The sequence below is a fragment of the Hypanus sabinus genome, unplaced genomic scaffold (genome assembly GCF_030144855.1).
Source record: "Hypanus sabinus isolate sHypSab1 unplaced genomic scaffold, sHypSab1.hap1 scaffold_1029, whole genome shotgun sequence".
NCBI classification, from domain to species: Eukaryota; Metazoa; Chordata; class Chondrichthyes; order Myliobatiformes; family Dasyatidae; genus Hypanus; species Hypanus sabinus.
In genome coordinates this window covers 1882-146060 of record NW_026779081.1, presented here as the reverse complement: position 1 = coordinate 146060, position 144179 = coordinate 1882, and the positions used below count along the sequence as shown (strand labels likewise).

The 144179-nt window shown below is 43.2% G+C and overlaps 2 protein-coding genes across 4 annotated transcripts; both read right to left on the bottom strand.

The window, feature by feature from the left end:
* Positions 1–27991: 27991 nt before the first annotated feature.
* On the bottom strand, positions 27992–93185 carry acvr1l (activin A receptor, type 1 like). 3 transcript variants are annotated; one of them, XM_059958439.1, is made up of 11 exons: positions 93042–93145; positions 91821–91945; positions 77049–77128; positions 74990–75241; positions 60354–60565; positions 53988–54087; positions 52191–52337; positions 42955–43230; positions 42002–42199; positions 32174–32304; positions 27992–29798 (listed from the first exon to the last, which is right to left on the bottom strand). In XM_059958439.1, exons 3-11 carry the CDS (start codon positions 77113–77115, stop codon positions 29664–29666), a joined length of 1518 nt encoding a protein of 505 aa, XP_059814422.1. In that variant the 5' UTR covers positions 77116–77128; positions 91821–91945; positions 93042–93145; the 3' UTR covers positions 27992–29663. The 3 variants fall into 3 exon arrangements, with proteins under 3 accessions (XP_059814422.1, XP_059814423.1, XP_059814421.1); XM_059958440.1 differs by lacking the exon at positions 91821–91945 and adding an exon at positions 79852–79954 and having other exon boundaries at positions 93042–93124; XM_059958438.1 differs by lacking the exon at positions 91821–91945 and having other exon boundaries at positions 93042–93185.
* A 3778-nt stretch (positions 93186–96963) lies between these two features.
* On the bottom strand, positions 96964–142535 carry LOC132386142 (reversion-inducing cysteine-rich protein with Kazal motifs-like; the record flags this gene model as incomplete). Its single annotated transcript, XM_059958437.1, has 9 exons — positions 96964–104980; positions 114495–114650; positions 115561–115634; positions 117342–117549; positions 124845–125040; positions 133969–134140; positions 138042–138164; positions 139729–139917; positions 142395–142535. Coding segments are annotated over 9 exons (1466 nt in total), but the record flags the coding sequence as incomplete, so codon positions are not given.
* Between the last annotated feature and the right edge of the window lie 1644 nt (positions 142536–144179).

The window sequence follows — 144179 nt, the reverse complement described above, 5'->3', positions numbered from 1 at the left end:
GCTCTGTGTGCAGGACATTACGCTGGATTTCCTTACCCTGTGTGTTTCCTGCTGCTCTGTGTGCAGGACATTACGCTGGATTTCCTTACCCTGTGTGTTTCCTGCTGCCCTGTGTGCAGGACATTACGCGGGATTTCCTTACCCTGTGTGTTTCCTGCTGCCCTGTGTGCAGGACATTACGCGGGATTTCCTTACCCTGTGTGTTTCCTGCTGCCCTGTGTGCAGGACTTTACGCGGGATTTCCTTACCCTGTGTGTTTCCTGCTGCTCTGTGTGCAGGACTTTACGCGGGATTTCCTTACCCTGTGTGTTTCCTGCTGCCCTGTGTGCAGGACATTACGCGGGATTTCCTTACCCTGTGTGTTTCCTGCTGCTCTGTGTGCAGGACATTACGCGGGATTTCCTTACCCTGTGTGTTTCCTGCTGCTCTGTGTGCAGGACATTACGCTGGATTTCCTTACCCTGTGTGTTTCCTGCTGCTCTGTGTGCAGGACATTACGCGGGATTTCCTTACCCTGTGTGTTTCCTGCTGCTCTGTGTGCAGGACAATACGCTGGATTTCCTTACCCTGTGTGTTTCCTGCTGCCCTGTGTGCAGGACATTACGCGGGATTTCCTTACCCTGTGTGTTTCCTGCTGCCCTGTGTGCAGGACATTACGCTGGATTTCCTTACCCTGTGTGTTTCCTGCTGCCCTGTGTGCAGGACATTACGCTGGATTTCCTTACCCTGTGTGTTTCCTGCTGCTCTGTGTGCAGGACATTACACTGGATTTCCTTACCCTGTGTGTTTCCTGCTGCTCTGTGTGCAGGACATTACGCTGGATTTCCTTACCCTGTGTGTTTCCTGCTGCCCTGTGTGCAGGACATTACGCGGGATTTCCTTACCCTGTGTGTTTCCTGCTGCCCTGTGTGCAGGACATTACGCTGGATTTCCTTACCCTGTGTGTTTCCTGCTGCTCTGTGTGCAGGACATTACGCTGGATTTCCTTACCCTGTGTGTTTCCTGCTGCTCTGTGTGCAGGACATTACGCTGGATTTCCTTACCCTGTGTGTTTCCTGCTGCCCTGTGTGCAGGACATTACGCGGGATTTCCTTACCCTGTGTGTTTCCTGCTGCCCTGTGTGCAGGACTTTACGCGGGATTTCCTTACCCTGTGTGTTTCCTGCTGCTCTGTGTGCAGGACTTTACGCGGGATTTCCTTACCCTGTGTGTTTCCTGCTGCCCTGTGTGCAGGACATTACGCGGGATTTCCTTACCCTGTGTGTTTCCTGCTGCTCTGTGTGCAGGACATTACGCGGGATTTCCTTACCCTGTGTGTTTCCTGCTGCTCTGTGTGCAGGACATTACGCTGGATTTCCTTACCCTGTGTGTTTCCTGCTGCTCTGTGTGCAGGACATTACGCGGGATTTCCTTACCCTGTGTGTTTCCTGCTGCTCTGTGTGCAGGACATTACGCTGGATTTCCTTACCCTGTGTGTTTCCTGCTGCTCTGTGTGCAGGACATTACGCGGGATTTCCTTACCCTGTGTGTTTCCTGCTGCTCTGTGTGCAGGACATTACGCGGGATTTCCTTACCCTGTGTGTTTCCTGCTGCTCTGTGTGCAGGACATTACGCTGGATTTCCTTACCCTGTGTGTTTCCTGCTGCCCTGTGTGCAGGACTTTACGCGGGATTTCCTTACCCTGTGTGTTTCCTGCTGCCCTGTGTGCAGGACATTACGCGGGATTTCCTTACCCTGTGTGTTTCCTGCTGCTCTGTGTACAGGACATTACGCGGGATTTCCTTACCCTGTGTGTTTCCTGCTGCTCTGTGTTCAGGACATTACGCTGGATTTCCTTACCCTGTGTGTTTCCTGCTGCCCTGTGTGCAGGACATTACGCTGGATTTCCTTACCCTGTGTGTTTCCTGCTGCTCTGTGTGCAGGACATTACACTGGATTTCCTTACACTGTGTGTTTCCTGCTGCTCTGTGTGCAGGACATTACGCTGGATTTCCTTACCCTGTGTGTTTCCTGCTGCCCTGTGTGCAGGACATTACGCGGGATTTCCTTACCCTGTGTGTTTCCTGCTGCCCTGTGTGCAGGACATTACGCTGGATTTCCTTACCCTGTGTGTTTTCTGCTGCTCTGTGTGCAGGACATTACGCTGGATTTCCTTACCCTGTGTGTTTCCTGCTGCTCTGTGTGCAGGACATTACGCTGGATTTCCTTACCCTGTGTGTTTCCTGCTGCCCTGTGTGCAGGACTTTACGCGGGATTTCCTTACCCTGTGTGTTTCCTGCTGCCCTGTGTGCAGGACATTACGCGGGATTTCCTTACCCTGTGTGTTTCCTGCTGCCCTGTGTGCAGGACTTTACGCGGGATTTCCTTACCCTGTGTGTTTCCTGCTGCTCTGTGTGCAGGACTTTACGCAGGATTTCCTTACCCTGTGTGTTTCCTGCTGCCCTGTGTGCAGGACATTATGCGGGATTTCCTTACCCTGTGTGTTTCCTGCTGCTCTGTGTGCAGGACATTACACGGGATTTCCTTAACCTGTGTGTTTCCTGCTGCTCTGTGTGCAGGACATTACGCTGGATTTCCTTACCCTGTGTGTTTCCTGCTGCTCTGTGTGCAGGACATTACGCGGGATTTCCTTACCCTGTGTGTTTCCTGCTGCTCTGTGTGCAGGACATTACGCTGGATTTCCTTACCCTGTGTGTTTCCTGCTGCCCTGTGTGCAGGACATTACGCGGGATTTCCTTACCCTGTGTGTTTCCTGCTGCCCTGTGTGCAGGACTTTACGCGGGATTTCCTTACCCTGTGTGTTTCCTGCTGCCCTGTGTGCAGGACATTACGCGGGATTTCCTTACCCTGTGTGTTTCCTGCTGCTCTGTGTGCAGGACATTACGCGGGATTTCCTTACCCTGTGTGTTTCCTGCTGCTCTGTGTGCAGGACATTACGCTGGATTTCCTTACCCTGTGTGTTTCCTGCTGCTCTGTGTGCAGGACATTACGCGGGATTTCCTTACCCTGTGTGTTTCCTGCTGCTCTGTGTGCAGGACATTACGCGGGATTTCCTTACCCTGTGTGTTTCCTGCTGCTCTGTGTGCAGGACATTTCGCTGGATTTCCTTACCCTGTGTGTTTCCTGCTGCCCTGTGTGCAGGACATTACGCGGGATTTCCTTACCCTGTGTGTTTCCTGCTGCCCTGTGTGCAGGACTTTACGCTGGATTTCCTTACCCTGTGTGTTTCCTGCTGCTCTGTGTGCAGGACATTACGTTGGATTTCCTTACCCTGTGTGTTTCCTGCTGCCCTGTGTGCAGGACATTACGCGGGATTTCCTTACCCTGTGTCATTGTTTCCTGCTGCCCTGTGTGCAGGACATTACGCTGGATTTCCTTACCCTGTGTGTTTCCTGCTGCCCTGTGTGCAGGACATTACGCGGGATTTCCTTACCCTGTGTGTTTCCTGCTGCCCTGTGTGCAGGACATTACGCTGGATTTCCTTACCCTGTGTGTTTCCTGCTGCCCTGTGTGCAGGACATTACGCTGGATTTCCTTACCCTGTGTGTTTCCTGCTGCTCTGTGTGCAGGACATTACACTGCATTTCCTTACCCTGTGTGTTTCCTGCTGCTCTGTGTGCAGGACATTACGCTGGATTTCCTTACCCTGTGTGTTTCCTGCTGCTCTGTGTGCAGGACATTACGCGGGATTTCCTTACCCTGTGTGTTTCCTGCTGCTCTGTGTGCAGGACATTACGCTGGATTTCCTTACCCTGTGTGTTTCCTGCTGCCCTGTGTGCAGGACTTTACGCGGGATTTCCTTACCCTGTGTGTTTCCTGCTGCCCTGTGTGCAGGACTTTACGCGGGATTTCCTTACCCTGTGTGTTTCCTGCTGCTCTGTGTGCAGGACATTACGCGGGATTTCCTTACCCTGTGTGTTTCCTGCTGCTCTGTGTGCAGGACATTTCGCTGGATTTCCTTACCCTGTGTGTTTCCTGCTGCCCTGTGTGCAGGACATTACGCTGGATTTCCTTACCCTGTGTGTTTCCTGCTGCTCTGTGTGCAGGACATTACACTGGATTTCCTTACACTGTGTGTTTTCTGCTGCTCTGTGTGCAGGACATTACGCTGGATTTCCTTACCCTGTGTGTTTCCTGCTGCTCTGTGTGCAGGACATTACGCTGGATTTCCTTACCCTGTGTGTTTCCTGCTGCCCTGTGTGCAGGACTCTACGCGGGATTTCCTTACCCTGTGTGTTTCCTGCTGCTCTGTGTGCAGGACTTTACGCGGGATTTCCTTACCCTGTGTGTTTCCTGCTGCTTTGTGTGCAGGACATTACGCGGGATTTCCTTACCCTGTGTGTTTCCTGCTGCTCTGTGTGCAGGACATTACGCGGGATTTCCTTACCCTGTGTGTTTCCTGCTGCTCTGTGTGCAGGACATTACGCTGGATTTCCTTACACTGTGTGTTTTCTGCTGCTCTGTGTGCAGGACATTACGCTGGATTTCCTTACCCTGTGTGTTTCCTGCTGCCCTGTGTGCAGGACATTACGCGGGATTTCCTTACCCTGTGTGTTTCCTGCTGCCCTGTGTGCAGGACATTACGCGGGATTTCCTTACCCTGTGTGTTTCCTGCTGCCCTGTGTGCAGGACTCTACGCGGGATTTCCTTACCCTGTGTGTTTCCTGCTGCTCTGTGTGCAGGACTTTACGCGGGATTTCCTTACCCTGTGTGTTTCCTGCTGCTCTGTGTGCAGGACATTACGCGGGATTTCCTTACCCTGTGTGTTTCCTGCTGCTCTGTGTGCAGGACATTACGCGGGATTTCCTTACCCTGTGTGTTTCCTGCTGCTCTGTGTGCAGGACATTACGCTGGATTTCCTTACCCTGTGTGTTTCCTGCTGCTCTGTGTGCAGGACATTACGCGGGATTTCCTTACCCTGTGTGTTTCCTGCTGCTCTGTGTGCAGGACAATACGCTGGATTTCCTTACCCTGTGTGTTTCCTGCTGCCCTGTGTGCAGGACATTACGCGGGATTTCCTTACCCTGTGTGTTTCCTGCTGCACTGTGTGCAGGACATTACGCTGGATTTCCATACCCTGTGTGTTTCCTGCTGCCCTGTGTGCAGGACATTACGCTGGATTTCCTTACCCTGTGTGTTTCCTGCTGCTCTGTGTGCAGGACATTACACTGGATTTCCTTACCCTGTGTGTTTCCTGCTGCTCTGTGTGCAGGACATTACGCTGGATTTCCTTACCCTGTGTGTTTCCTGCTGCCCTGTGTGCAGGACATTACGCGGGATTTCCTTACCCTGTGTGTTTCCTGCTGCCCTGTGTGCAGGACATTACGCTGGATTTCCTTACCCTGTGTGTTTCCTGCTGCTCTGTGTGCAGGACATTACGCTGGATTTCCTTACCCTGTGTGTTTCCTGCTGCTCTGTGTGCAGGACATTACGCTGGATTTCCTTACCCTGTGTGTTTCCTGCTGCCCTGTGTGCAGGACATTACGCGGGATTTCCTTACCCTGTGTGTTTCCTGCTGCCCTGTGTGCAGGACTTTACGCGGGATTTCCTTACCCTGTGTGTTTCCTGCTGCTCTGTGTGCAGGACTTTACGCGGGATTTCCTTACCCTGTGTGTTTCCTGCTGCCCTGTGTGCAGGACATTACGCTGGATTTCCTTACCCTGTGTGTTTCCTGCTGCTCTGTGTGCAGGACATTACACTGGATTTCCTTACACTGTGTGTTTTCTGCTGCTCTGTGTGCAGGACATTACGCTGGATTTCCTTACCCTGTGTGTTTCCTGCTGCTCTGTGTGCAGGACATTACGCTGGATTTCCTTACCCTGTGTGTTTCCTGCTGCCCTGTGTGCAGGACTCTACGCGGGATTTCCTTACCCTGTGTGTTTCCTGCTGCTCTGTGTGCAGGACTTTACGCGGGATTTCCTTACCCTGTGTGTTTCCTGCTGCTTTGTGTGCAGGACATTACGCGGGATTTCCTTACCCTGTGTGTTTCCTGCTGCTCTGTGTGCAGGACATTACGCGGGATTTCCTTACCCTGTGTGTTTCCTGCTGCTCTGTGTGCAGGACATTACGCTGGATTTCCTTACACTGTGTGTTTTCTGCTGCTCTGTGTGCAGGACATTACGCTGGATTTCCTTACCCTGTGTGTTTCCTGCTGCCCTGTGTGCAGGACATTACGCGGGATTTCCTTACCCTGTGTGTTTCCTGCTGCCCTGTGTGCAGGACATTACGCGGGATTTCCTTACCCTGTGTGTTTCCTGCTGCCCTGTGTGCAGGACTCTACGCGGGATTTCCTTACCCTGTGTGTTTCCTGCTGCTCTGTGTGCAGGACTTTACGCGGGATTTCCTTACCCTGTGTGTTTCCTGCTGCTCTGTGTGCAGGACATTACGCGGGATTTCCTTACCCTGTGTGTTTCCTGCTGCTCTGTGTGCAGGACATTACGCGGGATTTCCTTACCCTGTGTGTTTCCTGCTGCTCTGTGTGCAGGACATTACGCTGGATTTCCTTACCCTGTGTGTTTCCTGCTGCTCTGTGTGCAGGACATTACGCGGGATTTCCTTACCCTGTGTGTTTCCTGCTGCTCTGTGTGCAGGACAATACGCTGGATTTCCTTACCCTGTGTGTTTCCTGCTGCCCTGTGTGCAGGACATTACGCGGGATTTCCTTACCCTGTGTGTTTCCTGCTGCACTGTGTGCAGGACATTACGCTGGATTTCCATACCCTGTGTGTTTCCTGCTGCCCTGTGTGCAGGACATTACGCTGGATTTCCTTACCCTGTGTGTTTCCTGCTGCTCTGTGTGCAGGACATTACACTGGATTTCCTTACCCTGTGTGTTTCCTGCTGCTCTGTGTGCAGGACATTACGCTGGATTTCCTTACCCTGTGTGTTTCCTGCTGCCCTGTGTGCAGGACATTACGCGGGATTTCCTTACCCTGTGTGTTTCCTGCTGCCCTGTGTGCAGGACATTACGCTGGATTTCCTTACCCTGTGTGTTTCCTGCTGCTCTGTGTGCAGGACATTACGCTGGATTTCCTTACCCTGTGTGTTTCCTGCTGCTCTGTGTGCAGGACATTACGCTGGATTTCCTTACCCTGTGTGTTTCCTGCTGCCCTGTGTGCAGGACATTACGCGGGATTTCCTTACCCTGTGTGTTTCCTGCTGCCCTGTGTGCAGGACTTTACGCGGGATTTCCTTACCCTGTGTGTTTCCTGCTGCTCTGTGTGCAGGACTTTACGCGGGATTTCCTTACCCTGTGTGTTTCCTGCTGCCCTGTGTGCAGGACATTACGCGGGATTGATTTCCTTACCCTGTGTGTTTCCTGCTGCTCTGTGTGCAGGACATTACGCGGGATTTCCTTACCCTGTGTGTTTCCTGCTGCTCTGTGTGCAGGACATTACGCTGGATTTCCTTACCCTGTGTGTTTCCTGCTGCTCTGTGTGCAGGACATTACGCGGGATTTCCTTACCCTGTGTGTTTCCTGCTGCTCTGTGTGCAGGACATTACGCTGGATTTCCTTACCCTGTGTGTTTCCTGCTGCTCTGTGTGCAGGACATTACGCGGGATTTCCTTACCCTGTGTGTTTCCTGCTGCTCTGTGTGCAGGACATTACGCGGGATTTCCTTACCCTGTGTGTTTCCTGCTGCTCTGTGTGCAGGACATTACGCTGGATTTCCTTACCCTGTGTGTTTCCTGCTGCCCTGTGTGCAGGACTTTACGCGGGATTTCCTTACCCTGTGTGTTTCCTGCTGCCCTGTGTGCAGGACATTACGCGGGATTTCCTTACCCTGTGTGTTTCCTGCTGCTCTGTGTACAGGACATTACGCGGGATTTCCTTACCCTGTGTGTTTCCTGCTGCTCTGTGTTCAGGACATTACGCTGGATTTCCTTACCCTGTGTGTTTCCTGCTGCCCTGTGTGCAGGACATTACGCTGGATTTCCTTACCCTGTGTGTTTCCTGCTGCTCTGTGTGCAGGACATTACACTGGATTTCCTTACACTGTGTGTTTCCTGCTGCTCTGTGTGCAGGACATTACGCTGGATTTCCTTACCCTGTGTGTTTCCTGCTGCCCTGTGTGCAGGACATTACGCGGGATTTCCTTACCCTGTGTGTTTCCTGCTGCCCTGTGTGCAGGACATTACGCTGGATTTCCTTACCCTGTGTGTTTTCTGCTGCTCTGTGTGCAGGACATTACGCTGGATTTCCTTACCCTGTGTGTTTCCTGCTGCTCTGTGTGCAGGACATTACGCTGGATTTCCTTACCCTGTGTGTTTCCTGCTGCCCTGTGTGCAGGACTTTACGCGGGATTTCCTTACCCTGTGTGTTTCCTGCTGCCCTGTGTGCAGGACATTACGCGGGATTTCCTTACCCTGTGTGTTTCCTGCTGCCCTGTGTGCAGGACTTTACGCGGGATTTCCTTACCCTGTGTGTTTCCTGCTGCTCTGTGTGCAGGACTTTACGCGGGATTTCCTTACCCTGTGTGTTTCCTGCTGCCCTGTGTGCAGGACATTATGCGGGATTTCCTTACCCTGTGTGTTTCCTGCTGCTCTGTGTGCAGGACATTACGCGGGATTTCCTTACCCTGTGTGTTTCCTGCTGCTCTGTGTGCAGGACATTACGCTGGATTTCCTTACCCTGTGTGTTTCCTGCTGCTCTGTGTGCAGGACATTACGCGGGATTTCCTTACCCTGTGTGTTTCCTGCTGCTCTGTGTGCAGGACATTACGCTGGATTTCCTTACCCTGTGTGTTTCCTGCTGCCCTGTGTGCAGGACATTACGCGGGATTTCCTTACCCTGTGTGTTTCCTGCTGCCCTGTGTGCAGGACTTTACGCGGGATTTCCTTACCCTGTGTGTTTCCTGCTGCCCTGTGTGCAGGACATTACGCGGGATTTCCTTACCCTGTGTGTTTCCTGCTGCTCTGTGTGCAGGACATTACGCGGGATTTCCTTACCCTGTGTGTTTCCTGCTGCTCTGTGTGCAGGACATTACGCTGGATTTCCTTACCCTGTGTGTTTCCTGCTGCTCTGTGTGCAGGACATTACGCGGGATTTCCTTACCCTGTGTGTTTCCTGCTGCTCTGTGTGCAGGACATTACGCGGGATTTCCTTACCCTGTGTGTTTCCTGCTGCTCTGTGTGCAGGACATTACGCTGGATTTCCTTACCCTGTGTGTTTCCTGCTGCCCTGTGTGCAGGACATTACGCGGGATTTCCTTACCCTGTGTGTTTCCTGCTGCTCTGTGTGCAGGACATTACGCGGGATTTCCTTACCCTGTGTGTTTCCTGCTGCTCTGTGTGCAGGACATTACGCTGGATTTCCTTACCCTGTGTGTTTCCTGCTGCCCTGTGTGCAGGACATTACGCTGGATTTCCTTACCCTGTGTGTTTCCTGCTGCTCTGTGTGCAGGACATTACGCTGGATTTCCTTACCCTGTGTGTTTCCTGCTGCCCTGTGTGCAGGACTTTACGCTGGATTTCCTTACCCTGTGTGTTTCCTGCTGCTCTGTGTGCAGGACGTTACGTTGGATTTCCTTACCATGTGTGTTTCCTGCTGCCCTGTGTGCAGGACATTACGCGGGATTTCCTTACCCTGTGTGTTTCCTGCTGCCCTGTGTGCAGGACATTACGCGGGATTTCCTTACCCTGTGTGTTTCCTGCTGCCCTGTATGCAGGACATTACGCGGGATTTCCTTACCCTGTGTGTTTCCTGCTGCCCTGTGTGCAGGACTTTACGCGGGATTTCCTTACCCTGTGTGTTTCCTGCTGCCCTGTGTGCAGGACATTACGCTGGATTTCCTTACCCTGTGTGTTTCCTGCTGCTCTGTGTGCAGGACATTACGTGGGATTTCCTTACCCTGTGTGTTTCCTGCTGCCCTGTGTGCAGGACATTACGCTGGATTTCCTTACCCTGTGTGTTTCCTGCTGCCCTGTGTGCAGGACATTACGCTGGATTTCCTTACCCTGTGTGTTTCCTGCTGCTCTGTGTGCAGGACATTACACTGGATTTCCTTACACTGTGTGTTTCCTGCTGCTCTGTGTGCAGGACATTACGCTGGATTTCCTTACCCTGTGTGTTTCCTGCTGCCCTGTGTGCAGGACATTACGCGGGATTTCCTTACCCTGTGTGTTTCCTGCTGCCCTGTGTGCAGGACATTACGCTGGATTTCCTTACCCTGTGTGTTTCCTGCTGCTCTGTGTGCAGGACATTACGCTGGATTTCCTTACCCTGTGTGTTTCCTGCTGCTCTGTGTGCAGGACATTACGCTGGATTTCCTTACCCTGTGTGTTTCCTGCTGCCCTGTGTGCAGGACATTACGCGGGATTTCCTTACCCTGTGTGTTTCCTGCTGCCCTGTGTGCAGGACTTTACGCGGGATTTCCTTACCCTGTGTGTTTCCTGCTGCCCTGTGTGCAGGACATTACGCGGGATTTCCTTACCCTGTGTGTTTCCTGCTGCCCTGTGTGCAGGACTTTACGCGGGATTTCCTTACCCTGTGTGTTTCCTGCTGCTCTGTGTGCAGGACTTTACGCGGGATTTCCTTACCCTGTGTGTTTCCTGCTGCCCTGTGTGCAGGACATTACGCGGGATTTCCTTACCCTGTGTGTTTCCTGCTGCTCTGTGTGCAGGACATTACGCGGGATTTCCTTACCCTGTGTGTTTCCTGATGCTCTGTGTGCAGGACATTACGCTGGATTTCCTTACCCTGTGTGTTTCCTGCTGCCCTGTGTGCAGGACATTACGCGGGATTTCCTTACCCTGTGTGTTTCCTGCTGCCCTGTGTGCAGGACTTTACGCGGGATTTCCTTACCCTGTGTGTTTCCTGCTGCCCTGTGTGCAGGACATTACGCTGGATTTCCTTACCCTGTGTGTTTCCTGCTGCTCTGTGTGCAGGACATTACGCGTGATTTCCTTACCCTGTGTGTTTCCTGCTGCTCTGTGTGCAGGACATTACGCTGGATTTCCTTACCCTGTGTGTTTCCTGCTGCCCTGTGTGCAGGACATTACGCGGGATTTCCTTACCCTGTGTGTTTCCTGCTGCCCTGTGTGCAGGACTTTACGCGGGATTTCCTTACCCTGTGTGTTTCCTGCTGCCCTGTGTGCAGGACATTACGCGGGATTTCCTTACCCTGTGTGTTTCCTGCTGCTCTGTGTGCAGGACATTACGCGGGATTTCCTTACCCTGTGTGTTTCCTGCTGCTCTGTGTGCAGGACATTACGCTGGATTTCCTTACCCTGTGTGTTTCCTGCTGCTCTGTGTGCAGGACATTACGCGGGATTTCCTTACCCTGTGTGTTTCCTGCTGCTCTGTGTGCAGGACATTACGCTGGATTTCCTTACCCTGTGTGTTTCCTGCTGCCCTGTGTGCAGGACTTTACGCGGGATTTCCTTACCCTGTGTGTTTCCTGCTGCCCTGTGTGCAGGACATTACGCGGGATTTCCTTACCCTGTGTGTTTCCTGCTGCTCTGTGTGCAGGACATTACGCGGGATTTCCTTACCCTGTGTGTTTCCTGCTGCTCTGTGTGCAGGACATTACGCTGGATTTCCTTACCCTGTGTGTTTCCTGCTGCTCTGTGTGCAGGACATTACACGGGATTTCCTTACCCTGTGTGTTTCCTGCTGCTCTGTGTGCAGGACATTACGCTGGATTTCCTTACCCTGTGTGTTTCCTGCTGCCCTGTGTGCAGGACTTTACGCTGGATTTCCTTACCCTGTGTGTTTCCTGCTGCTCTGTGTGCAGGACATTACGTTGGATTTCCTTACCCTGTGTGTTTCCTGCTGCCCTGTGTGCAGGACATTACGCGGGATTTCCTTACCCTGTGTGTTTCCTGCTGCCCTGTGTGCAGGACATTACGCGGGATTTCCTTACCCTGTGTGTTTCCTGCTGCCCTGTGTGCAGGACTTTACGCGGGATTTCCTTACCCTGTGTGTTTCCTGCTGCCCTGTATGCAGGACATTACGTGGGATTTCCTTACCCTGTGTGTTTCCTGCTGCCCTGTGTGCAGGACTTTACGCTGGATTTCCTTACCCTGTGTGTTTCCTGCTGCTCTGTGTGCAGGACATTACACTGGATTTCCTTACACTGTGTGTTTCCTGCTGCTCTGTGTGCAGGACATTACGCTGGATTTCCTTACCCTGTGTGTTTCCTGCTGCCCTGTGTGCAGGACATTACGCGGGATTTCCTTACCCTGTGTGTTTCCTGCTGCCCTGTGTGCAGGACATTACGCTGGATTTCCTTACCCTGTGTGTTTCCTGCTGCTCTGTGTGCAGGACATTACGCTGGATTTCCTTACCCTGTGTGTTTCCTGCTGCTCTGTGTGCAGGACATTACGCTGGATTTCCTTACCCTGTGTGTTTCCTGCTGCCCTGTGTGCAGGACATTACGCGGGATTTCCTTACCCTGTGTGTTTCCTGCTGCCCTGTGTGCAGGACTTTACGCGGGATTTCCTTACCCTGTGTGTTTCCTGCTGCCCTGTGTGCAGGACATTACGCTGGATTTCCTTACCCTGTGTGTTTCCTGCTGCCCTGTGTGCAGGACTTTACGCGGGATTTCCTTACCCTGTGTGTTTCCTGCTGCTCTGTGTGCAGGACTTTACGCGGGATTTCCTTACCCTGTGTATTTCCTGCTGCCCTGTGTGCAGGACATTACGCGGGATTTCCTTACCCTGTGTGTTTCCTGCTGCTCTGTGTGCAGGACATTACGCGGGATTTCCTTACCCTGTGTGTTTCCTGCTGCTCTGTGTGCAGGACATTACGCTGGATTTCCTTACCCTGTGTGTTTCCTGCTGCTCTGTGTGCAGGACATTACGCGGGATTTCCTTACCCTGTGTGTTTCCTGCTGCTCTGTGTGCAGGACATTACGCTGGATTTCCTTACCCTGTGTGTTTCCTGCTGCCCTGTGTGCAGGACATTACGCTGGATTTCCTTACCCTGTGTGTTTCCTGCTGCCCTGTGTGCAGGACATTACGCTGGATTTCCTTACCCTGTGTGTTTCCTGCTGCCCTGTGTGCAGGACATTACGCTGGATTTCCTTACCCTGTGTGTTTCCTGCTGCTCTGTGTGCAGGACATTACGTTGGATTTCCTTACCCTGTGTGTTTCCTGCTGCCCTGTGTGCAGGACATTACGCGGGATTTCCTTACCCTGTGTGTTTCCTGCTGCCCTGTGTGCAGGACATTACGCGGGATTTCCTTACCCTGTGTGTTTCCTGCTGCCCTCTGTGCAGGACTTTACGCGGGATTTCCTTACCCTGTGTGTTTCCTGCTGCCCTGTGTGCAGGACATTACGCGGGCTTTCCTTACCCTGTGTGTTTCCTGCTGCCCTGTGTGCAGGACTTTACGCGGGATTTCCTTACCCTGTGTGTTTCCTGCTGCCCTGTGTGCAGGACTTTACGCGGGATTTCCTTACCCTGTGTGTTTCCTGCTGCTCTGTGTGCAGGACATTACGCGGGATTTCCTTACCCTGTGTGTTTCCTGCTGCCCTGTGTGCAGGACTTTACGCGGGATTTCCTTACCCTGTGTGTTTCCTGCTGCCCTGTGTGCAGGACTTTACGCGGGATTTCCTTACCCTGTGTGTTTCCTGCTGCCCTGTGTGCAGGACTTTACGCGGGATTTCCTTACCCTGTGTGTTTCCTGCTGCCCTGTGTGCAGGACTTTACGCGGGATTTCCTTACCCTGTGTGTTTCCTGCTGCTCTGTGTGCAGGACATTACGCGGGATTTCCTTACCCTGTGTGTTTCCTGCTGCCCTGTGTGCAGGACTTTACGCGGGATTTCCTTACCCTGTGTGTTTCCTGCTGCCCTGTGTGCAGGACTTTACGCGGGATTTCCTTACCCTGTGTGTTTCCTGCTGCTCTGTGTGCAGGACATTACGCGGGATTTCCTTACCCTGTGTGTTTCCTGCTGCTCTGTGTGCAGGACATTACGTGGGATTTCCTTACCCTGTGTGTTTCCTGCTGCTCTGTGTGCAGGACATTACGCTGGATTTCCTTACCCTGTGTGTTTCCTGCTGCCCTGTGTGCAGGACTTTACGCGGGATTTCCTTACCCTGTGTGTTTCCTGCTGCCCTGTGTGCAGGACATTACGCGGGATTTCCTTACCCTGTGTGTTTCCTGCTGCCCTGTGTGCAGGACATTACGCTGGATTTCCTTACCCTGTGTGTTTCCTGCTGCCCTGTGTGCAGGACATTACGCGGGATTTCCTTACCCTGTGTGTTTCCTGCTGCCCTGTGTGCAGGACATTACGCGGGATTTCCTTACCCTGTGTGTTTCCTGCTGCCCTGTGTGCAGGACATTACGCCGGATTTCCTTACCCTGTGTGTTTCCTGCTGCTCTGTTTGCAGGACATTACGCGGGATTTCCTTACCCTGTGTGTTTCCTGCTGCCCTGTGTGCAGGACTTTACGCGGGATTTCCTTACCCTGTGTGTTTCCTGCTGCTCTGTGTGCAGGACATTACGCGGGATTTCCTTACCCTGTGTGTTTCCTGCTGCCCTGTGTGCAGGACTTTACGCGGGATTTCCTTACCCTGTGTGTTTCCTGCTGCCCTGTGTGCAGGACATTACGCTGGATTTCCTTACCCTGTGTGTTTTAACCAGAAACAGGAACATCACCGGCATATGTTGTGAAATTTGTTAACTGTACAGCAGCAATACATGATAAATATAGAGAAAAAACTGAGTTACGTTAAGTAATATATATGTGTTTATTAAATAGTTAGGTAAAATAAGTAGTGTAAAAAAATACACGGGTTCAGTGTCCGTTCAGAAACCGGATGGCAGACGGGAAGCTGTTCCTGAATCGCTGAGTGTGCGCCTTCAGGCTTCTGAACACTGATATACGAGATGAAATGTGTTGTTTAGCAGCAGCAGTACACCTAGAAAGACATAAAAACTACAAAAGCCACAAAAATAAATAAATAATGCAGATGATGAATAATGAGGTAAATGCAAAAGATTCTGCAGATGTTGGAAATCCAGAGACACACACAAAATGCTGGGGGATCTCAGCAAGTCATACAGCATCTATGGAAATGAATAAACAATCGATGCTTCTGCCGGAGAGCCTTCCTCAGGACTGCAAAGGAAGGGGCAAGATGCCAGAATATAAAGGTGGGCAGGGAAAGGAGGATAGCTAGAGGGTGATAGCTGGGAAAGGTCCAGGCTGGAGATTTTGATAGGTCTGAAGAGTGGGCATTAAGAGAAAGGGAAGGAGGAGGAGGAGACCCAGGAAGAAGCGAAAGGTCAGAGTGGAGAATAGAGCAAAAGGTGGGGGTGAGGGGTGAAATTTTTTTTACTAGAAGGAGAAATCATTATTCATGCCATCTGTGCTTAGCCCATTCTCTCTGTACCCACAACCATGTGGCTAGGCTTAGCTCAATTATCATCTACAAATTTGCTGACAATACTGTTGTTTTGTTGGTAGAATCTCAGGTGGTGACGAGAGGGCGTACAAGAGTGTGATATGCCAACTAGTGGAGTGGTGCCGCAGCAACAACCTGGCACTCAATGTCAGTAAGATGAAAGAGGTGATTGTGGACTTCAGGAATGGTAAGATGAAGGAACACGTACCAATCCTCACAGAGGGATCAGAAGTGGAGAGAGTGAGCAGCTTCAAGTTCCTGGGTGTCAAGATCTCTGAGGATCTAACCTGGTCCCAACATACTGATGTAGTTATAAAGAAGGCAAGACAGCGGCTGTACTTTATTAGGAGTTTGAAGAGATTTGGCATGTCAACAAATACACTCAAAAACTTCTATAGATGTATCGTGGAGAGCATTCTGACAGGCTGCATCACTGTCTGGTATGGGGGGCGGGGTGCTGCATGGGACCGAAAGAAGCTGCAGTAGGTTGTAAATCTAGTCACCTGCATCTTGGCTACTAGCCTACAAAGTACCCAGGACATCTTTAGGGAGCGGTGTCTCAGAAAGGCAGCGTCCATTATTAAGGACCTCCAGCACACAGGTCATACCCTCTTCTCACTGTTACCATCAGGAAGGAGGTACAGAAGCCTGAAGGCACACACTCAGCAATTCAGGAACAGCTTCTTCCCCTCTGCCATACGATTCCTAAATGGACAATGAACCCTTGGACACTGCCTCACTTCTTTAATATATGTTATTTCTGTTTCTGCACAATTTTTAACCTATTCAATATATGTAAAGTGGTATTTATTTATTCTGCTAGATTAAGTACTGCATTGAACTGCTGCTGCTAAGTTAACAAATCTCGCGATGCATGCCGGTGATAATAAACCTGATTCTGGTTCTGACTCTGAGTTTGGGGGCTGCTCAGATGGTGTATGAGGTATTGCTCCTCCACCCTGAGAGTGGCCTCATCTCGGCACACAAGGTCAGCATAATGATTAATGGGGTAGTCAGATGTTTGATGGAGGAGGGGTCTTCAAGTCAAGTCGTCACTTTTATTGTCATTTTGACCATAACTGCTGGTACAGTACACGGTAAAAACGAGACAATGTTTTTCAAGACTATGGTGCTACATGACACAGTACAAAAACTACACTGAACTACGTTAAAAAAAAACACAGGAAAAAAACTACACTACACTACAGACCTACCCAGGACTGCATAAGGTGCACAAAACAGCGCAGGCATTACAATAAATACTAAACAAGACAATAGGCACAGTAGAGGGCAATAAGTTGGTGTCAGTCCAGGCTCTGGGTATTGAGGAGTCTGATAGCTTGAGGGAAGAAACTGTTACATAGTCTGGTCGTGAGAGCCCGAATGCTTCGGTGCCTTTTCCCAGATGGCAGGAGGGAGAAGAGTTTGTATGAGGGGTGCGTGGGGTCCTTCATAATGCTGTTTGCTTTGCGGATGCAGTGTGTAGTGTAAATGTCTGTAATGGCGGGAAGAGAGACCCCGATGATCTTCTCAGCTGACCTCACTATCCGCTGCAGGGTCTTGCGATCCGAGATGGTGCAATTTCCAAAGCAGTCATGGGTCAGCAGAGTGAACAGCAGTGGACTGAGCACACAGCCCTGGGGGGGCCCCCGTGCTCAGTGTGATGGTGTTGGAGATGCTGCTCCCAATCCGGACTGACTGAGGTCTCCCAGTCAGGAAGTCTAGGATCCAGTTGCAGAGGGAGGTGTTCAGGCCCAGTAGGCTCAGCTTTTCAATCAGTCTCTGAGGGATGATTGTGTTGAATGCTGAACTGAAGTCTATGAACAGTATCTGAACGTATGTATCTTTTTTGTCCAGGGGTGTGAGGGCCAGGTGGAGGGTGATGACAATGGCGTCGTCTGTTGAACGGTTGGGACGGTATGCAAACTGCAGGGGGTCCAGTGAGGGGGGCAGCAGGGTCTTGATGTGCCTCATGACGAGCCTCTCGAAACACTTCATCACGAAGTTCAACACTTTGTGAGTGAAACGGGACGGTAGTCATTGAGGCAGGACACTGAAGACTTCTTCGGCACGGGGACGATGGTGGCGGCCTTGAAGCAGTTTGGAACGGTGGCGCTGCTCAGGGAGATGTTGAAGATGTCAGTGAGAACATCTGCTAGCTGGTCTGCACATCCTCTGAGCAATCTAGCAGCACTCTTGAGACTCCTGTACCTTGTCCTAAGGGTCGTAAGGCAGAGGGCACATCCTGTGTGAATAGTTTTGAACAAGTTGCCAGTGGAAGTGATGAATGCAGACTTGATTTAATCATTTTCATCGTTTAAGAAAAGTCTGGGAGGGGTAAGGAGGACTATGGACCTGGGTGCAGGTCTATGGGCTAGGTAGAGTAACAGTTCGACATGGACTAGATGGGCTGAAGGGCCTTTTCTAGGCTGTAGTGTTCCATAACCACATTAATTACTCTGCACTAAAATGGAGACTTATTTAATATTAATTGCATTGGTTCTTATAAAACCAGTATAAAATTTATCTTTATGCTTCCTTATGAATGTTGATGCTGGGATGCTCTGTGCTGGTTTTTATTCCACCTGTGCCCACACTTACTTGCGTCTAAGACAATAAACTTGACTTTGACTTTGCAATGTAGATAAAAGCCCTTTGAAATCAGGTTTTTGTGCAGAAATGCCAGTGAAGGTGGAAGGAATGCTCAGAATTAAGCTTATACTCTCTGTCAAACGGGCAGGGTGGTTGTCCGCATGGTGCTGCAGAGCTAAGAGCATGGAACAGTACAGACCCTTCGGCCCACAATGTTGTGTTGAACTTTTAACCTGCTCCGAGGTCAATCTAACCTTTCCCTCACACATACCCTTCTATTTTTCTTTCATCCGTGTATCTACCTAAGAGTCTTTTAAATGCCTCTAAATGAATCTGCCCCCACCACTACCTCTAGTAGGGTGTTCTACTCTGTGTAAAAAAAAACTTACCTCTGACATCCCCCCCCATACTCTTGTAATTGCCCCTTCAGTAATAACTTCACTTGCCCCATCAGTGAAATGTTCCCACAATCTACAGACTCACTTTCAAGAATCTTCATCTCACGTTCTCCGTATTTATTGCCTATTTGTTTATTTTTATCATTTCTTTCTCTTTGTATTTGCACAATTTGTTGTCTTTTGCACACAGGGTGAACAGCCAGGTTGGTGCAGTCTTTCATTGATTCTGTTATGGGTATTATCCTATGAACTTATCGAGAATGCCCACAAGGAAATGAACTACGTTCAGTATCATCGACATAATGTCGTGGGATTTGCTGACTTTGCAATACAAACACTGTGAACTACAGTTACATTAAATAAGTAGTGCAAAACTAGAAAAAGAGATATACTTTGATAATAAATTTATTTCAAACTTTTCTGCCCCACGGAAACATCTCTGGCTATGCCAGAAACTCACTAACCCTAACTCATAAATCCTGGGAATGTGGGAGGAAACCGGAGCAGCTGAAGGAAGGAAGGAAGTGCAGTCACAGGAAGAACGTACAATCTCCCTGGAGACTGTGGCGGAATTGAGCCTGGGTTGTTGGTGCTGTAATATCACTGTGCCTCTGATAATCTTGTGCACCCACAATGATTACAGTGTAAGTGTCCTTTTAAATAGTGTTGTTCCATAAACCATAAGACCTAGGAACACAATTAGGCCATTTGGCCCATCAGGTCTGTTCCACCATTCATCATGGCTGATTTTTTTTTTAGCCCTCTCAACCCCATTTTTCTGCCTTCTTCCTGTAGGCTTTTACACCCTTGCTAATCAAGAAGCTATTGACCCCTGCTTTACTTGGACTCTACGGCTGTCTGTGGCAAGGAGCTCCAGAGAAGCACCACCCTCTGGCTGAACAAATTTTTCCTCATCTCTGTTAAATAGGAAGGAATGTCAGTAAAAGCTAGTCAGCCTGTGGCCCAAGTAAACAAATAAATAATAGTCCTAAATTACTCGTGGAGCAGGAAGGGTAAAAACAGCTTTACAATGTTAATAATGTTACTGATGTGGGCTGGAAACGGGAACCGTTGTTTCTGGTGCTAATGAAAACACTCACTAAAACTCTTAGATCACATTGCACATGTGAATCTAAGCAGAAATGGTTGTAATTTTATAACACTCCTGCTTAAATTTAGTTCTCTCTGCCCTACTGTGGAAGAAGTGCTTTGGGAGCCCAGCTGGCTTGCTCTGATGATCATGTCAGGAAGAATATACTCACACACGCACACACCTCTGTTGGCTGTGCCTGTCAAAGGCTGCAAGGATTGGCAGATTTGAAGTCAAGTCTTTGTCTTCCGCGGGATTTTGCCGTTTCTCGTTGGCACAGGCACAGTCGAATCAGCAGAGGAAGCCTCGCGCAAGTCCAGGCGTGAGAGATTTAAAAAAGGAGTTTTCCCAGGATGTTGGGTTTTCTCTGCAGTGCAGTCACGATTCATTAGCAAAGGGAAACAAAAATAAGGCAGGGTCAAGCGGAGTGGGCCAGCGTTAGAATGGGGAGGCTTTAGCTCATCAGGCTTGGGCGAGGTACGTATCCGGTAAGTTTCTTCTTCGTTCTTCGTCTGTCGGTGCAGAGATACAGCAGTGAGAGGGTTCCAGGGGCTTGGTGTGAGAGAAATGGGAATTCTGAGAGACCTCCATTCTACCAGAGAACCACTTCTGCACCAGGTGTGCCGAGCTGCAGCTCCTCAGAGAATGTGCCAAGGAACTGGAGCTGCAGCTCAATGTCAAACGGGAAACTGAGGAGGTGATAGAAAGGAGCTACAGGGAGGTAGTCACCCCTAAATTGCGGGTGGCGTGTAACAGGTGACTGTCAGGAAAGGGAAAGGAAATGGGCAGCCAGCACAAAGTACCCCCCAATTTGCATAATGCTGGGGAAGATGATTTACTGGGAGGCTTGGGAGGGGGAGGAGCCACAGCAACCAGCTCGATAGCACCGAGTCAGGCTCTGTGGCTCAGGAGGGAAAGGGGGAGAAGATGTCCTCAGTAGTGATAGGGGATTCCAGATTTAGAGGACGTTCTGTGGCCAGGATAGAGACAACTGGGTGGTATGTTATCTCCCAGGTGCCGGGGTCAGGGATGTCTCGGATGAGGTCCACAGCATTCTAAAGGGGGAGGATGAGCAACCAGAAGTCTTGGTGCATATTGGTACTCATGACATAGGTAGGAACGGTTCTTCACACAGAGAGTGGTGAATCTGTGTAATTCTCTGCCACAGGATACAGTTGAGGCTGGTTCATTGGCTATATTTAAGAGGAAGTTAGATATGGCCCTTGTGGCTAAAGGGATCAGGGGGTATGGAGAGAAAGCAGGTACAGGGTTCTGAGTTGGATGATTAGCCATGATCATACTGAATGGCGGTGCAGGCTCGAAGGGCCGAATGGCCTACTCCTGCACCTATTTTCTATGTTTCTATGAAAAGGTAGGAGGTCATGAAGAGAGAACTTAGGGAGCTAGGAAGAAGGATGAGCTAAGCAGGACCTCCAGGGCTGTAATCTCTGGATCGCTGCCTGTGCCACACGCCAGTGAGGGTAAGAATAGGATGATTTGGCAGATGAATGTGTGGCTGAGAAATGGGTACAGGAGGAGTTGTTCAGATTTTTGGATCATTGAGATTTCTTCTGGGGAAAGTATGGCCAAAAAGATGGGTTACACCTGAACCCGAGGGGGACCAAGATCGTTGCAGGCAGGTTTGCTAGAACTGTTGGGCAGGGCTTAAACTAATTTGGCAAGGCGATGAGAACTGGAGTGACAGGGCTGTTGGTTGGCACTGGATCCCAAGAGACAATGAGTAGTATGACTGTGAGGAAGGACAGGCAGATGATAAGGCATTATTGTAGTCAGTGGGATAAGCTGTAGTCTAACAGGGGGACAAAATTGAAAAGGGAGCTAAGGAGACAATGGTTCCTAATGACGTCCTTTGCTTACATCTTCGGAAACAGCTCTATTTCCATCTTTAATATCTCTATTTTTCCCTTTCAGGGTTCTTTTGAAGACCCTGACCTGGAGTTACATGCTGACTTCGGTGCTTTGCAGGAATGGAGCCCACAATTGGCCGTTATTCAATAAACCAAGGACGCAGCCAGGAAGCTGGCCCTCGGAGTTTTGGGATTTTGTGGCTCTGGAGGTGGGCAGACTCATGGTCGGTGCCTCTGCAGGGAATCGGTGTGTCATGGGAGACAGAAGACCGAAAGCAGTGAGCTGGCTGCTGACTGTGTGCCCAGAGACCCGAGTTCTTTGGGCACAGAGCTCGGAAGAACCGACGCAATGGATTTTTAACACCATAAATCAGTGAGTTGTTTGTTATGTCTCCCCTCTCGCTGTGAAATGGGAGACACCTCTTTCCCCCTTATTAAGGAGAGAGAGAGCGAGCCTGTGGTATGTCGAATTACCGGGAGAACAAGTAGTCTTTGGAGTACTGCAAGTCTGTGTCTTTATCGATGCTTTGCTGCATACTTGAATGCTCGGTGGTGGGCGCTGATGCTTTTTTGCTGGGGGGGGGAGTGGCCATTGTTTTGCTGCCGCTTACACGTGGGTGGGGGAGCTGGGGGGGACTTTGGGGTTCTATCATTTAACTGTCATTCATTCTTTGGGGCACTGCTCTGTTTTCGTGGATGGTTGCGAAGAAAAAGCATTTCAGGATGTATATTGTATACATTTCTCTGACATTAAGTGTACCTCTGAAACCTCTGAATAGAGGACTGAAGGTGTTATATCTGAATGCATGCGGTATTCAGAATAAAGCAGATGAACTTGTAGCACAGTTAGAGGTTGACAGGTATGACTAGGTGGGAGTCACTGAGTCGTTGTTGAAAGAATATTGTAGTTGGGAGCAATATTCCCTCTAATTTGTAATGAGCAGTGTGTGCAAAAACTTTGTGCTGTGCAACTTGTTTGCCAACTTGTGCACACTGAATAATTTCTTCAATATAAACAGTATAAATAAGCCAGTTCTAAAATCTGCAGGCAAATCATCGCAAACTTCACATTATCAAAACCGCTTGCATCAGAAACCGGAAAATATACCTAACATGCCAACGAGGTAGAGGGTGACAACCTTTTGTGCGTAGTTTAAATTCCTTTGTGCACTAGCAGCAAAAGATAAGTGTGCACACTTTGAGGGAACATTAGTTGTGAGTTTAGCATCCAAGGATACCCATTGTATTGAACGGATTGGCAGAGGGGGTAGGATGGCTCTGCTGGTAAAAACTGTAATCAGATGCTTATAAATAAGGAGGTGATATATAATCAAAAATGAAGAAGTCTTGTGGGTGGAGTTAAGAAACTGCAAGAGTGAAAAGACCATGATGGGAATTGTTTACAGGCCCTTGAACAGTAGCCAGGATGTGGGCTGCAAATTACAACAGGAGGTAGAAAAGGCATATCAAAAGGATAATGTTATGGTAATTGTGAGGGATTTCAATACGTAGGTAGATTGGGAGAATCGGGTTGGTGCTGGATCCCAAGTGGGGAAATTTGTAGAGGGGGCTTTTAGAGTAGTTTGTGGTTGTGCCCACTCGGGGATTGGCTAGTCTGGATTGGGTGTTGTGCAATGAACCAGAACTGATTAGATAGCTTAAGGTAAAGGAACCCCTAGGAGGCAGTGATCATAATATGATAGAATTCACCGCGCAATTTGAGAAGGAGAAGCTAATGTCAGATTTATCAGTATAACAGTGGAGTAAAGGGAATTACAGAGGCATGAGAGAGGAGCTGCCCAAAATTGTTTGGAAAGGGACACTAGCAGGGATGACAGCAGATCAGTAATGGCTGGAGTTTCTGGGAGCAATTCTGAAGGTGCAGGAAAGATACATCCCTAAGATGACGTAATATTCTAAAGGCAGGATGACACAACAATGGCTGATAAGGGAAGTCAAAGCCAAGATAAAAGCAAAAGGGAGGACATACAATAGAGAAAAAAATAGTGGGACGTTAATTGGGAAACATAAAAACCAACAGAAGCCAACCAATATTATCAAAGAGAATACAAAATATTCTTCAGATATATAAAGAGTAAAAAAGATGCAGGAGTAGATATTGGACCACTGCAAAATGATGCTGGAGAGGTAGTAATGGGAGACAAGGAAATAATGGACAAACTGAATAAGTATTTTACATCAGTCTTCATTGTGGAAGACACAAGCAACAAACCAGAGGTTTGAGAGTGTTGAGGCAGTAGTGAGTGCAATGGTTATTACCAAGGAGAAGGTGCTTGGGAAATTGAAAGGTTTGAAGGTAGATAAGACACCTGGACCAGATGGACTACATCCCAGGGTTCTGAAAGAGGTGGCTGAAGAAATGGTAGAGGCATTAGTAATGATCTTTCAAGAATCACTAGATTCTTTCATGGTTCTGGAAGTCTGGAAAATTGCAAATGCCACTTTACTCTACAAGAAGGGAGGAAGGCAGAAGGAAATAAATTATAGCTCAGTTAGGCTGACCTCAAATGTTGGAGTTGATTGTTCAGGATGTGGTTTTAGGGTACTTGGAGGCATAAGATAAAATAGGCTGAAGTCAGCATGGTTTCCTTAAGGGAAAATCTCGCCTGACAGATCTGTTGAAATTCTTTAAGGAAATAACAAGCAGAATAGACAAAGGAGAATTGTGGATCTTATGTACTTGGATTTTCAGAAGGTCTTTGACAAGGTGGCACACACGAAGCTGCTTAAAACAGGTGTCAGTGTTGGGACCACTTCTTTAAACATACCACAGTGTGTCAATCATTTGGATGATGGAATTGATGGCTTTGTGACCAAGTTTGTAGGTAGGTAGTGTTGAGGGAGCAGGGAGGCTGCAAAAGTACTTAATCAGATTAGGAGAATAGTTAAAGAAGTGACAAATGGAATACAATGTCAGGAACAAACACGAGGAAATCTGCAGATGCTGTAAATTCAAACAACACACACAAAATGCTGGTGGAACACAGCAGGCCAGGCAGCATCTATAGGGAGAAGCACTGTCGATGTCCTGGCCTGAAACGTTGACAGTGTTTCTCCCTATAGATGCTGCCTGGCCCGCTATGTTCCACCAGCATTTTGTGTGTGTTGTTACAATGTCAGGAAGCCTACTGTCGTGTACTTTGGTAGAAGAAATAAAAGCATAGACTATTTTCTAAGAGACAATTGAAAAATCCGTGGAGCAAAGGAACTTAGGAGTCCTTGTGCAGGTTCCCTAAAAGTTAATTTGCAGGTTGAGCTGGTGTTGAGGAAGGCAAATGCAGTGTTGGCATTCATTTGAAGAGGACCAGAGTATAAAAGCAAGGATGTAATCTTAAGTTTTATAAGACCTCTCCGAAAGCATTGGAGGGTGGTTAAGTGTGGAACGAACTGCCAGCACAAGTGGTGGATACAGTTTCAATATTTAAGAAAAGCTTGGCTAAGTATATCGATGGGTGGGGCATGGTCCAGGTGTAGATCAATAATAGTTCAGTATGGAGTAGATGGGCCAAAGGGTCTATTTCTGAGCTCTTTGACGATTTCCAATTTATACTTGTAAATAAGGACTACAGATGGTAAGAATTATAATGCACATTACTTGAAGATTAACTTTATTTGTCACATGTACATACATCAAAATAGTGAAAGGGGTTATTTGTGTCAAACCCAATCAGTGACGATTGTGCTGGGGTCAGCCCGTTACTGTTACCATACTTACTGCACCAACGTAGCAGCTTACGGCTCACAACTTACTAACCCTAACCAGTCCATCTTTAGAACATGCGAGGAAACTGGAGGACCTGGATGAAACCCACATGGTCACAGGGAGAATGCTCAGACTTCTTACACATGGTGGTGGAGCTGAACCCGGTTTGCTGGCATTCTAATGGTGTTACACTAACCACTACACTATAATGCCACCCACTGATGCAACTCAAAGAAACCTAGAAAACCTACAGCACAATACAGGCCCTTCAGCCCACAATGTTGTGCCAAACATGTACTTACTTTAGAAATTACCTAGGAGTTACCCATAGCCCTCTATTTTTCTAAGCTCCATGTACCTACCCAAGTGTCTCTTAAAAGACCCTATCGTATCCACCTCCACCACTGTCGCCGGCAGCTCATTGCATGCACTCGTCACTCTCTGCATTAAAAAACTTACCCCTGACATCTCCTCTGTACCTACTTCCAATCACCTTAAAATTATACCCTCTTATGCTAGCCATTTCAACCCTGGGAAAAAACCTCCAAATGTCCACACGATCAATGCCTCTCATCATCTTATAGATCTCCATCAGGTCACCTCTCATCCTCTGGTCTCTCCAAGGAGAAAAGACCAAGTTCGCTCAATCTATTCTCATAAGGCATGCTCCCCAATCCAGGCAACATCCTTGTAAATCTCCCTTGCACCCTTTCTAAAGTTTCCACATCCTTCCTGTAGAACTGAGCACAGTACTCCAAGTGGGGTCTGACCAGGGTCCTAAATAGCTGTAACATTACCTTTTGGTTCTTGAACTCAATCTCATGGTTGATGAAGGCCAATACACTGTATGCCTTCTGAACCACTGTGTCAACCTGTGCAGCAGCTTTGTGTCCCCTATGGACTCAGACCCCAAGATCTCTCTGATCCTTATCACTGCCAAGAGTCTTACCATTAATACTACATTCTACCATCATATTTTACCTACCAAAATGAATGACCTCACATTTATCTGGGTTGAACTGCATCTGCCACTTCTCAGCCCAGTTTTGTATCCGATCGATGTCCCACTGTAACCTCTGACAGCCCGCCACACTATCCACAACACTCCCAACCTTCGTGTCATCAGCAAATTAACTAACCCATCCCTCCACTTCCTCATCCAGGTAGTTTATAAAATTCATGAAGGGGTCCTAGAACAGATCCCTGAGGCACTCCACTGGTCACCGGCCTCCATTCAGAATATGACCTGTCTACAACCACTCTTTGCCTTCTGTGGGCAAGCCAGTTCTGGATCCACAAAGCAAGGTCCCTTGGATCCGATGCCCCCTTTCTCAATAAGCCTTGCATGGGGTACCTTATCAAATGCCTTGATGAAATCCATAATAGACTGCATCTACTGCTCTACTTTCATCAATGTGTTCAGACACATCCTCAGAAAATTCAATCAGGCTCGGAAGGCACAACCTGCCTTTGACAAAGCCATGCTGACTGTTCCTAATCATATTAAGCCTCTCCAAATGTTCATAAATCCTGCCTCTCAAGATCTTTTCCATTAACTTACCAATCACGGAGGTAAGACTACTGGTCTATAATTTCCTGGGCTATCTCTACTCCCTTTCTTGAATAAGTGAACAACATCTGCAACTCTTCAATCCTCTGGAATCTCTCCCATCCCCATTGATGATGCAAAGCATTACCAGAGGCTCAGCAATTTCCTCCTTCGCCTCCCACAGTAGCCTGGGGTACACCTCAGCCATATATTCATTAAATATCTCCGCTACCTCTTTTGGTTCCATTCAGTTTTCCGGTCACACTTGATTGGTCCTATTCTCTTATGTCTTATCCTCTTGTTCTTCACATACTTGTAGAATGCCTTGGGGTTTTCCTTAATCCTGCTCACCAAGGGCTTCTCATGGCCCCTTCTGGCTCTCCTAATTTCATTCTTATGCTCCTTCCTGCTAGCTTTATAGTTTTCCAGATCTAGTTTTTTGAACATTTCGTAAGCTTTTCTTTTTTTGAGTAGATTTTCAACATCCTTTGTACACCCTGGATCCTATACCCTACCATCCTTTCCGTCTCAGGTGCAGCACTTTCCTATCTTTAATCAAGAGATCCACCGCTTTAGACAGCAGCCTTTTAGGTGGAGTAATACATGCCTACGTGTGCAAGTAATCTAATGTTTGGTGGACCTGTGGATGGTGAGGAGGGTTGTTGTAGGTTGCAGGAGGACATTGACAGGATGCAAAACAGGACTGAGAGGTGGCATATGGAGTTCAACCCATTAAAATGTGAAATGATTCATTTTGGAAGGTCAAAATTGAAGGCAGAATACAGGGTCAGATCCTTAACAGTGTGGAGGAACAAAGGGATCTTGGAATCCACGTCTAAAGATCCCTCAAGTTTGCCGCACAAGGTGATAGGGTTATTCAGACGGTGCATGGTGTGTTGGCCTTAATTGATTTCAAGAGCCACAGGGTAATGCTGCTACTCTATAAAACCACATTTGGAATATGTTCTGTTCTGGTCGCCCCATTATAGGAAGGACATGGAAGCTTTAGCGAAGGTACAGAGGAGAGGGTGGTGGTAGAGGCAAGTACATTAGGGGCATTTAAGAATCTCTTAAAGGGATGATAGAAAATTGGAGGGATAGATAGGTGGGAAGCTAGATTAGAACATAGAAAACCTACAGCACAATACAGGTCCTTTGGCCCACAAAGCTGTGCCAAACATGTCCTTAATGTTAGAGTCGGTTAAAAGTTCAAAACGTCATGGTTCAAAGATCCTGTACTGTTCTATGTTATATATAATTTAAACTCACAGCTCTGACATTAATTTTGAGTTACGTTCCCAATATTGACTGCAGAATAGCTTTTAGCAATGTCACCTTATAAATATTTACTATCCCAAACTGAACTTTTGCAGCATCTTGAAGTGGGTAAATTAACAATGAATAATGGAAACAAAGACTGAATTGAGTAACACACAGGACATACCTTTATTAGTGTTTCTGACTTAAATGAAAAACCTTTGAGATTGGTGTATTTTTAAAGTAGCAAAAAATTGCACCAGTCTTAAGAATTAAGGCTTAAATAATGTGAGCACTGAAACAGTTGTGGTATCATATAATGCAGCACGTAATAATTGTGACATAGTACTTAATATTGCTCAGAAATACTTTGTTTAAAAGTTAGTTTCAAATGGATACTTTAACCAAACTGGTTACTAAGCATAGTGAGGGACATTAACTTGGGCTGTAGCTATTGTCATGATGGTTTGTCTGTGCACAAAACTGCAAGAGTAGCAGGCTTTAAAATGCGATTATTGCTCTTTGAAAGCAAATATACCTAAGTGGTAAGTATTACAGTGAAAGAATGATATTCAAATGGTAAAAGCACCTCTGATGTCCCAAATGAAATGAAATTTACCTGTTAACTAATGCACAAACTCACACAGAAAAATAACCCAGTAAGCCCTTCTGTTTAAAACACAATATGTTGAGTGCTCTGTGAGAACCATTGCACAAATTAAAACACATAATAACAAAAAGGTAATAAAGCAGGCTGTATACATTTACATTAAAGACATTAATGTTCTATTACAGTATTTCAGGGGAACAATGATCATCAATGCAGATTTTTGTTCCTTTATGTATCTGTGACTAATTTCCTCATCCTCCAGCAACTATACAAGGAAGTGATGCTTGAAGCATCGGCCCCTTCCTGTACAATGTCCTGATTAGTGTTTGCCACTTTACACATGATGAAAATTAATAACTTCCTTGACTTTCCACGGTCATTATTTTCAGGAAGACTTTACAGGAGTGTTCTGACCATGACTGAAGTTAAATAATTGGGCACTTACATAAAGACAAACTAATTCTTAACTGTAGTTAACAATAAGGAAAAATCAGAAGTCACTGCGTGATTCTAGATAAAAGAAAGCAATTCTAACTTGTAATTCAAAGGACTGTTACTTCCTATGATGAACATATAAAAAATAATTTTAAATCTTGGATACAGCACCAAAGGCAAACACACACAATCTGCATGAACATTAGCGTTAAAATGATACACATACTACTGCGGAACGCTTTTTCTTAGCTCATTTGCATAACTTAACCTTAAACAACTATCTTTAGTGTCAAGGCACCACCACTATTAGCTGGTGAATGTGTCCTCCTTTTACATTAAAACACAAGGACCGCTTTATATTATAGTCCAATAAATCATTAGATGGTTCTCCTGTAACAAAGCCATCATGTTTTGCCTATTCAGAATGAAAAGCTGCATGCTATTTTACAGACGGAATATAAATACACAGGTCAGGGCTACTTGCAGCCTACTTGATAATTGTACAGCAATGCAAAAACAAAAATATTTAGTGCAAAACTTCCCCTTCCAAATAGAACTCAAATTAGAGTGTGGCCAGTGAAGATGCAACCACTGCCTATATGTATCAGGAGGAACAGGCATGGTTGAGTGATTGGTCTGGTCACAGGCATTGATTCGTCTGCCATTAAACCACGGTGCCCTGTATGTTCGACTGCAAAAAGCGAACACTGGGCAGCCTGAGGTCTGCTTTTCATCCTATGCAGCAGACCTCGTATTTGACGATAGTGATAGATTATCAGTTCTCCTTTCCAATCAGCAGTCCATTTTCACCTTCTCTAATGAGTTGCTTATTTTCCCCAAAGTCTTTTTGATACGTAATGCAGTGAGTCGCGCAGAAGGGTTTTGGTACCAGCACTCCTTCATCAGCTTGGCAAGAGCAGACAAAGTCTGAAACATAAATCAGTATTATTATAATTCAGCCCAGTTGCTTTTTAAAATTCAGTCACCTTTATCCCACACCTGATAAGACCATAAGACATAGGAGTAGAATTAGGCCATATGGCCCATCAAGTCTGCTCCACTATTCCATCATGTCTGGTTTATTATCCCTCCCAATCCCATTCTCCTACCTTTTTTGCTGTATATAAATGATTTCAATGATGGAATAGATGGTTTTGTTGCCAAGTTTGCAGATGATACGAAGATTGGTGGAGGGGCAGGTAGTGTTGAGGAAACTGGTAGGATGCAGAAGGACTTAAACAGATTAGGAGAATGAGCAAGAAAGTAGCAAATGAAATACAATGTTGGAAAATGCAAGGTCACGCACTTTGGTAGTAGAAATAAATGTGCGGACTAAACATTTCTCCCTGTTTTCTAAACAGGAAGAAAATCCAGGAATCTGAGATGCAGAGGGACTTGGGAGTCCTTGTGCAGAACACCCTAAAGGTTAACCTGCAGGTTGAGTCGGTGGTGAGGAAGACAAATGCCATGTTAGCATTCATTTCAAGAGGTCTAGAATACAAGAGCAGGGATGTGATGCTGAGGCTTTATAAGGCACTGGTGAGGCCTCACCTTGAGGATTGTGAACAGTTTTGGGCTCCTCATCTTAGAAAAGATGTGCTGGTATTGGTCAGAGTTCAGACGAGGTTCATAAGGATGATTCCAGGAATGAAAGGGTTATCATACGAGGAACATTTGATGACTCTGGGTCTGTACTCACTGGAATTCAGAAGGATGAGGGGGAATCTCATTGAAACCTTTCGAATGTTGAAAGGCCTAGACAGAGTAGATGTGGAAAGGATGTTTCCCATGGTGGGAGAGTCTAGGGCATAGCCTCAGGATAGAGAGGTACCCTTTCAAACAGAAAAGCAGAGAAATTTCTTTCGCTAAAGGGTAGTGAATCTGTGGAATTTGTTGCCATGTGCAGCTGTGGAGGCCAGGTCTTTGGGTATATTTAAGGCAGAAATTAATAGGTTCTTGATTGGACATGGCATCAAAGGTTACAGGGAGAAGCCCGGGAACTGGGGTTGAGGAGGAGGTAAATAAAAAAGAATCAGTCATGATTGAATGATGGAGTAGACTCAATGGGCCAGATGGTCTAACTCTGCTCCTGTGTCTTACGGTCTCAAGGTCTTTAAATGTTGGGAGCACACCAATGGAGCTGCTGTTTGATTCCTCATTCTCTTATCTACGTAATTGATGTTTGTTAATCCTAAGTTTGTTTCAATTATTTCTGGGTTTTAATATGAAGGTTAAAAATTCTGCTTCACTTAGGAATTACTGGCAGCAGAATTCTCTACTCTTGTTCTGATTCGGCTGATCCCAAGGGCTTCCAAGCTGCTATATTCTGCATTGTTCCTGTGCAAAAGGCACTAGTGTTTTTTTAGACGCAGGACTGATTGAAACTGAATAACATGGACAAAGCATCTCCACTCCATCAACAGAAAGCAGGATTTCCTGATGGTCATGCATTTTGATTCCTATCCCCATTCCCATTCCATGGCCTGCTCTTCTGCCACGATGAGGACACTTTCAGAATGAGGAGCTGTACTTCATATTCCATATAGGTAGTCTCCAACCTGATGGTATACCCATCAATTTCTCTAACTTCCAGTAATTTTTTTCACCTCTCCCCTTCCCTCCTCACCTATCACTGTCCTCTGTTGCCCCTCTTCCTTCCCTTTCCCCCACGATCCACTCTCCTCTCCTATCAGTTTCCTCCCCTCCAGCCCTTTACCTTTTCCACCTATCTGCTCACTTCGACCCACTGCCCTTCTACCTGGCTTCAACTATCACCCCCACTTTCTTATGATGTCTTCTTCCCCCGTCCTTTTCAGTACTAATGAAGGGTCTTGGCCAGAAATGTCAACTGTTTAATAACTTCCATATATGCTGCCTGGCCAGCAGAGTTCCTCCAGCATATTGTGTGTTGCTCCGAGTATGGACACAGCACTTCCTTTGCAAGAGCAACTGAAGGTGAACAACTCTGAAGAGTCTAGTGGTTGCTTTTTTCTTTCTTTGCTGGAATTTCTATGCCAGCCAATCAGCCAGTGCTTAGCCCCAGGACAGGGTGGAAATAACTAACATGATAGAATATAATTTTATGGTGACTGGAGGGAAGCATGGTGGGGTGGGGGGGAGGGGTTGGGAGGCCAAAGATAGGTTTTTCAATACCAGGGGTTCCCAATCTTTTCTATGCCATGGATCCCTACCATTAACCAAGGGGTCCATGGATCCCAGGCTGGGAACCCCCATGTGATCTCATAGAACACCCTGCAATGATATTGTATATTGTTATTCAAAACCTGGGGTATTGAACTCACTGGGTCAGAGAACCATCTGTTAGGGATATTTGGTCTTTGCTGTTCCACACATACAATTTTTCGCATATCTTCAAAGCTAGGGTCATTTGGTACCAGATCATAGAATGGAGGTTTATATTCTTCTGCAATCCCTGCAAAAGAAAAAAAACACATTTATTTTTAATTTGTATTTAGTTAGAGATACAGCATAGTCATAGATACTTCTGGCCCAAAAAGCCCACATCAGCCAACTACACCCATGTGACCAATTAACTTACTAACCCATACATCTTTGGAATGTGGGTGGAAACTGGAGCCCTCAAAGGAAATCCGTGCAGTCATTGTCAGAATGTACTATACAAACTCCTTACAGACAGGGTCTGAACTAAACCTAGATTGCTGGTGCTGCCATAGCGTGACACTAACCACTATGCTACTGCGCCATCCCAAATTATAATAACATTCAAATGAAATTTAGTTTCCACAAAGTAAAATTATCATTATATGCAAGGATGCCAGAAGTTTCTTCAGATACATAAAATGTAAACGAGAGATGAGAGTGAATATCAGACTGCTGGAAAACAGTGCTGGAGAGGTAGAGATGTGGGAGAGCAAAATGGCAGATAAACTGATTAAGTATTTTGCATCAGTCTTCACTGTGGAAGACACTAACAGTATGGTGGAAGTTCCAGGTGTCAGGGGTCATGAAGTGTGTGAAGTTCCCATTACTGGAGAGAAGGTTCTTGGGAAACTGAAAGGTCTGAAGGTAGATATGTCACCTGGATCAGAGAGTGTACTCCCCAGAATCCTGAAAGAGGTGGCTGAAGAGATCGTGGAGGCATTAGTAATGATCTTCTAAAAATCTCTTGATTCTGGAATGGTCCCAGAGGACTGGAAAACTGCAAGTGTTACTCCACTCTTCAAGAAGGGAGAGAGGCAGAAGAAAGGAAACTATAGGCCAGTTAGTCTGAACTCAGTGGTTGGGAAGATGTTGAAGTTGATAGTTAAGTATGTGGTTTCGGGGTACTTGGAGGCACATGATAAAATAGGTTGCAGTCAGCATGGTTTCCTCAAGCGTAAATCTTGCCTGACAAAGCTGGTGGAATTCTTTGGAAATAACAAGCAAGATAGACAAACTAGAATTGTTTGATGTGTATTTGGATTTTCAGAAAGCCTCTGACAAGGTGCCACAAATGAGGCTGCTTAACAAGTTGAGAGCTCATGATAATACAGAAAAGATTCTAGCATGGATAAAGCAGTGGCTGATTGGCAGGAGGTAAAGAGTGGGAATAAAGGAGCCTTTTCTTGTTGGCTGCCAGTGACTAGTTGTGTTCCACATTGGTCTGTGTTGGGTCCGATTCTTTTTGCGATACGTGTCAATGATTTGGATGACAGAATTGATCGCTTTGTTTGCAAAGTTTGCAGGTGATACGAAGGTAGGTAGAGGGGAAGGTAGTTTTGAGGAACTAGAGAAGTAGAGTTTTTTCCTCCCTGGTTCAGTCTCTTCCTACCTACATCCATGACACTAAACATGCTCTTGATTTTTTTCAATGATTTCACATTTCCTGGCCCTCATCATCTTATTTTCACAATGGATGTCCAATCCCTCTACACCTCCATCCCCCACCAGGAAGGTCTCAAAGCTCTCCATTTCTTTCTGGACACCAGACCCAACCGTTTCCCCTCCCCCACCATAACTCTCCTCCGCCTACTGGAACTTGTCCTCACTCTCATTCGGCTCCTCCCACTTCCTTCAAATAAAAGGTGTAGCCACAGGTAATCATATGGGTCCCAGCTATGCCTGCCTTTTAGTCGGCTACGTGGAATAGTCTACGTTCCAAGCCTACACTGATGTCACTCCTCCACTGTTCCTACACTACATCGATGACTGAATTGGTGCTACTTCCTCCACCAACCCGGAACTCGTTGACCATCAACTTTGCATCGAACTTCCACTTTGCCCTCAAATTTACCCGGTCCATTTCCCACACCTCCTTACCCTCTCTTGATCTCTGTCTCTATCTCTTCAGACACAATAGACAATAGGTGCAGGAGTAGGCCATTCAGCCCTCTAGCCAGCACCACCATTCACTGTGATCATGGCTGATCATACACAACCAGTACCCCATCCCTGCCCTCTCCCCATATTCCTTGACCCCGTTATCTATGAGCTCTATCTAACTCTCTCTTGAATGCATCCAGAGATCTGGCCTCCACTGACTTCTGGGGCAGAGCATTCCACATATCCACCACTCTCTGGGTGAAAAAGTTTTTCTGCATCTCTGTTCTAAATGGCCTACCCCTTATTGTTAAACTGTGGCCTTTAGTTCTGGACTCACCCATCAGCGGGAACATGCTTCCTGCCTCCAGTGTGTCCAATCCCTTAATAACCTTATATGTTTCAATCAGATCCCCTCTCATCCTTCTAAATTCCAGTGTATACAAGCCCAGTCACTCCAACCTTTCACCATATGACTGTCCCGCCATTCCGGGAATTAACCTTGTGAACCTCCACTGTACTCCCTCAATAGCAAGAACGTCCTTCCTCAAAATTGAGGGGTGACCCTTTAGAACAGAGGTAAGGAGGATTTTTTTTAAGCCAGAGAGCAGCAAATCTGTGGAAAGCTATGTCACAGACAGGTGGCCTAGTCTGTGGGTGTATTTAAGGTGAAAGTTGACTGTTTCCTGATCAGTCATGGCATCAAAGAATATGGGAAAAAGTGTATGGGGTTGAGTAGGATCTGGGATCAGCCATGATGTCAGGTGGAGCAGACTTGATGGGCTGAATGGCCTAATCCTGCTCCGATGTCTGATGGTCAAATATGAAAGCATGGATATAATGTTGAGGCTTTGTAAAGCACTGGTGAGGCTTCACTTTAATAGGTTTCAATATGTACATTTAATGTCAGAGAAATGTATACAATATACAACCTGAAATTTTTTTTTCTTCTTGAGTATTGTGAGCAAGATTGGGCCCTTTATCTTAGAAAGGATGTGCTGAAACTGGAGAAGGTTTAAAGGAGGTTTATGAAAATGATTCCACGACTGAACAGCTTGTCGTATGAAGAGTGTTCTCCGGGCCCATATTCACTAGAATTCAGAAGAATGAGGGGCGACCGAATTGAAACCTATCAAATGGTAAAAGGCCTTGATAGGTAGTAGGTGGCTGTCAGGAAGGGGAAAAGGGTTAAGGTACTAGTACAGAGTACCCCTGTGACAGGTCTCTGGCACAGAGTCTGCCTCTGTAACTCAGAAGGGAAGTGGGTGGGGGAGAAGAGGAGGCATACTGTGGTGATAGGGGATTTGTTTGTTCAGGGAACAGACAGAGGTTCTGTGGGCAAGAATGAGATTCCTGGATGGTAAGTTGCCCCCCCCCCGGCTGCTAGGATCCTGGATATTTCAGATCGAGTCCTCAGCATTCTTAAGTGGGAAGGTGAACAGCTGGAGGTCATGGACCACGTAGGTACCAATGACATGGGTAGGATGAGTAACAACGCGAGGCCTCACTTGCAGTATAGAAAGGATGTGCTGAAACTGAAGAGGGTGCAAAGAAGGTTCACAAAAATGATTCCACAATTTTCATATGAAGAGCTTCTGATGGCTGTGGGCCTGTATTCATTACAATTCAGAAGAATGAGGGGTGGCCTCATTGAAACCTATCAAATGTTGAAAGGCCTTGATAGAGTGCATATGGAGAGGATGTTTCCTATGGTGGGAAAGTCTAATATTGGATGATACAGACTCAGGAGAGGGGTGTCTTTTTAGAATGGAGATGAGGAGGAATTTCTTTAGACAGGGCTTGAGGTATCTGTGGAATTCTTTGCCACAAGCAGCCGTGGAGCCCAAGTCTTTATGTATATTTAAGGCAGAGGTTGATGGATTCTTGATCAGTCAGGGCATGAAGCGATATGGGAAGAAAGCAGGAGACTGGGGCTGAGAAGAAAATGGATCAGCCATGATGAAATGGCGGAGCAGACTTGATCGGCCAAATGGCCTAATTCTATTCCTATATCCTATGGTTTTATTTCTGATCTGACAATCCATATTCATGGCATTATTGTACTCCCTCTACTGCAAGTTTTTTAAGATGGAACCCTCGCATCCACAGGTATGGTCCTACCACAGCACTATTTAATTACAGAATGACTGTTGTTAGTCACATGGTAAAATGTAACTTGCAATACAGGTCAGGATACTATTTCTCTCCTAATCACACGTGCCCGATTGTTAACTGTCATTATTTCATTACTAGGGATAGAGATTCCTCCAACCTTTCACCATTAATAAAAGCTGAAGTGAATGACTTCACACCTTCAGCCATATCCACTGCCCACATCTCACCCGTTCAATGAGTTCCTATTGATTATATTTCACTTGGTCTTCTCATCCAAATCATGGACAGTAAACAGCCAGGACCCCGGAGAATCCCTGTAGCACCCCACCAGCCACAACCACACAATGACCTCTTCGTGCTGTTCGATTTCCAATAAACAATCTTCAATCCATGTCAGCAGATTATTCCAATATCAGATTCTCAAATTTTATTTAATAACCTTGTGTGGCACCTTCTTGAAGACAACTAAAAGCCAAAACACACTCAGTCCATCTATTCCCTCCGAGCCTACTTGTACAACCTCAAACTAGTAGATTTATTGCACATCAATTCCCTTTATAACTTTATATATCTTATGTATTTATAGTTGTGCATTTTTAAACTGTGTGTGTGAGTGCAAAACAGGAACAGGCCCTTTGGCCCACAAAGTCGTGCCAAACCAGCTAAAAAGTAAATCAAAAAACCTCAAAATCTAATCCCTATCAATATAATGTCCATATCCCTACATCTCCCTTACATTCACATGCCTATCAACACATCTCTTAAAATGTACTTGCAACACAGACAAAATACTGGAGGAACTCAGCAGGCCAGCAAGCACCTATGGAAAAGAGTAAACAGTTGATATTTCATGCTGCGATTCTCATGTTAATGTACTTGCCTCTACTATACTGGACAGTGCATTCCAGGCATCCACCATTCGGGGTTAAAAAAACTTACAACTCACATTCATCCCCTTTGAACATACCCTCCCTCACCTTCAATGCATGCATTCTTGTATTAAACATTTCTATACTATGAAACAGATACTCTGTCCTTAAAAGGAATGCTAACATGGCATTTGCCTTCCTCACCACCGACTCAACCTGCAAGTTAACTTTCAGAGTGTTCTGCACAAGGACTCCCAGGTCCTTGAGACAAGAGCAAGGATGTCCTTTTGCATTTGTACAGGGCCCTGGTGAGACCACACCTGGAATATTGTGTACAGTTTTGGTCTCCAGGTTTAAGGAAGGACATTCTGGCAATTGAGGAAGTGCAGCGTAGATTCACTAGGTTGATTCCTGGGATGGCAGGGCTGTCTTACGCAGAGAGATTGGAGAGATTGGGCTTGTACACGCTGGAATTGAGGAGATTGAGAGGGGATCTGATTGAAACGTTTAAGATAATTAAAGGATTTGATAGGATTGAGGCAGGAAATATGTTCCAGATGTTGGGAGAGTCTAGTACCAGAGGGCATGGATTGAGAATAAGAGGTCAGTTATTTAAAACAGAGTTGAGGAAAAACTTCTTCGCCCAGAGAGTTGCGGAGGTGTGGAATGCACTGCCTTGGAAGACGGTGGAGGCAAATTCTCTGGATGCTTTCAAGAAGGAGCTAGATAGATATCTGATGGATAGAGGAATCAAGGGATATGGGGACAAGGCAGGGACTGGGTATTGATAGTGAATGATCAGCCATGATCTCAGAATGGCGGTGCAGACTCGAGGGGCCGAATGGTCTACTTCTGCACCTATTGTCTATTGTCCTTCTGCATCTCAGATTCCTGGATTTTCTCCCCATTTAGAAAGTAGTCCACACATTTATTTCTACTACCAAAGTGCATGACCAGGCATTTTCCAACATTGTATTTCATTTGCCACTTTCTTGCCCATTCTCCTAATCTAAGTCCTTCTGCATCTTACCTGTTTCCACAACACTACCTGTCCCTCCACCAATCTTCATATCATCTGCAAACCTGGCGACAAAACCATCTATTCCATCATTGAAATCATTTATATACAGCAAAGAAACAGTGCTAACACCAAACCCTGCAGAACACCACTAGTCACTGGCAGCCAACCAGAAACGGATCCTTATTCCCACTCGCTGCCTCCTACCAATCAGCCAATGCTCTAAGCAAGTTAGTAACTTTCCTGTAATATCATAGGCTCTTAACTTGGTAAGCATCTTGTCAAAGGCCTTCTGAAAGTCCAAATATACCACATCCATTACACCCCTTTTATCTATCCTACTTGTAATCAACTTAAAGAGTTCCAACAGATTCATCAGGTGGGATTTTCACTGAAGGAAACCATGCTTACTTTGTACTATTTTGCCCTGTGTCACGAAGTATTCTGTCACCTCATCCTTGACAATCGACTCTAACATCTTCCCAAGCACTGAGGTCAGGCTAACAGGTCATTAATTTCCTTTCTGCTGCCTTTCTCCTTTCTTAAAGAGTGGAGTGACATTTGAAATTTTCCAGTCCTCTGGCACCATGCCAGAGTCCAATGATTTTTTGAAAGATCATTTCTCATGCCACCACAATCTCTAACGCTACCTTTTTCAGAACCCTAGGGTGCTGTTCCTCTGGTCAGGGTGATTTATGTACCTTTAGGTCTTTCAGCTTTTTGAGCTCCTTCTCTCTTGTAATAGTTAACTGCACCCACTTCTCTTCCTTCACAAACTACAACATCAGGCATGCTGTTAGTGTCTTCCACAGTGAAGACTTGCAAAATACTCATTTAGTTCATCAGCCACCTCTTTATCCCCCATTATTATTTCTCCTGCCTCATTTTCTAGCGGTCCTATATCAACTCTCATTTCTCTTTTACTGTACTTGAAAATAACTTTACTATTCACTTTGATATTATTTGCTAGCTTGCTTTCAATTTCATCTTTTCCCTTCTAATGATTATTTTTAGTTGCTCTGTGTGGGTTTTTAAAAACTTCCCAATCCTCTATCGTCCCAATATGTTTTGCTTTGCTCTAGGCCCTTTCTTTTGCTTTTACAATAGCTTCCCTTGTCAGCCATTGTTGTACTATTTTACCATTTGAGTATTTCTTCATATTTGGAATACACGTGTCCTGCATCTTCCTCATTTTTCCCAGAAACACACACCATTGCTGCTCTGCCGACATCCCTGCCAGCAGCTCCTTCCAATTTACTTTGGTCAATGTCTCTCTCAGACCACTGTAATTTCCCTTACTCCACTGAAATACTGCTACATCAGACTTTACTTTCTCCCTGTCAAATTTCAAGTTGAACACCATCATATTGTGATCACTGGCTCCTAAGCATTCTTTTACCTTAAGCTCCCTAATGGCCTCCAGTTCATGACATAACACCCAATCCAGTACAGCTGTTCCCCTCGTATGCTCAACAACAAACTGCTCTAAAAAGCCATCTCTTCGGCATTCAACAAACTCACTCTCTTGAGATCCATTACCGACCTGATTTTCCAAATCGACCTGCATGATAAAATCTCCCATGACAACCATAACATTGCCATTTTGACTCGCCTTCTCTATTTCCTGTTGTAACCTGTGGGCAACCTTCTAGCCTCTGTCACTTTTGAACTGCCAGCAGTGTCCTTTTACCCTTGCAGTTTCTTAACTCAACCCACAAGGATTCAACATCTTCTGATCCTATGTCACATCTTTCTACTGATTTGATGCTATTCTTTACCAGTAGAGCCATGCCACCACTTCTGCTGACATTCCTATCCCTCTGATACGTGTAACCTTGGATATTTAGCTCCAACTACAACCATCCTTCAGCCACGATTCAGTGATGGCCACATCATACCTGGCAATCTGTAATATTGCAACAAGATCATCCACCTGATTTTTTATACTACATTCATTTAGATACCACACCGTGAGTACCGTATTTGCCATCCTTTCTGATTCTGCATCCCTAATGATTTTATACTCGGTCTGTTGGCTGCAACTAAATCCCATCACTTGCCTGCCTTTCCTGACAGTCTGACTGCATGCTATCTTTACTGTTTACCATCCAAACTATCACGAGTCCCTTCATTCAGGTACCCGCCCCTCTGTAAACCCTACCCAACAGCTCTAACAAACCTGCCCACGAGAATATTGGTCCCCCTCGGGTTCAGGTGCAACCGGTCACTTTTGAATTGGTCAACCTCCCCATTAGAGATCCCAATTATCCAAGAACCTGTCACCTCACCCCTTGCAGCAGTTTCTCAGCCATGCAGTTATCTGCCAAATCATCCTATTTCTACCCTCACTGGCATGTGGCACAGGCAGTAACACAAAAATTACTACCTTCTCAGCTTTCTACCTAGCTCTCTAAATTCCCTTTTCAGGACCTCATTGCTCTTCCTTCCTATATCGTTGGTACCAATATGTACCAAGACATCTGGCTGCTCCCCCTCCCTCTCCAAAATGTGGATGCGATCTGCAACATCCCTGACTCTGGCACCTGTGAGATGACATACCATCTGGGTATCCCGTTCACATCCACAGAATCTCCTGTCTGTTCCCCTCACTACTGAGTCCCCTATCACTACCGCTCACCTCCTCTCCCTCTTTCCCTTCTGCACCACGGACCCATGCTCAGTGCCTGTAACCCGATCCCTGTGGCATTCCCCCCAGGAGGTCATCCCCCACAAAAGTATCCAAAGCGATATGCTTGTTTTTGAGGGGAATGTCCACAGGGGTGCTCTGCCCTAACTCCCTACTTCCATTTCTCCTGACAGTCACCCAGCTACTCGCCTCCTGCAACTTCAGGGTGACTACTTCCCTGTAACTTTGATCAATTATGTCCTCGCTCTCCCGTATAAGCCAAAGATCAGCCAGTTGCTGCTCCAGATCCCTAACATGGTCTTCAAGGAGCTGCAGCTGGATGCACTTCATGCAGATGTAGTTCCCTGGGAGACTCTGGGTCTCCCAAGATTCCAACATCTGGCACAAAGAGCACACCACAGCCATTTAAATGGTACAAGAAGAGAGGAAAAAAAGATAAAAAGGAAACCTTAACAGACACTTTACACATAGCTGAAGCCTCCTTTGAGCCAAAGCCCGTCGCTTCTACTCTCGCCACTGGTCTATTACTGACAATTACCATTCAGCTTATCCTTCTGTTCGTAGAGCTCTGTTGATGCCATTGTTAGGCCCCATGCAATGGACAAACACCCTCAAAGCTCCCTCTTAAAATAACCACTGCAAATCTGTGAGAAATACCTCTTAGTAGAGCACTGTTGATGCCGCTGATAGGCCTCATGCAATGAACAAAGACCCTGGAAGCTCCCTTTAAAGATAACCGTCACTGACCTGCGAGAAATAGCTCTTCGTAAAACTCTGATGCCGCTGATAGGCCCTGTATTTGTCACACATACTTTGAAACAGTGAAATGCGTTGCTCGTGTCAATGATAACACAGTTCGAGATGTGCTGGAGGCAACCACAAGTCTCGCAATGCTTCCAGTGCCCACAACTTACCAACCCAAACGCATAAGTCTTTGGAGTGTGGGAGGGAACTGAAATACCCAGAACAGAGAAAACAAATCCCTTGCATACAGCAGTGGGAATTGAACCCCAAACCTTAAAGCTGGCACTGCAAACCATTGCGGTAACCACTATGACAGAATTTTCGAAGAATACAACCAGTTAACACCAGGATGTTATGCAACAGTATTTTCTCTTCAAGTAATTCACTTTTCTTAAAATTCCAATTTATTGTGACGACTAGTAACCAAAATAGTTTTAGTGATTGTCGTAATGCTCACCGTTACTGAATGTTCTTCTCGTTACTTCCCACAAAACAAGTCCAAATGCCCAAATGTCCACACGTTTGTAGGCATCAAAGCAGTCAACTTGAATGGATTCATCGAGTACTTCTGGAGCCATGTAACGCTTGGTGCCCACTTTCGGATTATTTCCAACATCTAATTGATTATTGGTCTGTGAATGCATCACTGCTAATCCTACAAAGAGAGACAGGTGTTTAATACAATTATCATAATTTAGATCATAAAACACTCGCTCACAACCATTAGCCCCTACCAATAACTGTGGAAACCCTGCCATAAACCATAAAATATAGGAGCAGAATTAGGCCGTTCAGCTCATCAAATCTGCTTTGCCATTCATTAGCTGATTTATTACCTGCCTCAACCCCATTTTCCTCCCTTCTCCCTGTAACATCTGACACACTTACTAATCAAGAACCTATTAACCTCCACTTAAATAGACTTGGTCTCCACAGCTGTCTGTGAGAGAATTTCACCACCATCTGGCTAAAGAAATTCCTCCTCATATGTCTTTGCATTGAGGCTGAGCCCTCTGATCCTCGACTTACCCATTACTAAAAGCATTCTCTCTAGGTCTTTAAATATTCGATATGCTTCAACGAGATTCCCGTCATTCTTCTAAACTCCAGTGAGTACAAGCCTAGAGCCACCAAGCACTCCTCATCCATTTACCCTTTCATTCTTTTGAATATCCTCTGGACCCGCTCCAATGCCAGCACATCTTTTCTTAGATAAGGGGCCCAAAACTGCTCACAATACTCCAACTGTGGTCTGACCAACACCATATAAAGCCTCAGCATTGCATCTCTTGCTCTTACATTCTAGTCTTCTCAAAATGAATGCTAACATTGCATTTGCCTTCCTCATCAGCAATTCATTTAGTCCTTTTCTTCAAAAGTGCTAATAAGGTGACACTTTTAAAAACTCACCAAGATCAGCAATGCAACAGTGCAGATTTTTTTTAACTAAGATATTTTTGCTTTTCAAATCCCTGTGAGCAATTGCAGGTTTTCCCTCAGTTCCAAAAATTTCATTGTGGAGGTGTACCAGTCCATTGGCAATAGACAAGGCAAAATTGAGGCAGACCACAGTATCCACTGTGTTACGCTGCAAATAGTCGTAAAGTGAACCATTTTCATGATAATGAGTGATGAGCCACAGCTGAGTGCTCGAATTCCTCGAAGTCATATCTGACGCAATGAAACCTTCAAGAAAATCAAAATATTTACAATCACTAACAAGAACATGAAACAAGGTATAAACATAAAAATTAAGGCATAAAGAGGAATCTGAATATATAAAGAGTGCAAGGCCAAATGCAAACTACCTTTGCATCTGCTGTACTCATTGCATTTTAAAAACTGCTGTTACGACACAGATAAGAGAAAATCTGCAGTGCTGGAAATTCAAGCAATACAAACAAAATGCTGAAGGAACTCAGCAGGCCAGGCAGCATCTATGGAAAAAAGTACAGTCGGCATTTCGATTTGAAATATTCACTGTACTTGCTTCCAGATGTTACACACAGACTCAGTGGCATTGTTCCCTCTCATTTGTAATGACCAGCCCAGTGACAACAACATGTGTGCATTGAATTTTATATATAGAGATATTCATTTTAACAGCCAGTAAAACACTGTCAACAAGAACTTTGATATCCTCTGGGTTTGATCATTTTCACTCTTTCATCTGCACTCCCAGAGAACATGCCTAGCAGGCCTGCAGCGGGTACTGAAGAATTTTCTCACCGGAGCTTTTGCACCCTATCCATATGTGATTTGCTTGCTAAAGGACACTTTTTAAGAAGTCAAGTTACCAAATATCACTCCATTTCTTCCCACTTGCAAATTCTCCAGCAACTTTTGCATCGCGATAATAAACACAGGTAACAGCAGTTTCAGCATTGTACATAAATATTTCTTGTAGCTGCACGTTCCTGAGCTTATGAGCTTTCGGTGCAGAAGCTTCTACTGTTTCATTAAGCCATTCTGCTTTATGTGATTATGTACAACTCATTAATATACTTAACATGAGGGAGAGAGTGACAACCTTTCAGCACAGTTTAAATTCCTTTGAGTGTTATCAGAAAAGACGTGTGCTTACGCACACCTTAGAGGGAACATTGTTCAGCGGCCACTTTATTAGGTACACCAGCACACCTGCTCGTTAATGCAAATATCTAATCAGCCAATCATGTGGTAGCAACTCAATGCATTAAACCATATAAACAAGATCAAGAGGATCAGTCATTCAGACCGAACATCAGAATGGAGAAGAAACATGATCTAAGTGAATTTGACCATGGAATGATTGTTGGTGCCAGATGGGGTGGTTTGAATATCTCAGAAACTGCTGATGTCCTAAGAGTTCACACACAACATTCTCATGAGTTTACAGAGAATGGAGTAAATAAAACAAAACTTTTCCAGTGAGGGGCCATTCTGTGGATGAAAATACCTTGTTAATGAGAGAGGTCAGAGGAGAATGACCAGACTGGTTCAAACCGACAGAAAAGCAACAGTAACTAAAATAACCACACATTACAACAGTGGTGTGCAGAAGAGCATCTCTGAATGCACAACATGTTGAACCTTAAAGTAGATGGGCTACAGCAGTAGAAGACTATGACAGGTTCCACTTGCAGACATAATAAAGTGGCCATTGAAAGTACATTTCAGACATATGTATTTAGAAACCTTCTCCAGACTCCCTGGTGTGCATTGATTTGTTGAACCTTTCCAATTCATTCTCATCATTCTGAATCACGTTTTAGCACATTGTCTTAACATTTTTGAAATGGACAATCATTATATCTCACATCACAATTCTGAAAACAACAAGAGTAATGAATTTACTTAAATGGGTAAAATCACTAACAAAATAAAGACCATTGTGGTATGATGTAATTTAGCTTTGAGCAGTAAGAAACTTCACAATGTTAACTAAGAAGTCTGCTCACTTAACCTTTTTAACCACTTTCTGTAATCATTTAAAGCTTTAATAGAGGAAAAATTATTAAATCTATTTTTCTTTAACCTGTAAAGCGGCCCTGTGTAATGTGCACAGCTAAGTTGTTTATGTGTACAGATATCTCAGAGCAGGTTCAGATTTATTCATCACATTTCAACTGAAGAATCTGTTCACTTGGCCTTTTTAATCAACTTCTGTTTTTTTTAAGAACTTTTCCTCTCTTGAAACATAAGATTTTTTTTCTCTAACCTGAAAAACTTAAAACCTTGAATCATACCAGATTCAAAATCATTTATTTACCATATGAACATCGAAACACACAGTGAAAAGTGTTAACAAACAACACGATCCGAGGATATGATGGGTACAGCCCATAAACAAGTGTCACCATTCTGGTGCCAACACAGCAAATCCACAATATTCCAACAGGATCGGCAAAACATCCCATGCCTCGACCCCACTCAAACACCCAAACGAGCTTCCAATCCCAGGACCAGCTGGGCACTCTGAATAGAAATTATACTGGAGCACAAAGATTTTGCTTCCTGAATACTTTTGAGTGCATCGTATGGATTCTGGGCTGCTGATTGTGAAAATCACCATGAAATTTCCTGTCACGCACCTTTTTTGTTCTGAGATTGCCTATATTTCTTATTTCAATTCATAATTCGAGTCAGAATAACTGATGCCAAGTAAGACATTTTTGTTCGTCCACAAACCAAACAGGTCATCAATGATAGACAATTCAAAGAACTTCTTGTGGAACCAGAGAAAATTATTTCTTCAGTGATCTGATCGGGGCACGACTGCGCAAGGGTGTAGACATCAGCCAGTGAGAATAGCAAGAAGAGTTTAAAAACAAGAAGAGTTTAAAAGGAGATGGTTATTTCTTCAGTGGTTTGATCGGGGCACGACTCTACAGCTAGGGGGTCAGACAGGCGATTATGTGGATGCCAGAAAGAAGCACAGATGGTAGTTTGCCTCCCAGGTGCCAGGATCTGGGATGTTTCTGATCGCGTCCACAATATCCTGAAGTGGGAAGGAGAACAGTACATATTGGTACCAATTACATAGGCAGGAAAATGGCGGAGGTCCTGAAAGTAGAGTACAGGGAGTTAGGAAGGAAGTTGAGAAGCAGGACCACAAAGGTAGTAATCTTGGGATTACTGCCTGTGTCACATGACAGTGAGTATAGGAATAGAGTGAGGTGGAGGATAAATATGTGGCTGAAGGATTGCAGCAGGGGGCAGGGATTCAGATTTCTGGATTATGGGGACCTCTTTTGGGGCAGGAGTAACCTGTACAAAAAGGACGGATTGCACTTGAATCTCAGGAGGACCAATATCCTGGCTGGGAGCTTTGCTAAGGCTATTGGAGAGAGTTTAAACTAGAATTGCTGGTGGGGGTGGGGGGGGGGGGGGGGGAAGGTGGTGGAACCAAACTGAAAAGACAGAGGAAGAGGAGATTGGCTCACGAATTGAGAAAGCTTGTAGACAGTGTGAGAGGGAGGATGAGCATGTGGTAGAGACCAGTGATTTCAGATGTGTCTATTCTAATGCAAGTATTATGAACAGAACAGATGAGCTTAGAGCGTGGATCAGTACTTGGAGCTACGATGTAGTGGCCATTACAGAGACTTGGATGGCTCAGGAGCAGGAATGGTCATTTCGAGTGCCAGACTTTAGATGTTTCAGGAAGGACAGGGAGGGAGGCAAAAGAGGTGGGGGCGTGGCACTGTTGATCAGAGATAGTGTCACAGCTGCAGAAAAGAAGCAAGACATGGAGGGATTGTCTATGGAGTCTCTATGGGTGGTAGTTAGAAAGAAGAAGGGGTCAATAATTCTACTGGGTGTTTTTATAGACCACCCAATAGTAACAGGGGCATCGAGGAGCAGATAGAGAGACAGATTCTGGAAAGGAGTAATAATAACAGGGTTGTTGTGTGGGGAGATTTTAATTTCCCAAATATTAATTGGCATTCACCTAGAGCGAGGGGTTTAAATGGGGTGGAGTTTGTCAGGTGTGTTTAAGGTTTCTTGACACAATATGTAGAAGAGCCTACAAGGAGAGGCTGTACTTGATCTGGTATTGGGAAATGAACCTCGTCAAGTGTCAGATCTCTCAGTGGGAGAGCATTTTGAAGACAGTGATCACAATTCTATCCCCTTTACCATAGCATTGGAGAGGGATAGGAACAGACAAGTTAGGAAAGCATTTAATTCAAGTAAGGGGAAATATGAAGCTATCAGGCAGGAACTTGGAAGTATAAATTGGGAACAGATGTTCTCAGGGAAATGTACAGAAGAAATGCAGCAAACATTCAGGGGATATTTGTATGGAGTTCAGCATAGGTAAGTTCCAATGAGACAGGGAAAAGATGATAGGGCACAGGAATCTTGGTGTACAAAGGCTGTTGTAAATCTAGTCAAGAAGAAAAGAACTTATGAAAGGTACAAAACACTAGGTAATGATAAAGATCTAGAAGATCATAAGGCTAGCAGAAAGGAGCTTAAGAATGAAATTAGGAGAGCCAGAAGGGGCCATGAGAAGGCCTTGGTGGACAGGATTAAGGAAAACACCAAGGTATCAGTATGCGAAGAACAAGTGGATAAGACGCAAGAGAATAGGACCTATCAAGTGTAACAGTGGAAAAGTGTGTATGGAACTGCAGGAGATAGCAGAGGTACTTAATGAATACTTTGCATCAGTATTCACTACAGAAAAGGATCTTGGCGATTGTAAGGATGACTTACAGCAGACTGAAAAGCTTGAGCATGTGAAAGAAAGAAGATGTGCTGGAGCTTTTGGAAAATATCAAGTTTGTTATGTTACGTACTCGTGACACATGACAGTGGTGCCCTTGTCATGTGACTGGGGTTGAAGCTGTACTGGACTTGAGGCGATGGTCTTGTGATGGTGGAGTGACGTCATTTTCCCGCCAGTAGAGATCATGTGACGGGTTTTTTTTTACAGGTTATAAAAGGTAGACCCCACCCTGTGAGGAGGGGCAGTTCGTGGCTGGATTTGCCAAGTTGACTTCATGCCACTGCGTGTTTGAAGTGATGACGCAGTTTAGTTGAAGGATGAAGTTTTTATTTAATGCCTAAAGTTTAAAAGGTTAATGCCAACAGGTTCTTTATGATTCTGTTAGTTTGAGAATTAAAGGAGAGTGAAGATTCAAGGTTGGAAGTTAAAGATCGAGGAGAATCGCTTTCTACGGTGAAACGGGGGCGACCTTTGTTTGATCCTTATTTGGAAGGATTTCGTTGACTATCTTCGTGTTAATCCCTAGGTTTACCTAGAAAGGATTGAAGGTAGTGGAGAAGGAAAGGTCAGTGCCTTTAAGCCGTTCTGTTTCGTAAATTCTTCGTGGGAATTTCGACGTCGGGAATCGAAGCAAGCGACGTGAAAGAGAACTTAAATCGTCCTGTAAAGTCTCTCCTTTTAAATGGACTGTGAGCATATCGAACTTTTGGCAATATCACTTTAAGAACTGTTTTGGAATATCACTTTAAAGAACTGTTTTGGAATATCACTTTACGAACTGTTTGAACAGCCGCTCAGCAGCTGTTTCCGGTTACGGTAGTGTTTGTTTACTTTTGGGAGGTTTGTTTTCTGTGTTTAATAAACGGGTTGTTTGTTATAAGAAACCCTTGCCGAACTCATATATTTATTGTTGCCTGAATACGTAACAGTTAAGTCTCTGAGACTGGACGAGATGCACCCCAGGCTTCTGTGGGAGGCGAGGGAAGAGATTACTGAGGTTGAGTGAACTTGGCTTTTTGTCCTTGGAGCGACAGAGGATGAGAGGTAACCTGATAGAGGTGTACAAGATGATGAAAGGATTGTTTGTGTGGATAGTCGGGAGGCTTTTTCCCAGGGCTGCAATGGCTAGCATGAGAGGGTACAGTTTTAAGGTGCTTGGAAGTAGGTACAGAGGAAATGTCAGGGGTAAGTTTTTTACTCAGAGAGTGGTGAGTGTGTGGAATGGGCTGCCGGCGACTGTGGTGAAGGTGGATATGACAGTGTCTTTTAAGAGACTCCTGGACAGGTACATTGAGCTCAGAAAAATAGAGGGCTATGGGTAACCTAGGTAATTTATAAGGTAAATACATGTTCGGCACAGTTTTGTGGGCTGAAGGGCCTGTACTGTGCTGTTGGTTCTCTATGCTTCTGTGCTTCTAAAAATCACATGGAAGGCATTCAAGGATGTTGTTGAAAACTTTCTTAGCATCTACACAGCCCCAAACTATGCGCAGGTGGTTAACAACATGCTTCAAGCATACAAAACCATGAAATGCAACATGTCACTAAAGATTCATTTTTCACATTCCCATTTAGACTTCTTCCCTGAAAATCTTGGTGTTGTCAGTAACGAGCATAGTGAAAGGTTTCAGCAGGACGTTGCAGTCGTGGGGAAATGGTATCAGGGCAAATGAAATCCATCAATGCTGGTTGATTAGTGTTGGACATTTAAGCAAGAAGCCACAGTGAGTACAAATGAAAATCATCAATGAAAGGTTTTAAGCTTAGTTGAAACTATTCCAAAGTGTCAGCATTGTAATGCAATTAAATGCATTATATTCAAATAAAAGTTAATTTATTTCTTCAAATTCCTATGTGATACTAGTCTGAAATTATATTTGTGTTCAGCTTTAAGCAGTCTATCATAAGCAAAACAATTTCTGAGAAAGCAACACTTATTGTCCAGTGTTAGTAACACTAAGCCAAATGCAGACTTGACACTTAATTATCTCAATTTTGTCCAAGTTTATGGAAGTAATTTGCACTGAGAGCTTGTTTTGTTTAACTCCTTAAGCCATTTGCCAAGAAATAAAGTCTGCAAGTAAGAGCTCCATGAAAATTGCAAATCTTAGTAGTTTTATCACTCCATTCTGATACTAGTTTGTGCTTTTGGCTTGGTATTGCAGCAACCTTCACTCAGATCCCTCCACAGTCAGAGTCTTCCACTTTCATTAACCTTAGATCCATATACATTTAGTAGCCACTTTATTAGGCATATTAGCTCATTAGTGCAAACATCTAATCAGCCAATCATGTGGCAGCAACTCAGTGCATAAAAACATGCAGGCATGGGTCAAGAGGTTCACTTGTCAGTCAGACTAAACTTCAGAATGGTGAAGAAACTTCACCGGCGGAATAAGTGTTGCTGCCAGATGGGGTGGTTTGAATATCTCAGTAGCTGCTGATCCCCAAGGATTTACACACATAACAGTCTCTGGAGTTTACAGAGAATGATGTGTAATGCCCTGGTTAAGATCTCTACTGCTAATGCTGTGGGGTAGTTCACTTTGTAGCTTTCTGTAAAAGCTGAGTGTCCTGCTGGTAGAATATTTTGGTTTTGGCTAAAGATAAGGGGCTACAATATTCAATTTAGGAATGTTGTGACAGCCAATCAGGATGATGGAATTGGGAGAATATTCTTGAGAGATGGGCGGAGAGAGATTTTGTGATGGACACTGGTGGGATCTGTGGCCTTTTTAGCAGGGGATACAGAGGAGATCAGGAGAGACAGCCGTAGGATTTGATCCAACAGGAAGACACAGTTACAAGGAGTGATTCGCGAGATGGAGTTCAAGATGAGAAGTTGTACAGGTGTTTGGTGATGAGAACTCAGCAGCGTGAGAAATGGTCATACCGAGCTTTTGGACAATACAAACTCCAAAGCATATGCACATTTAGACTGGTTTAATTGTAATGGGCCCTTTTATATTTTTCTTTTTGTTCTCTTAATAACTGATAAAGCTGAAATTGTTAAATACATTTTCTTTCTCATTGTATGCTGTGTACGATCTGTTATATTTTGCTGACTGATAATTGTGTATGGGAGTATTTACACAGCATTTACTCAAATCAGTGTTCTGTTAATCAGAACATCACAACGTTCCTGTTTGGTTAAACCCCAGATCATACCGCCCCTAGAAGTATATTGTTTATGAAAGGTTGCTGAGTCATGTGGCTGTTAACAGAGCTGGCTAATGAGCCAAGTTTGCATAAGAGCCCAGTGAGTGGGCTAAGGGTACAAAACGCAAAAAACATTTGATAAGCAGCAGTTCTGTGGATGAAAAAGGCATATTAATGAGAGAGGCCAGAGGAGAATGACCCAACTAGTTGAAGCTGACAGAATCAGAATTAAAATCACCAGCTGTCATGCAATTTGTTAACTTTAGCAGCAACAGTAAAATGCAATATAGAAAAATAAATCAATTACAGTAAGCATGTGTATTAAATAGTTACATTAAACTAGTGCAAAAACAAATAATATAAAAAAGACTGGAAGGTGACAGTAACTCAAAAGATCAATCATTACAACAGTGGTGAGCAAAAGAGCATCTCTGAATGCACAACTCATCAAATGTTGGGGTACAGCATAAAGTGGATTTGCAAACAGGATTTGCCTCTTACAGTTTTAGTCTACTTGATGCTGTAGTATCTTCTGCTGATGTGTTTTTCTTTTTACTGGGTAGAGTTTGTTTGGTAGTATGGTACAGAAGAGCGCACGTTACTTTTTTCATGATTCATAAGACTGTAAGATATAGGATCAGAATTAGGCCATTTGGCCCATCGAGTCTGCTCTGTCATTTCATCAAGGCTGACCCATTTCTCTCCAGCTCCAACCTCCTGCCTTCTGCTTTTAAGCCCCGACTAAGTATGAAATATTGAAATTAAGAATTCAGGGTTATGTGGACATTGTGTGATGCAGGGGGTTCTTCTGAATCTTGACAGTGCTTTGTCAATAACCCTTCCAAGACTCATGGAATTCAACAAACCTAGCACCTGTTTCATAGCCAGATATTACTAGCACTGGTCTATGGACTTGCAGCACGATTACCTGCTTAACAATGTACTCTACAAATGAGAAACTTTTGATTTCAACCCTTTCTTTCAATCAGAGCCTAGATCTTAAATTCAGATGGATACTTGCTTGATTCATAAATTTGGTCATACCATCAACTTTCTCCAGAGATGCCACTAACTTTGCACCAACAGATACTTTAGTCATTAAAACAATTTACTGACATTACAGGGTAGGTGCACGGTAGATATAATTTTTACTTGATTAACACAAAATGCTATATCCCCTCCAATTCTTCTTGCTAACAAATCAGTATTTTATCAGGCACAATAAAGCAAAACAAAATTTGAATTCATGAGGGTGTATGTTACTTCTTACCCAAGATATTCTCGTGACGAAGAAGAACTGTATTATAAATTTCCGTCTCTCGAAACCACGATTTTTCATCTCGAGATGAGAAGATTTTTACAGCAACATTTTCACCTTGCCACTGGCCTCTCCAAACTTCGCCATAACGACCCTTTCCTGTTTCAGAGCGGTGGTGGGAGGAAGAGGTGGAGTAAAAGGAAAGGTTTTAATTTTGTTTTTAAACTATATGATTGGGTAAGGAATGCTTGTTTCCTTTCTTGACTATCCTTAAAGACAGGGGATTACTGTTCGTTGGGACACATTGGGACCAAGGAATTTTTGCTCAATTAAAGTTGTTGCCCCAATTTCAAGGACATAGACATTGTAACATTCAAGATGACTGTCGACATTTTCAAATTCTTCGTAGTTCCTAACTTAAAGTAATGAAATCATTTTCATCCCAGTTGTTAACGGCATTCCGAAGTCTGAATGTTTGAAACCACAATGAGCCAAACAGTTCTGAATTGCCTTACTGCTTATTTCTCGCCAAACTACCAGTGACAAAAATCATTGCTTTTCGAACACAAAAACATGCAACCGACTTTATTTAAAAACGTTACGCTAAGCACAATGTAGCATCTAATGGCCACATGACATGTACTCGACTGACACTAGTTAGAAACTGTTCTGCAATGTCTCCTGCCCTAATCAAGCAGCATAGAGTCTCAAATAAACAAAAGGAATCCTGGCTATTTTCTCGATTAGTTTTTGCTCTTTAGGAGTTGTCCCAGCTTTCCCAATCAACTGGAATCCACTGCATTTGACAGATGACCAGAACACTTGAATTTACTGACATAGTCCTAGTGCATAATGCTTTATAGCTTTTTTAAAAACTTTTTTGGCTGTGTTTTCTGACATCTTCTATTCTAGGATACATGTGTTCTACATGTAGGCATACAGGAGAAAGTTTCTCCAATACCTTTGTTCACTTGCAGACTTTGTTTTAAATTCCCAATGACATAGGCTGTTAAACTATTTACAGTTCTAGCTTTATTAATTTTTTTAACATACCTTTCTGATTTGACTTTGCCCACAAGACCATGCAACACGAAGTATGGAAGCCTTAATGTAAACAATCGTCTGCTAGGTGTTTTTCCTGTACTGTCTGCATTGCTGCTTTTGGTTTGCCAGTGGATAACATGTCAAAAACTGTTTATGTAAGCCTTTCCAGTGAGATGGCTTTGGATATTCCTATTAGCCAAAATATTTCTTGGAAGTTGATATACTAAACTCAAGACAGTTTTGCAAACATTCAAGATGTATGTTTAATCACCTCATAATGAAAGGCATAGCCTTTTAGATAGTTCTAAGAAATTCCTGCCTCTTCATGATAACGAATATTTTGTTTTTACCCAATATGCCGTTATAGTACCCTTTACAACTAAAACACCAAGGACAAATTACCAATGCAATTTTTAAAAAATATATTCATTTCATTTATTCAGTTCTGGATTTTTAAGCTATTGACACTTTCCCCCTTTTGCTAAATTTAAAGTTATTCTCTCTTCTTATTTAGGTTTCCTGTTCTACAAGCCATTTCAGAAGCAAAGGCTTAAACAAAATACTTGAATATGCAAGAGGGTCAGTCTTCTCACATTTGTCACGTGCCCAAGCCGCAAACACTAACAATCATAGTCCAATGAGGAGAAATATTACCAGTAAGCTTCAAATGAAAAGTGCACCCAGCCATCTTGCCAACAAACAATTTGAAGTATTCACTCATAACTTTGACCAAATGTGGCTGGAGATTTGAGTTATTTTACCTACCTACACATTCCATCAGAGTAATCTGTCTGGCAACTGTGCGTTGGACCAGAAATGGCAAACCTGATCCACTGCCTGACGTACACGAATGATCAAGCAAATCCTAGCAATGAAGAAAATGAAACAATTGCCATTATATCATTAAAATTAGGGCTTCTGAGTGATGACAAGTACTAGTCCCAAGTTAACCACAGATTCAATTGCACTGTTTCCTAGGATCTCAATGGCTAATATAAGGGGGCATAACTTTAAGGTGTTGGGAGGCAAGCATAGGGGGAATATCAGGTGTGTTTTTTTTTACATACAGAGTGGTTTGTGTGTGGAACACACTGTCAGGGGTGGTGTTTGAGGAATATACATTAGGGACTTTTAAAAGGCTTATGCACATGGATGATAGGAAAATGGAGGGTTATGTGGTAGGAAGGATTAGGTTAATCTTAGAGTAGGTTAAAGGGTGGGTACAACATCGTAGGCAAAATGACCTATATTATTCTGTACAGAATAGCAATATACCTCAATGTTCAAATAAATAATGCCATTCCTTTATAATTTAAATATGTAATTTCAAATTCTGATATTTAAACCTCTATGTTCTTCATCTTCGATTACATCTTTTAGTTCAATAACACTGAGATCTCCATGCTCCACCAAACCTGAGCTTACTGATACCCCCTAATATTCATTACCCAAATAGGCCCATTACTCAATAGATTGGATTAATCAGCAATAGGCATAATCAATGAGAACATCATTTTCCCTTTAAACGCTACAAGACAAGGGAAAACCAAAAAACAGATTTAGCTGGAGAGCAGTGACAGCCATGATTAGGGCCTATACTTGCTGCAGTTTAGAATTGGTTGGATGGGGGAGGAGTGGGGGAAGAATCTCATTGAAAGCCATCAAATATTGAAAGATCTGGATAAAATGTATGTGGAGAGGATGTTTCCAATAGTGGAGGAGCCTTGAACCAGAAGAAACAGCCTCACATGAAAACGATGAGGAGGGATTTCTTTAGAGAGAGGTTGGGGAATCTGTGGGCTTCGCTGCTCCAGAGAACTGTGGAGGCCAAGTCATTCAGTGTACTAAAAGCAGAGGTTGATTGGTAAAGGTATCAAAGGTTACCGGGAGAAGGGGGCTGAGAGGGAAAATAAATTATCAATGATCGAATGGTGTAACAGACTTTGTGGGCTGAATGAACTAATTTAGCTCCTTTGTTTTATTGCCTTATTTTAGTAGATTTGGCCATCAATTCAAAAGTAATTTTCAGGGCAATGTGAATGATGCTTTAAGCCTAGATTATACATAGATCCAGTTGAACCTGCAGATGCAGCATGGAAATAAATGGTTATCACCAGGCCAAGTTGTGCCAAACATGGCAGTACCCTAAGCCAGCATCCATGGAATCACACCAAACCCAAGGATCAAGTGCCAGAGTTAGAGTCCACACCCAGAAGAGGTTGGATCTTTGCTATATCTTGCCCTTGTTCTGTTGTTCTCTCCCTTTCACTCCTCCTCCTCCTTTACCCCTTTCACAAAATTGTCTGATTTCTATCTTTTCCTGTAAGCACATCCATTCACTTACCATCCTTCAGCAACTTAGTTTTAATGTAGGTCGCAACATCAAGCCTACTGGCTGCGTCACTTCAGAACAATTAAAAACGTGTTTCTTTTGTTCTAATTACTTCATCTTCAGCCTATTCTCACAGCAGTTAGTTAACACCATTCATCCTAGCAACTAAATCAGCTGATTTTGGAGGAGAGAACTTTAGCATAGTTTTGCAAGGTGTGAAAAGGTCATAATTAAACAAAAGGAGACCAGAATGAGATTGTTATTTCAATTTAAAGACTAGATACTAAACATGGGTATATTTAACACCCAGCTATCTCACCTAACCAGACAAAAAACTAAACACACCTTATGAGTTAAAATATTGTAAAATTCTGTCATATTTTGAACCTAATTTAATTAAAATTAATCTATTGAATATTGAAAGGCCTAGATAGATTGGACGTGGAGAGAATATTTCCTGTGGTATGAGAGTCTAGGACCAGTGGGTACAGCCTCAGAATAGAAGGACGTCCCTTTAAAGCAAGTGTTCTCAGACCCCTTGGCTCTATGGCATAAAAAGGGTTAGGAATCCCTACTTTAGAACAAAGGTGAGAAGGAATTTCTTTAGCCAGAGGGTGGTGAATCTGTGGAATCTGTTGGCACAGTTGTCCTTGAAGGCCAAGTCTTTCGGTTATTTAAAGTCGAGGTTCATAGGTTTTTGATTAGTCAGGGCATGAAAGCTTATGGGAGAAGGCAGCCAAATGGGGTTGAATAGGATAATAAATCAGCCATGATCAAATGGCAGAGCAGACTTGATGGGCCAAATGGCTTAATTCTGCTGCTATGTCTTATGTCTAAAATCCTATTTAGCCTTTTTAAAAAATGCACTGAGACAAAGATATCTCCCACTCTTCGAAGGTTTGTCACTGAAACCACACCATCGTTTTGCAGAAGCTGGTCTCAAATTCCACAGCATTCCAGATGTCTGGTTATTTATTAATTCAAAGGGTCATAGACCTTTCCATCTGACTCCAAAATAAATTATTTTTCAACTGATGAACTTGGGGGTTAAAAATTGAAGTCCACTGAACACATTTTCTCCTACTGTATTTACCAGTAGACAAAACTGATTAAACACTCAATTTTAATCCTATATTTTCAACTCTATTCACCTATGATATCAGTCAAATCAAACATCTAAATGAGGTGTATCTTGCTCATAATTTTGGGACTGATGCCAGACTTCCCAATTACTAGCCAGTAGTTCCCAACAGATTATCATTGACTTTGCTCAGTCAGAGGACTCGTACTAAAGAAAGTTCAAAGTTCAAGGTAAATTTATTATCGAAGTTACATATACAAACCTGAGATTAATGTTTCTTTCGGGAACACAATAAATCCATTATAGAATATTAACCATAATAGAATCAATGAAAGACCATCCCGTTTTGATCAGGGCAGACCAGCACTGTCGCCTGCAGATAACCAGACGTGGTGCAGGATTGAATTGAACTGAATACACCTCGATTCTTTCAAGATGTCTTTGTGATTTAGTGTTTTGTATTCTGTGTTTTTTTTGGGGTTTTTTGTTGTTTCTGCATGTCAGAGGTTTGATGTTTTTCTTTAAAGGGATTCCGTGGTTTTCTTTTAGTGACTGTGGGAAGATGAACCTCAGGGTTGTATACTGCATACAGACTTCGGGAATCAATGTACTATGATTCTTAATGTGGAAAAGACACACTATGCGTATAAAAAGAAAGAAATAATAAATAAGCAATAATATCAGAAACATGAGATGAAGAGTCCTTTCAATGAAAAGAGAAAAGCACAATATTTGTGTGCTTTGAAGAACAAGTTGAAGCTGATATGGAAATGTTATGGGAAAACAAAACTGTTACAGCATCAAAATAATCATTAACTGAAATGAGAAAACTTACCAAATATGGGATTAAGCAACGTGCATTACCTAGCTTCCTCTTGTTACATCTGTGCCCCCCACCCACTTTTTGAGAATCGCAAGATCACTATTAAGTCAGGTCAGGAGACCCAGGAAATGAGAGAGAGACGTCTGGAATGTCCTGGCCCCAGCGACACAAAGCCACGGAACAGGTCATTGTCTCTTGGAGAAGGAATTGTGTATTGAATACTGTACTTCATGGAAGCCCTCAGGCAACGTGGGCTGGTTGGGGGATGGCATCATTCCACCCTGATTGACATCTGAGACACTGTGAGTCAGGATAAAAGAGGGTCTGGAGAACAGCCCTTGAGACGCACCAGAAGAAACGCTAGAAATCCTGTAACAGCTAAGTAGCGAAAGCAGGTGGAAAGCCACGTGCGTCCTTTTCCATTTGCCTCGGAATTGGTGGGCCTTGCCACGGAAGAACGGCTTTAGCTAACAACAAAGGAGAAATCAGCCCCAATGACTCTCGAAGGATCGACATCATAAAAGGAATGGGCAAGTTTTAATCAGTCTCTCTCTCCAACCAAAAGCTGCAGCTTGAATGAACTTGAGTGACTTTTATATTTCCATCGGACAATACATTATCCCCTAGACAACGATAGAGCTATTTATTATTATTATACCCGCGCTTTTAGATTTAGTATTGACGACGTATATTATCTGTATGTTTGCATTGATATTATTTTTGTGCATTTTTATCAATAAATACTGTTAAAAATAGTACCATCAGACTTCAACGGACCTCTCTATCTTTGCTGGTAAGTGACCCAGTTACGGGGTATGTAACACTCTGAAGCAAAAAAATGTTGTTTATTCTGACAGGAATTTTGCCATAAACACAAACTTCCAATTGCAAAAAAATTGAACATTTTGTAAAAATGACAGCGAATTGAAGTTACAGTGTGATCCAATTTGACAAGTAATTCAGAAGGAGCTACCAGCATAATTGAAAGACAGGATTTAATTCGTTTGTTCAAATGGATCAAATTTAACCACCTCCAAATGAACGTCTGGCTTGTAGTTTGCAGCCTGCATTTAGCTATTATGACAGCTGCATTAATACAGTTGATAATGTCAGTGGTGCAAATTTCATCTCTGAAGGAAGTGTTCGGTTCTATCAAAAATTAGTACCTAAAGGACTGTACCCCTTAAGCTGCATGGCTGCACGGTAACTGAAATACTCCCACATACACAGCCTCTGTTGCTGTGTAACTGGAACTGGACGCAGCTAGAAAAAGTTTTCAAAACGTTCAAGATTTTCTTTGTTCTACTGTATTTCATCAATTAATAAAAATGTATGTGATTTTTCAATTTCATAGCATGCATATTACAAAAAAAATTTTAAGTGCTGCACAGCTGTGAAAAGAATTAGAGGGAATGTTTATCAAAAGGTGAAATACAAAGTTAGCCGGATTATTTCTGACACTCAGGTACTTCACCAAGCACAGACAACATAAGGTGCATAAAAAGGTGCCCGTATTATTTCTTGGTTTTGAAAATGCTTGTCTAACTTCGAATTTGGACTCCCAACAAGGTGTCCAGTGTACTCCGATCTTTATGAATAAAGAAATGGAAAAAAACAAAGTTTGCTGAATCTACCTGAATAATGTGGAAAACTTCAAAGGGAGCAGTATCTGAATAAAAAAGTGGGAAAATTATAAACTACAGACTGTACAGTACAAGAAAGTTTACTCCAGTGCCACAGGTTTTTATAAAAGTATCAGGGAACATGCCTCTGAGATCATACCTGGACTGAGAAACATGAGCAAGAGAGGAGGTTGCATGGTCCTTCAGACCTTTTTTATTATTCTACAAAGGCCCAGACTGATCTGATCTTGGTCTCAATTTCACTTAGGAGGTAGGTCTTCTAAAGAAGCATGCTAACTATCATTGTTATAAACTGTTTTTGAATATATACAAGAACAGACTGAGAAGAATATTATTTCTCTAAAAAATTAGTTGTTGTTAAGGTAAATCAGAATTGTTTGCTGTGGGGTTGTTGTATTCAGCTGTAATGAAAGCACCAATAAATCAAGGATTTTCTTTTACAAGTAGGTATCTTTAATGTTCTAGGTGTCATGCAATTTCAGCATAGTATTTAAAATGTTAAAAGCTTCTATAGATGTGTGGTGGAGAGTATATTGACTGGCTGAAGAACACCCTACAAAATGTAGTGGATATGGCCCAGCCCATCCTGCCAACCAGTGAACACATCTACATGTAACATTGCCACAGGAAAGAAGCATCCATCATTAGAGACCCTCACCACTCTGCTGACTGCTGCCATCATGAAGAAGGTATAGGACCCTCAGGGCTTGACCAACAAGGTCTGGGAAAAGTCACTACCCATCAGGGTCTTGAAGCAAAGGAGATAACTTCACATGCTCCCTCACTGAAATGTTTCCACAACCAATGGGCGCACTTTCAAGGACTCTTCATCTCACGTTTTTGATATTTATTGCTTATTTATTTATATTAATGTTTCTTCTTTTTGCATTTGCACAGTTTGATGTCTTCTGACTCTGGCTGAATGCCCTAGTTGGTTGGTCTTTCATTGATTCTGTTATGGTTATTATTCTATAGATCTGTTGAGTATACCCACAAGAAAATGGACCTCTGGGATATATATGACGCCATAAATGTACTTGATAATAAAATTTACTTTCAACATATAGTTTTTGAAACTTAAGGTTGTTTTTAAAACATCATTCCTGTGTGTACAGTGAAGATGCATCAAACTTTTTAAGTGAATTTTGACTATGCAATCAATGGTCAAGACAACTCAATCCTACAACTGCAACATATGCTCATCTTTACACAATTACATGAGGGAACGATTAAAACAGTAAAAATTTATTACCGCAAGTGTACTATCTCCCACATTGGAAGCTATAAGGCCATCAATTGCTCCATTTTCAGCATCGTGAGCATGTAACCGCTCCATCCTATTGCGGTGAATTTTCCGACAAATCAGGACAGCAACGAGCGACAAAACGATCAGCACTATGACTGTACTAACAACAAAAATGATCAGCGTCTCTGCACTGTACTCAATTGGCTCTCCTTTTGGTGCTGAAATGAAACAAATAAATCCAACTTATTGTCAGTTTACAAATAGCTTTAAATTTTATTTTAACAACTTTCTTGCTTATAAAAAATACACATATGTACCAAATTGATATTAACAAAACCATAAAATGACTCTCAAAGGCCACTTAATTAGGTACACATATACACCTGCTTGTTAATGTAGATACTGAATCAGCCAATCATGTGGACAGCAACTCGATGCATAAAAGCATGCAAACACGGTCAAAAGGTTCAGTTGATCCGAATGAGGAAGAAATGTGATCTAAGTGACACGTGATAGAGTAATTGTTGGTGCTAGACGGAGTAGCTTGAGTATTTTAGAAACTGCTGATCTCCTGGGATTTCCATGCACAACAGTCTCTAGAGTTTACAGAGAATGGTGTGAAAGCAAGAAACTTCCAGGGAGCAGCAGTTCTGTGGGTGAAAATGCCTTGTTAATGAGAGGTCAGAGGAGAATGGCCAGACTGGTTAAAAACTGACAGGAAGGTGAAAGTAACTCAAATTACAACACATTACAAGGATGATTCTGGGAATGAAACGGTTATCATATGAAGATTGTCTGATGGCTCTGGATCTGCACTCACTGGAATTTATAAGGATGAGGGGAAATTTCATTGAAACCTTTTGAATATTGAAAAGCCTAGACAGAGAATATGTGTAAGATACTCCCCATGGTGGGAGAGTCTAGGACAAGAGGGCACAGCCTCAGGATAGAGGGGGATCCATTTAAAACAGAGATGCAGAGAAGTTTATTTAGCCAAAGGGTGGTGAATTTGTTGCCACACAAAGCTGTAGAGGCCAGGTCACTGGGTGTATTTAAGGCAGAGATTGATAGCTCCTTGATTGGACACGGCATCAAAGGTTACAGGGAGAAGACCAAGGAGTGGGTTTGAAGAGTGGAGCAGACTCAGATGGACAAATGGCCTAATTCTGCTCCTATGTCTTATGGTCATTACAACAGTGGTGTGCAGAAGAGCATCAGGTCTACTGCCCTAATACAAAAAGGTAACAGTGGGTCACTACAGAGAAAAAGAGCTTTCACTAGTGACCAGTTAGAGTTTGGGAATGATTCGCCACAGCAATTTCAGGAAGTCAGTGGAAAGTGCAGCGGCCGTCTTCTGAGTGGATGGAGTCAGAGTGGTGACCTTAAGGCTTTGGCTCTTCGAGGGTTCAATCAGAGAAAGCAAAGCAAAGAAAACTAAACGTTAAAGTTTTTTGTCCATCCCTTCTTTATATCTGCTAGCACAGTATAGATGCCACACAGGATAGTTGAATGTACTCTGGATTGTTTGGGAGACTGAGGGGGTGACAGAGAGGACATATATAAATAGGTTGTTACACCCAAGGGACAGGTAGTTCAGGGAGTTAGGTTCTAAGTTACGGACAGGACCTTCAGGCACTCCAAGTGCTAGTGAGGCCAAAACTAGAAAGATTACACAGTTTAATAAGTGGCTAAGGAGATGCTGCAGGAGCATGGGCATAAGACTTCTGGATCATTGGGTTCCCTTCTAGGGAAAGTGGGATCTGTACAGAAGGGACAGCTTGCACCTAAACTGGAGGGAGATTAATATCCTAGCGGGAAGGTTTGTTAACGCTGTACGGTGGGGTTTACACTAGAACTGTAGGGCGATTGGAACCAGAATGTTAGAATAGTTAGCAGAGACCTTGTGGATTATGAATCAAAAGTATTATAGGAAAGGCAGATTACAGAGCTGAAGAGGAGGTACCTGGTTTACAAACAGAGGCAATGTATAGTGAGGAGAGGCTGTTGATGGGGCAAAATTGCAGTGAAAATTGAGCTCCAATGTAAAAAGGGGAGAAAATTGAAAAAAGATGAATGCAAGACTGGAGGTGTTATATATGAATGTGTGCAGTATATGCAAGTAGATGAACTTGCAGCACAGTTGCAGCAATCACTGAATCATGGCTGAAAGAAAATAATAGTTGGGAGCTTCATGTCCAAGGATACACATTGTATTGAAAGAAAAGGCTGGAAGGCAGAGGGGGCGGGGTTACTCTGTTTAAAAACAAAAGGAATCAAATCATTAGAAAGAAGTTACACAGGGTTGGAAGATTGAATCATTGTGGATAGAGCTAAGAAACTGCAAAGGTAAAGAGACCTTTTTGGGAATTGTATACAGACCCCAATCAGTAGTAAGGATATTGTTCACAAATTAGATAGAAAATGGCAATGCCAGAATAGTCAAGGGGGATTTAAAAAAAAACACAAGAACATAAGAAATAGGAAGTGTAGGCCATCCACTTACCTGCCTTTCCCCCATAATTCTTAATTCCCCTACTATGCAAAAATCTATCAAACCTTGTCTTAAATATGTTTACAGAGGTAGCCTCCACTGCTTCATTGGGCAGAGGATGCTACAGATTTGTCACTCTTTGGGAAAAACAGTTCCTCATTTTGTCCTAAATTTACTCCTCCAAATCTTGTTCCTTAGTTCTAGTCTCACCTACCAGTGGAAACAACTTTCCTACCCTTATCTTATCTATCCCTTTATAATTTTATGTATTTTTATAATATCTCCTCTCACCCTTTTGTCTTCCAGCAGGTACAACCCCAGGTGACTCAATCACTCCTCATCTCTGGAATCAACCTGGTGAACCCCCTCTGCACCGCCTCCATTCCTCAAGTAAAGAAACCATAACTGCGCAATACTCCAGGTACAGCCTCACCAGTACCCTACACAGTTGCACCATAACCTCCTTGCCCTTAAATTCAATCCCTCTAACAATGAAGGCCAACATTCCATTTGCCTTCTTGATAGCCTGCTGCACCGGCAAACCAACCTTTTGTGATTCATGCACAAGCACTCCCAACTCCCCCTGCACAGTAGCATGCTGCAGTCTTTTACCATTTAATAATCTGATCTTCCATTTCTCCTTCCAAAGTGAATGATCTCACATTTACCAACATTGTATTCCATCTGCCAGACCTTTGCCCACTCACTTAAACAATCTATATCTCTCTGCAGACTCTCCATATCCTCTGCACAATTTGCTTTTCCATTCAATTTAGAGTCATCAGCAAACTTAGATATACTACACTTGGGCCCTTCTTCCAGAATGTTAATGTATACAGTGAACAGTTGCGGGCCCAGCACCGATCCCTGCTTCACACCGTTCACCACTGATTGCCAATCAAAGAAACACTCAAATTTGCTTTCTGTTGGTTAACCAATCCTCTCTCCATGCCAATACATCATCCCCAACTCCATGTATCCTTAACTTACAAGTCTTTTATGTGGCATGCTATCAAACACCTTCTGGAAACTCAAGTAAATAACATTCATCTGTTTCCCCCCTATCCACTGTGCTTGTTATACCCTCAAAGAACTCCAGTAAGTTTGTCAAACAGAACCTGTCTTTGCTGAATCCATGATGTGTCTGCACGATGGATCCATTTCTTCTTTAATGATAGCTTCAAGCATTTTCCCAATGACAGATGTTAAACTAACTGGCCTATTGTTACCTGCCTTTTGTCTACATCCTTTTTTCGAACAGTGGCGTGACATTCACCTTCTTTCAATATGCTGAAACCTGCCCAGAGTCCAGAAAATTTTGGTAAATTATCACCAAAGCCTTAACTTTAACCTCTGCCATTTTTTTCAGTACCCTGGGATCAGGACCAGGGAACTTTTCTATCTTCAGGCCCACAAGTTTGCTCAGTACTACCTCTTTTGTAAAAGCTAACGTGCAGGTAGAGAAAATCAGCTTGGTGCTGGATTTCAGGAGGGGGAATTTCTAGAGTGCCTACGAAGTGGCTTTTTACAGCAGCTTGTGGTTGAGCTCACCAGGAAATCAGCTATTTTCGATTGTGCGCTGTACAACTCGAAAGGCACCAGATATATACATCCCGAAGAGAAAGTAGTATTCTAAATGCAAGGTAAATGCCATGGCTAACAAGAAGTCAAAGCCAACATAAAAGCTTAAGAGAGGGCACATAATAAAGTAAAAATTAATGAAAGCTTGAGGACTGGGAAGTTTTCAGATACCAACAGAAGGTAACTAAAAAAGTCATCAAGGTAAAGATGAAATACGAAAGTAAGCCAGCCAATAATATTAAAGAGACCAAAAGTTTTTTCAGACAGATAAAGTGTACAAGGAGGGCAAGAGTCGATATTGGACCACTGGAAAATGATGCTGGAGAAGTAGTAATGGGGGACAACAAACTGACTAAATACTTGGAATCAGTCTTCACTGTGGAAGACACCAGCAGTGCGGTGGAAGTTCCAGGTGGCAGGGGTCATGAGGTGTGTGAACTTACCATTCAAGGGAGAAGGATCTTGGGAGGCTGAAAGATCTGAAGGTAGATAAGTCACCTGAACCAGATGGTGTACACCCCAGGATTCTGAAAGAGGTGGCTGAAGAGATTGTGAAGGCATCAGTGATGATCTTTCAATAATCTCTGGATTTTGTAATGGTTCTGGAAGACTATAAAATTGCAATGTCACTCCACTCTTCAAGAAGGGAGGGAGGCAGAAGAAACTATAGGCCAGTTCATCTGATCTCAGTGACTGGGAAGATGCTGAAGTTGATTGCTAAGGATGTAGTTTCAGGGTACTTGGAGGCAAATGATAAATAGGCTGTAGTCAGCATGTATTCCTCAAGGAAACCCTGACAAATCTGGTGGAATTCTTTGAAGAAATAACAAGCAAGATAGACAAAGGAGAATTGGTTGACGTTGTGTACTTGTATTTTCAGAAAGCCTGATAGACATGAGGCCGCTTAACCACTGAAGAGCCCATGGCATTACAGGAAAGATTCTAGGATGGATAAAGCAGCTGCTGATTGGCAGGAGCCAATGAGTGAGAATAACAGGTTGGCTGCCAGTGACTAGTGGTGATCCACAGGGGTCTGTGTAGGGTCTGATTCTTTTTACAATACGTGGCAATGATTTGGATGACAGAATTGATTGCAACTGATATGAAGATAGGTAAAGGAGCAGGTAGTTTTGAGGAAGTACAGAGGCTATAGAAAGACTTAGAAAGATTAGGAGAATCGGCAACAAAGTGGGAATTGGAATACAGTGTTGGTAAGTGTATGGTCATGGTCTTTGGTAGAAGAAATGGAAGATTAGACCAGATTAACGCAGGTTGAAGGCAAATGCATTCATTTCAACAGGAAGAAAAATAAATGCATAAATGCAGGGATATAATGGCAGATGGCAGAAAAATGGGGCGGAGAGGAAAATCAGATCAACCTTGAAGAAATGGCGGAGCAGCCTCAATGGACCAAATGGCCCAATTCTGCTGCATAAATGCAGGGATATAATGGCAGATGGCAGAAAAATGGGGCGGAGAGGAAAATCAGATCAACCTTGAAGAAATGGCGGAGCAGCCTCAATGGACCAAATGGCCCAATTCTGCTACAATATATCTTATGGTCTCTGAATGCAAATGTTGAACACTGAAGTGAATGGGCTACAGAAGCAGAAGACCACGAATATACATTCAATTAAAGTATAAACTAAACTCAGTGGCAAGCTTATGTACACTTACTCATTAATGTAAATATCTAATCAGCCAATCACGTGGTAGCAACACAATGCATAAATGCACGCAGACATCGCCAAGAGGTCCAGTTTTTGTCAGAATCATAATGGGGTAGAAATGTAATCTAGGTGACTTTGACCATGGAATGATTGTTGGTGCTAGATGGGGTGATTTGAGTATCTTAGAAACTACTGAGCTCCTAGGATTTTCACACACAACAGTCTCTAGAGTAGAGGTCACCAACCTTTTTAAGCCCAAGATACCCTACTTCGGCCCTAGTAAAAGGCAAGATCGACCCCACATCAATTAGTTACATGCATGTGCACCAGGGCAGAAAAGACCAGAAGTAAAATCCCGCAACCCGTAAGTAGAAATAATATATAAACACCGGGGGTACCCACCTTTTTTTTTGCACTGCGGACCGGTTTAATATTGATAATATTCTTGCAGGACGGGGGCAGGGGGCGTTAAACACGACCAGAATACAGCGATACTCGAAGCAGGTTCCTTATGTCCAGTCTATTCTAGTTTTCGCAGCTCTCGGCTTCTGTCCCGCTTGCTCATTTTTTCCACTGAGAAAACTCAGCGGGTTCGTCTTTAAGTGCTGGGTGCTTGGACTCAGGGTACTGAAGCAGTTTTGAGACATTGCCTCATTAGACAGCCTCCAGGCCCGAACTCAGCCTCCTGCCCGCCCACCGCCAGACGCCTTGGCCAGGTATGGTTGGTTGTGGGTGCGGTGAGAGGACAAGTTCAGGGCCGGACGTCCCCATACCAGGGCCACAGCGGTCACAGTCTGGAGAGCGTGGCCGACTGAGTGGGGAGTGTGACAGAGTGCCCGCCCACCCCCCTTGTAGGATCTATCAGCCGACAAATGTTTGTTCTAATAGATCGCAGTGCGGTAGCTACTCTGATACTTACAAAACGCTGAGTCTGAATTAGGTCGTCTGCAAATATTTTAGCACCAGGTTCCTCATGAACATTTGGTGTGCTAAACAGGTTCAGAGGCAGCGCTCCAGGCCAGTAGCGACGGCACTTCCTGCCACCCACCCGAGGCCAACCAGTGATCGCTGGCGTGAAGGTATCACTGCGTTTAGTTGTGTGATGACTTCGCGTGGGTTCAAGTTCAACAGTGGGCGTGACAGGGAATGAGGAAAGGTGCAGCTGACTCATATTGTTTCCTCACGGCCCGGTGGTTGGGGACCACTGAATTACACTGTGTAGTGCGGGGGAGCTACACGCACGCGCACTGGGCAGAAAGAACGGAACTAAAACCCCGCAACCCGGAAACAATCTCTCAACAGTATTTGTGTATTTATTTTTCATTTTTTGTCGGGATTAACTGGGAAAGTCTCAAAGATCGACTAGTCGATCGCGATCGACGGGTTGGCGACCACTACTCTAGAGTTTACAGAGAATGGTGTGAAAAACAAAGCAAACACATTCAGTGATCGGTAGTTCTGTGGGTGAAAACACTTCGTTAATGCAAGAGGTCAGAGAATGGCCAGACTGGTTCGGGCTGACAGTAACTTAAATAACAACAGTGGCGTGCAGAAAACCATCTCTGAAAGCACAACATGTTGAACCTTGAAGTGGATGGGCTACAGCAGAAGACCATAAACATACACTCAGTGGCCACTTTATTAGGTAGAGGACATACCTAATAAAGTGGCCACTGAGTATATACTACAGTAGGTTGTATCAAAAGGAAAAAATATGAACAGTGTAGAAACGGGAAATGCATCAGAATCAGATTTATTGTCACTGACATACAGTATGTCAGGAAGATTGTTATTTGCGGCAGAAGTACACTGCAATACATGAAAATTCACTCTTAGTTACAATATGGAATATAGAGTATAATTAACAAGATATGCTGGAAATCCAGAGCAACACACAAGAAATACTAGAGGAACTGAGTAGGTCAGACAGCATCTATGCAGAGGAATAAAGAACCAATGTTTTGAACCGTGAACCTTCATTGGGCCTGATCTGACAAAATTACCGCCAGATACATGCAAACTTTGAGTCGGTGCACACTAAAAACTGGCCAACTGGAAATTCCAGACTGCAAATAAAATACACTACCTTCAACACTGCTGAATATTTTCAGTGGAATTAGGGCACCATTGCACACACAATTCCACACATTTCTTCCTCCACAATGTCTTTCAATTGCTTTTTTAGATTTATTTCAGATATCCATCATCATACAGAAATTGTTCTTGGAAACTGGGATACACTGAAAAGTGCTTTCATGATCATTTTAAGCCGAGCAACAGACAAACATTCCCGGCATTCTGTATAGTTAAACAGTGATTTAAATTTAGAAGTCTACTTGTAGCGTACAGCACCTCAGTTACAGTACTGTATAAAAGACTTCAGAACATATAGAAACATAGAAAACCTACAACATAATACAGGCCCTCAAGCCCACAATGCTGTGCTGAACATTTACTTACTTTACAAATTACTTAGGGTTACCCATAGCCCTCTATTTTTCTAAGCTCCATGCACAAGCCCAGGAGTCTCAAAAAAGATGCTATTATATCCGCCTCCACCACCGTTGCCGGCAGCCCATTCCACACACTCACCACTCTCTGTGTAAAAGACTTATCCCTGACGTCTCCTCTGTACCTATTTCCAAGCACCTTAGCGCTATGCCCCCTCGTGCTAGCCATTTCAGCCCTGGGAAAAAGCCTCTGACTATCCACACAATCAATGCCTCTCATCATTTTATACACCTCTAATCCTCCGTCGCTCCAAAGAGAAAAGGCCAAGTTCATTCAACCTATTCTCATAAGGCATGCTCCCCAATCCAGGCAACATCCTTGTAAATCTCCTCTGCACCCTTTCTATAGTTTCTACAACCTTCCTATAGTGAGCCGACCAGAACTGAGCACAGTACTCCAAGTGGGCTCCGAGCAGGGTCCTACATAGCAGTAACATTACCTCTCGGCTCTTAAACTCAATCCCACAGTTGGATGAAGGCCAATACACCACGTGCTTTCTTAACCACAGAGTCAACCTTCGTAGCTGCTTTGAGCATCCTATGGACTTTGACCAAGATCCCTTTGATCCTCCACACTGCCAAGAGTCTCACCATTAATACTATATTCTACCATCATGTTTGACCTACCAAAATGAACCAGCTCACACTTATCTGGGTTGAAGTCCATCAGCCACTTCTTAGCACAGCTTTGCATCCTATTGATGTCCCACTGTAACCCCTGACAGCCCTCCACACTATCCACAACACACCCAACCTTTGTATCATCAGCAAATTTACTAACTCATCCCTCCACTTCCTCATCCAGGTCATTTATAAAAATTACAAAGAGTAAGGGTCCCAGAACAAATCCCTGAGGCACACCACTGGTCACCCGGCCTCCATGCAGAATATGACCCATCTACAACCACTCTGCTTTCTGTGGGCTGACATGTTATAAGACTATAGGGTTGGGAAATGATTTTCAGACTTTTGTGAATAAGGGGTTAAAATTGTTGCAGACCCAAGCTTGTTTTATTCTGCAATTTGCTTGTACTGCTTTCAAACTGACAACTTTGCAGGTGTGAGCTGACTTTTGCTTATCTGTCTCATACCTATTGCTCACATGGCTTCCAAGAATTAAACTGAGCGCTCTTGTCCCTTAAGACCAAATTGGACACCGGTTCGGCAGGAGCCTGTGACCCTGGTGTGACCCTTGTCTTACCAGTAAGAGCCAGGATGTGGTATAACATTGCTATAGGAAAACACTGGACTAAGGCTAAAGATAAGAAATGACGGTTAAAAGGTGAGAAGTTATCTCCATCATATTTACCTGCACATTGTCTGTGGTTGATGACCTTTGACCTATTAAGGCAACCAAAGGGTCTTTCCCTTAAAATACCACTGTTGCTGGGCATGTGACTGTGGGGGTAGCTAAAAATTATTTCCTGATACATGACAGAAAGGGTATAAAAAACTCTGCATCTGTTTGCAGAGAGAGAGACCACTGGTGAAGACTGTGTGTCTGTGCCCGAGAAGTGTCCTCTCTCCAGTAGCAAGCAATAAAAAAGCTGTTGCTTTACCTTCCGTAGTACTGTGTGTTCTTGCATCGGGTAACAGGTAATAATTTGAAGTAGGGTTTAACATCGGCAAGCCTATTCTGGATTCACAAAGCAAGGTCCCCTTGGATCCCATGCGTCCTTACTTTCTCAATAAGTCTTGCATGGGGTACCTTATCAAGTGCCATGCTGAAATCTATATACACTACATCTACTACTCTACTTTCATCAACATGTTTAGACACATCCTCAAAAATTTCAATCAGACTAGTAAGGTACGACCTGCCTTTGACAAAGCCATGCCTACAATTCCTAATTATATTATGCCTCTCCAAATGTTCATAAATCCTGCCTCTCAGGATCTTCTCCATCAACTTACCAACCACTGGTCTATAATTTCCTGGGCTATCTCTACTCCCTTTCTTGAACAAGGGAACAATATCTGCAACCCTCCAATCCTCTGGAATCTCTCCCATCCCCATTGATGATGCAAAGATCATTGCGAGAGGCTAAGCAATCTCCTCCCTCGCCTCCCACAGTAGCCCTGGGTAATTCTTGTCTGGTCCCGGTGACTTATCCAACTTGATGCTTTCCAAAAGCTCCAGCACATCCTCTTTCTTAATATCTATTTGCTCAAGCTTTCCAATCCACTGTAAATCATCTCTACAATTGCCGAGATCCTTTTCCATAGTGAATACTAAAGCAAAGTATTCATTAAGTACCTCCGCTATCTCCTCCAGCTCCATACACACTTTTCCACTGTCACTCTTGATTGGTCCTATTCTCTCACATCTTATCCTCTTGCCCATCACATATTTGTAGAATGCCTTGGGGTTTTCCTTAATCCTGTCTGCCAAGGCCTTCTCATGGCCCCTTCTGGCTCTCCTAATTTCATTGTTAAGCTCCTTCCTACTAGGCTTATAATATTCTAGATCCAATCCTTATCTTTGTCTAGTTTTTTGATACTTTCGTAAGCTTTTCTTCCTGACTAGATTTTCAACAGCATTTGTACACCACGGTTCCTGTACCCAACCATCCTTTCCCTGTTTCATTGCAACATACATGCAGAACACCACTCAAATATCCCCTGAACATCTGTCACATTTCTTCTGTATATTTCCCTGAGAACACCTGTTTCCAATTTATGCCTGATAGACTCATATCTCCCCTTACTCCAATTAAACGCTTTCCTAATTTGTCAGTCCTGACGAAGGGTCTCAGCCCAAAACGTAGACTGCTCCTTTCCACGGATGCTGCCTGACCTACTGAGTTAGTAACCAGCTTGTTAGTACTCAAACAGGAATACTTATTATTAAGGGGTCAGCCACAGGGGTACTCTCTAGCCTCTGACTCTTGCCCTTCCCTCTCCTGACTGTTACCCAGTGTATCCAGAGAACCATGCCTGTCATGTGACAGCAATGGCCTCGCCTGGTTGGAAGTCACACCACCTGCCAGTCAACATTTTGCCCCTCCCAACTAATCAATGCACACTTAACCATTGGCCACGTTAATTGGATTAACCCATCTAGCACCAAACCGTTGTTCCCCATGTGAATCAGCTGGGCTGGACCCTCCAGCCCCCTGACCCATGTGCTTGGCTCGCTGTCTTTTTGCCATCCTCTAGGGACCACCCTGCTTCACTCCAGGCTGAAGACTGCAGAACAGCGCTGGAGACATATGGTAAGGTGTGCATTGAATAAGGTTGTGGGAGCATTTATTGTTGTCCCTTTAGCAAAGAGCCGTGCCTGCCCATAGTCAAGGGTGGTAGGTATTGTAGTTGCTTTTCCCTTGCTTGTATGTGTACCTGTACTCTGGCCCCACACCGTTTTCCTGTGTATTGTACTGCATACCTGACTTTTCCCACCCTCCTCTATTCTAAGCGCATTTGTGTGAATATTGTAGCCGCTTGTGTTGTTCCCAAGCTTTTCATCCCCTTGTAAATAAACTCATTATTAAAACTGTGTCCAGAGTTCTTGCCTTTGAGACCCAAAGAATCTTACTCATTTCCATCACAACACCATCTGTCTCTCGAGTCCCAGCTGTGACAACTTGACCATAGCTCCTCTCTATCACCTCCTCACTTTCCCTGACCAGCCAAAGGTCATTGAGCTGAAACTCCAGCTCCCTAATGTGACCCCTAAGGAGCTGCAGCTTGATGCACCTGGAGCAGATGTAGATGTCTGGGAGGCTGGGAATCTCCCAAACATCCCACATCTGACACCCAGTACTGAACACTGGCCTCACAAACATACTTCCTGTTTCTACTCCTCACAGGTAACTTACTTTGCCTTGACCTGTTATCGCCGAAGCCCAAATGAGCCAAAGCCCTACCACGCTGCCTCAGATCACTCCATTGATGACTGCTCCACTAGGCAGTGTCTCCCTTTTATGCCTGAACCTTCCTTACTATCCACCTTATGATTGGTGCTCTAATAATAGCTGCTGATAGGTCATATAACCATATAACAATTACAGCATGGAAACAGGCCATCTCGGCCCTTCTAGACCATGCCGAATGCTTACTCTCACCTAGTCCCACCAAAGAGCACTCAGCCCATAACCCTCCATTCTTTTCCTGTCCATATACCTGTCCAATTTTACTTTAAATGACAATACCTAACCTGCCTCTACCACTTCTACTGGAAGCTCGTTCCACACAGCCACCACTCTACAATGTCAAGTACAATGGACTAACACTCTCAAAGCTCCCTTTCAAAATAACTGCCGCCGACCTGCGAGAAATCCCTCTTGGTAAAACTCTGTTGACTAGGGTGCCTAAGACTTTTGCAAAATACTGTATTTGTCAATGTGGAGCAGACAGCAAGTTTGTAAACCTGGCAGGAGCAAAGTGAGTTGGGACAGGCAAGAGTCTAGTGCCACGGGAGCACTGTGGGAGAGATGGCACAGAAGGAGTACAGGGGCAGACACTCAGCCCTGGAAACACCAGGCAAGGACATTTGATTCCAAATAATTGGTCTATTAATCATTGCAGAATGTCTCTTTGGCACTTCCTACTCCCTTCCCTACCATGATTCCCCTTCTTGTCCCCTTCCCACTCTCAATCCACAATACAGATTCATATCAGAATGAGATTTATCACTTATATGTCACGAATTTTTTTTGCAGCAGTACAATGCAATACATAAAATTACTACAGTATTGTACAAAAGTCTTTGGTACCCTAGCTATGTATACCAAAAACTTTTAATATTTCATGAATATTAAATGCAATGATTGCTGAAACACATTTACATTGATATAACTCAACAATATTCTACTCGGTGGGTAATTTTTTGTCTAAATCACTTCCGAGCAAAGGTATATACAGCCTCCTGTAGTTGGTCTACATGACCAGATGGTTGGCCGTCTGAGTGGTACGTTAAATTGGCTTCAAGACTGGGCCAAGGGAGACCCTCCAAAATAAACTGAACTGGGAAACCCTGCCTGCTCAGACCATTTACTTGATGAAAGATATCCTCATTTAAGACAGGTCTCTGATGGCTCCTATGTCTTTGATTGCCAACTGCTGCACTTTTTGCCATACCTCAAGTATTTCAAAACTTAGTGTAAAATACTCGCAAGTGATTCGACGCTTGCAAAGTCATTCAGTAAAATTAGAAAATCTGTTTAGATACACAATGCCCTACAAGACATCTTTAAATGTGAAATACCCTTACAGAGTAAGACCATATATTTTAGATATATACCTCAAGAATGGTTGAAAAGAGATAAATATTTAATGAATATATAGTGTTGGTGGCTGGTAAAAAGACTCTTACTAGGAAATGGTTATCACAGGAGAGCCCAACTTTAAATGCATAGATGGAAATTACAATGGACATTTACAAAATGGAGAAGATAACAGCATCTGTTAATCATAAGCTGGAACAATTTGATTCCTACTGGGAAAAATGGTTTAACTACATAATGCCTCATTGGCCTGATTTTATTCTCACAAATCAATGACTATGTTGTAAAAAAAAGATCACTCCCTACTTGTACACAGTTTTTCTCTTTTGCTTGTTTTTTTTTCTTTCTGCTCTTTTCTATAAGTGTATACCTCAGATAAACACTATGTGGAGATTTGTGATATATGATTATATGATATATATGTACAATGTTTGAAATAGATCTTATGGAAATGTTTGTTTGATTATGAACTTCAATTAAAAAAAAACGAAAATCTGAAGTTTAAGTGGAAGCTTCAAATGAGACCTTTAACAGAAGAGATTCTGAAGATGCTGGAAATTCATACAGGATTGAAACATCAAATCTTTACTCGTTTTCACAGATGCTGCCTGACCTGCTGAGTTACTCCAGCATTTCTTTTGTTTCAAACATAACTTATACTTTGCCTACAAAATATAGATTATTTCAAAGATAGGACCCATTTTTTTTGGTAGTAGTTCAGGGAATTTTGAACAGCTACAGTTCCCAACATGCATAAATGGATCACAGAGCAAGTACGGGAAACATGGGAAGGCAACACAGAAAAATTATTACAACAAAAAAAGAGCTTTTCTTCACACAGGTCTGTTACAAATCACAAAGGAGTTTCATGTGTCACCACTATTTATTTTGGTTGGCACAAAAATGTTGGGCTGAAGGGCCTGTTTGCACATCGCCAACCAAGATTATTGCCAAAGTAATAATGAAAGTATTATATAGAGATTAAAGTAAATTTTTCTATAAAGGATTCGAAATATTTGGCACAAGATTACTGACAAGACTAAGAATGCTCAAGACCAATACATCTTCCAAAGTAATCATCAACTGGATTTTTTTTGGAATAAGGCCATTCAGGGAAGCGGCAAAATTCAGCCTACTAGTAAAGGAAAAAGATCCAAACTCTTACCTTGAGAAAGAAGTGGCATTGCCGTAATATTCCTATTGCACAGGTTTCCATTGCAACACTGCACTACTTGGGTTTCAGAAGGGAGGGTCTTGCACATAAGTCCACTTTGATCATCGTTGAAGCAACCTTTCCTGTATACAGGAACTTCTCCATTTTGTGTAACTGAAGCAAAACATGACTGGCCATAGCATACTGGCCTCCCACATGAATTGTCCTCACAGACACACTGAAACTGGCCTGGATTGTCTTTATCTGTTAACATTCAAAAAAAGTTGAAACTTATACAACATTTAGATCACAGACAAGTTTCAAACAACATTAAAATGTATTTAAACAAAAGCAATGTCATTTGTGCCTATTGTAAATGGCATTCTCTCCAACCACAGAAGGGAATATAGCAATGAATACAACCTTCCCTGCCAACGCAAGCCTAGATATATCATACTCTTCTAACAGAAGAACAATATATTGGCTCCAAATGTGAGATAAAACAACAAACCCCCACCAAAAGGCCAGTCCTAGGCCAGCTTCAAATTATCCTCAATTTTGTTCCGACACATCAGTCCATGGCATCCTCTTCTGCCACGATAAGCCTACTATCAGTGTGAAGCTGGAACACCACATATTCCATCTAGGCAGCCTCCAGCTTAATGGCATGAACATCGATTTCTCCTTCTGGTAATTTTTTCTTAATTTTTCCCTCCCCAGATCCTCTTCTATTCCCTACTCCAGCCTTGTCTTCTCCTCTCACCTGTTCATCACCTCCAGATGGTGTCCCTCCTTCTTCCCTTTCTCCCATGGTTCACTCTCCTTTCCTATCAGACTTCTTTCTCCAGCCCTTTACCTTTCCCACTCACCTTCACCTATCGCCTTCTAGCTCACCTTCCTTCCCCTCCTCCCCACCTTTTTAATTCTACGTCTTTCCCCTTCCTTTCTAGTTCTGATGAAGGGTCTCAGCCCAAAATGTCAACTGTTTATTCCTCTCTATAGATGCTTCCTGACCTACTGAGTTTCTTCAGCATTTTGTGTGTATTGCTCTGAATTTCCAGCACCTGTAGAATCTATTTTCTTTGAAGTATTCTGGAAAGATACTTCCCCCTCTTTTTAATTTAGTAAAAAAAAAATCTGTTCTTTTACCAACTTATGTCAAAACACTTTAGTTAAATTAAAACACTTTGTTAACACCATTAGGTACCTAGTTCAGAGTGCAAGTACCACAGAGATCCATTGTCAAATTTTACTAATGAGAAGTTGGGTCTAGGACCAGAGGACACAGCCTCAGAAAACAAAAACATTCCTTTAGAACAAAGATGAGGAGAAATTCTTTAGCCAGAGTGTGGAGGATAGCACGGTTCCAGTTTCATACCATTGTTAACTCTACACCCTTAAGGGAGGCGAGAATGAAGAACACTAATATTTCCTTCCTTCAGTTAAGAAGAAAGTGAACCCACCTAAGAAGAGCAAACTGATTTACTCAATCCCCCCACCCCTAATCATTCCCTGGCCCACCATGCCCCTGCCAATCATCACTTAGCAATTTATACCAATATTAAGGCACTGTGGGGTGGAGATTCTTCTCTACCAAAGGTGCAAGATGCTCCTTCCCTCTGCTAGCCTGCAGGTCACCCTTGGGCAAGATGTAGTACCTGCTTAGCAACCCTCTCCCACCACCAATCAGGGTCATGTGAAGCCATGGGAGCAGGTGGTGGATGATCGTAAAAGCAGCTGGTGCATATCACAAGTCCTGGTTACGTGACCACTGACACCAAGCAGACAATCTCTGAAGAGTATTGATAATGGCTAGGTCACTAGTCTTGTAAAGGTACTGTCCAGAAGAAGGCAATGGTAAACCACTTCTGTAGGACAATTTGCCAAGAACAATCATGGTCATGGAAAGAGCATGATCACTCATATCATACAACACGGCATATACTTGCAGTGAAAATTTATCCAGTTTAAATAGCAAAAATAATGAACAATTCATATACATTGGACAAATCCATAATTAAAAATAAACAAAGCAGGAAGCAAAATTTTTTTTCCCCGGTATTCAACTTGCCTTCAGCTCCACATCGAAAGACCTTTGGAGTCAAAAGTAGAAGAACGAGAACACTACATTGGGCCATCGGGAAAAGGTTACTGGAAAACAAGAGCAGTTGCTAGTTCACATTCATCTCATGCCTTCATCTATTTAAAACATTTTCTTTAGATTCCCTTACACCAAAACCTATTTGTCATTCACTGTGGTGCAAAAAACCCATACTTTCACTACAGGCACACAGGGATCCCATGGTTTTCTGTCTAGTTTACCCAAATTTAAATAGATAGTGTTTCCCTCCCATCTGTCCAAACATTTCACGGCTCAAGTTGATGTTCCAACACAATTATGTGTGAACAAATCAGCTACACAGAAATTGGATCAATTAGCACATACTTAACTGCACATAAAAATGAGTTAACCTGTGTTAGATCAAGCTGGTAATTATTTCTGAGATAGACTGGTAAACTGTAGCAGAGACTTCTGGGCACAATTCAAGAAAATCTGACAAAAGTTAGTGGATTCAGCCCAGTACATCACAGGTAAAGCCCCCACAACCAATGAGCTCATCTACATGAAATGCAGTCATAGGAAAGCAGCATTATCAGAAATCCTCACCACCCAGATAAAACTATCTACTTGCTGTTGCCATCAGGTAGAAGGTACAGAACTTGAACCTGAAGGACTTGCACCATCAGGTTCAAGAACAATTACTACCCCTCAACCATCAGGCTCTTCAACACAAGGTGCTAACTACACTCACTTTCTGCATCACTGAAATGTTCCTATAACCAATGATTTCAGTTGAAGGATTTGTTATCTAATGTTCTCGTTATTTATTGCTATTTATTTATATTTGCATTTGCATAGCTTTGTATCTTCTGCACTCTGGTTCATCTTTCATTGATCCTGTTATAGTTAGTATTCTATAGTGAGCATGCCCTCAACAAAATTAAACTCAGGGTTGCTCAAGATTTCTGTAGCATCTCTTGTTTTTTCGGCTGACAGCTTTCCACTATTCTTGGAACTGGTGCAGCAATAATTAGATGCACAGAACAAGGATGAGAGCTTTGGAGCACGCCATGGCCATCCACTTTCAAGGACACCACAACTTACCTTGGATCCAGTTTCAAGTGATCTTTTCCAGGGATATCACAGAAACATCTGATGATTTTTGGGAACCTCATAATCACAGAACACATGGTCCAGAAAAGACTCTACTCTGAAGAAAGCTGTTGAAGAAACCTTGACAATGCACACCTATACTCACATAATTCTACCAATGCACAGTAAAGAACATCCTAACAAACTCCATTATTGCATGGCACGGAAACTGCCCTGCGGCAGGCAGGAAGGCTCTACAAGGGGTAGATAGAAACATAGAAAACCTACAGCACAATACAGGCCCTTTGGCCCTCATTGCTGAGCCAAACATGTCTTACTTTAGAAATTACCTACGGTTACCCATAGCCCTCTATTTTTCTAAGCTCCATGTACCTTAAAAGGTCTTAAAAGACCCTATCGTATCCACCTCCACCACCGTTGCTGCAGCCCATTCCACGCACTCACCATTTTCTGAGTAAAAAAACTTACCCCGATATCTGCTCTGTACCTACTCCTCAGCACCTTAAAACTGTGCCCTCTCATGCTAGCCATTGCAGCACTGGGAAAAAGCCTCTGATTATCCACATGATCAATGCCTCTCATCTTCTTATACACCTCTATCAGGTTAGCTCTTATCCTCCGACGCTCCAAGGAGAAAAGGCTGAGTTCACTCAAATAATTCTCATAAGGCATGCTCCCCAATCCAGGCAACATCCTTATAAATCTCTTTCTACAGTTTCCACAACCTTCCCCTAAGTGAAGTGACCAGAACTGAGCACGGTACTCAAAGTGGGGCCTGACCAGAGTTCTATATAGCTGTAACATTACCTCTTGTCTCTTAAACTCAATCCCATGGTTGATGAAGGCCAATGCACTGTATGCCTTCGTAACCAGAGTTAACCTGTACAGCAGCTTTGAGTGTTCTATGGACTCAGACCCCAAGATCCCTCTGATCCTTCACACTGCTAAGAGTCTTACCATTAATACTATATTCTGCCTTCATATTTGACCTACCAAAATGAACCACATCACACTGGACCTACCAAAATGAACCACATCACACTGGCCTAGGTTGAACTCTATCTGCCACTTCTCAACCCAGTTTTGCATCCTATCGATGTCCTGCAGTAACCACTGACAGCCCTCCACACTTTAAAACAACACCCCCAACCTTTGTGTCATCAGCAAATTTACTAACCCATCCCACCACTTACTCATCCAGATCATATATAAAATACCATCTATAACTTTGCTAATGACCTAAATATTGCTGGCAGAATTTCAGATGGTGATAAGAGGGCATATAGGACCAAGAGGGCATATAGGACCAAGATATATCAGTCAATTGAGTGGTGGTGTCGCAGCAACAACCTTGCACACATTAGTAAGACCAAAGAACTGGTTGTGGATTTCAGAAAGTATAAGACAAGGGAACACACACCAGTCGTCAGAGGGATCAGAAGTGAAAAGAGTAAGCAATTTCAAGTTCCTGCGTATCAATATCTCTGAGGATCTATCCTGGACCCAACATACCGTTCATGAGGAATATGAGGAGGTTTGGTATTTCACTAAAGACACTCACAAATCTCTGCAGACATACTGTGGAGAGCATTCTAACAGGCTGCATCACCATTTGTTTTTTTTTGGGGGGGGTGGCTACGACACAGGAACAAAATAAGCTCCAGAGAGCTGCAAACTTAGCCACCCTCATCACAATCACCTGCCTCTGTAGTATCCAAGTCATTTTCGAGAAGTGATACCTCCAAATGGCAGCATCCGTCATTAAGGACACCCATCACCCAGGACTTGCCTTCTTCTTGTTGCTACCATCAAGAAAGAGGTACAGGAGTCTCAAAACACAATGATTCAGGAACAGCTCCTTCCCCTCTGACGTCTGATTTCTGAATGGACACTGAACCCATGAACACTACCTCACTACTTTCTTTTAAATTGTTATATTGTAGTTCAGATTTCCCCACCCATTATGTATTGCATTGTTCTGGTGCCACAAAGGACAACTAATTTAATGGTGCTAGTAAACCGGATTCTGATTCACATCACCGTCACCAGCCTACCCGCCATCAAGAACACGTATACAGAAAGGTGCCAGAAAATGGCCAGTAACATGAAGGATAGCATCCACCCTGTTCATGGACTGTTTGTCACACTCCCATCCGGGAGAAGGCTATGTAACATCCGCTTGGGACTACTAGACTTAAAAGCAATGAGGCTGATCAGCATTTCCTCCCACAAACCCACCCCTCCACATCCCTAACCACCACTACTTTATCATTTCCTGTCAAGAGTCAACTTACGTGCAGACACTCCTGCACCTAATGTCACTTTATGGACAGACAATCTATTTATATAAGCTATCTTATGTATTTATATTTGTGGTTTTTAAATTATTTAAATAACAATTAAAAAACACTAAATATATGATAACTTACATATATTGATTGTATATCCATAAAATACATAGCTCAGAGGAGGTTCACAAGGATGATTCCAAGAATGAAAGGATCGTAAGAGGAATGCTTAATGGCTCTTGACCTGTACTTGCTGGAATTTAGAAGGATGAGGGGGGAGCTCATTGAAACCTTTCGAAAGTTGAAAGGTCTAGACCAGAGGTCGGCAACCTGCGGCTCCAGAGCCACATGCGGCTCTTTGATCTCTGTGATGCGGCTCCCCGTGGTTTGTTAGCTTTTGAAATGTAATTCGAAATTTGAAGATTATGGTGATCTTGTACAATATGAAAACTTTGCGGAGACACCGTTTCCTGGCACATCCGAACCGGCTCACAATTAGCCGCCGTTCCGGCTAAGGGAGATAGCCTACGGGGGTTTGTGAGTACGTGTCTTTTGGAGCATCCGCGCCCACGGGGACGGGTTGAGGGAGGCTTTAAAGCAAGGCTGTTTAGTTCGAATAAAGCTACCTTTGACTGCAGTGTCTTTATTTTAGCGCTGCGTGTAGCGCTACACCGCTACAACGTGTTTTTTATTGCTATTAATATACATCACAACTGCCAATGCCTGACACCCGCCAGTGCGCTCTTTCTTTTAATTCTTCGATCCAAGGTAGGCTACCTATGTAGTAACCTTCAACCCAACGTCTTTTTTTCAGAGTTCAAAATGTTTTTGTTGCATGCAGAAATGTAATTTCGTTTTCTCTGCAGGAGTTCATCAATTTCAAAAATGCAACACATTATAGTTTGTTTATACATAGCATAAAGGCAAAAAAAACCCGTTGTATGCAGTGTTATTTCATTTTGTGGCTCCCAGTGTTTTCTTTTCTGTGGGAAATGGGTCCATATTGGCTCTTTTAGTGGTAAACGTTGCCGACCCCTGGTCTAGACAAAGTAGATGCGGAAAAGATGTTTCCCACGGTGGGGAGTCTAGAACAAGAGGGCACAGCCTCAGGATAGAGGGGTGTCCATTTAAAACAGGTGTGGAAAAATTTCTTTAGCCAGAGGGTGGTGAATTTGTAGAATTCATTACCACAGGCAGCTGTGAGGCTATGTCAATGAGTATATTTAAGGCTGAGCTTGATAGGTTCTTGATGGGACCCAGCATCAATGGTTACATGGAGGCTAGAAAGTGGGGTTGGTGGGGTGGGGTAGGAAAAAGGATCAGCCATGTTTGAATGGTAGATCAGACTCGATGGGCCAAATGGCCTAATCCTGTGTCTGTGTGTATATGTGTGCGTGTATAGGAAATGACATTAAACAATCAAGTCTGGAACAATCTTGAATATCTCTAGTCTGTTTTCTCTATGGGATCAAAGTCACACTGACTCATCTCCCTTGCTACAGGATGTCTGCAAGAAGCCATAGCAGGTCTGTCTCATAAGTTAGCACAGTTGTTAGCGCGACACTACTACAGCTTGGGTTGTCAGAGTTCAGCATTCAATTCCAGCACTATTTGTAATGAGTTTTAACATTCTTACTGTGGCCCATAAAGGCTTACTGTACATTCCCCAACCAAAAGCCGTGGATGAACCAGAAGGTACGTCGTCTGCTGAAGGCCAGATCTGTGGCATTCATGCTTGGCAACCCAGGCTTGTACCAGAAAACCAGGTATGATTTGTGGAGGGCTATTTCAAGGACGAAGAGACAATTTTGAATGAGGTTGGAGGTGACATCGGATGTACAGCAACTCTGGCAGGGTCTGCAAGACATGACTTCCTACAAAGGAAAACCCAATAGCATGAATGGCAGCGATGCTTCACTACCAGATGAACTCAATGTCTTCTATGGCCACTTTGAAAGAGAGAACACAACTACAGCTGTGAAGATCCCTGCTGCACCTGATGATCCTGTGATCTCTGTCTCAGAGGCTGATGTTAGGCTGCCTTTAAAGAGAGTGAACCCTTGCAAGGTGTAAGGTCCAGATGGAGTACCTGGTAAAGCTCTGAAAACCTGTGCCAATCAACTAGCGGGAGTATTCAAGGACATTTGCAACCTCTCACTGCTACGGGCTGAAGTTCCCCCTTACTTCAAAAAGGCAACAATTATACCAGTGCCTAAGAAGAATAATGTGGGCTGCCTTAATGACTTTCAGCCGGCAGCACTCACATCAACAGTGATGAAAGGCTTTGAGAGGTTAGCCATGACTAGACTGAACTCCTGCCTCAGCAAAGACCTGGACCCATTGCAATTTGCCTATTGCCACAATAGAGGGATCAGAAGTGGAGGGAGTGAGCAGCTTGTAGTTCCTGGGTGTCAAGATCTCTGAGGATCTAACCTGGTCCCAACCTATCGATGTAAATATAAAGGTGGCAAGACAGCAGCTATACTTTATTAGAAGAGATTTGACACGTCAACAAATAAACTCAAAAACTTCTACAGTTGTACCATGGAGAGCATTCTGATAGGCTGCATCACTGTGTGGTATGGAGGGGCTACCGCACAGGACCGAAAGAAGATGCAGAAGGTTGTAAACCTAGTCAGCTCCATCTAGTCATCTCCTGCCGTCTGGGAAAAGGTTCCGAAGCATTCGGGCTCTCACGGCCAGACTATGTAACAGTTTCTTCCCCCAAGCTATCAGACTCCTCAATATCTGAAGCCTGGACTGACACCTTGCCCTATTGTCCTGTTTATTATTTATTGTAATGCCTGCACTGTTTTTGTGCACTTTATGCAGTCCTGGGTAGGTCTGTAGTTGAGTGTAGCTTTCTGTGTGTTGTTTTTTTTTACGTAGTTCAGTCTAGTTTTTGTACTGTATCATGTAACACCATGGTCCTGAAAAACATTGTCTCATTTTTACTATGTACTGTACCAGCAATTATGGTCGAAATGACAATAAAAGTGACTTGACTTGACTTGGGTACTAGTCTACAAAGTACCCAGGACATCTTTAGGGAGCGATGTCTCAGAAAGGCAGTGTCCATTATTAAGGACCCCCAGCACCCAGGGCATGCCCTTTTCTCACTGTTACCATCAGGTAGGAGGTACAGAAGCCTGAAGGAACACACTCAGTGATTCAGGAACAGCTTCTTCCCCTCTGCCATCTGATTCCTAAATGGACTTTGAATCTTTGGACACTACCTCACTTTTTTTTAAAAATATGCAGTATTTCTGTTTTTGCACATTTTATTTAATCTATTCAATATACGTAATTGATTTACTTGTTTATTATTATTTTTATTTTATTTATTTATTTTTCTCTGCTAGATTATGTATTGCATTGAACTGCTGCTGCTAAGTTAGTAAATTTCACATCACATGCCAGTGATAATAAACCTTATTCTGATTCTGACCATGTGGGTTTTCTCTGTTTTCCTCCCACAGTCCAAAGACATACTGGTTAGTTAGGTTAATGGTCCTGTGATTAGTCTCGGGTTAAATAGGTGGGCTGTTAGCCGGCACGGCTCATTGGGCCGGATGAACCTGTTCCGCTGTATCTTTTAAATAATAAAAAATAGCTGCATCACAGCAGGAGGAACTGAAGGCCCTGCCTAAGATCACCGTCATCCTGAGTGCAGACAGTCATTGACTTTGTGAGAGGATATCTATTAACGTAACAGAAGAAATGGAGCAGGAATTGGCCATCTGGCCTGTTGACCCTGCTCCGCCGACAACAGCTGATCTGGCTGAGGACTCAGCTCACCATGTCTGCCTTTTGCCCATAATCCTTAATTTTCTCTGCTATCTGTGCCTGAAATATATTTAATAAGGTAGCCTTTACTTCTTTTATAGGCAGAAAATTTCCACACGTTCACAATTCTCTGGGAAAGGCTACCTCTCATCCTCATCTTAAATCTGTTCCATTAAATACGAGAGCAAGGCAGGGTATCCGGGCCAGAATCTACTCCACCGTTCAATCATGACTGATTTATTTTCTATCACAACTCCATTTTCAGGCCTTCTCCCAAACCTATAACACCTGTACTCACTGGAATTTAGAAGAACGAGGGGGGAATCTCATTGAAACCTAATACTGAAAGGCCGTGACAGAGTAGATGTGGAGAAGATATAGCGGGCTAGTCATAGGAAGCTACAGCATAGTGATAGACCCTTCAGCCCATCAAGTCCATGCCAAACTAGTCCAACTATACATGTACCTATCTAAACTTCTCTTAATTGAAATCCCATGCACCATTTGTGTTGGCAGCTTGTTCCACATTCCCCAAGTTTACCCTTAAACATTTCACCCTTAACCTTTGACCTCCAGTTCTAGTCTCACCCAACCTCAGTAGAAAAAGTCCACTTACATTTACCCTATGTAAGTTTTGCGTATCTCTATCAAATCTCCCCTCGGTCAGGGAATAAAGTTCTAACCTATGCAACACACACAAAATGCTAGAAGAACAGCAGGCCAGGCTGTATGGAAATGTATAGTCAACGTTTTAGGCCAAGACCCTTCCGCAAGACCCAAAACGTCGACTGAACTATTCTCCATAGATGCTGCCTGGCCTGCTGAGTTCCTCCGCCATTTTGTTTGTTGCTTGGATTTCCAGCATCTGCAGATTTTCTCTTGCTTCTGATTGAAGTTGTAACCCATTCAATCTTTCCTTATAACTCAGGTCCTCCAGTCCCCACAACATCCTTGTAAACTTTCTCTGTTCCTTTTCAATGTTATTTACTTCTTTCTTGTAGGTAGGTGACCAAAACTCCAGATTAGGCCTCACGAAGGTCTTGTACAACACAACATCCCATCTCACGTATTCAATACTAGAAGGCCAATGTGAGAAAAGCTTTCATTACAACCCTATCTACCTGTGACACTACTTGCGATGAATTATAGATCTATATTCCTGGATCCCTTTGCTCTGTAAGACCTAACCTAGCTGGTCCTCCCAAAATTCAACATTCTGCTCCTGTACCTTATGGTTTAACGTACACCCAGTGTTCACTTTATTAGTACAGGAATACAGTAGTAGCCAGAGTGTACTCCTTTAACATGCACATTTAAAAACATTTCAACAATTCAGAAACAAATGTTCCTACTTCATTGAATGCATAACTGCTGAGGGAAGCAAAAAAAAAAAAAGCCCAGTAAGGATTTCATAAAAATGTACTAACATACCTTTCATATTTTAATTCCAACATTTACTTCTGTATACCATTTCAAAAGAGGCAATTGTACTCAAACAAGATCTTGCAACCAATACAAATTAGTATGTTAAATCATAGCATGCACAGCACTGATTTTTCTCACTATGACATCTGTTTGTGCTTCTGCTCACTGCCAGTGTCCTCAGGTGCAGCATCAGCAGATCTTCTGATGTGCCGACCTAGAATTCTACCTTCCTGGTACAGATCAGTTTGCAAACATCCCAAAACAATGTTTAAGCAAATAATCTCCTTCAGAAAGCTCAGATTCCTGTCATTTGTCATCTTCCAGTAAATAGCAGGATATATAGCAGCCAGTGGAGACATAGTTAAACAGTTTAATAATTAATACAAACTTGGCTAACCATCTTGGAACGCCAAACCAGGCAGTAATAGAAAGAGACTCAGAATGTGGTTTGCGAGCTGCTGGCAGTGTCACAATGATATTTAACAAAAAATTACTTGACTAGATATTTATACGTTCAGAATGCAGTGGACTCCAAACACTGCAAGTCATTCTGTATTTACTTACTGAGATAGAACGCAGGATTGACCCTGCAAGCTGCACTGCCCAGCAACCCCCTATTTAATCACGGGACAATTTACAAAGTCTAAACAGCTTACCAACAGGTGCATCTTTGGACTGTGGGAGGAAATTGAAGCACCTGAAGGAAACCCATGCTGTCACAGGCAGAATGCACAAACTCCTTATAGACAGTGGCAGGAATTGAATCTGGGTTGCCAGCACTGTAAAACATTGTGCTTATCACTATGCTACCGTGTTACCTGTTGTGCTAACCAGTATAGCTACCAGACAAATAAACAGAGACCAATGAAATTAATTGACGATTTAACCCTTTGATATTCCAACAGTCTCAAGAGTCCTGGGCTCAGCTGGCTCCGACGGACAGTACCCGGTATGGGCCCCTGTCCAGGGTTACGGATCCCACTGCCTTGTGGGTATCTTCAGAAGAGAAGGCTAAGGAATTAACCCTACACAAATCCGGAGTGGAGCCCCTAAGATGGTCAGAGTACATATCACGTCACCTCCTAGCAGCTCCTGCAGCCAAGCTGATGCCAAATGTACTGCTTCACATTCCTTTGGACCACATCCGCGAGGCTGAGAGGGGGATCTTGATGTCTGGGCAGCCCAGGATTTCCGCATTCATCGCCCAGGTCTGCGTCCTGGATCCGGGTGCATCCATTGTCTACTTAGACAGACAAAGCTATTATATTATTCTAACAGTTTAAGACGCTCTATATAGATGAAGGACTATTCCACTCTCCCAGTTCCTGTATCACTGCTCCATCACACGCACTGGCCTCCCCACCATCCAGGACATCTGCAAAAGGTGATGCTTCAACAAGGCAACATCCATCATTAAGGACCCCGATCACCCCGGACCTGCCCTCTTTTCATTACCACCAGTGGGATGGATACAGAATCCTGAATGCACACTCAACGCTGCTTCCCCATCAACCTCAGATTTCTGAGCAGACAATGAACCTACGCATGAACATTACCACACTATTTTTCCTCCCATTTTTAAACACACACACACACACACACACACACACAGATTTTGGAATATACAACGAGATAGATTGGGATCAATGTTCACTCTAAGGTGTGCATGTGCACACACATCTTTTGTTACTACTGCACAAAGTAATTTAAACTGCACACAAAAGGTTGTCACTCTCTGCCTCTTTGGCATGTTAAGTATATTTCGCAATTGTGCACGATCACATTTCCTTTTCCAGTTTCTGATGCAGATGGTGTTGACAATGTGGAGTTTGCGATGATTTGTCTGCAGATTTTAGAACTGGCTTATTTATACTGTTTTACTGAAGAAATTATTAATTCACTATGTCGAATTCCAAAGAAGCAAAGGGTGTGAAGTACAGAAGAACTGCTAGTTCACTTACAGCAGAATGGCTCAATGAAACAGAAACTGCTGCACCGAAAGCTCATAAGGTCAAGAATATGCAGCCTTGAAAAATTTTCATGTACAATGCTGAAACTGGTGTTACCTGAGTATACTGTCATGATGCAAAGGTTGCTGGAGAATTTGCAAGTGGGAAGTGGAGTGAGATTTGGAAACTTGACTTTTTAAAAAGGTGTCATTTAGCAAGAAAATCACATATGGACAACGTGCAAAAGTTCCAGCAATCTTCATTACCCACTACAGGCCCGCTATATACATTTTGTACGCATGGAGATGAACGAGAACAAAAATGATCAAATCCAAAGATCAAAGTTCCCAGATTGTGGAGAATCTGTGGAATTCTCTGCCCAATGAAGCAGTGGAGGCTACCTCAGTAAATATATCTAAGACAAGGCTGGATGGATAGATTTTCGCATAGTAAGGGAATTAGGGTTATGGGGAAAAGACAGGTAGTTGGAGATGAGTCCATGGCCAGATCAGCCATGATCTTATTGAATGGTGGAGCAGGCTCGACGGGCCAAATGGCCGACCTCTGCCCCTATTTCTTATGTTCTTGTGCTTGTCATCGAAACATCAGTTAAAATTGATACCTGTACCTAGCTGGAAGCCTGCGAAGAGTTTATTCATCATACACACCGGAAAAGTACTAGATCCTTTTTCATACACCTAGGATGCATCTCAACAGTATATATAAATAATATACAGATATAAATATATAATAGAGTAGATTCCACTGAATTGACCCATAGGGTAATCGGAACAGCCACTCATTTGAGACAACTGAAAGAACAGAAGCTTATTTAGAAAATAGCCAGAATTCCCCTTGTTTATGTGGGACATTATGCTGCTTAATTGGGACAGAAGACTGTTGCTGAACAGTTTCTAACTGGTACAGCCTAACTAGTTATACTATTCTCATTCTCATTCTCTCTATTTATACTATTCTATGTATAATATAGAAAATATTCTATATATATATATATAGAATAGTATAATATATGTTCTATATATTATACTATTCTATATATATTCTATAGTATATTCTAGAATATACTATTCTAACTAGTATAGCCTTATGTGGTATTTAGACACTACACCATGAGTAAAGTGAAGAGTTTTAAAAAAGTAATGATTTTGATTACTGATAGTTCGCGAGAAATAAGCAGTAAGACAATTCCCAACTCTTTTGCTCACTGTGGTTTCAAACATTCAGACTTGGAGATGCCAGAAATGGTCGGGAGTGAATATGAAACAATTTCACTAATTCAGTGAGTTAGGAACTATGACGCATTTGAAGGTATTGACAATTACCTTGAATGTAACCGTGAAAATGAAGATTTGGAGGATGCAATCGTTAACAGCATCGTATGAAGGTAGTCCATTGTCTTCACTAGGTGCCTGCACAGATTTTGTTCATTACAGCCAATCAAAAGGTGGCACCATACACTGGATGAATTCCTGTCAATGTATTATGAACTAATAAACAGTTTTATAGTACTATTGGTAGTGTTCTAATGTGTTCTGTATTTCATTTAAATATATAACGTGACCTCAGTTTGTCTTTTTTAATATCTTTTTAACTATTTCCATGAAACTTTGGCTAATTGTGCATGCTGCTTAATTGGGCCAAAACTACTGGTTCTGACATGTCCCAATTAACCAGAATCCTCTGTATATAACAGCTTTCGTGACCTACTAGATTCCACTAACACACCAATTTTGCCCTTTGACAATTGAAGAGCTCACCCCTCCCCCATGATTTCCTGGTGCATATTTTTATTTTCACTAACCTTTCCCAAATGTCCGGCACCTTCTCATGCATTCACAGGAGTTACATCATTTGTTCCCCTCCCACCATCCAGAGAACAGTCATTCCAGGTGAAGCAACAGTTCCCCAGTCCAATGACCTGTATTACATTCAGTGTTCACAATATGGCCTCTTCTGCATTGGAGAAACCAAATACAGATAGGTTGGAACATCTGTAGGAGTGACACTGAAGCATTAGTGGCCTCTACGTTAATACTGCAACTCCAACCTACCTAGCTGTTTGCACTGTTAAAAAGACTATAAAACATAAGAGCAGAATTGGGCTATTTGGCCCATCAAGTCTGCACCACTATTTGATCATGGTTGGTTTATTTTTTTCCTTTCAGCACCATATCCCCTGTCCACAGCCGTGTGTGGCAATGAATTCCACAAATTCACCACTATCTGGCTAAAGAAATTACTCCTCATTTCTGTTCTGAAGGGACATCATTGTATTCTGAAATTGTGCCCTATGATCCTAGATTCTCCCACTTATAGCAAACTTCCTTGCCACATCCACTCAAGAACTAAGCTCCAGGAAATGTTGCTCCTGTTGCACTTTCCAAAGATGCTACATCTCCAGTATTTTATGCTTTTGCTTTGACAGTTCTGATTCCAATCATCTGCATTTTTTTATTATTTGAGAATCAGAATCTGGTTTATGATCACTGACATGTCAGTAAAATTTGTTCTGAAACAGTAATAAATTAAAAAATCACTATAAATTATATTAAAAATGTAAATTCTGTGGCTACTTTACAAGTACAATCATGTAGCAGCAACTCAATGCATAACAGCATGCAGACATGGCCATGAAGTTCAGCTGCTGTTCAGACCAAACATCAGAACAGGGAAGAAACGTGATCTAAGTGACTTTGACTGTGGAATGATTATTGGTGCCAGATGGGGTGGTTTGAGTATCTCTGAAACTACTGATCTCCTGAAATTTCCACACACAAACATCTCTAGGGCAGGGGTTCCCAACCTTGGGACCATAGACCCCTTGTTTAATGCTACTGGTCCATGGAATGAAAAAAAGTTGGGAGCCCCTGCTCTGGAGTTTACAAAGAATGTTAACAAAAAAAACAAAACAATACATCCAGTTCAGTGGGAAAAACACTTGGTTAATCCTGACAGGAAGGCAAAAGGAACTCGAACAATCAATGTTACAACAGCACCGTGCAGAAAAGCATCTCTGAATGCACAACACCAAACCTTGAAATGGATGGGTTATAGCAGCAGAAGACCATGAACAAACACTCATGTCTACTTTATTAGGTGCAGGTAGTATCCAATAGAATGGCTACTGAGAGTATATTTAAATATAAGACAAGAAGTTCAGGCAGAGAGCCTTCATCAAGATAAATAGGACAAGTTATTGAGGTAGTGTTCATAAACACAAAAGATTCCACAGACTCTGGAACCAATAGGTAGTGCCTATGGATTCATGGACGGTTCAGAAATCTGATGGTAGAGGAGAAAGAAGCTGTTCCTGAAATGCTTCTAAGACAAATGCTTATGGGATGCATGTTGAGGATTTAAGATGTGAGGTGTGGGCGGACACAACCAGTAACACGAGAAAATTAAAGCAACTCCAACCCAGGAAAATCCTCTTTCAGCTTCCCACACAGGATAGAATGGTTAAAGAATGAGTCGACTTCAGACTTTCATTCGTGTTCAGACAGCCTCAGTGCAATGGCAAATGTGCACAGTACTGCTTGATATCATTGTGTTCATGAACTCAGACAAATGCTATACATAAATGCAAATGCTGGATTGGCATGCCCCAACCAGCTCGCCTTGCCCAGATAGCTGGGCATCCCATGAACGATGAATCATCATTCTGCAGATTTTGTCCTGAATACAGTTAGTTTTGCCCTCATTCTTACTGTATGAAATACATTCCCCAAAATACATTAAGAATTCTGCTTGTGTATGGACTTCATGATCCAATAAGTTAACAACAAATCAAACATTTCCCTTCAATCCCCAATACATGAGGTATGCCCACCTACTACTCATTTACAAGCTGTAAAAATAACATTTACCCTATTGATTTTATTAAAATACACATCATATACAGTGCTACAAGAACAGAAATATACTCAGTTATGTTGAAAACCTGAAATGGTGGAAACGCTGAGGGAAACTGTCATCTCTTAACATTGATGGCTGTTCACTTGAAAACATAGAACCAAAAGATATAGAACATTACAGCACAGGCCCTTCAGCCCACAATGTTGTGCTAACCTTTTAGCCTTCTCCAAGATCAACCCATGCCCTCCCACATAACCCTCCAGTTTTCTGTCACCCATATGCCTATCTAAGAATTCCTTAAATGTCCCCCCAATGTATTTGCATCTACCACCATCACCACATACATTTCAGATGACTCTCTCCATTCAACAAAAAAAGCAGGAAGAAGGGCTTTGATCTTCCGAAAAGTTGGAGATTTTGGCTCCTACTGGTGTAGATGCCAGACAACATGAGAGCCAATAATTGAAAGCTGTGGATTCAGAACATCTTGTAGTGAAGAGGTGTGTGGATTTTTTTTCTCTCCCAAGCTCTCATCCTCTGACAATTCAGACAACCTCTCTCCCAATGTTTGCTCCCCACGGTGACTTCCCATCTGTCCCGGTGACAGCCCATCTGTCACTGCTCCCTGACCCTCTCTTCCCCAGTCACTCCCCCCCTCTCTCTCTCTCTCACCCCGCACATCCTGCTGACTCTCTCCCATACCCACTCTCACCCTTGCCCCTTCCAGTTTCCCAATCCCTGCTCCCCCACCTCCTCTTCCCATCTCCCACCACCTGTCCTGTCGCTCTCCTCCCACCGTTCCCCCTTCTCTATATCCCCCTCCCATCTATCCACCTCGCTGTCTTCCTTTTTCCTCACCTACCTCATCTCTCTTCTGCTCATCTCCCTGTCCTCCACTTGCACCCTCCCTCCTCATCACTCTCACAACTCAACTCTTTCTCTTTCCCATCCTGCCTGCCATTTCCCCCTCCACCACCCACCTCAGCCTTCCCCTCACCCGTCCATCACTATACCTCCCTCCTCCTCTCCCTTCCTTCTCACCCCTCCCATCCCTCTCCCTTCTCCACCTCCCACCCCCAGTCTCTTTCCCCTCCCACCCCTCACCCTTCCCCATCTCCCACACAGTCTCCCTTCCCCCTCCTACCCATCTTACCCCTCCCCACCTCCCACCCCCTCATCCAGTCTCTCACCGTCTCACCCCTTCCCACCCCATCCTACTCCCCTCCCTCACCCCGTCTCTCCCCTCCCCCGCCCACCCCATTTCTCTCCCCTTCCCCAGACCAACCATCTCTACCCCTGCCAGGTCTCTGCATCAAACCCGTCTTTCTGCTTCCCTCTCCTCCCACACTCTCCCCTTGCCCCTCGCCCCCATTCCTTCCTTCACGGTCTCTCCCTCTCCCCCTCCCCCCAGTTCCCACCGTCTCTGCCCCTATCCCGGTCTCTCCCTACCTCCTGCCTCGTCTCGTACTGTACACCCCCCCCCCCCCATCTCAGTGATCTCGATCCTTCCGCCACTCCATGTCTGACTGAGGAGGCCGCACCCCGGCTCGAGCAGACGCCTTTACCTGAGGGCGCGGCGCGGCGCGGCCCAGCGCCCGGAATCCGGCAGCCGACCCTCTCCCTCCGGCTCCAGCCCAAACTTCAGCTCCGCACCGAGCGTCGCGACGGAATCACGCAGGCACGGCCGTGGCGTCAGTACGTCCCCGCGGCAGACGAAGCGTCACCTCGCAACGGACGCACGGTGTCTGGAAGAGTGGCTGGCAGGCAGGCTCCCGCTCTGCGCACGCGCGTTGGTCCTCGCTGCGCTTGGGGCGAGTTTTCCGCATCCCGAACCCATAAAGATTCGTAATTCGGGAGACATTCAGCAACATCTGCAGAATAAGGTCACCGAATTATAGGAAAGATATCAATAAATTAGAGAGAGTGCGGAGACGATTTACTAGAACGTTACCTGGGTTTCAGCACTTAAGTTACCGAGAAAGGTTGAACAAGTTAGGTCTCTATTCATTGGAACGTAGAAGGTTGAGGGGGGATTTGATCGAGGTATTTAAAATTTTGAGAGGGATAGATAGAGTTGACGTGAATAGGCTGTTTCCATTGAGAGTAGGGGAGATTCAAACGAGAGGACATGATTTGAGAGTTAGGGGGCAAAAGTTTAAGGGAAACACGAGGGGGTATTTCTTTACTCAGAGAGTGATAGCTGTGTGGAATGAGCTTCCTGTAGAAGTAGTAGAGGCCAGTTCAGTTGTGTCATTTAAGGTAAAATTGGATAGGTATTGATGCACCATCAATAACTCACACTGAGACGTAGGCGAGATATCGGCTTTTATTGACTGGAAGAAGGAACCAGGAGTGAGTGTCTATCATACAAGGTCCTGGAGACTGAGGCCGAGCGTCAGGCCGCAGATCTCCTTTATACAGGGGCCTGTGGGAGGAGCCACAGGAGCAGTCAGCAGGGGCGTGTCCCGACAGGCACATAGTTCACCACAGGTATATGGACAGGAAAGGAGTGGAGGGTTATGGGCTGAGTGTGGGTAGGTGGGACTAGGTGAGATTAAGAGTTCGGCACGGACTAGGAGGGCCGAGATGGCCTGTTTCCGTGCTGTGATTGTTATATGGTTATAAAATTATAACGGGTGAAGAACGCGTTTAAGAACCCATGTTATTTTACTAGGAAACGATTGAATGGTCCGTAGAGCTGGTTTCTGTGATGTGCTGAGCTGCAGTTGGGATTCACCTGAGACACTGATGCAGTATTCCTATGCCATTGTACAGCCTGGAAAAGTGTCATGAGCTCCAACTCATCAACATCGTCATACAAGTTCATGAATATCAGTGGGCTTGCTCATTATAAAGTTCAAAATGTAGGTGTCACGTATCTGTTGTGTGTGTTGTTTTATTTTGTGTTTGCGTTTATTATGGGAATCTGTTGCGTGGATTGGGGCGCGGTAGAAGCAAGCGAATACAGTTACGTGTTCACAGTTAGGATTAGATAGTTGTTAACCAGGAGCAGTGAGCTACGGGGAATGATATTTTTGTTGACGCTTAAATACACTAGCTGTGCTAATTGGAACGCTAATTTAGTTCGACTAATTACGCTTAGTAACACTGATTTGAACACTAAGATCACCACTTCATTTTCTATTGCTACAAGAGCAGTCGTCTTTGCTGGTTTCATAATGAAAGATCGAACCGTACCTTTTTCTGATTTGGAAATTCGTTATTTGGAAGCGTGTCATAGTGTTGGCTTGGTCTCTCGGCGGTTTTGGTTTTCCAGGAATTTCCACAGTAAATTTGCCAAACGTACATGTACAGTATATCGCCATATACAACCCTGAGATTCACTTACTGGCTGGAATTCACAGTAGGACAAAGAACAGGATACAGCCTCAGAATAGAGGGGCATCCTTTCAGAATGGAAATGAGGAATTTCTTTAGCTAGAGTGGTGAATCTGTGGAATCCTTTGCCACAGTCAACTGTGGAGACCAAGTCTTAAGTATATTAAAGGCAGAGGTTGATAGATTCTTTGGTCAGGGCATGAAGGGATACCAGGAGAAGGCAGGAGATTGGGGCTGAGAGGGAAAATGGATCAGCCATGTTGAAATGGTGGACCACAGGCTATGGCTAAAATGGCCTAATTCTGTCCCTGTGGTCTAAACACCTTAGGAAACAAAGACTGACAAACAACCAAGGCGCGAAACAGGACAAACTGTGCAAACACAAAAATGAGTCTGTTGTACATGGTGACATATACGTACTTCAATAATAAATTTATTATGAACTTTGAAAAACAAAACTAAATGACCAAATAATAAATAAATAAATGAACACCATTGAGGTGTGGAAGACGATGAGAGACATTGATCGTGTGGATAGTCAGAGGCTTTTTCCCAGAGCTGAAATGGCTGCTACAAGAGGGCACAGTTTTAAGATGCTGGGGAGTAGGTACAGAGGAGATGTCAGGGGTAAGTTTGTACCTCAGAGAGTGGTGAGTGCATGGAATGGGCTGTCGGCAACAGTGGTGGAGGCGGATACAATAGGGTCTTTTAAGAGACTTTTGTATAGGTACATGGAGCTTAGAAAAACAGACGGCTATGGATAATCCTAGTAATTTCTAAGGTAGGGACATGTTCAGCACAACTTTGTGGGCCGAAGGGCCTGTAATGTGCTGTAGGCTTTCTATGTTTCTAACGTGAGTTGCAGAGTCTTTGAAAGTGAGTCGATAGGCTGTGGAATCCGGTGAATGAAGTTCACCATGCTTCAGAAGGCTCATGGGTGAAAGTGATTAACAAGCGCCACTTTAGTTAGCATGACGCTATTCCAGCTCGGGGCGCCGGAGTATGTTCAATTCAGACTGCATTTGTAGGGTATTTGTATGTTCTCCCCATTACCTCATGGGTTTCCTCCAGGTGCTCTGGTTTCCTGCTACAGTCCAAAGGTGTACCTGTTAGTAGGTTAATTAGTCATTGTAAAATTGTGTTGCTAGACTAGGGTTAAATAGGTGGGTTGCTGGGCAGTGTGGCTCATTGCGCCTGTTCCAGGCTGTAACACTAAACAAATGTTCCTGAATCTGGTGGCGTGTGACCTAAAGCTCCATTATGAAGCAACATTCAGACTGGGGCGCAGGAGCTGCAGGACGGTGAATAGAATGTGAGGGAGGCTGCAAAAATGGCAGAAACACAAGGCAGGCAACAACTAGGGCTAAATAACCAAGGTTGCTGCTTGATGGGAGGCAATAAGCAGCACCTCATGAGTCTTTTGGAGGATGCTAAGAAGGGTACACAGGAAATCTGTAGGATGATCTGAAAGGTCAGGTATGATAGTGGCACTGGGAACTCGGGTTTAATTCCCATTGCTTTCTGTACAGAGCTTGTATGTTCCCCCTGTGACCACGTGGGTTTCCTCCCATATCCCAAAGATAGAAGGGTTACTGGTCACATGGGTGTTATTGGTACTGGAGGCTCGTTGGGCTGTTACCATGCTAAATAAGTCAAAAATAGGAGTAAAGTTGAATGCTAAAAATTAATGTTTTTAACTTCCAACAGAAAGGGAAGTGAAACTGAAGAGTTGCAGACAGACAAATGTTACACAGAATTACTCAGTCACAGAGCTGTGGTTAAATGCAGGATCAAATACTACTGTCTGGAAATATGGAGTAGAGAGGAACTTAGAAAGAAAATTAAATTTGAGACAAAATTACTGTTGACTATTAAAGTGCAGTCAAGGTGATGTAACTGTTAGGAGGAGGGTGACATGGGAGAAACGGAAGGAGGAGGAGAGAATGTATGTACTTGATTGAGACAACCAATGTCAGGGGTCCTACACAAAATAATGTCAACATCAGCAATAAAGTACATGTGGAAATGCAAAATCCAGGGAAGTTTCATTATATCTGCAACAGTAATGTAGCAATCAGCTATGGTTAGAGAAGTTACACGCGTATTCTGAATAATTATTAAGAATCCACATTAAAACAAAAATCATTTCAATTATTTAAAATACCTCTTTATTAGAATTAACATATATAACATAAATACTGGTATTTTTCCAAGGAGAACTAGTCCTTGTACTGTGATACATTGTCTACATTAAGTGCCTACGAGTTCACGAAATCTAAAAATAGACAAAATTCTTTTTTTTTGCACATCTTCCACTAGAAAACAAATTTTCTGGAAGGTACTTATGAAATAATACTGAAGATATAAAACTGACTTCATATAAAAGATAGGCTTGTGTGCGCACCAGGTATAAAAATAAAGAGCAAAAGGTAGAGGTAAAGATGGTGCACAACATTCAGCTTGACAGTACAATGTCACTCATTTTAGAAATGGATTGTAGTTGAAAATGCTCCATCAGTTAGCACGCATTAATACTTTCATATGGCACTTCATAAAGTTGTATCTCAAAACCTTCATAAGAATTTAAATAGCATATACACTATAAATATTTCAGCTCCAGCCCATTAATTAACACTTCATTTTTTTTTATCTTTCAAGGATAATTAAAATAATAAATTCCAGCTTATTTTATACATTTAAATGATTGTCATACTATAACCATGGCTCTGAGCAAAAGTAGAGAGCAATTCTGTTACTCAAAGAGAGGGATACTTTCTGATAGATTTGGGAAAATTCATTTAAAATGAAGCAAGAATTTGGAAAATTGATAGATCCCACATTTGTGTGCTGTTATAGATATATAATGGCCTTAAAATACAGAAAAAATATTCTCACACTTTCAAAACTCACTACTTGAGTAAAAATTGTAATTCTTAAAGGGGAAGGAAGGTTACATATTCAAAATTTTCTATATATATATTTAATATCTCCCACCCTCCCTGCATTCCTTCCCCTTTAACTGAAAATAGAAAAATCAACCATTTAAAATACATTTTCTGCAATGTACAAATATCAATTAAAACTTAAAAAGGCAACACTGGTGAATTACTGTGCAAAACTCTCCTTCATTACAAGTCTTCTTAAACTTCAATACATTTCATTTCAAATATTTGCAGAAAATGTATTCCATTCTAATCAAATTTTATGGTTTAATTTATTTTCTTTTTTGGTATCACTTAAAGAAGCATGAACAAATCTTTTTTCTTAAGAAAAAGCACCTAACTCTTATTTAAAATAAAACTTGATTTAGCACAAAATCCTTAGATGGGTTGAATTAATGTCATATATAAATCAGCCATGATAGAATGGCAGAGCAGACTTGTCGGGACAAATGGCCCAATTCTGCTCCTATGTCTTAAAGTCTTATGGTCTAGTAGTGAAACTTAGTATGAAAACAGAAAATCTGAATGCTCTCAATGAAAGTGTACGGGACAGTGCACAAAAGAGGATGTTGTCAGGAATAGATGGCTCAAGTTTAGAAAGAATGATTTGGTTCTGTGTGGCTGACAGTTGAATTGATTTGCTACAAATGCATTGCAATTTGCACAAAGATTACTTCAGCTGTCTCACATCAGGAGAAATCAATGGAGCCATGTGAGGTGTAGTTTTACGTAAGAAGTTTAAAAGCTGTGTATGATTTCCTCCAAATTTTGTGAACTCTTTAGAAAAAGAAGAGCACCAGAGTAAACCTGAATTTGCATTTTGAAGTTTCATAACTTATTGCTATGCAGATAAATCAGTAAATTGATAAACACAAGATTCTACAGATGCTGGAAATCCAGAGCAAAACACACACAATGCAAGAGGAATTCAATAGATCAGGGGGGCATCTATGGAGGGGAATAAACAGATGACATTTTGGGCCACAACCCTTCATCAGAACACACAAGTGATCTGTTAATGTTGATTTTTAATTAAATAATTTAAGTGATTTGTTTTCATTAAGGGATATTTGGGTGAAAATATTGATATAGTGCCTATTGACATTTCATAGGCGTTCACTTTTAATCACGGTAAACCAGAGTAGTTATTACATTCTAACTCCAATAATCTGGCATGTGGGGACCTTGGTGGCACCAGACTGGTAGATTTTCTGGACTTGTGGAAATCGTTTTAACCATTTTTAAGACATTACAGAGAAGGATACATTTTCTAATGGACCAGTTAAGTTGGAGGGGAGCAAGGGAAGCACAACCAGTTGAGTGGTAACCAGGACTGAAGACAGCTTGGGAACGGTGGCCTCTGTGAGTGTGGATATCATGACTCCAGTGAGGGCAAGGGAACGTGAGAACTAGAGCAGCAGTGTAATAAAGGTAACTCTGGTACATTGAAGGGTTAATGGGAACCAGGGTCTCTGTGATTGGGAAAGGAGAGTGGAATCTGGGGTCCCAGTGAGAGAGAAGGGAGCGGGGGCCTCAGTGAGTGCACCTGGTGATTCTAAATAATGACAGACATTACTGGGATAATGCTTGAACCATCAGGGTTTCAATACCAATATTATAAGAGTCTTACCTGATTTAGGATATTTTGAGACTCTACAATGGGAAGGATTAATATTAAATTTCCAAAGTATTATTTTGGTCGTATTCGGGAGTTATGTGCAGGTTCAAAGTACGATAGCTGCACATTGCATAGATTATCAAAACCAATCACGGGTGTTGAATGGAATTGGCTTCTGATTATTTTACATGAGGTGCTCAAGCTGTTAGATGTAGGATTTGGGAAAGGTTTGGTTATATTGCCTGAACGTACTCAGATTTCTGTCTTTTGTGAAACCTGCAGAGTCTGTAGAGCGCGTGAAACTTTCTGGTCCTCAGAACAACCTTTAAATCAAGGATTCCCAGCCTGCAGTGTGGTCCACAGACCCCTAGGGGTCCTTGACTTAAAAAAAAGTTTGGGAACCTCTGCTTTAAATGCACAGAGAGATCTGGAATACAATTAACACTGCCCCTATCAATACAATTCAGAGGAAATGTCATCAGATTTGAAGATAGTTAGATGGGTTTGATATTCCTAACCTTAATTCTTAACAACTACATTAGATAGTAGTGTTTTCGCAACTTTACTGTAGTGCTTTCAAGTCCACTGCTGTGACTACACACTAGGGAAATGGTAATTATATTTTCTATCTGTTTCAAATAAAAATTAAATTATTTCATCATGTTGCAAATAATTAAAAAGCAGCCTAAGCATAGTTATCTGTAGTAAACAGAAAGGTATTAACATTGTCACGCAATTCAAAGCTGTGATGCAATTGTACTTTGTGTTTAAACATATTGTTATTGTTGATTCTGAGGATTATGGCTAGGGATTGGAGCATTGCTTACAATTCCTGTCTGTAATTTAGAACGCTTCTCTGGAAAGAGAACATCCAGGAAAGAACTTGCATTAATGTAGCAATTTATACCTGTGTAAGTCAATTCAAAGCACTCTCCAGGTAGTGAAAATATTTTACAAACGTTAATACTGTTATTAATGGAAGAAAAAGTTGTGAGTTACATCAAGGGATGGATGGGCAAAAACTCTTGAAGAACTTATTAGAACCTCTAAAATTAAAGACAGATGGAAGACTATGATTGCCCATGTCATACAACATGGCACTGGTAATGATGACAACTACTGTTATACTGGTGAATGATGTGGTAAGTTGCCCTTTGTTTAGCGAACAGTAATGATGTAAATAGCCAGATTTTTTTTTGTCAGAATTGGTTGAGGGGAAAAAAGTTGATCGGAATCATGAGGAACTAAATTAGTCTGCTTTTAGTAAGTATTTGATGCTGTACTCACTGGAGTTTAGAAGAATGAAACCTGCCCAATACTGAAAGGGCTAGATAGAGTGGATGTGGAGACAATGTTTCCTATAGTGGGTGAGTCTAGGATCCGAGGTCACAGCCCGAGAATGTCCATTTAGGACTGAGATGAGGAGGAATTTCTTTAGCTAGAGGATAATGAATCTGTGGAATTCATTGTCACAGACAGCTGTGGAGGCCAAATCATTGAGTATCTTTAAAACAGAGGTTCATAGGTTCTCAATTACTACTTACTGATTACTAATAAGGTTATAGGGAGAAGGCAGGAGAATGGAGTTGAGATGAATAATAAATCAGCCATGATAGAATGGTGAAGCAGACTCGATGGGCCAAATGGCCTAATTCTGCTACTATGTCCTTTGGAATAGTGCCAATTTATTTCTTACATTAACTTCATCAAAACTGTTCAAATTTTCAGTCCTTTTTTGCAAGACAACACTAACATTCTTTTAGTGCTGCAACTACATCAATGTGCCTGGATCCTGGACTCATGTCCTAACGAGGAAGCAAGTGAGATGGTTATTTGGATTGCATTTCACTTCATTTATCACAGCACATCACACAAACCCTTACGGCTTACTCTGCTCACAATGACCTGGGGCATATTGAGTCAAGGAAGTAACGGCTCTTAAAAATCAAACCACATTGTAAGGATTTTGTCCAAAAAAAAATGCAAGGTAAAAATGGCACCAGTTAAAGATCTGAACTCATCGGTAATGTTCTATTCCATATCAGTTTTGCTATTTCAGGGATCAAATGGCGATGACTATGAGGATCTACATATAAAGACATTAATAATAAACTTGTTCATGCTCTTTACAATGAAAGTGCTACCATTTCCTTCAAACATAACTTTGCCTGTAATACTGATTAGGATGTAAACTTTTTAGTACAATGATAATAAACATATAAATATTTCTAGGAAAAACTACATAAAGTTAAAGAGCACAAAATTACCGAGTTGTGGTTGAGTGACGACAGGTGGTGTTAAAAACACTGAACTTACGTCAGTGAAGAATTAACTACTGAAACAAAGAGTAGTCAGATTGATTTCTTAAATTCCATTGATGGTTTATCTGCCAAAAGTTAGTAATTTGGTTCCAAAGAATTCTGCTTTAATTGGTTTCTACTCTCCATTGACCCTAAATAAACTTCCACCCAAGCCATTAACCTTCTCGTGAGTCAAAAGTGACATTTATCCTTTCTACCCTGGCAATAAAAAGTAATGCACACCCAGAGTAACACACAAAATGTTGGAGGAACTCAGCAGGTCAGGCAGCATCTAAGGGGGAGGAATAAACAGTCACTGTTTCAGATCCTGATGAAGTGTCTCGGCTCAAAACGTTAACTATTTATTCCCCTCCATAGATGCTGCCTGACCTGCTGAGCATCTGCAGAATCACTTGTGTTTATGATTTGCATAACCTGAATCTGCTCCAAATTATTAATGTATTTAAACTCATCCCTCTGCACTTTCCTTACAATCCAACAAATATTTTTCTTTAAATGTTTATCCGTTTTCCAATTAAATATTAATCCATCTGCTTTTCAGCAGCATATTTCAGATTACTATAACTCCTTATTCTACATGCGGAAAGCCAGATTTGCCTACAGATTGTAGAAGCACTCTTAGAATTATTCATTCAATCATCATTATCATCGTTTACTTCAAAGATTTAAAAGAAATCTTTATAACTACACAGATAGAAGAGATTCTGCAGATGCTAGAAATCTTGAGCAGCACACAAAAGGCTGGCGGAACTCAGGTGGGGTAGCATTTATGGAGGGAAATGAACGGTTGACCTTTTGGGCCGAGATCCTTCTTCAGTCCTGATGAAGGGTCTCAGCCTGAAATTTCAACTGTTCATTTTCCCTCCATTTCTTGAGCAGTTTGTGTGTTTGAAGACTATGTGCAGCATTTATGAAATCCACTGGGAACTTCGAGTTTTTAATAATAAATAGAAAAGGAAAATGGATGTGTATTTTGAAACTGAAAAGTAATGTCTTTTAAAAGAGACAGTAGACCAAAGAGACAGTCGAACAAATAGTGGTGGTGACCTAATGGCACAGCAAAATTGACAGTTTAAAACAAAATAGAAATATGAAGATTTAAGAAAAACTCCAACAATCTGACACTCAAATAAATTTACTTTGAACTTTGGAGATTTTTTGGATGACCAGATATCACAATTAACTTAGTTCTACTTCTTGAGGAAAGGTTAATTCCCTATTAGAAAAGTTTCACAATATACTCAAATTCATTTTCTTTAAAGTATAAGAACTTTTCCAGTGTTCTTGGAGATTTAAAGGAAGTACGAGATACACACATGGGAACAACCAGGAGAGCCTGATGCCGAACCATTGGAATTTCTGAATAAGAGGACTGCACATTTTTGAGAGTTTTATGATGATTAAACAAGATATAGGAGGAACATCAGCTGAAGCAATTACAGCACAAGGATCAATACGATAAGGCCAAGAGAAGGATATTAAAATTAACAATAAAAAACAATTTTCAAGGAAAACACATAGCAAAGGCAGTGAATGCTGAATGCAATCGATTGAAAGAAAGTGGAAAGTAGCCAGTGAAATGGAATTAATATTGTGCAGAAGTTTTGATGATTTAAATACAAATTCAAAACAAAAAAAGTAAAATAAATAGGTTGAAGTCAAATAAAGAAGGTAGTTTATAAGTGGAGTTCTGTACAGATCATACATAGGATTGTACTGCATTGGAAGAGGTTACCATAGTGCATGTGGTATCCTTGTAAATTAACTGATTAGTAATATGGCTTATTCCAGGAGAATTAATATATTTGTTTTGAAAGAAATTCTGGTAATGGTCAAAATAAAAGATGGAAAAATATATTTTTTACTTGGTGGAACAAAATTAAATATTTAAAAAAATGTTTTTTCAATTTATGTGACCTTTAACAAAGTGTTGAGAATAGGGAACTCTGAAGTAGAAACCAGTAACAGATGTAAAGAACAGACAGTCAGCCGGCAGGCTAGCAGGAAGTTCATGTGAAGTTTAAACAATTGACGCAGACCAGTTAACCCATGTGGTCAGTTTCAATGCTGTAGATTCTATGTAACTGTGGGTCGGCAAGTATAAACTACACACAGTGGCCACCTTATTAGTTACATCAGTACACCTGCTCGTTACTGCAAATATCTAATCAGCCAATCATGTGGCAGCAACTCAATGCAGCCATGGTCAAGAGGTTCAATTGTTGTTCAGACCGAACATCAGAATGGGGAAGAAATGTGAGCTAAGTGACTTTGACCGTGGAATGATTATTGGTGCCAGATGGGGTGGTTTGAGTATCTCAGAAACTGTTGATCTCCTGGGATTTTCACACACAAGTGTCTAGAGTTTACAGACAGTGGTGCAAAAAACAAAAAAAACATCCAGTGAGCGGCATTTCTGTGGCCAAAAATGCCTTGTCAATGAGAAACTTCAGAGGAGAATGGCCAGACTGGTTCAGGCTGACAGGAAGGCAACAGAAACTGAAATAACGACATCTATTACAACAGTGAACAGCATCTCTGAACACAACACATTGAACTTTGAAGTGAATGGGCTACAGCAGCAGCAGCCCACACCAGGTTCCACTCCTGTACCTAATCAAGTAGCCATTGCGTGTACTTCCATTAAAGTTTCAATGTGCTTGACAGATCTGCTGGTAGAATTGATAAATTAGTAAAGGTAGTGAGCTCAGTCATTTCTTACTTTCGGCCCAGTTTCCTGCTGCACTCTGCACTTGTAAATTGCTGTACATTACGATGCAAATTCTTTCAAACTTCTCACAAAAATAAACACATTAAAATTATTAGCTATCTTGAACAGCTTTCATTTTAAATACAATAGACACACCCTTCATTAAAAGGTTTGTATAAAGATATATTTTGGACTACTACTTAAAAAGTACTGAAGTTTAAGCTTTGTGTTTCTCATTGGCTTTCTTTTTTTTATACCTCTTTTGTTTCTATGTTGAGATTTGTAGCTCAGTCATTAAGTATACCTTTTAGTTGTAGTTCAAAGGCAAAGTAAATGTAGCCTTGCTCGGGTAGAAAAGTAACTGGAATTATAACAACCCTGACAAAGCAACAATCAGGTTTAGTAAAAGTGCAGCTGAGGAGAGGATTGTCACTGCAGAGTCAGACGAGTGTGTCGAAGAAACTTGCACCTGTGAGGTAGTGAGCGCTGACAGAGGAACATGGGCCATCAGAGCCGGACTGGCAGATTGGATCAGAGAGTCTATCTTTTCAGCCTCTTTATTGCAAGCTTCAATCTGCAATTTAAAACAAACACAGTTATAAATATTTCAAAGTTCAAGGTAAATTTATTATCAAAGTACGTCACTGTGTGTCACTTTATACAACCGAGATTAATCTTCTTGCAGGCATTCACACTAATTAAAAAGAAACAAAAATTATAATAATAAATTAGCAATAAATATTGTGTGATGAAGAGACCTTGAAAGAGATTCCATTGGTTGTGGGAAGATTTCAGTGATGGAGTGAGTGAAGTTATCCCCTATGGTTCAAGAGCCTGATGGTTGGGGGGTACTAACTGTACCTGAACTTGATGGTGTGGGTCCTGAGGCTCTTTGATGGTGGATGCTGCTTTCTGTGACAGCACCCTATATAGATAAATAGAGATGTGCACTAAATATGGGTGATGGGGATAGCTCTCAGGGCAGCATGGTTGGCAAGGACCAGTTGGCCCAGAGGACCCGATTCCAGGCTGTATGACTCACGTCTCTGGACTGTGGCCTGAATCTACACCTTTATGATTCAGAAGCGTCTTTGGCTACAAACTGAACCTTGGCTGCAATTTCCCCAAATCTCTCAATACTGAATGCTCTATATCCACTATGAGCTCTCTTTTAATACAAATATTTACCCTTGTCCTCTTAGCCTTCCTGACTATTTTGTATACTTACCTTTAAAATCTGAATTTGGTTAATGACCAGAATATAGGCCAAGGATAATATTACAATTTTACAGAGAAAACATTTCCATATTCAATCTATTTGAGTAGGTTTAGTATCATTTGACCAAATAGGGCTGTGGAGACACAGTGTTGCATATTCAAGAGATTTTTAAATCTGTAGGGAATCAAATTGACCAAGTTATTGCAGCGCCAGAGCACTAAGGCAAAAGATAGACCAGAATTTCACTGAAAATGAGTAGAATATCAGGAGATCAATTCCTATCACTATCTATAAGTTTGTACGTTTCCCCTGTGACCTACAGTTACTCTAGTTTCCTCCCACATTTCAAAGGTGTGTGGGTTAGGTTAGTAAGCAGCAGGCGTGCTACGTTGGCACTTGTGGGCCGCCCCAGCACAATCCTCAGACTGTGTTGGTCATTTCAGTGTGTGTTTCAATGTAAACATCACCAAGAAAGCTAAACTTCAAACAGGAGAAATCTGCAGATGCTGGAAATCCAAAGCAACACACACAAAACTCAGCAGGTCAGGCAGCATCTATGTGAATGAACAACCAGTTGACGTTTCAGGCCAAGACCCCCTTCAGGGCTGGAAAGGAAGCAGGAAGGTGGGGGAGGTAGAAGAGCATAGCTAGAGGGTGATTGGTGAGGCCAGGTGGGTGGGAAAGGTGAAGGGCTGGAGAGAAAGCAATCTGATAGGAGAGGAGAGTGGACCATGGGAGAGAGGGAGGAGAAAAGACCCAGGGGAGGTGATAGACAGGTGAGGGGTAAAGGGTCAGAGTAGGGAAGAAAAAAAAGAGGATTTTTTTTTAAACCAGAAGAAGAAATTGATATACATACCATCAGGTTGGAGACTATCCAGATGGAATATAAGGTGTTGCTCCTCCATCCCACGAGTGGCCTCATCATGGCACAAGAGGAGGCCATGGACCAACATGGGAATGGGAATTAAAATGTTTGGCAACTGGGACGTTCTGCTTTTATAGACAATAGACAATAGGTGCAGAAGTAGACCATTCGGCCCCTCGAGTCTGCACCGCCATTCTGAGATCATGGCTGATCATTCACTATCAATACCCAGTCCCTGCCTTGTCCCCATATCCCTTGATTCCCCTATCCATCAGATATCTATCTAGCTCCTTCTTGAAATCATCCAGAGAATTGGCCTCCACCGTCTTCCAAGGCAGTGCATTCCACACCTCCACAACTCTCTGGGAGAAGAAGCTCTTCCTCAACTCTGTTTTAAATAACTGACCTCTTATTCTCAATCCATGCCCTCTCCCAACATCTGGAACATATTTCCTGCCTCAATCCTATCAAATCCTTTAATTATCTTAAACGTTTCAATCAGATCCCCTCTCAATCTCCTCAATTCCAGCGTGTACAAGCCCAATCTCTCCAATCTCTCTGCGCAAGACAGCCCTGCCATCCCAGGAATCAACCTAGTGAATCTACGCTGCACTTCCTCAATTGCCAGAATGTCCTTCCTTAAACCTGGAGACCAAAACTGTACACAATATTCCAGGTGTGGTCTCACCAGGGCCCTGTACAAATGCAAAAGGACATCCTTGCTCTTGTATTCAATTCCCCTTGTAACAAAGGCCAACATTCCATTTGCCCTCTTCACTGCCTGTTGCACTTGCTCATTCACCTTCATTGACTGGTGAACTAGGACTCCTAGGTCTCTTTGCATTTCTCCCTTACCTAACTCTACACCGTTCAGACAATACTCTGCCCTCTTGTTCCTGCTTCCAAAGTGGATAACTTCACATTTATTCACATTGAATGACATCTGCCAAGTATCTGCCCACTCACCCAGCCTATCCAAGTCTCCCTGTATTCTCCTAACATCCTCTTCGCATGTCACACTGCCACCCAGTTTAGTATCGTCAGTAAACTTGCTGATATAGTTTTCAATGCCCTCATCTAAATCATTGACATAAATCGTAAAGAGCTGTGGTCCCAATACAGAGCCCTGTGGTACCCCACTAGTCACCTCCAGCCAGTCCGAGAAACACCCATTCACTGCTACCCTTTGCTTTCTATCTGCCAACCAGTTTTCTATCCATGTTGAAACCCTGCCCCCAATGCCATGAGCTCTGATTTTACTCGCCAATCTCCTATGTGGCACCTTATCGAATGCCTTCTGAAAATCTAGGTACACAACATTCACTGGCTTACCCTTGTCTAACATCCTTGTTACACCCTCAAAAAACTCCAACAGATTAGTCAAGCATGATTTGCCCTTGGTAAATCCTATTTCTGCCATCTAGATGTGCCACAATTTTGTCCTTAATCATGGACTCAAGCATCTTCCCCACGACTGACGTTAGGCTAACAGGGCGATAGTTCTCCGTTTTCTCCTTCCCTCCCTTCTTGAAAAGTGGGATAACATTAGCCACTCTCCAGGAACTGATCCTGAATCTAAGGAACATTGGAAAATGATTACCAATGCATCCGCAATTTCCTGAGCCACCTCTTTTAGAACCCTCGGATGCAGACCATCTGGACCCGGGGATTTATTAGCCTTCAGTCCTACTAGTCTACTCATCACAGTTTCTTTCCTAATGTCAATCTGTCTCAATTCCTCTGATATCTTATGACCCTGGCCCATCCATACATCTGGGAGATTGCTTGTGTCCTCCCTGGTGAAGACAGATCTAAAGTACGCATTAACTTCTGTTGCCATTTCCCTGTTTCCCATAACTATTTCTCCCAATTCATTCTTCAAGGGGCCAACATTGTTCTTAACTATCTTCTTTCTCTTCACATAGCTAAAAAAGCTTTTGCTATCCCCTTTTATATTCCTGGCTAGACTGAGCTCATACCTGATTTTTTCTCTCCATATTGCTTTTTTAGTTAAGATCTGCTGTTCCTTAAAACTTTCCCAATCATCTGTATTCCCACTCATCTTAGCCCTGTCATACTTCTTTTTCTTTAATGCTATACAATCTCTGACTTCCTTTGTCAACCACTGTGGCCCCTTCCCCCTCTTTGAATCCTTCCTTCTCATCGGAATGAACTGCTTTTGCATCTTTTGTATTATGCCCAAGAAGAAAATTGTTGGATAGCGTGGAGGCGCTCAATGAAGTGGTCCCCCAAGTTACGATGGGTCTCACCAATGTAGAGCAGGCCACATTGAGTGCACTGGACAGACTAGCTGACCTCAGCAGATCCACAGGTGAAGTGTCGCCTCACCTGGAAGGCCTGTTTGGGCCCCTGAATGGAGGTGAAGGAGGAAATGAATGGGCAGATGTAGCACATAGACTGCTAATAGGGATAAGTGCCTAAAGGGACAAATGCATGGAGGAGGGGAGGAGGTAAAGGTACATTTAGTGGTAGGATCCCTTTGGAGATGACAGAACTTTTAGAGAATGATGTGTTGGAATGGGAAGCAGAAAGACATTCTGTAATGATCAATAAGCCAATTGCTTGAAATCAAATTACCTTGCCTGGTGTCTCAGGGCTGGGTGTGTCTGCACTCGTGCCACCTCCCACCCTTGGCACACTTTCTCTGCCACCCTTCCCGCCGCACTGCTCTCCCCTTGTTATTCCCAATGTCCTTTACTCCTACCAGATTTACAAACTCATTCTCCATTCCATGGTGACAAACACAGTACTGTGCCAAAGTCTTAGGCACCATAGCTACATATACGTGCCTAAGACTGTTGCACAGTACTGTACATTAGGACGTTACTCCCTGGAGTGTAAGAGAAAGAGAGGAGACGATAGAGGTATACAAAATTATGAGGGATATAGGTAGGGTAACTGCAAGCAGACTTTCTCAATTGAGGTTGGATGAGACTGGAACTAGAAGGTCATGGTTTTAAGGGAGAAAGGTGAAATGTTTAAGGGGAACATAAGGGAGAATTTCGTCATGAGGATGGAGAGAATGTGGAATGAGCTGCCAGCAGAAGCGGTGGATGAGGGCTCGATTACAGCGCAAGAGAAATCTGGATAGGTACATTGTTTGGAGGGGTATGTAGGGCTATGGTCCGGGTGCAGGTCAATAGGTCCAGGCAGAAAAATATTTTGGCATGTACTTGATGGGCAGAAGGACCTGTTTCTGTGCTGTAGTGTTCTGTGATACTGTGACTCTAAGTGGTTTGAAAGTGTCTTATCTGAGACTCAGGGTCTAAGAAAGGACAACGATCACTGCGTGACTCGTGTAACTATAGAAAGAGGCAGTCAATCATTGACGTCCTGTAGGATTGCAGCATGCTCAGATGCTGCAGCCTCTCGGGGTCCAATCAAAGGTGCATTTGTTTGTCTTGTATGTCTTTTCTTTAATGATGCAAACCACTGCTGAATTACATAAAGTACTGCAGGACTATCCCATCAGCAAATCACTCGATAGTGATGAAATTGGACTTTTTGTGTCACTCTGTTGTTGCCTGGACTTGTGTTCCATTGTGCTGAGATGGTTGTCAGTGTGAGTGGTTATCTTCCAAGTTTTTATTGGGATGTTGGTTTACTGCCATTTTTGGCCATCAGACTAAACGCTATGTTTGCACACATCATCAAAAACACACCATGCATCTTGCTGTGGGGGTGCTTCACTGCAGCAGACCCTGAAAGGATTATGAAGATAGAGGGTAAAATGAATGTAGCAAAATACAAGGAAATACTGATGCAGTCTGCAAGAGAATTGCAACTGTGGAGAAGATTTGTTTTCCAGCAAAACAATGACCCCAAGCATAAAGCCAAACAAAGCTGCGCAGGACTGGCTTTAAAAACAACAAAGTTAATGTCCTGGAACAGCCAAGTCGGAGTCCAGACCTCGATCCAATAGAGAATTTCCGGCTGAACTTGAAAAGGGCTGTTCACTCATGATCCCCATGCAATCTTACAGAACTTGAGCAGTTTTGTAAAGAAGAATTGGGAGAAACTGCAGTGACCAGATATGCAAAGCCGATGGAGACCTATCCACACAGGCTCAAGGCCATAACTGCTGCCAAAGGTGCATCCACAAATACTGATTTGAAAGGGTTGAATACTTGTGCAAAATTATTTTGCTTTATATTTGTAATTAATTTAGATCACTTTGTAGAGACCTGTTTTCACTTTAACAGGAAAGAGTTTTTTTCTGTTGATCAGTTTCACAAAAGCCCAATTAAATCCACTGTGATTCAATGTTGTAAAACATGAAAACTTCCAAGGGGTGGTGAATACCTTTTTATAGGCACTGTATGCGCTATTTGTGCTATGTGCTATTTGTAGTGTGTTGTGGACTGTTGGTAATGTGTTTTGCACTTCGGTCCCAAAGGAACACTAATTTGTTTGGCTGTATTCATGTATGGTTGAACAACATATAAACTTGAACTTGAAAATTAGAACTGACTTCAGTCATTCATGAAAGGTTCAGGCATCTTTAGGTGGGTATATTACAGGTAACTGAAGTCCTTGTTTGAGAACATCGTTGGACTCTGGCATGGTGCCAAAGGACTGGAAAATTGCAAATATCACTCCACTCGAAGAAAGGAGGAAAGCCTTTCCTAGTTGGCCTGACCTCAGCAGTTGGGAAGATGTTGGAGTCAATTATTAAGGATGAGGTTATGCAGCACTTGGTGACACAGGGCAAGATGGGACAAAGATGTGGTTTCTTTAAGGGAAAATCCTGCCAAACAAACCTATTGGAATTCTTTGAGGAGTTTACAAATAGGATTTTAAAAAGGGGGATTCAGTGGATGTTGTATGTTTGGACTTTAAGAAGGCCTTTGACAACGTGCCACACATGAGGCTACTTACCAAGTTAACAGCCCATGGTATTATAGGAAAGTTACTGGAATGGATAGAGCATTGGCTGATTTGTTGGATACAGCAAGTAGGAATAAAAAGATCGTTTTCTGGTTGGCTGTGAGTGACTAATGGTGTTCTGCAGGGGTTGGTGTTGGGACCGCTTCTCTTTATGCTCTATAGCAATGATTTAGATGATGGAATAGATAGCTTTGTTGCCAAGTTTGCAGACGATACAAAGATTGGCAGTGGGGCAGGTAGCATTGAGAAAACAGATAGGCCACAGAAGGACTTAGACAGCTTAGGAGAATGGGCAAGGAAGTGGCAAAGGAAATACAATGTTAGAAAATGCATGGTCATGCACTTCGGTAGAAGAAATAAATGTGCAGACTTTTTTTAAATGGAGAAAATCAAAAATCTGAGATGCAAAGGGACTTGGAAGTCTTCATGCAGGATTCCCTAAAGGCTAACTTGCAGGTAGAGTCGGTGGTGAGGAAGGCAAATGCAATGTTAGCATTCATTTCAAGAGGTCTGGAATATGATGAGGGATGTGATGCTGAGGCTTTATAAGGCACTGGTGAGGCCTCACCTTGAGTACTGTGAACAGTTTTGGGCCCCACATCTAAGAAAAGATGAGCAGACATTGGAGACAGCTCAAAGGAAGTTCATACAAGGGCTATCATACAAGGAATGTTTGATGGCTCTGGGTCTGTAATCGCTGGAATTTAGAAGAATGGGGGGGGGGGGGTGTGGAGATCTCATTGAAGCCTTTTAAATATTGAAAGGCCTCAACAGAGCAGATGTGGAAAGGATGTTTTCCATGGTGTGGGAGTCTATGACAAGAAGTCACAGCCTCAGTATAGAGGGGTGCCCTCTCAAAACAGAGATGTGGAGATATTTCTTTTGTCAGAGGGAGATAAATTTGTGGAATTTATTACCACTTGAGTGTTCGGTGGCGGGTATCGATGTTTTTTTTTGCTGGTGCTGGAATTGTTGCTTGCTGCTGTTTACACGCAGGAGGGAGGAGAGCTGGGGGACTTTGGGGTTCTAACATTTAACTGTCATTCATTCCTTGGGGCATTCCTCTGTTTTCGTGGAGGTTTGTAAAGAAAAAGCATTTCAGGATGTATATTCTATACATTTCTGACATTAAATGTACCTTTGAAATTTTTGTTGTTTCAGCTTCTGCCTGTACGTCGGAAAAAGCAGGTTCAAAGAGTTATCTGATTTTCCAAAAGCTGGGAGAAGGAGAGGTTTTTAAGCGTTGCGGAAGGGAGTGTAACAGTGGTCAAGTATCATATCTCCATGAGTGCTCACCAGGATGTGTGGGTCGCTCTATAAAAGTCTTTGGCAACAATGAAAGTGGCCTCTAGGTGTACAGTCTCCAGGGTGCTGATGGTCCCTTAAGAGCCAGGTCAGTATCAGCCTGCAGCGCAATGTACACTGCAGTGATGATAACAGCCATGAACTCCCTAGGCAGCCAGTAGGGTCTGCATGGCAGCACCAGGTATTCCAGGTCTGGGGAACAAAAGGATTTGAGTGCATGCACATTCTGGGGGTTGTACCAAACATTGTTAATCATGAAGCATACTCCTCCTCCTGGTCCAATAAAATTGTTATGGAAAATGCAATGGTGTGACAGTATTCCTGAGTCTCCACCCAGGACTTGCATTGCTGATAGTAGCAAAAACCAAGAGGAGGGTGCTGGAGTGATGAAGGAAGCCCTGAACACCGGCAAGATCAATGGCCGAGGACAGAGATGGAGCAAATAAATGCTAGCAGATGTAGCAGGCAGTAAATAAGTAATAAAGAAAGATTGCCTGACAACCATCCAGTGCAAAAGTAGGAAAAATACTCCAACTAAATAATGGAAGAACTGAAGCCATCACTTGCAATCTCTGTCCCCTCCAATCCTCTGAAATATTTGCAAAATCACCGGTCTCCACCAGTGGCGGGTAGAGATACGTCTCTACCAAAGAAGGTATAAGGCACTCCTTCCCTCCACTAGCCTGTAGGTCACCCTTCAGCAAGGTGTAGCACCTGCTTAGACCACCCCATTCAGGGTCATGTGAAGCCATGGGAGCAGGTGGTGGACGGTCGTATGAGCAGCCTGTGCATATCACAAGTCCTGGTTATGCGACCACTGATGCCAAGCAGACAACCTCTGAAGAGTATTAATAATGGCTGAGGTCATCCATCTTGTAGAGACACTGTCCAGAAGGCGGCAATAGCAAACCACTTCTGTAGAAACATTTGCCAAGAACAATCATGGTCATGATTGATCAAACCATTACTGGTGTCTTGATCGACATTCATTTGCTGTCAATCCTTTAACAAAACCATTTTAAAATGTTCATCCAAGTTCAGAAACCCCTTGATGGCTTTGATAATCTCCTGTAACCCACAGATCCTCTTCAACAACTGAATTATATGAATTACACTGCAGAGTCCCGCTCTGTGATCTGTGGCAGAGACCATCCATGCACCAGGATGTCTCCACATCTACAAAAGCTTCCTTAACACTCTGTGCTTTGACCTTGTTTTGGTCAGTTGCCCAATATTCATCCCAGTTTCAACAAATAGTTTTTAGTTCACTTACATACTGTCAATCAAATATTTGATTGGTAACTGACAGGTAGGCAGTAATTTCAACCAAATAATGGTCGTATGGCTATAGAATAACAATGCAGATAACAATGGAAGAGCAGACAAAAGGTCAGGTTGTCCTACATTCCTGGGTGTGACACTTAAAATATTGAACACTACAGCACAATATAGGCCCTTCAGCCCATGATATTGTGTTGACTTTTTAACCTACTCTCATACCAATCTAATGTGACCTTCTAGCAAAACCTTCCATTTTTCTACCATTGATATGCCTAAGAGTTCCTTAAAAGTCCCTAATGGATCTGCCTCTACCACCACCCCAGAAAGAGTATTTCATGCATCCATCACTCTGTGCACTTTCGTAAGAAAGGTGTGACAAAGAATGTGCATCATATGCAAGTCATTTGATTGTATATAGGTGAATGTCAAATGCAACTGATTTCACTTTAAAACATTTTCCTCTGCATTTCTCTGTCAGCCCAAAAATGAACGGCAGTGTTTGAAACATACCTGTAGCGTTGTGGGACCCTGGTCAACTGGAATGATGAGGATGACAAGGTCTGATTCTATACTTAGGTATCCAAAGACATCACACTGAGGCACCGATACATGGATTCGTAACGTGTAAAGGATGTCGTGTACAGAAACCGGTCTTCCCCCATTTAACTACAAGGACAAAGAAATGCCAAATAAGACCATTAATCTCGTAATAGATTGCAAATTAAATTTCCAATGATCCTTAGATGTATGCATTAACAAGCTGGTGTATAGATGTAAGTAATAAATTGGCCACTGAGTGTATGTCCTATTATCATCCAGAAATTTTCAACTATGGCCCGAGCAACAGCCAAAACTGAAACCTGAGTTTCAGGTTTCTGAGTTACTGAAAACGGATTTAGTCTATTCCAAAAATTATTTGCCCAAAAATTGTGAAGGGGCTTATTTTTCCACTCAATACGTTCCTTGGGAATAAAGTTAATGGAAATTCATTTGGATTTCTGGATACATCAGCCAATCTCAAAACCTTTAAGAATAAAGATTCAGATTTATGTCATACAGTAAAATAAGTCATTTGTACCAACAATTAACACAGCCAAGGATGTGCATCTGAAGAAAAAGTAATAAAACTATATTCTGTCTCAGTTGCTCCTTGTCCTGGTTTGGAGGTTTGCGTGCCTCTGTGACCCAGACAGCTACACTGGCTGGAGTCAGGGCTTTGTGCTTTGGCTCTTGGTAGGGTCACCCATGCCAAACAGCAGAGACCAGACTAAGAGAGGTCCATCGGGGGTTTAGCTCAGGGTTAACAACCCTGACTGGTAAAACAAAAATGTTACAGAAACAGCAATGAATAATCTTTCTACATCTGGGTGGCCAAGGACAGACAGAGATGGAGGACCTTATTTACTGCCCTAAATGCCGGTGGTGTAGTGGGATTTAGAGTTAGGTCAGAAAATAATTGAAGTGTTTCTCCTAAACAGTCACGTCTGAAATTAATTGTATTAAAGGTAAGCACTTAGCTAATTTTATTCCAAATTATACAAAAGCTATTTGTTTTGACCCTGTATTTGGGACTTACCTTGGCAAGGCTGTCCAATTGGTCCTTGCTCCATAACACCCGCAGCATTCCAGCACATAATGGACAGCAGGCACCTAAATCGCACAGACAAGCATTACACCCATGGACCAGTGTTATGCAAGTAATATATTTTAATGCAGCCTTGTGTTCAGCTTTTATGGTAAACTGTTTAAAGGATTACTGAAGTGAATAGAAGTGATTCACTTGCATAAATTTCTTCAGCCAGAGGGTGGTGAACCTATGGAATTCACTGCTATAGATGGCTGTGGAGGCCAAGTCATTGGGTACATTTAAAGCGGAGGTTAATAGGTTTTTGATTAGTCAGAACGGTCAAAGATAATGGGGAGAAAGCAAGAGAATGGGGGTTGAGAGGGGCAATGTTAGAATGGCAGAGCAGACTCGATGGGTCAAAAATGGCCTAATTCTGCTCCTGTGTCTTGTAGTCTCATCATTATACCCCATTATTGAATTTTCTCCACAACCAATGTTCTCACTTTCAAGGACTCTTCATCTCATGTTGTTGATATTTATTGCTTATTTATTTATTATTATTTCTTCTTTTTGTATTTGCACAGTTTGGCGTCTTCTGCATTCTGGCTGAATATCCTAGTTGGGCAATCTTTCATTGATTCTAGTATGGTTAGCATTCTATAGATTTGTTGAGTATGTCGACAAGAAAATGAATCTCAGGGTTGTATATGGTGACACTTATGCACTTCGATAATAAATTTACTTTGAACTTATAGTCTCATAAGTTCACGTTCAAATATTAAGTACTAATAAACTCTTCTTGGGCTTCCAGCCAGGTACAGGTGTTGATTATAACTGACATTTTGATGACAAACTCTGTCATCTTCATAAGGATGATAACTGGGCATCTCTAGTCTGGTGGAATTTATAACCCCGTAGTCCATCCGTCCTGATTGGTTAGTCCTCATTCAATCAGGCCTCCACTCTCCCACATTGTTTATAATCACATTCCAGTTCTTACTTAGAGTGACACCTTCATCTTTGTTAAAATACTTTTTCTCTAGTTTTATTTCAATGGCTTCCTTTACCAGGCGGTTCCAAAAGCCATTGGTGAGAAACAGTAATTTTATGCCATCAAAGTCATTCCTATGGTCATTGTGAATGCAATGTTCTGCTACCGCCAATTTCTCCGCGTAATTCAAATAGATACACCTCCTGTGCTCCTTGACATGGGTTTCCACCGTGCGTCTCATGTGACCGATATTCAAATGTTTCGCTCAAGAAAGAACTGGAATTCGATTATAAACAAGGTGGGAGAGCAGAAACCTGATTAGATGAGGACTAATCAATCAGGAGAGAAGGACTATAGGGATATAAATACCACAGGACTAGACATACCCAGGCATCATTCCTGATGAAGATGGTAGAGTCTGTCATCGAAACATCAGTTGTAATCAATACCTGCACCTGGCTAGAAAACCGAGAAGTGTTTATTCGTCATATAACCGGGAAAGCACCAGATCTTTTATCATATTAAAGAATTTCTGATGATGGAGAGGTTGGGGGGGGGGGGGGGGAGAATATTCAAAAAAGAAAAACAACCAGCCCCAGACTTAGACTCAGCGTGTGATTGTGCTGTCATGGTTTCTCTCTGTGTGTTCCACTTGTGGGGAATCCTTTAAGCAAGCATTACAAATTAACTATGTAAAATAAACCAGCTGAGTTTGAGCAAAAGAACACGGTCAGCAGATTTAAACAAAAAAAACCCAAAATCAGATTAACAGTTGTCAGAAAAGACTTTGTCCCCATACCAGGTGGAGTGACGGGCTTGCATCCATTGCTCGGCAGTGGTGAACAGATAACATTTGAGCACTCGGGGTGAGAATTATATTCGGGACGAATGCCCACAGCTTGGCAAGGTCCGATATAGTCCACTGCCACACGATCCGAGTAGGCAGCACACACGTTATCATAGGTCTCACCGTTGTGGCCACAAACTGGTTGCTTTCCGCACATATCCTTCCAAGAAAATACAAAACCAGAAGTCTCAGTGCATTATTTATTTGATATATGCTGTTAGATTGTCTCAGCAACAACCTCGCACTCAACGTCAGCAAGACCAAAGAGATGACTGTGGACTTCAGGAAGGGTAAGGGAACAAAATCCAATCCTCATAGAGATATCAGAAGTGGAGAGAGTGAGCAATTTCAAGTTCCTGGGTGTCAATATCTCTGACGAACTAATCTGGTTGCAACATATCGATGCAGCAAGACAGCAGCTATATTTCATTAGAAAGTGTGAGGAGATTTGGTTTGTCAACTAAACCACTCAAAAACTTTTACAAATGTACCGTGGAGAGCATTCTGATTAGCTACATCACCATCTGGTATTGGGGGGGGGGGGGGGGGGCGTGCAACGGCACGAGATTGAAGTAAATTGGAAATACTTGTAAAATTAGTCAGTTGGACCATGTGTGTTAGCCTCTATAGTATCCAAGATATCTTCAAGGAGTGCTGCCTGAGGAAGGTGACCCCCCCCCCCCACAACCAGGATATGCAGACTTTACACTGTTACTATCAGCAAGGACGTACAGAAGCCTAAAGGCACACACTCAGCAATTCAGCAACAGTTCTTTCACCTCTGCCATCTGATTTCCGAAGGGACACTGAACCCATGAACACTACCTCACTATTTATTTGTTTTTCTGCACTTTTTTTTAATTTAACTATTTAACAGACATATACATACTTTGTGTAACTCAGGTTTTTTCCTCTGTATTTATTTACCATGTACTTCATTGTACTGCTGGCACAAAGTTGGCTTGCAGGTGAAACAGATTATTAAGGCAAACCAAATGTTGGCATTCATTGCTACAAGGATTGGATTTAAGAGCAGGGAGGTAATGCTGCAACTATACAGGGTACTGGTGAGGCCGCACCTGGAGTACCGTGTGCAGATCTGGCCTCCGTATTTGAGGAAGGATATACTGGCTTTGGAGGCAGTGCACAGGAGGTTCACCAGGTTGATTCCAGGGATGAAGGGGTTAACCTATGAGGAGAGATTGAGTCGCCTGGGATTGTACTCTCTGGAATTCAGAAGAACGAGAGGGGATCTTATAGAAAACATACAAAATTTTGAAAGGGATAGATGAGATAGAAGTAGGAAAGTTGTTTCCATTGGTAGGTGAGACTAGAACTAGGGGACATTGCCTCAAGATTCAGGGGAGGAGATTTAGGATGGAAATGAGGAGAAACTGTTTTTCCCAGACAGTGGTGAATCTGTGGAATTCTCTGGCCAAGGAAGCAATTGAGGCTTCCTCAGTAAATATATTTAAGATACAGTTAGATAGGGTTTTACATAATAAGGGAATTAAGGGTTATGGGGGAAAGGCAGGTAGATGGAGCTGAGTTTACGGACAGATCAGCCATGATCTTATTGAATGGCGGGGTAGGCTGGATGGGCCGGATGGCCTACTCCTGCTCCTATTTCTTAAGTTCCAACAAATATCATAACATATGCTGGTGATATTAAATCTGATTCTGATTCACTTTAAGTGAATTCATTGAGTTAACACAACTGATGAAACACTGGCTGAACTGACCAATGAAAGGAACCCACGTTTAGTGAAACTTGTGTGCTTCATTTTCCTGATATTTTATGGATTGGGTACTGGAAGTGTTTAAATCATAAAAAATAAGAGTATGCTATTTGGCATGCTTTTCCATGGCTTCCTGTTCACTTTAATCACTTCACTAGTAAAATATCCTGAAGTTCCTTCATCCCCGTTAATGTTTCTGAACAAAAGAAAAATAGAGGGCTTCATGGGAGGGAAGGGTTAAATTGATTTTAGTTAAAAGGCTATTAAAACACAAAAGAAAACCACACCAAGTTGTTAGTTCCTTCCCAGGCACTTAATCTCATCAATCGGTTTAGTTACCTGCCCCCACCCCTCTCTTTATTACCCCCGTCACTGCACTGCAAACACTTTAAACCACTTTTTGTAATGGACCAAAATGCTGGAAGAACTCAGCAGGTTGGCAGCATCTATGGAAATTAATAAACAGTTGATGTTTTGGGCTCAGACAAGAAAGGAAGGAGGAAAATGCCAGAATAAGAAGGTGGGGAGGGGGAAGGAGGATAATGCTTTTCATATTGTACTTATGATCATTTAATTCTATATCTGTACTTTAACTTCTAAATTTAATATTTTTATAAATCTTTATAATTGTTGAATGTCAAGCCCTGATATGCAAATTCCTAATACCTGTAAATATATATGGCGAATAAAGTTGATACCATTCTTTTCCATTGGTGCTGCCTGGCCTGCTGAGTTCCTCCAGCATTTTGTATGTGTTGGTTGGATTTCCAGCACCTGCAGATTTTCCTGTTTGTGATCCTAGGAAAGGTTGGCATAACACTGTGGGCTAACAGGTCTGTTCTGTGCTACGTTCAGGTATCACTGATGAGACCTTCAGACATCCAAGAAAAAGAATTTCAAACACTTAAGTTCTGTCTATGTAGCCTTCCCATGATCTTTAATAATGTTGTCTGTTTCAATGAAATTTCCTCCCATTCCTCTAAACTCCAGAGAACAGGCTCAGTATTAAACCTCTCTAGTGACATACTGCCCCCTACAGGGCATCCACAATCTAACTGATCAAACAATTTAAAAGAAATAAAATCTGCAGCTGCTGGAAATCCAAAGCAACACACGCAAAACACTGGAGGAACTCAGCTAGGCAGCATCTATGGAAATGAATAAGCAATCAATGTTTACTCTATTTCTGCCTGGCCTGCTGAGTTCCTCCAGCATCTTGTGTGTGTTAAACCTTTAATCAAGTCGGCTGAATGAGTATTGAATGAATAGCACAAGGCTAAAATATGGAGCAAAGCAGAATGCAAAACTTCATCATGTAAAGAAACAAAGATAGAGAAAGATGGATTTGAAAAGATAAGGACAAATGGACAGATGTATTAAGATATACATCTTTTTACTTAGAGCATACAACAGTACAGCACAGGAGGAAGCACTTGGGCCCAAGATGTCTGCAGCGAACATGATGCCAAACTAAACTAAATTTTCTTCTTTTGTATTCTCTCCATATTTACGTGCTTGTCAAACAGCCTCCTAGATGCCACTATCATATCTGCTTGCAGCAGTCCCAAGGTACCACCTACCACTCTGGTGAAAAACTCGCCCTGCACTTTCTCCCTCAAATACCATAAGGACCGCAGGACATGGGAGCAGAATTAGGCCATTCAGCCAGCATGATTCCATCATGGCTGATTTACTCTCCTTCTCAAACCCATTCTCCTGCCTCTTCCTATAACCTTTGACACCTTTATTAATCAAGAACCTATCAACCTCCGCTTTAAATATACTCCACCACTTGGCCTCCACAGCTCTCTGTAGCAATGAATTTCACAGATTCATCACCCTCTGGGCAAAAGCAGTTCCTCCCCATCACTGTTTTAAATGAACATCCCTCTATTCTGAGGTTGGGCACTCTGGTCCTGGGAAACATTCACTTTATCGAGGCCTTTCAATATTCAATAAGCTTCAATGAGATCTGTCCCCCACCACATTCTTCTAAATTTCAACAAGTATAGGCCCAGAGCTATCAAATGCTCCTCATATGTTAACTCTTACATACCTAGAATCATACTTCCGGATCTTCCAATGCCAACAGTTTTTTCTTAGATAAGGGCCCAAATCTGTTCATCATACTGTGGTCTCACAAAGTCTCAGCATTACACCTTGCTGTTATATTCTAGTCCTGTAAAATAAATGCTAACATTGCACTTGCCTTCCTCACCACTAACTCGGCCTGTAAATTAATCTTTAGGGAATCCTGTATGAAGACCCCTAAGTCCCTCTGACTTTTGAGTTTTCTCCCGTTTAGAAAATATTCCTTTCTTCCTTCTACCAAAAGTGCATGACCATACATTTCCCGACATGATAGTCCATCACTTCTTTACCCATTCTCTCAATCTAACCAAGTCCTTCTGCACACACCATGCCCCTCCATCCATCTTCGTAATGTCTGCAAACTTGGCTACAAAACCTTCAATTCAATCCAAATCATGGACATATCATATGAAAATACTGACCCCTGTCGAACAGGCAGCCAAGCAGATTCGGCCCCCTTTATTCACATACACATCATTTCAACTGAGTTCCACTGCAGTTTCACATTATTCCATTGACTGCAGTTAAGCAAAATAGACCCTTCCAAATGAAAATATTAATTTTCTTTGCATGTCTTATGATGTCGAGCGAGCTAGGGCTTTTCTCTCGGGAGTGGAGGAGGAGAAGATATGATGATAAGAGGCACAGATTGAGCGGACAGCCAGAAACTTCTTCCCAGGTTGGAAATGGCTAATGTGAGCGGGCATAATTTTATGGTGATTGGAGGAAAGCAGAGGGTGAACGTCAGAGGAATGCTTTATTAGACAGAGAGTGGTGGTTGTGGTATGTGGAATACACTACTGGGGTGGTGGTAGAAGCAGATACATTACAGAGATTTAGCAGACTCCTAGAAAGGCACATAGATGATAGAAAAATAGAGAGCTACATAGGAGGGAAGGCTTTGATTAATTGCGGAGTAGGTTAAAGGGTTGGCACAACATTGTGGGCTGAAGGGACAGTTATTAACTATATAACCATATAACAATTACAGTATGGAAACAGGCCATCTCGGACCTTCTAGTCCGTGCCGAACCCTTAATCTCACCTAGTCCCACCTACCCGCACTCAGCCCATAACCCTCCATTCCTTTCCTGACCATATACCTATCCAATTTTTTTTAAATGACAAAATCGAACCTGCCTCTACCACTTCTACTGGAAGCTCATTCCACACAGCCACCACTCTGAGTAAAGAAGTTCCCCCTCGTGTTACCCCTAAACTTTTGCCCCTTAACTCTCAACTCATGTCCTCTTGTTTGAATCTCCCCTACTCTCAATGGAAAAAGCCTATCCACGACGACTCTATCTATCCCCCTCATAATTTTAAATACCTCTATGAAGTCCCCTCTCAACCTTCTACACTCCAAAGAATAAAGACCTAACTTGTTCAACCTTTCTCTGTAACTTAGGCACTGAAACCCAGGTAATATTCTAGTAAATCTCCTAGTAAATTGTGCTATAATATTTAATGTTCTAGACAAGTTAAGTAACAGAACGTAATACTAAGTAAATAAATTATGGTAAACCCAAGAAAGTCTGCAAATGCTGGAAATCCAAAGCAACACATACAAAATGCCAGAGGAACTCAGAAAGTTAGGCAGCATCTATGGCAATGAACAGGCTGTTGATGCTTCCGGCCAGAATAAAAAGGGTGGGGGAGGGGTAGGAAGGTGATTGGTGAAGCCAGCTGGGTGGGAAAGGTCAAGGGCTGGAGAAGAAAGAATCTGATGGGAGGGGAGAGTGGAACATAGGAGAAAAGGATGGAGAGGACCCAGGGGGAAGTAATAGGCAGATGAGAAAGAAGTTAAAGGTCAGAGTGGGGAATAGAGGAAGTGGGGTGGGGGGGGGGGAGGGAAGATATTAGCTAACTGGAAGGAGAAATCGATATTCATGCCATCAGGTTAGAGACCAGCCAAATGGAATATAAGGTGTAACTCCTCCACCCTGAAGATGGCCTCATCTTGGCACAAGAGGAGGCCATTGATCAACACCTCAGAATGGGAATAATTATGGTGATGTTCAGACTTGAAATTACTTTTTGTGACAAGGCTTCTATAAGTATGTGAGATGCCATTTTTGAAAATCTTCTGAAACAAGTAATCCCAGCACAGGGAGTCTCAGGATCATTGTGTGCAAAGCAATAAGCACACGAGGTGTGGTGGAAACAGACCTTGCAGGAATTGCTGAGCTCAGTTCATGCAGATAACTATAATAGGACATTTGGGGGAGGGGTGTGAGAGATGGTCTAGTTTAGAATAAGAAGAGAGATGCTAGGTTTTGAAGGTTTCTGTTAATTTATGATGAGTGAGACAGAATTACCATCTAAAGTTCCCAACTTGTGCTCCATGGACCCCTTGCTTAATGGTATTGGTTCATGGCATAAAATAGATTGGGAGCCCCTGATCTAAAGAGACAAAAAGGGGAATAATAAACACATGAAATCCTACAAGTGCTGGAAATGCTGAACAAGATGAACAAAGACAGCATCTACGGAGAGGAGTAAACTGCCAAGATCCTTCATCAGTACTGGAAAGGAAAGCCAGAATAAGAAGATGGAGCGAGAGGGAGGTGTACATATTTAAGGAAGGACATATTGGCTCTCGAGGCAGTGCAGAGGTTAATTCCGGGGATGGGTGGGTTGATGTATGATGAGAGGTTGAGTAGATTGGGACTCTACTCATTGGAGTTCCGAAGAATGAGAGGTGATCTTATTGAAACATATAAGATTGTGAAGGGGCTTGATCGGGTGGATGCGGGGAGAATGTTCCCAATGATGGGTGAAATTAGGACTAGGGGGCATAATCTTAAAATAAGGGGATGTCATTCCAGGACTGAGATGAGGAGAAATTTCTTCACTCAGAGGGTAGTGGGGCTGTGGAATTTACTGCCCCAGAGAGCTGTGGAAGCTACTACACTCAATAAATTCAAAACGGAGATAGACATTTTCCTGGATAAAAATGGCATTAGGGGATACGGTGAGCAAACAGTTAAGTGGACATGAGGCTAGGTTTAGATCAGCCATGTGATCTCCTGGGCCAGTTTTCAATAGCCTGGATGGGTCAGAGAGGAATTTTCCAGATTTTTTTCTCCCCAATTGGCAAATCGTTTTTCTTTTCCCCAGGTGATCACATGGGTTTCGGCGGGATGAATAATAAAATAAAATGGACGGCATGGTGCCCTGTTGGTTGGCACTGTTGCCTTGTGGGATTTGGTGAAAACTAGAGTTAAGATTGGATCAGCCATGATCTTGTTGAATCAGGCTTGAGGGGCCGATTGGCCTACTCCTGCTCCTATCTCTTATGTTCTTATGTACAAGTTCCAGCTGATAGGTGAGGCCAGTTGGCTAACTGGGGCAGAGAGGATGAAGTAAGAAGCTGGAGTTGATAGATGGGAGATGAAGGTCTTGGCCTGAAAGGTCAACTGTTTATTCCTTTCATGGATGCTGTCTGACCTGCTGAGTTCCTCCAGTATTCTGTGTGTATTACTCTACAATAAATCCAAATAATTAGTTCTCCAAAATCCCACCAGTCCCCAGTCACAGTAAGAAACAATACAGAATTAGTCTTCAAGTTCACAGTTCTAGTAACAGTATATATTTGTAGAATGTGAAATGTGTGTGTTCATACCTGGCATGGGCCCATATAGGACAAAGATTTGGATCTTTGGTACAAGGCACATCGATTGGAGTGCTCTGTATTTTCTGTATCACAAACCGGTTCAACAGGAAGCAGTTCACAGTTCACTGATTTTGAGATACACTCGTACTGGTCACATTCAAACAGGTCAATGCTGGTCAGACAAACTTTTGGCTTTGGAATACACCTTTGAAAACAAAATACTCTATTAATTAATTAATTGACTGATTGAGATGCAGCGCAGAATAGGTCCTTCTGACCCTTCAAGCTGCACCCCCCAGCAACCCACTATTGAATCCTAGCCGAATCACAGGACGACCTACAATAACCTAACAACCAGCACGTCTTTCGACTGTGGCAGTAAACCTGGAGAAATCCCACGCATTCCATGGGTTGGATTTAAGGACTCCTTGCAGATGATATTGGAAATGAAGTCCTAACTCTAACACCAAGAACTGTATTAGCACAGAGCTAACCGCTACATTATCATGGTGTGTATCAGGAAGGCTCGAGGCACGAGGTTTCTCTAGCAGGCAATGTGAAGGAAAATCCTAAGGGATTCTAGACATATGCTAAGTTCAAAAGGATTGCAAGGGATAAAATTGGTCCTCTGGAAGACCAGAATGGTAATCCATGTGTGGAACCAAAACAGATGGGACAGATTTGAAATTAATTTTTTTGCTTCTATATTTGCTCAGGAGATGGACACAGAGTCTATAGAAGTGAGGCAAAGCAGCACCAACTTCATGGACCCTGTACAGATTACAGAGGAGGAGGTGTTTGCTGTCCTGAGGCAAATCAGGGTGAATAAATCCCCAGGGCCTGACAAGGCGTTCTCTCGGGACCTACAGGAGGCCAATGCAGAAATTGCTGTGGCCTTAGCAAAGATATTTCAATCATCCTTAGCGACAAGAGAGGTACTTGTGGATTGGAGAATAGCCAATATTCTTCCACTGTTTAAGAAAGGCTCTAAACATAAACCAGGAAATTATAGGCCAGTGAGTCTGACATCACTTGTAGAAAAGTTATTGGATGGAATTCTAAGGGACCAGATATATGAGTATTTGGATAGACATGGACTGATTAAGGATAGTCGGCATGGCTTCGTGCATGGTAGTCACATCTAACCAATCTTATAATGTTTCTTGAGGAAGTTACCAGGAAAGTGGATGATGTCAAGGCAGTGGATATTATCTACATGGACTTCAGCAAGGCATTTGATAAATTCCAGCTCAGGAGGTTGGTCAAAAAGTTTCAGTTGCTTGGCATTCAGGATGAGGTTGTAAATTGGATTAGACATTGGCTTTGTGGGAGAAGGCAGAGAATGGTAGTTGATGGTTGGCTCTCTGACTGGAGGCCTGTGACTAGTGGTGTGCCACAGGGATTGGTACTGGAGCCATTGTTATTTGTCATCTATATCAATGATCTAGATAATAATGTGATCAACCAGGGTTTAGTGGACAGTGAGGAAGGCGAGATGGCTTGCAGAGGGATCTGCATCAGCTGGAAAAATGGCAGATGGAATGCAGACAAGTGCAAGGTTTTGCACTTTGATAGGACCAACCAGGGTAGCTCTTACACAGTGAACTGTAGGGCACTGAGGAGTGCAGTAGAACAAAGGGATCTGGGGATAAAGGTCCATGATTTGTTGAAAGTGGTGTTACAGTTAGACAGGGCTGGAAAGAAAGCTTTTGGTACATTGGCCTTCATAAATCAATGTATTAAATAGAGGAGATGGGATGTTATGTTGAGGTTGTATAAGATGTTGGTGAGGCCTAATTTTAAGTACTGTGTGCAGTTTTGCTCACCTACCTACAGGAAAGATGTACAAAAGGTTGAAAGAGTGCAAAGAAAATCTACAAGGATTTTGCCAAGTAAAGATTGAATGGGTTAGGACTGTATTCCTTAGAATGTAGAGGATTATGAGACGTATAGATAGGTTAATGCAAGCAGGGTTTTTCCACTGAGGATGGGTGGGTCTACAACCGGAGGTCATGAGTTAAGGAAGAAGGGTGAAATGCCTAAGAAGAACATGAGGGGGAACTTGGTCCACGTAAGCTGAATTTCAACATTTAAGAGGCAAAGGGCCTGTACTGTGCTATAATAATCTGCATTTTATCATTGTAAATTAGACTACAGTTATTATCCAGCAGTTGTTCTGCTTGAATTCTTCATGGATCTTCAAAGACAGTTCATTCTCCTGGAGAAATGAAGTATTAATGGATATACAGAGAGTTTCAATTATCATTTGCACATCTACTTCAAGCTGCAGAGTTGAACCCTCATTCCCAAATCAAAAGATCAAGGAATGAATCCCCACTGCTGCACATAAGCACTTAAGCTGGGGTATCTTTGTAGGTCAGCGCTGAATCAGTGTGAACTATTGCAAATAATGGCATTCAACTGAAATATGAATCCACATTTACATTAGCTCTCTGAGATACACGAAAAATTCCACATTTCTGAGCAGGACCATCTTTCCAGCATCCTGGCAAAGATCAACCAGGACAGATTATGAAGTCATTGTGGCAATCTACTTCTAATACTTTTTCCAATTCTTCCAAAAATGGCCATCCTTCAAAAGCACTTTATTAATTATTAAATACTTAAGGGATCTTCTAAAACACTGAACAGCAAATAATCATAGACACAAGAGGGACTGGCAGTCTGGAGCAAAATGTTGGAAGAACTCAGCAGACTGAATATTTAAAGAACTAGGTAAGAGGATGTTTCTTATAGCAGAGGATTCTAGGGCCAGAGGGAGGAGTCTCAGAATACAAGGATGTTTCTTTATAGCAGAGATGAGGAGCAACTTCTTTATCCACAATGATGAATTCATAGATTTCATTGCCACAACTGGCTGTGGAGGCCAAATCACTGGGTATATTTTCAACAGAAGTTGTTAAGTTCTTGATTAGTAAGGGAATCAAAGGTTACTATAAGATATAGGAGCAGAATTAGGCCATTAGGCACATCAGTCTGCTCTGCCACTTCATCATGGCTGATCCAATTTTCCTCCCAGTCCTCTCTTGCCTTCTCCCCACATCCCTTCATGCCCTGACCAATCCAGAATCTATCAATATCTGCCTTAAATCCACAGACTTGCCACTCTCGATCTGAAGAAATTCCTCTTCATTTCCATTCTAAAAGACGCCCCTCTATTCTGAGGCTGTGTTCTCTGGTACGGGGCTATTAGCGAACTGCAGAACGCACACCCTGATGGATTGTTTATTGTCGCCGGAGATTTTAACCACGCAAACCTCAAGTCAGTGCTCCCCAAGTTCCATCAGTATGTGGACTTTGCAACGAGGGGGTAGAACATGCTGGACCTGGTTTATACAAATTCCCTGACGCGTACCGGGCAGAGCCCCGACCCCACCTCGGTTACTCAGACCACATCTCTGTTATGCTAATCCCAGCATACAGACTGCTAGTCAGGAGCTCCAGACCAGTTCAGAAGCAGGTGAAAACCTGGCCAGCAGGAGCCATCTCTGCTCTTCAAGACTGCTTTGAGCACACTGACTGGCACACTTTCAGGGAGGCTGCAACCGATGGTGACTCTACCAACTTAGAGGAGTACACGGCATCAGTGACCAGCTTCATCAGCAAGTGCGCTAACCAGAAGCCATGGATGACCGCGGAGGCGCATGCGCTGCTGAGGACCTGTAACTCTACCTTCAGAGCAGGCAACAGGGCAGCCCTAACAACAGCAAGGGCCAAACTGTCCCAAGTATCAGAGGGGCAAAGCGTGCACACGCCCAGCGAATCCACAGTTACTTCCAGGACAGTGGCGACACGCGCCGCATGTGGAAGGGCATCCAGGACATCACTAATTACAGGACAACATCACCTGACTGTGCGGGTGATGCCTCCCTCCCAGATGCGCTAAATAACTTCTACGCCCAGTTTGAGGCAGAAAATGACATGGCAGTGAGGAAGTCCACCCCTCCTACAAATGACCAGGTGCTGTGTCTCACCGTGGCCGATGTGAGAAGAACCCTGTGCAGGGTCAACACACGGAAGGCTGCTGGACCAGACAACATCCCTGGTAGAGTGCTCAGAGGATGTGCAGACCAGCTAGCAGATGTTCTCACTGACATTTTCAACATCTCCCTGAGCAGCGCCACCGTTCCAACGTGCTTCAAGGCCGCCACCATCGTCCCCGTGCCGAAGAAGTCTTCAGCGTCCTGCCTCAATGACACTCTCTTGCCTATTCTCCTAATCTGTCTAAGGCCTTCTGCAGCCAACCTGTTTCCTCATCATTACATGCCCCTCCACCAACCTTCGTACCATCAACAGATGGCAACAAAGCAATCTATTTCATCATCTAAATCATTGATATACAGCGTAAAAAGAAGTGGACCCAATATCAACCCCTACAGAACATCACTAGACACTGGCAGCGAACCAGACAAGGATCCTTTTGTTCTCACTCACTGCCTCCTACCAGTCAGCCAATGCTCCATGTTAATAACTTTACTGTATTACCATGGGCCCTTAACTTGGTAAGCAGCCTCATATGTGATGCTTTGTCAAAGGCCTTCTGAAAGTCCTAATATTCAACTTCCACTGCATCCCCTTTATCTATCCTACTTGTAATCTCCTCAAAGAATTCCAACAGATTCATCAGGCAGGATTTTCCCTGAAGGAAACCATGCTGACTTTGTCCTATCTTGCCCTGTGTCACCAAGTACTCCATCACCTCCATCACAATTGACTCTAACATCTTCCCAACCACTGAGGTCAGGCTAGCTGGTCTACAATTTTCTTTCTACTGCCTACCTCCTTTCTTAAAACAGTGGAGTAATATTTGCAATTTTCTAGTTCTCTGGCACCATGCCAGAGTCCAGTGATTTTTGGAAGATCATTTCTAATGCCACCACAATCTCTACCGCTACCTCTTTCAGAACCCTAGGGTGCAAGTCCCTCTGGTCCAGGTGACTTATGTACCTTTAGGTCTTTCAGCTTTTTGAGCACCTTCTTCCTTGTGACAGTAACTGCACCCACTTCTCTTCCTTCACAGACTACAACATCAGGCACACTGCTAGTGTTTTCCACAGTGAAGACAGACACAAAACACTCATTTAGTTCAACAATCTCCCTGTTTCCTGTTCTTATTTCTCCTGTCTCATTTTCTCACAGTCCTATATCCACCCTCATCTCTTTTTTATTTTTAATAAACTTGAAAAAACATTCCATTGTGATATTGTTTGCTAGCTTGCTTTCATATTTCATCTGTTCCCTTCTAATGATTTTTTTAGTTGCTCTCTGTAGGTTTTTAGAATCTTCCCAATCCTGTCTTCCCACTGATTTTTGCTTTGTTGTACGCCATTTCTTTTGCTTTGACTTCCCTTGTTAGCCACAGTTGTGTTATTTTACCATGAGTATTTCTTCATTTTTGGAATACACATGTCCTGCACCTTCCTCATTTTCCCCAGAAACGCCCGCCATTGCTGCTCTGCTGGCATCCCTGCCAGCAGCTCCTTCCAACTTACTTTGGCCAACTCCTCTCTCATCCCACTGTAATTTCCCTTACTCCACTGAAATACTGCTACATCAGACTTTACTTTCTCCCTGTCAAATTTCAAGTTGAACACAATCACATTGTGATCACTGGTTCCTCAGGGTTCTTTTACCTTAAGTTCCCTAATCGCCTCTGGTTCATCACATAGCACCCAATCCAGTACAGATGATCCCCTCGTACGCTCAACAACAAACTGCTCTAAAAAGCCATCTCTTAGGCATTCAACAAACTCACTCTCTTGAGATCCATTACCAACCTGATTTTCTCAATCGACCTGCATGTTAAAATCTCCCATAACAACCATAACATTGCCATTTTGACTAGCCTTTTCTATTTCCTATTGTAACCTGTGGACAACCTTCCAGCCACTGTTGGGAGGCCTGTATATAACTGCCACAATGTCCTTTTACCCTTGTAGTTTCTTAACTCAAACCCCAAGGATTTAACATCTTCTGATCCTATGTCACATCTTTCCACTGTTCTGATGTCATTCTTTACCAGTAGAGCCACACCACCCTCTTTGCCTACCTTCCTCTCCCTCCAACATAAAGTGTAACTTTGGACATTCAGCTCCCAACTACAACCATCCTTCAGTTACAATTTACTGATGGCCACAACGTCATACCTGGCAATCTGTAATAGTGCAACAAGATCATCCACCTTATTGCTTATACTCCACGCGCATTTAGATACCACACCGTGAGTACCGTATTTGCTATCCTTGCTGATTCTGCATCCCTAATGATTTGATACTCAGCCTGTTGGCCGCAACTAAGCCCCATCACTTGCCCGTCCTTCCCGACAATCTGACTGCATGCTATCTTTACTTTTTTACCATCTGTCCTATCCTGAGTCTTTCTCTCTGGTTCCCAACCCCTACCAAGTTAGCTTAAACCTTCCTTCAACAGCTCTAACACAGGGGTCACCAACCCTTTTTGCACCACGGACCGGTTTAATATTGACAATATTCTTATCGATGGGGGGGTGGGTTGGGTTGGGGTGTTAATCACGACCGGAATATAGGTGATTAACTATAAGTCTTCGCGCATTTATAAGTGGCTAATACACACAATTTCGTTTCTAAAAGGGTTTATCTAATGAATTTAATGCTAAACACAGCGCGTATTTTCCTCACATGAATATAGTGATGTTAATTATAACTCATAAGTCAATAGCATCATAACATTTTAAGTAACATTTGGATGTTAAACACAGTGCATATTTTCCTCATATGAACATATAAAATGATTGCAACACACCAGTGAGAGGACAAGGTAAGGGCTGGAGGTCCCCGTAACGGGGCTGTGGCGGTTGAGTCCGGAGAGAGTGACTGACCGAGCGAGGATTGCGACAGGGCGCATGCCCGCCCCCATTGTAGGATCTATCAGCTGACAAAAGTTTGGCTTGAGGGATGACTTTCAGTAGGTCGCAGCAAGGTAGCTACTCTGCTACTTATGAAACCCTGAGCCCGAATTAGGTCGTCTGTGAATATTTTAGCACTGGGTTTCCCATGAACATTCGGTGTGCAAAACGTTGTCTGTCCGTGCTCCAGGCCGATACCAACGGCACTTCTCGCGGGCCACGCGAGGCGGCTGGTTACCCCAGGCCAACCAGTGATCCCTGGCACTAGGGTATCACTGCGTTTAGGCGACTGATGATCTCGCGTGGGTAATGACTTTGTGTGCATAATGACCTTGTGTGCGTTCAAGTTCAACAGTCGTAGTGGCAGTAAATGAGGAAAGGTGCAGCTGAGTCATATCGTCAAATCATATTGTTTCCTCGTTGGGGATCACTGCTCTAACAAACCTGCCTGCTAAAGTATTAGTTCCCCTTCGGTTCAGGTGCAACCCATCACTTTTGAACAGGTCATACCTCCCCCAGAAGAGATCCCAATTATCCAAGAACCTGAAGCCCTGCCCCCTGCACCAGCTTCTCAGCCACGCAATTATCTGCCAAATCATCCTGTTTCTACCCTCACTGGCATGTGGCGCAGGCAGCAATCCAGAAATTACTACCCAGGAGGTCCTGCTTCTCAGCTTTCTACATAGTTCTCTAAATTCCCTTTTTCTGGACTTCATTGCTTTTCCTTCCTATGTCATTGGTACCAATATGTACCAAGACATCTGGCTGCTCCCCCTCCCTCTCCAAAATGTTGTGGACGCCATCTGAGACATCCCTGACCCTGGCACCTGGGAGGCAACATACCATCCTGGTGTCCCGTACACATCCACAGAATCTCCTGTCTGTTCCCCTCACTATTGAGCCCCCTATCACTACCGCTCCCTTTTTCTCTCTTTCCCTTCTGCACTCATACTCAGTGCCCGTAACCTGGTTGCCGTGGCATTCTCCCAGGAGGTCATCCCACAGAAGTATCCAAAGCGGTATACTTTCTTTTTGAGAGGAATGGCCACAGGGGTGCTCTGCTCTAACTGCCGACTTCCATTCCTCCTGACAGTCACCCAGCTACTCGCCTCCTGCAACTTCAGAGTGACTACTTCCTTGTAACTTTGAACAATTATGTCCTCGCTCTCCCACACAAGCTGTAGATCATCCATCTGCTGCTCCAAATCCCTAACACTGTCTTCAAGGAGCTGCAGCCAGATGCACTTCATGCAGATGGAGTTGCCCAGGAAACTCTGAATCGAAGAGCACACCACAGCCATTTAAATGGTACTTTTTAGATTTTGGAGCTTAATTATTTTGGAAGCACATCATACAGTGTCAACTCTCATATTCAGTCTCTCAGCTGTTTTGCAAACACAAGGAAATCTGCAGATGCTGGAAATTCAAACAACACACTATATAGATGCTGCTTGGCCTGCCATGTTCCACCAGCATTTTGTGTGTGTTGTCAAGTAACTGCTGCAGAGGGAAATTCACATCAACACTTTGGGGTAAGACCCTTCATCAGACTTGAAAGTAATAGGGCAAAAACCAAAATAAAAAGGTGGAGGAGGGGAGCACAAGCTGGTGGGTGACAGATGAAACTAGGTGAGGAAAGGAACACGGGATGGTGGGGGAGTGAGAAGAAGTGGGAATAATATGAGAAGTTGTTAATATTTTCCCTAACAATGTCAAAAATAAATTGAAGAATGAAACAGCAAAGGAGGAAGGAGGCTAGTATTGTCAAATTGCTCTGACTGACTTCAAAGCAAAATAGAGGTGAGGAAGAATGCACTCCTTTTCCGTTTACAGACTGTGATACGCAGCATTGCTGGGCCCATGGAAAAGAAATGAGATACTAAATCTTTGTGCCTGCATGCCCAGATCGAGGGCCTTCATTCGTTTATTGCTGCAGATACTTGTGTCATTGGGACAGCCAGGTAATATTGTGAGCGCAACTATTCCGAAGATCATAGTGTCCTGGCCTGGACAACAGCTCAGAAAAGTGCAGCATGTTAGCACCATCAAGTAGGATGACAGAAGATTATGAAGCACAAGTCTGGTAGCTGATACTGAGCACAAAGAACTCTATTGTTCATAATGGGCAGGCAGTGCAAGATGATAAACCCATGCCCATCTATAACTGTTAATATTCACACCCATTTTCTCTGAAGAGTGAAATAAAGTTGAACATAAAAATGTTGGCACCTTTGACTTTTTGAACATCGATGAGAGATGCATGGGTCTTTGGATGCACAGGATCCAAATTCAAACTGACTATCCTGCAGTCCAACACATCGTGCGATACAGGCACTTGGGTAAGTACGTCCATTGTGGGCACAAACGGGTACAAACTGGTCAGCGCAATTACAGGGCAGACCTATAGAAGACAAGAGATGAATAATTTACTTGGGAATATTCATACTGAAAATCACATTCATTCACAGTGCAGAATAAATAGTTTAGCATTTTCTCACTGTTCATTGTTATAGAATCACCCAGTTTTCAGTCCTGCAAGGTAACTTAGCCAACATCTTGAACTAGAGTCTAAAATATCCAGTTTAAGGTCCATTATAACAAGGTGGATTGTGAGGCCAAGAATATACCTTATTGTAGAAGGGGTCCGCCCAAGGGTCTGATTACACTAGGATAGAAGCTGTCCTTGAGCCTGGTGGCTCAATACTTGCAAATACAACAAGGCAAATGTCTTTATCTAGCCTCCATTTATGGCTCCTTTTGGCAGGAGAAGAGAAACTGGGATTATACTTCTTTGAGTTAAGGTTAATGGACAAAATGCAGATAATTAAAAATGATCATGTTAGGGTAGGCAAGATAATATTCCTGCCTTTGGCAAATGTACTGGTAAGTAAATGTCAATGACTTAAAGAACCCTGTTTGGAATTGGGGAGACTTTGCCTTACACAGCATGATGATCCATTGGATTTACAGTGCTTTTAAATTGCAGACTCTGGGAAAAACAGCAGGGCTGTGAATCTCATTTCGGTCATTAGGGCTCAGGCTCTGACTCTGAGTGCGCCACCATCTGGTATGCAATTGCAATGCAGCACAAGACCCTGCAATGTACAGTGAGGGCTGCAGAAAACATCATCGGGGTCTCTCTCCACCCCCCATTCAGGACATGTATCAAAAGCACTACATATGCAGCGCCCACATCAATATCAAAGGTCCCTCCCATCCTTCCCACAGTCTCTGTGACGTCCTGCCATTAGGCAGGAGGTAACGCAGCACCAGAATCAGAACTGTCAGGCTGGGTGATAGCTTCTTTCCCAGGCTGCTAGACTTAACTTGCACCCTGCTGCCACCCAGCACTCATGTACACCCTGTCTGAATGCCTTGCCCCCTTCCTCCCCACTCCCAAATTCACTGCCACACACTCATCCTGCACTGGTCTCTTTTCATCACTTATTGCTGCTGTTTTACATATTTATATGATTGATTGTTTTATTACAATAGTGTCAGCAATATTATACTGTCTTACATAAATTGGCACCTCATACTTTATGTTGTTACGCCTGTGCCCCAACTCTGAGTAGCCCCCTCCTTTTTGAGAATCGCAAGATCGCTATTAATTCAGGTCAGGAGACCCAGGAAATGAGAGAAACACACGCAGAATCTACAAGGGGTTTGGAATGTCCTGGCCCTCAGCGATACAAAGCAACGGGAAATGGCCATTGTCTCTTGGAGACAATTCATCAAAGCCCTCAAGGAATGAGCAACATGGGCTGGTTGGGGGATGGCATCATTCCAACCTGATTGACATCTGAGACCCCGTGAGTAAGGATAAAAGAAGGTCTGGGGAGCAACCCCTTTAGACGCACCAGGAGAAACGCTAGAAATCCCATGACAGCGTTAATAGCGACAGCCGGTGAAGGGCCCACGTGTGTCCTTTCCCGTTGCCCGGGATTGGGGCCTTACCACGAAAGACGGCTTAGCTAAAGAAGAGATCACCACCAACAAAATTTTGAAGGATCGACATCATAAAAAGGAAAAGCTGGCAAGTTCTAAAAATCTGTCTTTCTCCAACCAAAGGCTGCAGCCTGAATGAACTAAAGTGACTTTTATATTTCCATCGGACAATACATTATCCCCTAGACAACGATAGAGCTATTTCTTACTGATTATTATTATACCCGCGCTTTTAGATTTAGTATTGATGACGTATATTATCTGTATGTTTGCATTGATATCATTTTTGTGTATTTTTATCAATAAATACTGTTAAAAATAGTACCATCAGACTTCAATGGACCTCTCTATCTTCGCTGGTAAGTTACCCAGTTACGGGGTATGTAACAATGTCAACATGTCAATATTCAGGCCATGCCACTCAGGGACGTGTTGATATTATTTTGTGAATGTATGTACTGGATTGTAACTAAATGTGCTGTGTGTGACTATATGTCTGTGCTTTGCGCCTTGGCCCCAGAAGAATGATGTTTCGTTTATAGACAATAGACAGTAGGCACAGGAGTAGGCCATACGGCCCTCTAGCCAGCACCGCCATTCACCGTGATCATGGCTGATCATACACAATCAGTACCCCGTTCCTGCCCTCTCCCCATTTCCCTTGACCCCACTATCTATAAGAGCTCTATCTAACTCTCTCGAAAGCATCCAAAGACTTGGCCTCCACTGCCTTCTGGGGCAGAGCATTCCACATATCCACCACTCTCTGGGTGAAAAAGTTTTTCCGCATCTCTGTTCTAAATGGCCTACCCCTTATTCTTAAACTGTGGCCTCTAGTTCTGGACTCACCCATCAGCGGGAACATGCTTCCTGCCTCCAGTGTGTCGAATCCCTTAATAATCTTATATGTTTCAATCAGATCCCCTCTCATCCTTCTAAATTCCAGTGTATACAAGCCCAGTCGCTCCAATCTTTCAACATATGACAGTCCCGCCATTCCGGGAATTAACCTTGTGAACCTACGCTGCACTCCCTCAATAGTAAGAATGTCCTTCCTCAAATTTGGAGACCAAAATCCTTTGTTTAGCTGTATATGTGTGTGTGGTTGACATGAGAAAGTCTGCAGATGCTAGGAATCCACAGGAATACACCCAAAACACTGGAGGAACTCAGCAGGTCAGGCAGCATCTGTGGAAATGAGCAAATAGTCAACGTTTCAGACTGAAACCCTTCACTCGGACAGACGAAGGGTCTCGGGCCTGAACTTAACCTTGAACCTGATTCTGTAACGTGCGGGCATCAGCTGGTTGTTTCTTCCACTGTGCAGAGTCACAAAGATTTGTATCCCCAGCATTTAAATTTCCCCAAGAGATCCCTGTAAGAGTAATTAAGAATTTTGTTCTACGACCTTCATTTTCAGAAAGCATGCTGTACATATAGCATTGTTCAGAAATCTTAGGCACATATACTGTGCATATCTGGAAAGCCCAAGACTTTTGCACAGTACTGTATTTGTCCACATGGAGCGGACAGGGAGTTTATAAATCTGGTGGGAGCAAAGGATGTTGAGAATGGCGAGGGTGAGGTGCCGTGGAAGGAGTGTGGGATAGGTGGCAGAGAAGGAGTGCCAGAGGCAGGTGGTGGCATGGGTACAGACACACCCAACCTTGAGACACTGGCTAAGGTCATGTGATTCCAAACAACTGGTTTATTGATCGTTACAGAATGTGCCTCTGGTGCTTCCCACTTCCTTCCCCTTTTCCCAACCGTAATTCCCATCCGTCTGCCCCTTCCCACTCTTAGTCCACACTAGAGACCCGTATCAGAATCAGGTTTATCATCACTCACATATATCATGAAACTTGTTTTTGTTTTTTTTTTGGTTGGTGCAGTACAGCACAACACATAAAATTACTACAGTACTGTGAAAATTAGGTAATGGGATGGAGATACATCTCTACGAAAGGAGATGCAAGATGCTACTGCTCTCTGCTAGCCTGCAGGTCACTGTTGGGCAAGGTGTAGCTCCTGCTTAGCCCCTTGATCAGGGGAGCAGGTCGTGGATGGTCATATGAGCAGCCTGGTTATGTAACCACTGACACCAGGCAGACAATCTCTGAAGAGTATTGACAACGGCTGGGGTCACCCGTCTTGTAAAGACACTACCCAGAAGAAGGCAACAACAAACCACTTCTGTAGAAAAATTTGCCCAGAACAATCATGGTCATAGAAAGACCGCCATCGCCTACATCATACAACACAGCACATAACGAACAAACTGTGCAAAACTCTTAGGCACCCTAGCTATACAACCATGGCTCAGACTTTTGCATAGCACTGTATTAAATTCTGACCTGTGAACATTGTCCGATCCATTAGAGAACTGTATTCAGTCAAACACTGACGGTTTGAACAGATCAGTGCCCCTGCAAAACATGAGCATGTGTTGCAGTCCACTTTAAAAGATGTCCCATGGCCTATGAGATACAGAAACAAAAAGAGGATTAATAAATTCAGAAAAAGCTTGACATTTCAATTAAAGGGATCATTTACAAACTATAATCAAGAAGCAAATTTGCAGGTACAGGAAACTTAGAATAAAACAAAGTGAGAAAATGCTGGAAATATTTGGCTAGTCAGGTAGTTAGTATCTGTACAGAGAAAAGAATTAATACTTGAGGTTGATAACCCTTCTACAGCTCATCATACCTGATCTAATCCTAGGTCCTGTCTAACACACTATGTCTTATATCCCAAGGTACTGACTGAACAGCAGCAAGTTTTTATTTGTGCTGATCCAATTTCTTCCCTCCAATAATAATAAGTTTAGAATTATTTTTTTCTGGTATTTTATCTCATTTGTGCTATCTGGAAAAGCAGCAGCTAAATGATGGCAAGGGAAAAGATGCCACAAAGCCTGCAGTTGTCTGGGGAGTTGCCATCTGACAGAGGGTGGTTGGAGGGGATGGACAAGCAGACCAGAGAGTTGCAAATGAGAAATCCTATCAATACAGTTGATCAGGTTGTTAAGAATGTGTATGGTGTATTGGCCTTGATAGTTTGGGGATTTGATTTCACGAGCCATGAGGTAATGTTGCAGCTCCATAAAACCCTAGTTAGACCACACTTGGAATATTGTGTTCAGTTCTAGTCACCGCATTATTGGAAGGATGTCAACGCTTTAGACAGCGTGCAGAGGAGATTTACCAGGACTCTGTTAGGACTAGAGAGCATGTCATCTGAGCTAAAGCTCACTCTTTGGAGCGGATGAGTTTGTGAGGTGACTTGACAGAGGTATATAAGATAATAAGAAGGACAGAGCAAATGGACAGCCAGCAACTTTTGCACAGGGCAGAAATGGCTAATACAAGGGGCATAATTTTAAGCTGTTTTTTTTTTAAAACACCAAGTGGTAGATTCAGGGAACGCCCTGCCAGGGGTGGTGGTAGAGGCAGATACATTACTAGCATTTAAGAAACTCTAGGATAGGCAATGCATGATGGAAAAATGAAGGGTTATGCAGGAGGGAAGGATTAGACTGACCTTAAAGTAAGATTAGCACAACACTGTAGGTCAAAAGGCCTGTACTGTGACATAATGCTCTATGGTCTGTGTTCAAAATGCTGAAAGGAAGGAGGTGGTAGAATTTTGTAGAAGTTTGTGGAAATTATGAAACTTTAACAAATACTCTTCAAACATCTGAACACAATTTAACAAGAACGGCAAATAGGTTAAATGCCATCAACATCCAAATCAACGGTTTAAATTTTCATTCTTTTCCATTGGAATTATACATAAAGCAGACTCTGATACCGTAGTTTAGAAGAGAAATACTGATTAGTGCTGTTCACAAAATAATCGTAAAAGTAACATAGGAATTCATAACTTCAGTCCAGCTTGCTGAGAGCTTAACTAGTCCCAGGTCAAGAGCTATTTATTAATCCCAAGGAAATTAATGTAATATTTCAAAATCACAAGGCTTATACTTAATATATATATTTTTACAAGTACTAAATAGTACACACTTTTTAAAAAACATACTTTTCCTCTGGCCTCCAACTATGCAAGTCTTTTGCACATCAATACACGGCATCTCCAAACAGTTTTCCAGACGTCCACTTGGGCCACACGTGCACACTCTGTAACAACCCATTTCTCCGCTAGTGACAGGTAGTTGAATGACAGTGCCTTGCCGCACCAGGAAATCTGAAGCTTCCCCCAGCTTGCATCCTTTAACAAAGCAAAACACCCTATTTAATGTAGGCAGTAATAAATACCACTCATGAAATAAACTTAAAATTTCAAATGAGAGCTTGTGTGATGCTGTATTTGAAAATGTACTGAAACCTATAGCAGTTACAGCACAGCAAAGGAGGCAGCAGCAAACAAGAGTGAGATAGATCAGCTGGTTGAGTAGTGTCGCAACAACCTTGTACTCAACGTAAGTAAGCACAAGAAACTGATTGTGGACTTCAGGAAGGGGAAGTCATCGACGGGGCAGCAGCATCTAGGTCCTGGGTGTCAACATCTCTGGGCCAAACATACGGATGCAATTATTAAGAAGTCACGCAAGCAGCTACATCTCATTCAGAGTTTGAGGAGACTTGGTATGTCACCAAAGACTCAGGCAAATTTCTACAGATGCACTGTGGCGAGCATTCTGATTGATTGCATATCATCTGGTATGGAGGAATCAACGCACAGGATCGGAAAAAGCTACAGAAGGATGTAAACTCAGTCAGCTCCTTCGTGGACATGAGCTGGTGGGTGACAGGTGAATCCTAGAGAGTGGGATAAGTTGGAAGGTGGGGAAAGTGAATGATGTGAGAAGCTGGGAGATGATGGGTGCAAGGACTGAAGGTGGAATCAGAGAGGTTATGGCAGTAGACCATGGAATTATAGGAAAGAACGTGGGAACCAGAGGGAAGAAGGTATAGGTAATGGGCAGGTTCAGAGGGTGGGGGAGGGAAAAGAGAAGGGTTGAGGGCTAGAGGGGTAAAGGAAAACAAAGGGGAAAGGAAGAGACAGAGGTGAGTGGTTACCCAAAGTTAGGGAAATTGATGTTAATGATGTCAGGATGGAGATTACCAGAATGGAATATGAGGTGTTGCTCCTCCAATCTGCGTCTGGCCTCAACGTGGTAATGGAACAAGCCATAGAGGGACATGTCAGTGTAGGAATGCAAAGAGGAATTAAGATAGCTGGCCATCGGGAGATCCTACTTGTGACAGCGAATTGAGCACAAATGCTCGACAAAGCAGTCCCCTCATCAGCATTAGGTCGCACTACAGTAGAGGAGGCTGCACCGGGAGCACCAAATACAATAAATGACCCCAATGGATTCACATGCAAAGTGCCAGATTTTAGGATGGTCTTGCTCGGTTCTGCTTTGCTCATTTTCTCAGAGGCAGAAACTTAGGGGCAGAAAACCAGTATGAGGTCTAAATTCTAACATTCTAATCAAGCAGGTTTGTTTATTGAACAGAAAATCTTGAAAGGAGGCCCCAAATTGAAAATAGTATGAATAATTTGCAATTTCTTTTATGCAATTGTTCAGTCTCCACACCAGGCAGTGATGCAACCAGTCAGAATGCTCTCCATGGTACATCTGTAGAAATTTGCTAGTCTTTGGTAACGTACCATATCTCCTCAAACTGTTAATCCAAGTCAGTTGGTCAGTCAGTCCTGACAATCTCTCTGCCAGCTTTGCTGGCTAGGGAGCTCATTTTTCTATCTTCAAAAGAGTAAAGACCTTCTCTATGAACCACCTTTAATATCCTGGGAACCAACTTGGTGAACCTTCAATGCAATCCATTGATGTTGAGTAATGCTACATAAAAGCAGTACGCCTTTTAGTTGAATACTCTGGCACGAATGATCAAGACACTGTTTGCCCAATTCCTGTGGTACCCCAGTAACCACAACTTCCATAACTGAAACTGACTCCTTGTTTTCAAATCCCTGAATCAATTCTTAATCCATGCCAACAAATTACCATAATTCCACACACTATTTTTGTTCAATAGACTTTGGTGTGGTCGTCTTACAGTCCAACCACACAGCTTTTCAAGTCCTTTCAACATTAATTTAGATTCTTCTCAGACCAAATAGTACCCACAAACACTTCCTGTATTTTCACAGTTTGCTGTTTTGCACATTGTTTATCAATGCTATCTTTCTTGTAATTTATTTTTTTATTGAAGTTCATCAAACATTTCCATAAGATGTATTTCAGACATTGTACATTGTTTGTCAATGCTCTTTCACTGATTCTATTGTGTTTCTTGAACTTACTGAAATTGCTTGTGGCAATATGAATCACAGGGTTGTATATGGTGATATACGTACTTTGATAATACATTTACTTTGAGCTTTGAATCTACTTTAGAAGATCACAAATGTACTTTGACATTCTTCAGTGCCACTGCTTTCAAAATTTAGGTCAACAGGTTGAAGAGTCATAGAGCAGAATAGCACGGAGATCCAGAGGATTTATATGTACTAAACTTCAGCAATATCCCAAGATACTCTGCAATCAATGAAGTAAAGGAGAATATTCACTTACAAAATTTCCATAAATATTCATTAGATAATGACAATGTCTTCTGGCTTTTTTTAAGCGATATTGACATTGTACACAAGAGTCATCTTCCAAAAGCAGAACTGAAGAAAGGAACCGTTTTACCTTTCTAACTGGAACTACTCACCTGGGACACACAAATAGGGAAGACAATCTTGTCCAGCCTGGCAACCCTTTCGATTTACTTCACACACATAGTTGTTGGGACAGGCATTTGGATTACATGGATGTATCACCTCTGCCACAGTACTATGGAATGGACTAGGAGCTGTCAAAAATATGTAATGGAAAAATGGCTGAGAAATACCTACTAAATTTTGTCATCCATCTGACAGATTAAGATTAAATCTTGGAAGTATTCCAAATTTACCCACAAACACAAAATCAGTGCACGAGTTGAAACTGGATTTTGGCATCCAGCATGTTATTTTGTATGAGATGAACAAATTAAGTCACACAGCTCTATGATTAAAACATACTTTCTAACATGATAAACGGTACTAATGACTTGAGGATGACTCCAAGCACTATATAGCTAATATTTTTCAAATATATCACTGGAAAATTCCAATTAAGATGTCATCCTGTATAAAGTGCAACACAGATGGTGAGACTACCCTGCCACCACCAAGGTTTCATCACAAGGACAGAGAACTGTTTAAAGTTTACTGTTTAGCTGCCAACAGTATGGTGGCATTAGCACTGGACTATGAGGTGAGTAGTCCTTGGTTCAGATCCGGCTGGCCACTTGCACACCAAGGGAGCAACTCAGCCTCGTAAAATGCTGCCTGATGTGCCACAATACTGCACACTACATTCATTTTCAGCTGACCAGGTGGGTGTAGTACTTCTTCCACTTTAAGGGATAAGTCCTTTCTTACTTTTGAGTCCTGATGAAGGGTCTACGCCCGAAACGTTGACTGTTTATTCCTCAGTATGGAAATTGCCTGGCCTGCTGAGTTCCTTCAGCAATTTGTGTGTGTTGCTCTGGATTTACAGTACCTGCAGAATCTCGTGCTTATTATATCCTGTATAAAGTTATGTTTAAGGTACAACTATTACTCTACTTTGCAACTTTAGAACGGAGATGAAGAGGAATTTCTTGAGCCAGAAGTTCATGAATCTGCAGAATGCATTGCCTTAGACGGATACAGAGGCCGAGTCAATAGGTATATTTAAAGCAGAAGTTAATAACTTTGTGATTAATAGGGTGCTGAAGGTTATGGGGAGAAGCCAGGAGAATGGGGTTAGGAGGGATAATTAATCAGCCATGATGGAATGGCAGAGAAGACTCAATGGCATACTTCTGCTCCTATATCCCTATGGTCCTAGATCACCTGGACAATACAAACACCTTTGTCAGAATGTTGTTCGTTGACTATAGCTCTATCATTCCTCCAGTCCTGATCAATAAGCTACAGAAGCTCCCTCTGCAATTGGATCCAGAAGACCACAACCTGTGCCGATTGGTAATATTTTCTCTCCAATGATGATCATCACTGGCGCAACTCAAGTATGTGTGTGTAACTCACTGCTCTACTCTCAATACCCATGACTGTGTGGTTAGGCATAGCTCAAATTTGCTGATGGTACAGCCATTCTTAGTAGAATCTCAGATGGAGACGAGAGGGCGTACAGGAGTGAGATATGCCAGCTAATTGAGTGGTGTTGCACTCAACATCAGTAAGACCATATTGTGGACTGTGGACTTCAGGAAAGGTAAGATGAGGGAACATGAACCAATCCTCAGAGGGATCAGAGCAGAGAGTGTGAGCAATTTCATTTCCTGGGTGTTAAGATCTCTGAGGGTCTACCCTGGTCCCAACATATCAATACGGCTATAAAGAAGGCAAGACAGCGGCTATATTTCATTCAGAGTTTGAGGAGATTTGGTTTACCACCTAAAACACTC

What these genes read in the sequence shown, in the direction of transcription:
- acvr1l (XM_059958438.1), bottom strand. Translation starts at nt 77,115, where the DNA reads ATGGCCCAATGTAGTGTTCTCGTTCTTCTACTTTTGACTCCAAAGGTC. An exon ending in AATGCCACTTCTTTCTCAAG is followed by an intron (nt 60,566 to 74,989) that starts GTAAGAGTTTGG and finishes GTTTCATTTCAG; the next exon opens with CACCAAAAGGAGAGCCAATT. An exon ending in TCGTCACGAGAATATCTTGG is followed by an intron (nt 43,231 to 52,190) that starts GTAAGAAGTAAC and finishes ATTTTCTTGAAG; the next exon opens with GTTTCATTGCGTCAGATATG.